Here is a 121,896-nt window from a genome sequence, read left to right as displayed (position 1 = left end):
CAAGCCTGGGTCACTGCTGGTTCTGGTCAGTGATACAGAGACCCTCAGACACAAAGACCACTAACGTGGTCACACACACACACTGACACACAGATGCAGAGGTCCAAAGGCACAGTGAGCTCACGCGTGGGCATACACATGGGGAGGCACAGATCTGTGGGCCCCATGGAGATGTCCTGGCCAGGCTCTGTCTCAGCCCCAGACCCCACTCCTTTTCCCAGACAGGAGCCATCCCGCTGGAGCTGGATCTGACCTGCCCTTGGGAGGTCAGGGAGAGCCCTGGGCATCAGAGCGAGCACACTCAGCTCCTCCTCTTTGATGTGTCTGTGGAGGAGGGCTGGCCAGGTTTCTGTAGGCACTCTTGAGGCCCAAACTCCAGGCATGAAATCCCATCACCCCACCCATTTAATTTTTTCACCCCCTTGCTGTCAGCATGCAGACCCCTTTATTTTTTGATTGGGGAAGTAGAGGTCAGAGGTGGAGCCAGGAAAGGGTTTGCCATCCACAGCCCACAAACACACAGGCACACCCGCAGAGACACAGGCAGGCCAACATAAGGACTCCTGCAACACATTCACAGGCCACAGCCCCTGCCCAGGCAACCTGTCAAATCCAAGTCTTCTGCCAGCAAATCCAGGACGTTTCATTCTACGCCATGTCCACATTAGCACCATCCCCCCAACCACCACTGCCATCCCCTCTGTGACCAATATCCCCATGACCACCAGCAGCACCCTCACTGCAGCCACCGCCACCGCAGCACCACACTGTCATGGGGGAACTGACGGAGGAGCCCTCTGGGATTCTGATACAGCATGGAGGAGACCCCCAGTGGGAAGGGCAAAAGGAGGGCAATGAGCTTCCTAGGAGCTCAGAAGACAAGGTCCGGGAGCTCTGGCCCCTGCAGCAGCCCTGGACTCTCCAAACTGCAGCCCTGCTGGAGACAGTGTCTTCCCAGCCTGTGTCTGAGCCTGCCCTCTCCCACCTCTCCCTCCCTCCCTCCCACACCCACAGAAAGCTGGTCGCTAGCAGGTGCTAGTGCTGGAGGTGGAGGCGGCTGCAGAGAGAGAGAAGCCCAGGAGGGAGGGGCACAATCCTGGCTGAACGCACAGGATTGGTCAATCTGCACCCTTCCGGCCAGCACCTGACTAAAGATTCCTCAAAGCGACAGTGACCTCAGCCTCTGCTCTGAGCTCTGCTGGTCCCAGCCAGGAGCGCCTGAGTCATGAGGTGGGCACCCAGTGGGCAGGGTGGGCAGCAGGGGCCCTCTCGGAGGCAGCGGTGAGTTGGGAAGAGGAGGCCAGGCCCCGCAGGGGGCACGATGGACAAGTTCCGGATGATCTTCCAGTTCCTGCAGTCCAACCAGGAGTCCTTCATGAACGGCATCTGCGGCATCATGGCCCTGGCCAGTGCCCAGATGTACTCGGCCTTTGACTTTAACTGCCCCTGCCTGCCAGGCTACAATGCGGCCTACAGCGCGGGCATCCTGCTGGCGCCACCCCTGGTGCTCTTCCTGCTTGGCCTGGTCATGAACAACAATGTGTCCATGCTGGCCGAAGAGTGGAAGCGGCCGCCGGGCCGCCGGGCCAAGGACCCCGCTGTGTTGCGCTACATGTTCTGCTCCATGGCGCAGCGCGCCCTCATCGCGCCCGTTGTCTGGGTGGCCGTCACACTGCTCGACGGCAAATGCTTCCTCTGTGCCTTCTGCACTGCCGTGCCTGTGACCACACTGGGCAACGGCAGCCTGGCACCCGGTCTACCTGCCCCTGAGCTCGCCCGCCTGCTGGCCCGGGTGCCCTGCCCTGAGATCTACGATGGTGACTGGCTGCTGGCCCGAGAGGTGGCCGTGCGCTACCTCCGCTGCATCTCCCAGGTGAGGGGGCCGCGTGGCCTCAGGCTGGGTCTCACTGGCAGATCAAGGTCCCTCTGGGAGGGCCCTATCCCCCTACCTCTCAAAATGGGGCCTCTGCTCAGGTGGAGCTCCGAGGTGTGGGGGGCATCTTCCCAACTGAGGCTGAAGGCACAGTCATGTGTGTGCCCTCAGCCCAGGGCCATCCGGAGAACGTGCTTTGGCTCTCTCTGTCCAGAGGCTTCTGTGAGTGGGCCTGATCCCTATCCTGAGGTCCCCAGAGTGGACCTGCATCCCCATCCTGATCTCTGAGCTTGGAAGCTGGAGGAATTTGCATCCTTTCCCTCTTCCGGGCCTCGGCGGTGGTGAGGCCAGTGGGTGGCTAAGCCATTTGGGTACATTTCCCTGGCAAATGCCCCCATCTGGTGCGTCCCTGCTGGGGAGTGGGAGCTGAGGACCAGGGTGTCCTGGAAGGGGATGCGTGGATGAGAGAGAGGCCCTGTTGGGATGTGACGGAAAGACAGGTTGGAGAGCCCATTGACGGATCAACCAGAGCGAGGGTCCTCCCCAGCCCTGCTCCCACATCCTCTGCCCCTCCATGCTCACCCATCCAAGCCTCTATGGCCTCCTCCAACCCAGTCAGTGCTGTGTGGGGAGGACCACCCAGGCAGCCCACCCCCACAGCTGGCAGACCAGGTGCTGTCAGGGCGAGGGGCTGGGACCAGCCTGCCCTGCAAGGGCTGGAGAAACGTGCACACTCTACCCTGGCAAGTCCAGACACTCCTGGCTTCCCGCTATAGCAGGGGCCTCTCTCCTGGGAGGCCTCCATCACCACCCAGATGGCCCTGGTGAATGTCACGCTCTGAGCATCCAGACTGAACTCTACTTCCCTCTCCTCCCGAACCTGTGCCTCCTCTCCTGTGGGCACTCATCCCATCGTCCCCAGCCTCAGGGCCTTGGCAGCTGTCCCTCCACCTGACCTTTAAGCCACCACATCATAAGCTGAGTGGGCCCTAGAGGGTGCAGGCTGCCTGGCCTAGACACGTTTCATTTGGCCTTCAGAGACTGAATTCTAGATCCAACTTTAGAATTTGTTGGCGTGTTCTGAAAACCAGAATGGGCCAGGTACGATGTGGCTCATGTCTGTAATCCCAGCACTTTGGGAGGCCAAGGCAAGAAGATTGCTAGAGCCCAGGAGTTCAAGACCAGCCTGGGGAATATAGTGAGATCCTGTCTCCAAAAAAAAAGAAAAACATTAGCCAGGCTTGGTGGCACATGCCTGTAGTCCCAGCTACTCAGGAAGCTGAAGTGGGAGGATTGCTTGAGCCTGGGAGGTCAAGGCTGCAGTGAACTGTAATTGTGCCACTGCACTCTGGCCTGGGTAACAGAGCAAGACCTGTCTCAAAACAAAACAAAACAAAACAAAACAAAAAAACAAAGTATATAAAATTAAAATAAAAATCAGAATTTTTCACATAAAAATCAGATTTTCAAGTTGGAAATCCAGAAGATCCAGCCCCACCGGGCCCACATGTACTCCTGGAACAGCCTGGGGTGCCCCCAGCCTGTGGCTCAGTGGCTCCCCACCCTGTCTGCTCTGTCATGACTTGCCCAGCCCCATGATAGGCATCTGGGCTTGCCCTCAGCCCCAGTCCTGATCTGCCCAAATGCTTCTCTGTGCGGCTGGGGCCTGACCCTGAAGCGTGGGCCGGGGAGCGTCCTGCCCGTGCCCTGCAATGAGCTGACAGAGCAGAGTGGAACCAAGCGCAGGGTGCTCTTCAGCACAGAGTTTGAGTTCTTGCCTGATTCGCCTCCATGACCCCTGAAGGCCCAGCTTGGAACCGACACAGAGGAGGTGCTCGCTTGTCACTGGTGACAATACCAGGAGCCAAAGGAGAGGTTCAGGACTCAGAGGAAAATGGGCCACTATGGCCTGGTGAGATCAAGGAAGGCTTCCTGAAAGAAGAGGCACAGTAAGTGAGGGCCTACTGGCACAACAGTAATGGTTAATAGTCACTGAGCACTGGGTACCAGGCACTGAGCTAAGCTTATCACATTCAGTCCTCACAACACTCTGAGATAGGTGCTACCACCAGCTGCATTTTATAGGTGTGGAAACTGAGGCACGGAGAAGTTGAGTGCTTTGCTCCTGGTCAACTAGTAAGTAGTGGAGACAGCATTCAAACCAAGCAGCCTAACTCCAGGGTCTGCCCACTTAACTCCTGGACCCTGTGGGTGCCCCACCAGCATGGCAGGTGCTTTACCCACATGATCTTCTTTCCATGAGGTGCACCTATCTCCATTATTCCAATTTCCATGCCCATTTTACAGATGAGGAAATGGAGGCCAAGAGGCAAGCTCACTTGCCCAATTTGTGCTCTTTGAGCTGGAAGTGCTGGTATAGAGAGTGCATTGGGAGTCTGAGCAGGCTCGGAGGCCCAAGGACAGTGCCCCGTGACTCTCTCTCGTCTCCCTACAGGCGCTGGGCTGGTCTTTCGTGCTGCTGACCACACTGCTGGCATTCGTGGTGCGCTCTGTGCGGCCCTGCTTCACGCAGGTCGCCTTCCTCAAGAGCAAGTACTGGTCCCACTATATCGACATCGAGCGCAAGCTCTTCGACGAGACGTGCACGGAGCACGCCAAGGCCTTCGCCAAGGTCTGCATCCAGCAGTTCTTCGAGGCCATGAACCATGACCTGGAGCTGGGTCACACCCACGGGACACTGGCCACGGCCCCTGCTTCCGCGGCTGCCCCCACGCCCCCCGATGGTGCGGAGGAGGAAAGGGAGAAACTGCGTGGCATCACGGATCAAGGCACCATGAACAGGCTACTCACAAGCTGGCACAAATGCAAACCACCTCTGCAGCTGGGCAGGGAGGAGCCACCGCTGATGGGCAACGGCTGGGCTGGGGGCGGGCCCCGGCCTCCACGCAAGGAGGTGGCCACCTACTTTAGCAAAGTATGAGGCGTGGCCAGCTGAAGAGGCAGGAATGGGGATCCGAGCCCACAGCCCCTCCCACCCCCAAACCAGGTGGAAAAATGAAGGGTTTCAGTACTGGGCAGTAGTCCCCTAGGCAGATCCACACTCTCTAGCACTCGCCTGCCCATCGGAGGCAGGACATTTGGAACTGCAAGAGGATTTGACACTTTCAACTGTGACACTGCCCTGGATGGCCCTAGGGCAGTGGGCCCATGAGCAGTATTAGTCTAAAGGGGTCGGAACTGTCACGGCGGGTACAGGGACTGATGGCTCCCCTCTGCCCAGCCCTTCCCAGACTGATGTTCACTGTCTCCTCCCAGGTTTGACAGACATCCCTGCCCCTGGGTTCATTCTCTTCTGTGGCTTTTCGGGGCCTCTCTTCCTTTATGCTCAGGGCTCGGGGAGTGGGAATCATCCCAGCGTCTCATGAAGTGGGAGCCCTCTGATTTGGGCAAGTATGTCCTAGGTGAGACTGTGTGGGCCGGGGTGAGTCCATAAGGACATGACACATAGCCCACCTGGGGTGATACACCTGGGGTGACAGGCGATGAGACAAGATGTCAGAAGCTAGGTTCACATGGAAGAGGCCAGAGTGTGTGGTCACCATGGGGGTCACGTGACAATTGTCCCGGTGGACTGAGTGTTTATTTAGCACCAAGCACAAAAGTCCTCGTGTAGAAGGGTCTTTGAAAACCACCCTAATACCCCCCTCACATCCAGGTCTCAGGGGGAAATCAGACCATCCCCAAGGCTTGAGAAGTTAGACACAGAAGCTGAAGTCTCTCCATTTTTCTTAAAGACCCACCTCTTGGGGATGAAGTTCTAAGAGGCTAAGAGGAGTTCCGAGGCTGTAGCCCAGGTGGGATGAGCGGGGAGGACAGCAGCATTAAACAGAAAGCAGCTCAGATTCCAGAGTGAGACAGAATTGGGTCAAATGCTGTCTCTACCACTCACAAACACTGTCCCTGGGCCAGCTGCATCAATGCCTGGGCCTTAGTTTCTTCATCTATACAACGAGGATGAGCCCCACCCTCCCCATCCTGGGGTTGCTATGTGTAAAAGCACATGGCACATGGTAGGCACCCAGCACAGGGTGGCTAATGTATTTGTTGATTTCTGAACCCAGGGACTTCCGTCCTCCTCCCCTGGGCAGGGATGAGAGACAGTAACACAAACACTCAAGCTTCCATCTTGTTGAGGAGGAAGAAACAGAGGTACAGATAGGTTTCTCAGCACCACCCTCAGCTCTGAGACATAAGTCCCAAGCATCTAAGAATTGATTTTGATCTTGGCATGATTCCATCCTTTTTTATCCATCCTTCCCTCTATTCCCACTTCTGGGGTTCAGTTTCCCTCCTCTTAACTCTTTGGGAGGAACTGCTCAGATCTTCGTGGGCCAAGGTGGGCTGGGAGGGCCCTTCCAGGAGGTAGGAGTTGGTCTGGGCCCTAAAGTCAGGGAGGATTAGGATGAGCAAAAACAAGGTGCATCTTGGTGGACGAGGGCACTTCCAGTGTGAAGAGAAGGCCCGGAGGTATCAGGAGGTACAAATGTGAAGGACGGCAAAGCTTTGGGTCAGGCACACGTGGGTTCAAATACCAGCACTGCAGGACTTGTGGCAAGTCACCCAGCCACTCTAAGCCTCAGTGTGTCTGTCTATAAAATGGATATTAGAAGACCTGCTTGGCCGGGCGTGGTGGCTCATGCCTGTAATCCCAGCACTTGGGAGGCCAAGGAGGGAGGATCACTTGAGACTGGGAGTTGGAGACCAGCCTGGGCAACATAGCAAGACTCTGACTCTAAATAATAATAATAATAATAATAATGAAGAAGAAGAAAAAGAAGAAGGAGGAGGAGGAGGAGGAGGAGGAGAAGGAGAAGGAGAAGGAGAAGGAGAAGGAGAAGGAGAAGGAGAAGGAGAAGGAGAAGGAGAAGAAGGAGAAGGAGAAGAAGTAGTAGTAGTCTTCTTTTTCAGACCCGGGCTCAGCGCAGGTCTGATGACACCCTCCCCTGACCCTTGCGGGGTCTCCTTCTGTAGCTTTTGCCCCGCGAGGGTCAAGTATGTGGGGTGCTCTTGAAACCGTCATGGGGGGGAGGTCTAGGTCAGATTTATAACTTTTTTAAAATAAAAAAAATTTTTTTAAAGACCTGCTTTTCAGGATTGTGGTGAGGATAAAGGAAGATAACTTTTAGGGAAGGATCTGGGACTGTGTTTAGCACATGCTGGGATCTGAAACAAGCAAATAAACAAGCAAGCAAACCCCGGTACCTTTTCTTTCCTTCCTACATATGGCGAAGCCCACCTTAGGGAGGCCAGCGGGTCACTCAGCAGCTCCACCATGATGGAACCACGTGCACTGCAGAGCTGACAGGTGTCGGGGATCTTCTCCCTCCATGCTAAGGGTCATCTAGCTTGTCCATAGACTCTCCTCTGCAGCATTCCTGACCCATGACGCTTCAGCCCGCATCTTGACCACTTTTAGATACAGGCTGGGCAGCTCTGATTAGTACAAAGGGCTTCCTTCAGAAACCTGCCTCCTTGTAACTTCCACCCACCAGTTGAAGCTCTGCCTGCAGGCCCTGGAGAATCCCTAGGTTCCTGAATTCAACCCTCAGCCCTCCAGGGATCCGAAGCAGGTCCCGGGGAGTTAGCTGACTATGGGTCAAAGAGACAGCACTGGGATGGCTTGTCCAGTCAACGATCCGACCGCTCTGAGGGAGAAGGGCCAGAAGAGGGTGGGGCCCTGGTCCTGAGCATCCTGCAGGGTTCAGCGCGGGTCTGACGGCACCCTCCGCTGACCCTTGCGGGGTCTCCTTAGGTAGCTTCTGCCCCGCGGGGGTCAAGTACATGCGGTGCTCTTGAAACTGTCATGGGGGGAGGTCTAGGTCAGATCTCCCCAGTGCCTCCACACCCCCACGTGGCCCTCCCGACTGGTCCCACTGATGTGGAGCCTGGCGGGGTCCGGGTCTGGGCCGAGGGCGGAGGGCCAGCACCGCCCAGGGAGCGAGAGCAGCGGGTCGGTGGGACGCGCTGCAGCTGCAGAACAGGCACCTCAACTTCCTCTGGGCTCCTCTCCTCTCGCGCCGCCCGCCCTCGGGGCCCGCCCTCCTCTGCCTGGTGGCGCCGGGAGGCTGTTTTTCCACTCACTGGCGCGCAGACTCCATCCCACTGTTTTCTTCTCTCTTTTCTGGAGTTAGATTAGTCTGAAGCCGCCACCAGCCCCAGGCCCCCGTGCAGAAGAAAAGCAGGAGGGAGTGGCGGAGGCTGCCGCTGCCCTGCGCCTTCCTCCCGGAGGCCACTTGGAGAGTCCAGCCCCGCGGAGGCCATGACCACAAGTGCCCACAGCTTGCCCCAGGTAAGGAAGAGGCCCTCCCTGGGGTGTGCCAGCTGTCAGGGGAGCATGGTGGAGCTGGTCCCGCGCTGCCCAGAGGGAGAGAGGCCCCTAGCTGAGGTTCCCTCCACCCGGTTGAACAGGGAGCAGTCCTCCCCTCCCCGAGCCGACAGCGCCAGTCTCCTGTCGTCACTGATGTTGGAGGAGGTCCCACTAGGGGTCTGGATGTGACCCATCCTTGGTCTGGGGGCAGTGGTCTCACAGGACGACCTGACACATCCTCTGCTCACCACCCACCCTGTGCAGGTGTCTTGTACCCCACTTTGAGCCAGTTTATGAACCCAGAGCCTCCACAGGGAGCTAATTAGAAGCCTAGAAACCGAGAAGGGAAAAGGATGGGGCAGAGGGGACTGACTTTAACCCATTCATCCCCAGCAGTGACGCAAACTGCCTTTCCCAGGAAGTTAGACTGGAAGCTCCAAGCTGTGAAGTGGGGGAAGAATCAGACTCCTCCTCCTCCTCCTCTTCCTCCTGTTGTTGCTCCTGGTCCTCCTCCTCCAGCTTCTCCTTTTCTTGGAGCCCACATGGCCACATGGCTCTGCCTGATCCCATCTGGCAGCCTTCCTTGGCAGGGACGGAAGGGCTGATCTGGAAGGGGTGATCCCTCCATGAAGCATGGAAGGGAACAGGGCCAGGTCCCTCCCTGTCTGCCGTTCACCCCATCCCTCTACTCCCTGGCTTCCTCTGACCTGGGGAGTTTTGTTTTTCACCCTCCAGATGGGGAGGATATGGGGCCACACCCTGGCCTGTCTCTCAGGCTTGTGTGGGTGGAGGCTAGGAAGGGAGCTGGGCTAAACTTCGCTGTTGCCCGAGGCCATGGCCACTTCCCGGCAGGTTGCCAGCGTCGCTGCAGCCCAGACCAAGGCAGAATAATCTCCAGATGAGCTGGTGGCACCGCTGAGCCTTTGCTCTTACCAGGGCTTCCTGTTGCTGGCAGGCAGGGTGGAGCGGGGCTGCTGGGAGGCTGCTGGGTAGGAGAGGGGGTCACGGCTGTGGAAGAGGAGGTTCTTCGGGACACTCACGGATGGACACGGCAAGGTCAGTAGGAGACAGAAAAAAAGAGGGTTCACTTAGCACAGAATCACCCTTGTCCACTTCCCAAGTCTCCTTAGGTTGTGGTTAGAGGTCCTGCTGGGGCACTTCTGTATTTGTTTGGCCTCAGCAAGGCACTTTATCCTCTTCAGGTCTCAGTTCCCTGAGCTTTGCGGGCAGGAGAATCGTCCCCCACTCCAAAGACAAGATAGGGTGGGAGAGATGGAGAGTTTCACACAGAGCACAATCAGGCATCTTTTATTCTTTCCTTTCCCTCCAACATCCCTAGGAAAGAGCAAGGGTCAGGACGATTTATTCTCTTTTCACTGATGAGGAAACTGAGGCCCAGAGAAAAGTCATGAAGCGTGATCAGACCCTGAGGTCTCCAAAAAGATAAGGTCCTTGCGAACTCCAGGGATTCTGGCGTCTTGCCATGCCCACCCCAGCCCACATGGCAGGATCCTGTCCAAGTCCCTTATCCACCCAGACACTCACTCTAGCTTTTACACCCTCAAGGCTGAGGCCCTGAGGACACGCCGTGGATCCAAGGAGTCCGTGGCCCCTCCGCTAATGTGTGCCACCTGGATTCCCACAGGGAAAGCCGGTCAGCGCCCCACATGCACTAGCACCGTGGGCCACCCCCAAGCCCTACCCCAAGAGAAGCTCATGGTGGCAAAAAGAACCTAAGCATCTGAGGCAGGTCAGCCAAGCTTGAATCTCAGTCTGCCTCTCATCTGTGACCCTGGCGAGTCACTCGTCCTCAGGAAGCCTTCACTTTCCTGAGGGCACGGCGGGCACACAGCTCGACGTGGGACTGTGAGGATGGGAAATGAGGGGTGCCAAGTGCCCTGGAGAAACTCAATGAACAGTGGCAACTGTCACTTCCCAGGGCCCTGTACTCCTTCCTTTCTCCCCAGCCTGGCCACACTAGCGTCTTCTTCAACTCCCGGTTTTCAGAGGGAAACACTTATCAGTCATCTGCTCCACAGGAAACACCAGGTCAACCACAGTTGGGGATAAAATAGCACAACCACACCCTGCCGTCCGGCGTCTCCCAGCCTGCGCCCCTTCCTAGTACCACCAGCAACTGTCAATCCCGTCTCCTCCTGCGTCCTCTCCTGCAATCCACCCCGCCACGACCGTCACCATGGCAGCCCTGATCGCAGAGAACTTCCGCTTCCTATCACTCTTCTTCAAGAGCAAGGATGTGATGATTTTTAACGGGCTGGTGGCACTGGGCACGGTGGGCAGCCAGGAGCTGTTCTCTGTGGTGGCCTTCCACTGCCCCTGCTCGCCGGCCCGGAACTACCTGTACGGGCTGGCGGCCATTGGCGTGCCCGCCCTGGTGCTCTTTATCATTGGTGTCATCCTCAACAACCACACCTGGAACCTTGTGGCCGAATGCCAGCACCGGAGGACCAAGAACTGCTCTGCTGCCCCCACCTTCCTCCTCCTAAGCTCCATCCTGGGCCGTGCGGCTGTGGCTCCTGTCACCTGGTCTGTCATCTCCCTGCTGCGTGGTGAGGCTTATGTCTGTGCTCTCAGCGAGTTCGTGGACCCTTCCTCACTCACGGCCAGGGAAGAGCACTTCCCATCAGCCCACGCCACCGAAATCCTGGCCAGGTTCCCCTGCAAGGAGAACCCTGACAACCTGTCAGACTTCCGGGAGGAGGTCAGCCGCAGGCTCAGGTATGAGTCCCAGGTAAGGAGCTGTGCAAAGGGAAGGTCCTCTTCCCTAGTGGTGGCTGGTGGGAGGTCCGGGGATGGCCTAGTGCTGAAACTGGAGTTGGTCCGCAGGGGCTGAGGTCTGTGGGAAAGCACTAGGTATCAGGGCTGGTTAACAGGTGCATGGTGGGGCAAGGGCTATTTCCAGACACGAATAAGAGTTTAATCAATTTTTTTTTTTTTTTTTTTACTGTAAATCTCACTTGTATATGACCAAATTAGTTTTAAACATTAAAGAAACATTCTTCTGGCTCAGTCTAGGCCTTAATTCCAATCACAGATAAGCCCCTTACCCCAGCCAGATTGAGCGTGGACCCCCGCAAGCCACCCCAGAAACATCTGTGATGGGCCCTTGGCAGTGGAGTGTGGCTGGCTCTGGAGATGAACACATTCCTATCCCAGGAAGGGCCCAGTCCAAGCACTGAGTCAGCCTCAAGTGTTGCTGACTTAAGGGGAGTCCCTTGGGTCAGGATGGAGTGTTGAGTCAGGAGATGCAGTTGCTGTCCTGAGCCTTAGCTGGGCTCTGAAGGAGAGGAGGTTGGTCAAGGGACAGAAGGCAAGGGAAGAGAACTGGGGAGTAGCAGAAAATCTCAGCTGCAAGTGTTAACTTAGAGAAGCAAGGGATGAGGGAGAGATAGGAAGGAGAACAGGTTTCTTTTCTTTTCTTTTCTTTTCTTTTCTTTTTTTTGAGATGGAGTCTCATTGTTGTCGCCAGGCTAGAGAGCAGTGGCGCGATCTCAGCTCACCGCAACCTCCATCTTCCGGGTTCAAGCAGTTCTGTCTCAGCCTCTCGAGTAGCTGGGATTACAGGCATGCAGCCACCATGCCCAGTTAATTTTTGTATTTTTAGTAGAGACGGGGTTTTGCCATGTTGACCAGGCTGGTCTCAAACTCCTGACCTCAAGGGAGCACAGGTTTTCTAAAAGGTTTCTTCTCTGGGTAAATAAGAGGTAAACAGAGGCCAGGTGCAGTGGCTTACACCTGTAATCCTAGCACTTTGGGAGGCCAAGGCGAGTGAATCACTGGAGGTCAGGAGTTCGAGACCAGCCTGGCCAATATGGTAAAACCCTGTCTCTACTAAAAATGGAAAAATTAGCCAGGCGTGGTGGCAGGCACCTGTAATCTCAGTTACTTGGGAGGCTGAGGCAGGAAAATTGCTCGAACCCGGGAGGTGGCAGCTGCAGTGAGCTGAGATCACGCCACTGTACTGCAGCCTGGGCAACAAAGCAAGACTCCATCTCAAAAAAAAAAAAAAAGAAACAGAGAGAGAGAAACGGCTGGAGACAGCACCAGAGCTGGAAGACGGTAGACAAAGAAATGATACTTATTTGATGCTGATCAAATGCCCCCAGGTCTCTGTACAGGAGCAAATGGTGAAATAACGATGACCTTGCCTGTCCTTGCCCTCCAAGTGTTTCAGACAAGCACATGTGTGACGTCCAAACAAGGCAGATGGTGATGAGAGGAACCAGGCCACGGGGGATTCAGGGAAGGCACACGTGCTCCCAGAGGGACCTTTGAAGGCTTCCCAGAGGAGGCATCTGAGCTGAGCCTGGCAGGTTGAGCTGGGTTTTGATGGCATGAGATGATGGCAGGGGAAGGAGGTGCTCTTAAGGTAGCAGGGGTGGCAGCAGAAAACAGGCTAAGTCTAAGAGCAACTAGAGCGTGAGTTAAAGAGGGTAAGCAAGCGATGGAATCACAGCCACAAGGACCTGCTTCCCTTATACAAGCGGAACTTGCTCCTTCTCCATTTGCTCTGGGAGGTAGGGCTCAGGCAGTTCCTTGCCCCTCCTGAACTGTGCCCATTCTCTGGCCAGCTCTTTGGGTGGCTGCTCATTGGCGTGGTAGCCATCCTGGTGTTCCTGACCAAGTGCCTCAAACATTACTGCTCACCACTCAGCTACCGCCAGGAGGCCTACTGGGCGCAGTACCGCGCCAATGAGGACCAGCTGTTCCAGCGCACAGCCGAGGTGCACTCTCGGGTGCTGGCTGCCAACAATGTGCGCCGCTTCTTTGGCTTCGTGGCGCTCAACAAGGATGATGAGGAGCTGGTTGCCAACTTCCCAGTGGAAGGCACACAGCCACGGCCACAGTGGAATGCCATCACCGGTGTCTACTTGTACCGTGAGAACCAGGGCCTCCCACTCTACAGCCGCCTGCACAAGTGGGCCCAGGGTCTGGCAGGCAACGGCGCGGCCCCTGACAACGTGGAGATGGCCCTGCTCGCCTCCTAAGGAGCTGCTTCTCATGCTCTTTGTAAATGGCACTACTTGGTCCCAAACTGAACCCCACTGCTTGCTCACATCCGTTATCAGAAGAGGATTTTTTAAAAACCATTTTGGCCAGGGGAAAAGACCACAAGGCAATCTGTGGTGTGGAGAGACCCAGTAGACAATGGAAGCCCCAGCCAGCAGGGCCAGGTGACAGTGAAGCTCACCAGTGGGCTCCTTTATGGTACTTTGCGCAGTTAACGTGTCTAGTTGCAAAGATGTGCCTAACGCGGCAGTGCACCACTGGGAAGCGGCCTCCAGTGCAGCCTCTGGCCTTATTTTATATATTTAAATTTTTGATAAAGCTTTTCTTACTAAAAGAAGTAGTCTGGTGTCTGCGTGATTGAATGGGCATGCCACAGCAGGCTGGTGGTCATGGGGCCAGGCCCAATCCTATGCTGTGTTAGGGAAGGGGACATGACTAAAATGGCCCACAGGGTGGCAGCGGTGCAGGGAGTGCCAGGGGTTCAACACAGGGGAAGGCCCTGGGGCTGATGATCTCTTTGCAGTTGGGTTCCATTATCTGATTTGGAGTGGGGAACAGATGAAGCCTGGCCTATCTCAGAAGGAAACACAGTCTGAAATTTCACGAGTCAGAAGATTCCGTGCTCAGTGGGCAGGCCCAGAACTAGCTCTTGTAACCTAGTGCTCATGCCCAAGAAGCAGGCCGGCCCCAGCTTCTCCTTCCTCCCATCCCTGCCCGCCACCCCCACCACCTCCAGAACCTTTGGATGCTCTCCCTTGGCCCTGTCCGGCTTCCTGGCATATGACTCAGTCATTTCCCACAGAAAAGCTCTCAAGACACTTAAAGCTCTGCCAGAGAAAACTTTTAATTCCCTCAGGACCAAGCCAAAAGAGAACTGGCTTCAACAACTAGCTGGGTCTGTGCTGGCCTCCAAGACCTTGAATAGCCCAGATATGGAGAGGTTAGGTAATGTGGCCATGGTGGGCGTGGCATGAGACATCATCAGTTCACGCCAACACCCGCGGCTTTCCTCAGCAGCCCAGGTTTCTCCATTTTCTCCTCTGGGCTCTGAATTTGTCCTCCTGTCCCAGACTCACAGCCTCCACTAAAGGGCAGAAGGTACCAGTGGGGCTGAGGCTGAAGGAACACCCAGAGACTCCAAGATAGGAGGGGAGGGCCACTCCCTGGAGCCTACTGACCCCCTCTGGCTGGACTGACAGCCTGCCAGGGACAAAGCGGGATCCTGACCACAAGACCCTCGGGAGTAGCCCCTCCACTCTTGCTCCCCAGAGGACTCCCCTGGAAGAGGGACCCTCAGCTTTTCTGGGAATCCAGGGGCCTGCTGCCCGCAATCCCCAAGCAGCCTCAGATAAGGAAAAAGATAACAAGTTGGTACTGAAAATAAAGCAAGCAAAGAGGAATTAAAAACTATCTCAAATTCCTTTTCATCCTGACAGGATTCCCCCAAGGGTGCTGCAGAAAAAGCAGCATTTAAATAGAGTCCTGAAGCAACAGTCTTCCAAGTGCCCAGGCACTCGAAATGGAGCCGGGCTGGCCCACTGCTGACAGCGTCCAGCGGAGCCAGCCTGCCACTAGTCCTCCAGCACTGAGCTCTTGGCCTCCACATACTCCAGGGCCTTGGCCTTGACAGCCTGCACATCCTTCTCTGTGCCATGCTGCTTCTCGTAGTCCAGGTAGCGCTTGAAGAAGAACTTCATTCTCTTGGGGGCCAAGCTCAGATGAATAACCCGCTCAAAGATGTCCCTGTTGAGGAAAAGCAGAGCAGCATTTGACTCTCAGTACCAGGCCACATGCTTCCTGGCGAGCACTCACCCACTTGCTCTCAGCCCTGGAACTAGGACCCTCTCCCATCCAGGACTCCCACTTCTACCATTATCCTTATTAATCCTTGATGAATTCCCATGATGCCCTAGGGAGAGGCACTATCACCCTCATCTTCCAGATGAGCAGACGGACACCCAGAGATGGTAAGGGACTTCCCTGCCTAAAGCCACACAGTGATCAGGACAAAGCTACTGGGATGGGGGACATAACAGTGAGACACATACATAGTGAGCTTTTCTAGGAGAAAAGCTCAGCTCACTGAAGGGCTTGGGTGCGGCACCTGTTTTTTGGACCTCAATCTACTCATCTCTAAACCCTCTGTGTCTTGTGGAGATGCTGGGGTCAAAAGCAAGAGAATGCCTGTGAAAGTGGTCTACAATGAGAGCTAGGAACAGTTAATTATGAGAGAAACTCGAGTCTCTTGACCAGGCTACCTCCTACCAATGCCGGCCTTTGAGGTAGAAAGAAAAGTTGAAGAAGTGAATGTCACTGGGCCTGGGGCATCACGTCAAGCTGGTTTTCTAGATCAAGTAAGAGGACTGGGATGTTGAGAGCTGCTGTGGGACCAGTGCCTACCACGCCCTCCCCTGAGGAACTCGGCCTTGGCTGGCTGCCCCACTCACCGGACGGCCTTCTGGCTGCCGTGCTTGATGGTCATGTCAATGTAGACTGACCAGACATCTGTGCGCTTTGGGTAGGTGCTCAGCATGTTCTCAAAAATGGCTTTGGCTCGCTCTGCATCCCCCAGCTGAAACTCAAGCTGGGCAAACTTGGCAATGACATCCACATCTGCAGGGAGAGGACGACGGCTCAGAGACCCAACAAGCAGACAGCCCGTCTCACCACAACACCGTGTTCCGCAGGGTCAGCATGAGCCTGCCTCCCTGCTCTTGGGTCCCAAGACCCAGGCTGTGACAAGAGGGACAAAGCCCCAAAAGGAAGGTGGGGTGGGTTTGGGGCTGAATACACAGACAGGCACTGCAGACACACCACTCTCTGGGCACAGAAGAGGTGGGGGATCCCAAGGGCAACAGAACTAGTGCTAACTGCATTTTGTTCCTCCATCTTTTGGAGCCTGGCATTTGAAATGTAACATGCACTGTTATGCTCAGGGGCACAGAATCGACAGGCAAGAAGAAAGCCCTCATAAGGCTCTCCTGACTTAGAATAAGCAATGCCGGGGCCAATCCCTACTCCCCGATCTTGGAGTGCTCGTGGGCTTAGGAGCTGGGAATGAGCACTCACGCTCCTTGCTGGGCAGGCACTCCAGGGCTCGCTGCAGCACGCGGTGACTGGCCCCAGCCTGGCTCCTCCGCAGAAGGAAGGCGCCATATTTGATCCACACAGCTTTCTCCTGCCGGAAACGCTTCAGCATCCGGTTGTAGAGTTCACCAGCTTCCTGTGGGAAAAGACAAGGCATGCTAAGGAGAGTGTGATACTACAGAGGGGACAAGACAGACGAGCAACAACACTCACAAGAAGCTAAACTTGGGGCTCCCAGACACACTCTCAAGGCCTAATGCTACAGACCTGAGAGGAGCGGGAGGGAGGCTCAGAGAAGGGCACAGTGGACAGGGGAGTCCCTGCTGATCCGCACCCACAGGAGGGCGGTCCTAGCCTAGGAGAACATGAGAATGACAAGCGGGAGGGAGAGACGCCAGAGCGGATGCTGGGCCGGGACGTCCCCTTCTGTCTGTGATGCCCTGCCAGCAGCCCAAGGCAGACACACCAGGGGTCCACTGCCCCTTCGCTTCCAAAGCCACTCTCCCTCACCTTGACCCCGCAGGCCTGAAGAAGAGGTGAGGGAAATGACTTCTCTTACTTGGAAGATGGGGAAATTGGGGCCCCGATGTTCGGTGGCAAGCCCAGAGCAGGACTGGACCCAGAACCCCAGGGGCTCTTCCCTGAGACTGTGGCCCCTGGGACTCCCAGGAGTTCGTGTGTGGCCCAGCCTCCTACCTGGAATTTCTCTGACTTGGCATAGATGTCAGCCAGGTGGAGAAAGACTTTGAGAGGCTCATTGTACTGCACGGCTCGCTCGAAGACCTTGGTCAGGGACTCCTGAGAGCCGTACATGTTCTCCAGGTTCAGCAGAGCCACCCACACGTTCAGCTTCTCCTGCTCCTCTCTGGAGGGAGAGCAGTCAGCACATGAGCTCCACATAAGACCAGTGAGCCTCCCGCCCCATCCAGGGAAACCCAGGAACCATCTCCCCCTCCCAGGCTCTGTGTCCTCAGATCCCACCCCAAATGCAGACTCTAAGAGGCTGTGTCCCCACCACAGCTCCCACAGTATTAGGAACCCCTGCTCCCACCCCAATGGCTAGGTCTGAGGCTCTCCTGGATTCTGCCTCCATTCCTGGAAAGGATGCCCACCAGATCCCAAACGGGCCTGAGGTTTGGGCTGGACGCAGTGTCCTGGGTCTGATTCTCTCTTCAAACTAAGAGGATGAAGCAAAGGACTGCCTTCCCTCTTCATTAGACCTCAAAAACTCCCTCTCTATTTGGAAAACCACCTACAGGGATCTCCCCCAGGTATGTAGTGAGCTCTTTTCTTACTGTGCTTCTGCTCAAACTGGTTTCCTCATATAAATGTACAGACTCTTGTGAAGGTTAACCTTAGCAGTTTCAGAGAAGAGGACTATAAAATATAAATGAGTGGATCTGTTTCACAGATGGCCACACCTATGGCAGAAAGCCTGGGGACCCATGGGCCCCTGGTGGCAGCCACCCAAAACGCTGCTGGCCTGCCTAGGAGGAGCTACCCCACAGGCTGAGACACCGCCCAGCCCAGAACGTGCAGAGACACAGTGTTCCCTGGGGCAAAGCTGAGACCTGAAGGAGATGGTCTTAAGGGCCCTCTCAGCCACGGCACGGGCCTTCTCGATCTCCGTGGCCTGCAGGTGGAAAGCCATGTACTGCAGCCACAGAATGGAGCTGTTGGGGGAGCTGAGAACTAGTCGGTCAAAATCATCCGCAGACTCTGGCTGCCGTCCAGGATCCATCAGCGCCTCCTCAATGCGGGACAGCTCCTTCTCTGCCTTCTGCTTCTCCAACTCCCTTTCTTTCTTGCTTTTCTTTTTCTGCTATGGAAGGCAGAAACACAGTGAATCATCTGCTCCTCAAGGCCTAGGGGAGGGCTGTGGTGGAAGCCACGAGCTGGCTGGGCAGCCCAGGGCTCTATATTCTCCCCCTGGCCTGGGAATGGCCGCTGCCCCCTCCCCCACCCACCCAGGAAGACACCCAGCCTAGGAACAGAGCACAAGAGACTGACACCAAGGGGTCCCTGCAAAAAGGACATGCCCTGCAAAATACAGCACCGTGGTTTGGTGTGGCTTCTCATCCTCCTCGCTGTCTGAGCTCTCTGCTAGAGGTGGCAAGGCCGGGGTCAGAGAGTCTAGTCCCACATTCCAAGCGAAGCCTGAGGACAGCTGCAGCCGGGGCACTTCTGCGGGCTTGGTTTGCTTCTCCTGGAGGAACACAGAGGTGCTGAGGAAAGCACCTGGCTTAGGCTGCTCCCTGTTTCCCTGCCCCAGCCCACCTGGAGGAACACAGACTCCTCACCAAGCCCAGAGACCCTTCCTCTCCTCTCCTCTCCTCCCAGGCCATGCCAGGCCCCAGCCCACTGGGGCAACGTTATAGCGGTGACATAAAAGTTTAAGTAAATACATTTGTTTAGGTAACAAAATTTTCACACACACACATGCATATGCATACCCGTATATAAAATAACAATAGAAGCCAGGAGTGGTGGCTCATGCCTGTAACCCTAGCACTTTTAAGAAGCTGAGGTGGCTGATCATTTGAAGTCAGGAGTTCAAGACCAGCCTGGCCAACATGGCGAAATCCCCTCTCTACTAAAAATACAAAAATTAGCCAGGCATGGTGGAGCATACCTGCAGTCTCAGCTACTCGGGAGGCTGAGGCATGAGAATTACTTGAACCCAGGAGGCAGAGGTTGCAGTGAGCCGAGTGCACACCACTGCACTCCAGCCTGGATGACAGAGCGAGACTCTGTCTCAAAATAATAAAAACAAAAATAACAGTAGAGCTGGGACAGAGATATGACAAGAATTCTGAGGGTGGCAGGGAGGCCCTGCCCAAACAGGTATGAGCCATCCCATACCCAGTCCTCTCAGCCCAGGTATTACTATTCTCATCTTTTGGAGGATGCAGGCTCAGAACGACTCAGCCTCCTCTTTATCTGCCCAGCCTCCTAATTTAATTCAGTTCCACCCAATAAACATTCCTTAGAATTTATTTTATGCAACCTGCTCTGGGTAAAAAGGGTCCCTTGTCCTCAAGTTGCTGATGGTCAACGGAGACAACTGACAGCCCCCACTTTCATATTATAGGAAGTGAAGTAAAAGAGGACGAGGCGGAGGACAGCCCAGCTCTTCCCTTGCCTGGAACAGCCTTTCCCCTCCCCGCGACATCGCCCTCACCTTGGGCAGCACATTCGTCTCTTCTGCCTCCTCTTTTCCCTCCCGATAGTACACGTCCATAAGGCTGTCGTCCTCCTCTGACGGGCCGGCTTTCTTTGGCTTCTTGCTCACTCTTTCCTGAGAGGCCAGGTGGAAGAATGCCTGGGAGCATCCTCCTGCAGCCCCAGGCGACACCCTCCCTCTGCCCCAGCGGGTGCCCTGTCCCCATGCCCTCGCGGCTGTCCCTCCAGGAGGAGGACAGGCAGCCACAGCCCTCTGCAGGACCTCACCTGCTCACTCCCAGACTCCCGGCGCTCCCGCCCGCCCCGCTTCTGCGCCTGTGGCTTCTGGGGTTGTTGCTTCTCCTTGCTGGGCAGCTCCACCTCCTCCTGCCCCTTCTGGTTCTTCTTCTCGTTCCTTTTCTGATTTTTCTTTTCCCCTTTCTGGTATCTCTCCTCAGCCTCTGTTTTCCTCTCCTCTTGCTTTGGAAGTGGCCCTTCCAGGGAAGCAGAAAGCAAGTCTGGCTTCCCAGTGTCTCCGGGGAGGAAAGACAGCTCTACCAGGTTCTTCTGGTGGTTAAGGCTATGACAGAGCGAGACAGGGGGAGGTGAAGACGTCATAAAAAGCAGAGGGCACCGCAGGCGGCCCAGGCCTTCTTCCTCCTGATCAGCCCACGATTCTGGGCCCTGCCCCATCTGCCTTGGGAGTCCATTCAATACTCTCAAGAATGATTTGCACAATTTTTCATGCTTAGTAGAAAAATACAGGGGGTAGATATGATGCCCCCTCCTCCATCCCCAATAGGGGCTATGCAGAGATGAGTTACCACCTGTTTTCACAGGCACTGGGGGAGAAGGCTCCAAACAAAGGCCTTTTATCACCACTACGCAAGCCATTGTGTTTACAGTTCACCCTGAAATCTCCTCCCAGGGCTCCTGGAGAAAGGGGTTTGATTCCCATTACAGAGAGAGCGAGAACGGGAAGGCACCTACCGTAAGACCCTGGCTGTGAGCAGCTTCCCTTCGGGGAGGTGTTTGTTATAAAGCGCTTTCTTGGACAGGCTGTGCTGGGAGACATGTGAGTACCGAGCCAAACCCACAACGGAGGGGCCAAGGCTGAAAGGCAAGAGGCAAGAGTCCTGTGGTCATAAATGCAACAACGGAATTCCAACCAGGCCTCGGGACTTCACTCTCACAGGGACTTAAGTTGTGACAAGGATTTGTGACAGACATAAGTCGCTGGCATTCAGCAGGATAAAGTGGGCTTTGTAAACTAGAAAAAAATCATCAAACATAATGAAGATATGATTGAGGGCATTTTTTACCCCACATCATGGCATCACAATATATAAATCACAAACTGCTAGGAGGAGAAAGTGCAGAAACAGCATGGCAGGGAAGGCTGCAGTATCCGGTGCTTGTAAACATGAGGTGATTTCACAGAATGAATACTTACAAATCATGATCAAACAGTACAACAGAATGTCCACATTTATGTATTTATTTTTAAATTTAATTTTTTTAGACACAGGGTATCACTGCTTCCAGGCTGGAGTGCAGTGGCACAATCATAGCTTACTGTAACCTCGAACTTCTGGGCTCCAGCAATCCTCCTGCCTCAGCCTTCCAAGGAGCTGGGACTACAGGCTCATGTTACCACACCTGGTTAATTTTTCAATTTTTTTGTGAGACATGGGGGTCTTGCTTTGTTGCCCAGGCTGGTCTTGAACTCCTGGCCTTCAAAGCAATTCTCTCATCTTGGCCTCTCAAAGCGCTAGATTACAGGCGTGAGCCACTGTGCCTGGCCCCAGATTTATTTAGAACAGAAATTAGAAATGCCATATTCTTTGTCCAAAACACCAAATAACTAATAACACTTGTTTTAAAAGTATTAGAAAACTTGGAATTTTAAAAACTAGGGGGGACTCATTAACTCTCCTCCCTTTATATTCCCATCAAAGAAGTTGACTGAGGAACACATGGACCCCAGAGCAAGACAGGCTCAGGGAAGGCACTTGGGTCCGGGTGTAGACCCCCCCCTCACTCACCGAAAGAACACACCATGCGGCTGGATGGACCCCACGTAGCCCCTCAGAAGCTGCCCTTCCTTAATATCCTGGATGGAGTTAATCTCTGGATCTTCTACTTTGCTTTTCGTCTCTGGGTTTGTTCTAAAGGAATAAAAGGTTTACATGCACATCTTTAACCCCCACTGTCCCATGCCACCCCAATATACCTGCAACCATCATACTTAGTAAATAAGAATATGACTCTGGACCTGTCAGTAGGATATAACCTTTAGCACCCCACTCTACTGTCTCCTAACATCTTGCCAGGCCAGAGGCAGGTGCCTGGGAGCCAGCTATATAGAAATGGGGAGAGGCAGACCAAGCCAGAGAGGTCAAACCTAAAGCCTTGGCCTCATTAGCATCGATGTCTAACCACAGAGCAAGCTGACCTCAAGCCAACTCCATACATGGCACACTCACCCCTACAATGGAACCCTGGAGGCTAAGGCATCCCCCCTCAACCATCTGCAACCTTGGACACCCCCATTTGGGTATCTGACTCTTTCCCTGGAAAACAAGAGCCTGAGCAGACAGGATTCTTACGGCAATCTGTATAGCCTCAGCTTTTCTGGGTAAAAAGGTTCAGGATAAAAAGTGATGAACAGACAAGGTGGGAAGCCCAAAATTCTGTGTCAGATACATGTAGCCTCCCCTCGATCCTGAGTGGGTCTTCCTCCCTTCTTGTTCCAACAACACAGAAACCCACCTGGATGATCGCAGTGACAAAGTCAATACACTGTCTGCAGTGGACAGGATGTAACATCTGAATGAAGGCAAAAGAGAAAGAAACACTCAATTTTCAGCATCTGTGAACAGCAAAGGGCCTCAGCTTCCTCTCCTCCAGGCTGACCAATAGGCACAAGTGAGGGGACAGGAGACTTTGGTCATGTTTTTTCATGCTGTTGAAAACCTGCTGAGGGACTCTGGACAAGTCACGTCACCTCTGTGGGCTTCAGTTTACTAGTCTATTACATAGAAATAACACGACCCACTCTTCTTGGGGCCAGGTGTAGTGGCTCACACCTGTAATCTCAACACTTTGGGAGGCCAAGGGAGAAGGACTGCTTGAAGCCAGGAGCTGAAGACCAGTCTGGGCAGCAGAGCGAGACCCTGTCTCTACAAAAATTTTTTTTTAAAAAGCCAGGTGTGGTGGCACACACCTGTAGTCCCAGCTACTTGGGAGGCTGAGGACAGGGGATTGTTTGAGCCCAAGAATTTGAGGTTGCAGTGAGCTACGATCACACCACTGCCCTCTAGCCTGGGCAACTGAGTAAGACTCTGAGAAAGAAAGAAAGGGAAGGAGGGTGGGAAGGAGGGAAGAAAAGAAAGTCTCACAGAGGCATACGGTATGTCCTTAAAAGAAGAACCAGCTCTGTGTTAGATCCTGAGAACGTTTGATCTCAGCAGAGACACACACTAACCCCAGGAGATCATGCCCAAGGGATCAGCTAGGTACTACCGCAGACACACAAGAGCAGTTCGGAGGAAGCTAGGGTTAGCAAGGCTTCCAGGAGGGACAGCAGGGTTGCATCTCTAAACATTTCATCTAAAATGGCAATTAGTAGTCCCAAACCATAATATACAGAATCTTAGAGGTAGAAAGGATCTCAGCAACAATCCCCAGTCCAAAATTTTCCCACGACAGATGTCTGCCTTTGATAACTTGGCATCACAGCCGTCAGAGCGGGACAGGGCCTCAAGGGGCAGTCTACCTTTAGGCAAGGAATTTATCATAGGCTTGGCCACAATAAAACACATTTAAAACCACAACCTCATTATCTAAACCTCAAGAGAAACCAGACTCTAGGACTCATTCTTTGTCTTCTCCCAGGCCCTGGGCATGTCTGTGCTGTGCAGTGGTTGTCAGTGGTTGAGAATTTAGGCAGGTAGGTGCTGGTGGCTGGGACAGCTGAGACAGGAGAGGGCAGTTATTTTCCAGTCTCTGCCTCCAAGGGCATCTACTCTACTCTCAGTTGACTACTGGATCCAGCTGAAATCTGTCTCCTCAAGTTTAGTTTATTCAGGCTATTAAAACAGTCTTTAAAACTCGAATTGGCTGGGTGTGGTGGCTCACGTCTGTAATCCTAGCACTTTGAGAGACCAAGGCAGGTGGATCACTTGAGCCGAGGAGTTTGAGACCAGCCTGGCCAACATGGTGAAACCCTGTCTCTACTAAAAACAGAAATATAAGCCAGGTGTAGTGGCACAACGCCTGTAATCCCAGGTACTTGGGTGGCTGAGAATCACTTGAACTCAAGAGGCAGAGGTTGCAGTGAGCCCAGATTGTGCCACTGCACTCCAGCCTGGGTGACAGAGCAAGACTCTGTCTCAAAAAAAAAAAAACAAAAACCCAGAGCTAAGATTGTGACATTGCACTCCAGCCTGGGCAACACAGCGAGACTCTGTCAAAAAAAAAAAGAAGAAGCCGGGCGTGGTGGCTCACACCTGTAATCCCAGCACTTTGGGAGGCTGAGACGGGCGGATCACGAGATCAGGAGATCGAGACCATCCTGGCTAACACGGTGAAACCCCATCTCTACTAAAAATACAAAAAATTAGCTGGGCGTGGTGGTGGGCGCCTATAGTCCCAGCTACACAGGAGGCTGAGGCAGGAGAATGGCGTGAACCCAGGTGGTGGAGTTTGCAGTGAGCCGAGATCGCGCCACTGCACTCGAGCCTGGGGGACAGAGCAAGACTCTGTCTCAAAGAAAAAGAAAAAAACAAGAGACCAATTTTTGCTGAACCAATGGCTAAGATACAAATTTAAAATATCCAGTGCCAACAGTGGTATAAGAAATGGACAGTCATATTTAGTGGGGACATAAATTAGCACAGTCATTTTGGAGGGCATGTAACCCATCAATTTCACTTCTAGGAATTTATTTACCAAACATACCTGTATTAGTATCCAAATATATGCGAAAGAGCCAGGCACTGTAGCTCACACCTGTAATCCCACCACTTTGGGAGGCCGGGGTGGGCAGATCACCTGAGGTCAGGAGTTCAAGACCAACCTGGCTGACATGGCAAAACCTAGTCTCTACTAAAAGTACAAAAATTAGCCAGGCGTCGTGGCACATGCCTGTAATCCCAGCTATTTGGGAGGCTGAGGCATGAGAATTGCTTGAACTTGGGAGGCGGAGACTGCAGTGACCTGAGATCGCGCCACTGCACTCTAGCCTATGCACTGCAATCTGTCACAGATAAAAAAAAAAAAAGACTGTGTCTCGCACCACTGCACTCCAGACTCTATCTTATGCCACTGCACTCTAGCCAGACTCTGTCTCAATTTAAAAAAAAAAAAAGGCCGGGCGCGGTGGCTCAAGCCTGTAATCCCAGCACTTTGGGAGGCCGAGACGGGCGGATCACGAGGTCAGGAGTTCGAGACCATCCTGGCTAACATGGTGAAACCCCGTCTCTACTAAAAAATACAAAAAAAAGCTAGCCAGGCGAGGTGGCTGGTGCCTGTAGTCCCAGCTGCTCGGGAGGCTGAGGCAGGAGAATGGCGTAAACCCGGGAGGCGGAGCTTGCAGTGAGCTGAGATCCGGCCACTGCACTCCAGCTCGGGCGACAGAGCGAGACTCCGTCTCAAAAAAAAAAAAACAAAAAACAAAACAAAACAAAACAAAAAAACCAAATATATGTACAAAGATCCTTCAACATTATTGTCTATCAAAAAAAAGTATTGTCTATCAACAGAGAATTGGTCACATAAAATTCAATTAAAAAAACCCCAGAATACTAAACAAACGTTTTAAAATAAGGTAAAAGGACAAAACAGATTTTGATATATTAGCATGGAAAAGAAAAAAAATCCATGATAAACTGCTATGAGAAAAAAACAATATATAAAATGATATTCTATTATTTATATAAAGAAAAACTATATATATGCATTAAAGTCTAGAAAGATAGAAGTCAAAGTACATAATGGCAAAAAGTGGTAGAGAAACAGAGAGGTGACAGAAATTTTCATTTTCTATTTCATAAACCTGTTTTTTCTGATAAAAAGTCATGTATTACAACGACATTTTAAAAAAAATACACCAATTCCACAGACAGGTGAAAAGAGAAAGAACACCTGGCTTACCTGACAACCTTTTGGGGGACGAAGTCTTCCAGGGGCATCTCGGAGTAGGAGTCACTCACGTGAAATATACTGACCGTTCCTATCTTCCCAAAGGGGAAGGAGACGGTCAGTCCCTCATTGGGAGTCACCTTCACCACTCGGCCCATGGCCACTTCCCCTTCCTCAAGCTTGTGAGGACCTGGTGGAAGAACCAACCTGATTCAGGGAAGAGGAAATGAGCTAAGGGAGGAGCGGGAATGCTGGCCACACACAGGCTGGGGATGGTGGAGGCTGCCCAGACTTGGGGTATCCAGGCTGAATGATCCAGAACCATCTAGACTGAGATCACCCTGTCATGCAGCCAAGAACCCCAGGGCCAAGTGGTGGACAACTCTTTCCCACGGACTTGAGAAAAACACCTGTGTAGGTAAAGGTAACTCAGAGAGTAGCGAAGTAACTGGGCCAGAGCAAAGCCCAAGAGAAGAACTGTCCCACACCAGGCTTTCTAAGGATGCCAATACTGAAGGGGTCCTCCAACTTGAGCAAAAGTTGAAAACCCATCCCACCCCTTCCCGCCACTTCCTTTCCCCGACCAGGCACTGTTTCATTCCCACACCTATGAGGGACAGGCATAAGAAGGCCTTGGAGGAATCTGGGCCAACAACGGTGGCCCTCAGGGCCTGGCCAACCCGGAACTTCTTATCTGGATGCTTCAGAACCTGGAAGGATAAGAAAACTCCTGTGATGCTTGAAGAAAGGCTGTCATTTATCCAAAACCATAGCATTTAAGTCTCCATAGCAAGTATCTCCCAAACCAATCCTTAAATAAGAACAAGGTTCCTTAAACCCACTGTGAACCCACATACCAGACACTGAGCCAAGCTTAGGGAGCTTGGGTCCCCTCTCCAGGGATCTCAAGCACACTGACCTTGAAGCTCAGAGAAGTGAGCAATAAGGGAATTCTCCCCCGGATGTCTGGGGCAATCTCCACCTCAAGCCATTTCTTCACCACATTGTACTGAGGGAAAAAAAAGGAACCAGAGTAGGGCAAATACAAATACAAGGTTTCCTGCCATTGAAACTTTCCTAAAACTATAAGGTGGAAAGGGCTCCAGTACAATACTTTTCCAAGGAACAGGAATCCACCCTTCCATCCCACTGCCCTTGCCCAACCTCCACTTCTCACCGGCTTCCCTCAGACTCCAGCTCAGAGCCTTTGCCAGCCTAGCAGAATGTGCATCTCTCCCAGGGTCTCAGCTGACCAGGAAGCAAAAGAGACTCCAGAGATGTCCTCAAGCTGGAGAACCAATCCCACAGACCTCTGTAGCCTCCTCCAAGCTCAGCTGTGCCCAGTGATTGTTAACCATCTCCAGAGGCCAATTTTTTATTTCTAAACCAATTTGGATCCTTCACTGTTTATGCAGTGTCTCGCCCTAAATACGCACTCCAATTTTCTCTTTTTCTTGAGATGGAGTCTTGCTCTGTCTCCTAGGCTGGAGTGCAGTGGTGGCAATCTCGGCTCACTGCAATCTCCACCTCCTGGGTTTCAGTGATTCTTCTGCCTCAGCCTCCAGGGTAGCTGGAATTAGAGGCGCGCACCCCAGGCCCGGCTAATTTTTTGTATTTTTAGTAGAGATGGGGTTTCACCATGGTGGCCAGGCTGGTCTCAAACTCCTGACGTGAAGTGATCCGCCCACCTCGGCCTCCCAAAGTGCTGGGATTACAGGCGTGAGCCACCGTGCCCGGCCATAAATACGTACTCAAATTTTCAAGTCAATTTAACAAATCATTTATCAAGCAGCTTCTGTGTACATGGCATCATAGTGATAAATAAAAGCCAGGACCTGCCTTCAAGGAGATTACAGCCTACAAGCAGTAAGTTGAATCAGTATGCAAATAACTACAACAGCAAGCAACATGTAGGAAGTACAACATGCTACAGCAACTAGTAAAGAGGGAAGGTTATTTGTGCTGAAGCTTGAAGGGCAGTAGACAACTGGAATAGAAGGTACTCCAGATGTAGAAACCAGCACAAATAAAGACAGGAAGGGAAAAAGACAGAGAAGCTTTTCAGAATGACTGCCACATAAGGTGCACGGAGGGTCAGATTATGAAGAGCCTTATCTGCTACGCTAAGGCATCTGGGGCATATGAATATCTATAGACAATAGGTAACTGAAGGGATCAAGCATCAGTGACGATCATGCTCAGAGATGCCCATCAAAGAGGAATCTGGCAACAACGGAGAGCTGTTATTCTTCAAGGTCAAACCCAATCCAGCCGCCTCTCCTATGTTTCAACCAGTATAGGTTGCTTTCTTTCCTTTTTGAACTCCTGTTCCAGTTGGGGTTGGAACACATAACCTGGCACCCAATTTCATGTTGTTTTACAGTGCACCTGAACTTCATGAAAAGCATGAATCTAAAATCCAAATTATATACATTTATATTCTAAATCTTGCCCTATATTTTGCTTTCCATTTCTACAATTAATCTACCAACATATTGAATTATGAGCTGCTTGCTAATCGTGTATAAGCCATATTTTAGCTCCCTAATTGGGCCAGAAGTTCTTTTTTTTTTTTTTTTTTTTTTTTGAGACGGAGTCTCGCTCTGCCACCCAGGCTGGAGTGCAGTGGCCGGATCTCAGCTCACTGCAAGCTCCGCCTCCCGGGTTCACGCCATTCTCCTGCCTCAGCCTCCCGAGTAGCTGGGTCTACAGGCGCCCGCCACCTCACCCGGCTAGTTTTTTCGTATTTTTTTTTAGTAGAGACAGGGTTTCACCATGTTAGCCAGGATGGTCTTGATCTCCTGACCTCGTGATCCACCCGTCTCGGCCTCCCAAAGTGCTGGGATTACAGGCTTGAGCCACCGCGCCCGGCCGGGCCAGAAGTTCTTTAGTGGCAGAGACCACATACTGTCTCCCACAAACCCAGCATGGTAGCACAGACTCAAATGCGTTTCTCTGCTAATGGCTTTTTTCTCCAATGTCACGACCGTTTCTTCTGAAAGAAGAATGACATCTCATTGCCGAGTGGCAAAACTTCTTACCTTCTTTAAGAAGCAAGTAACAGTCTGGCCGGCCTGGTACTGTTTAATCTTCTCCACAGGGCTAACAGAGTGAGTGTTAAGAGCAGTGTGGCCATCCTCCAGCTCACTGTTTGCAGAAAGGAAATGTAAAGAGTAAACCCACCACTGGATAAGACTTCGAGTTTGAAACCATCTCTCCCAAGTGGCTATGGATTGACTGTACAGGACTCCCCTACTCACACCCACCCTCCAAAGCCCTGTTTCTCTCCTCAAAGGGGAATGTCCACAAAACTGGCCCAAGGCTAATCTTTTCCATTTCATTCACCTACTTATGAACAAGTTGCTTTTAAAGAAGGTAGCCCACAATAGCCTTTATAAAATCAGGAAACAAAATTGTTTTACTTCTTTCATAATACTTTGTTGCTTTAGTTTGCAAAACTGCATTCAAAAATTCTGTCACTGAATTTGACAACTGTGTGAGTTCAGCAGAGTAGATATTAAGCCCATTTTATGCTATTGAACCAGTAGTTAAAGTCAGGGCTTCTGACTCAAAATCCAGGGCTCTCTGCCCTATGCTACCCTTCCATTAGCATTTTCTTGATTTTCTTTTTTTTAATAAAAGGAGCATTCATTTATTCAAGTAATTTTTTTTTCTTTTTTTTGAGACAGAGTCTTGCTTTGTCACCCAGGATGGAGTGTGATGGCACAATCTCGGGTCACTGCAACTTCCACTCCCCAGGTTCAAGTGATTCTCATGTCTCAGCCTCCCAAGTAACTGGGATTACAGGCACCCGCCACCACATCCGGCTAATTTCTTTGTATTTTTAGTAAAGACAAAGCCACCATGTTGGCCAGGCTGGTCTCGAACTCTTGACCTCAAGTGATCTACTGGCCTTGGCCTCCCAAAGTGCTGGGATTATGGATGTCAGCCACGGCACTCAGCCTTTTTCTTTTTTCTTCTCAGAAAAGCCACAAAGGGATGTAGCCTGAAAGTTACCGGTCCACAATCACCTCGAAGGAATCACAGAACTGCCACCCCTACTTATCAATTCAAATAATTTCTAAGCCCAAATGAACCAAACTCACCAATAAAATGCTACAAGTAATGTTAGTAAATCTGTAAAATACAATAGCAAGTGCTCCCTAATGTAGAAAATGGGAACTTTCCTATCTAGTAAAGTAAGAATTGACCCAGCACTCTGGGAGGCCACGGTAGGTGCATCACCTAAGGTCAGGAGTTTGAGACTGGCCAACATGATGAAACCCTGTCTCTACTAAAAATACAAAAAATTAGCTAGAGGCTGCGTGCTGTGGCTCACGCCTGTAATCCCAGCACTTTGGGAGGCCGAGGCGGGTGGATCACGAGGTCAGGAGTTCAAGACCAGCCTGGTCAACATAATGAAACCTCGTCTCTACTAAAAAATACAAAAATTAGCCAGGCATGGTGGCGGGCGCCTATAGGCCCAGCTACTCAGGAGGCTGAGGCAGCAGAACGGCATGAACCGGGAGGCAGAGCTTGCGGTGAGCCGAGACTGCATCACTGCACTCCAGCCTGGGCGACAGTGCGAGACTCCATCTCAGAAAAAAAAAAAAATTGGCAGGGCGTGGTGGCTCACGCCTGTAATCCCAACACTTTGGGAGGCTGAGGCGGGTGGATCATGAGGTCAGGAGATCAAGACCATCCTGGCTAACACAGTGAAACCCCGTCTCTACTAAAAATATAAAAAATTAGTTGGGCGTGGTGGCGGGCACCTGTAGTCCCAGCTACTCGGGAGGCTGAGGCAGGAGAATGGCGTGAACCCGGGAGGCAGAGCTTGCAGTGAGCCAAGATCGCGCCACTGCACTCCAGCCTGGGTGACAGAGCGAGACTCCGTCTCAAATAAAAAAAAAAAATTATCTGGGCGTGGTGATGGTTGCCTATAATCCCAGCTACTCCGGAGGCTGAAGCAGGAGAATCGCTTGAACCTAGGAGGTAGAGGTTGCAGTGAGCTGAGATTGTGCCATTCATTGCACCCTAGCCTGGGCAATAAGAGCAAAATTCCGTCTAAAAACAAAAAGAGAGAAAGGACTTGAATAGACATTTCTCCAGAGAAGATATACCAATGACCAACAAGCAAATGAAAAGATGCTCAACATCACCAATTATCACAAAAAGCAAATTAAAGGCACAATGAGATATCACCTTATACCCATTAGGATGGCCACTATTAAAAACAAAAAAAAGAAAGAAAATAACGAGTGTTGGCAAGGATGTAGAGAAACAGAAACCCTTGTGCACAGTTGATGAGAATGTAAAATGGTGCAGCGATTATGGAGAACAGTATGGAAGTTTCTCAGAAAAACAGAATTACCATACAATCCAACAATTCCACTTATAGGTGGAATATACTCAAAAGAACTGAAATCAGGATCACAAAGAGATATTTGCACACTCATGTTCAATGTGGCACTATTCACAACAGCCAAGAGGCACAAGCAACCTAAATGTCCATTGACCAATGAGTGGATAAACAAAATGTGGCATATATGTACAATGGAATATTATTCAGCCTTGAAAAGACTGGATATGCCAGACACAGTGGCTCATGCCTGTAATCCCAGCACTTTGGGAGGCCGAGGCAGGCAGATTGCCTGAGCTCAGAAGTTTGAGACCAGCCTGGGCAACAAGGCAAAACTCAATCTTTACAAAAAAAAAAAAAAAAAATTAGCCAGGCATGTTGATGCATGCCTGTAGTCCCAGCTACTCGGGGGGCAGAGGCAGGGGGATCACTTGGGCCCAGAAGGTCAAGGCTGTAGTGAGTCATGATCACGCCACTGCACTCCAGCCTGGGTGACAGAACAAGACCCTGTCTCTAAAAAAAGAAAAAAGACAAGACAGGACATTCTGACACATGCTGCAAAATGGATAAACCTTGAAGACATTACACTAAGTGAAATAAGCCAGTCACAAAAGGATGCATACTATATGTGTTCCACTTATATGAGGTACCTAGAATAGTCAGATTCACCGGGATTGAAGGGGAAATGGTGGTTGCCAAGGGCGGAAGAGAGGGAGAAGCAGAGTTGCTGTTCAATAGGTATAGTTTCAGTCACGCAAGACAAAAAGCTTCTAGAGATTTGCTGTACAACATGCATTTAGTTAACAATATTTTAATGTACATCTGAAAACTGTTAAGAGGGTAAATGTATGTGTTGTTACTGTAATTTTTTTAAATGACAGATGAGGACACAGAGACATATGAAAGGAAGACCATGTGAAGACATGGGGAGAAGATGGCCATCTGTAAGACAGGGAGAGAGGCCTTAGAAGAAACAAAACCTGTCAACATCTTGACCTCAGACTTCTAGGCTCCAAAATTGTGAGAAAACAAATTTCTGTTATTTAAACCAAACCAAACCAAACCCACCACATATACAGGTATGTGTTATCCTTTGTTCTTTTCCTGAAGTGATTTGAAACTTCCTCTGCAAAAAGAGCAACCCCTGAAAAAACCAGGCTTGGCAGTACTAAATGGGGACCTATGAGAAAACTCACTGGCTAATAGGAGTGCCAGAGACACCTTCTAACACTCCTGAATGGCCTTGCCTCTTTCCTCCCAGCCCTCCAGAGGAGTAACCAGGTAAGATGAATCTTAACCTTGAGTGCCTCCAACACCTCTGAACTCAGCTCTAGAACAGACAGCATTCTCTTTCTGCACCAGTTCTGCACGAGATCCCCATACAAAATGGGAAATAAAAATACAGCTACAATTCCTCCGTTAAGTCAAAACCATCAGTTAAATGTTTTTCATCCTGACTTCAAAATATTTATTTTAAAACATAAGCGTGAGAAATTCACTATGTTTCTCAAGAGCCTTAAGATTAAAACAAGTCACAGTACAACAAAAGTCCATGGAGGAAGTGGAAGATGTCTGGCCATCTGTCTGGGAGTGTGTCTGGCCATCTGTCTATTTGTTATTGTAACTCTACATCTCCCACCTCCTTAATAAATCCACTGAATTCCTGACGTGGCCCACTCTGCTACAGCCAAGTACCCCCACTCTGGCTCATATCATAGTCTTCCAACACCAGCAGTGTTAATGAGGGGTTCCCTCAGTACTCTTAGGATCAAAAAACATTTAGGATCTCAGTGTTCCCACGGAGTCCACTGACTCATCCCCTGTGTATTCGTTAATTTAAGATATCTATCCTTAGTTTGAATAAACTACTTTACCTCAACCCTAATTACGGGTTTAATTAAAACAAGACATCACATGTCAGAGGTGAAGATACTGCAGGCTGAAACCATTAATATGAAGAGGTTTCTTCATTTTCCAACAAAGACTGGAGGGTAAACACAATCAAAATCTACAAAACTAAGGAAACCACAGAGTTAACAAATAGGAATGTAATTCATCCCCCAAATCTTATTATTCTGAAACTTTAGTTTAGGGCTTACTTTGAAGTCCCAAAAGTGTTATTAGCATCTGAAACTCAATGTGCCAGGAATATTTCCTTTGTTTTTTTTTTTTTTTTCTTTTGAGACGGGTTTCGCTTTTGTTGCCCAGGCTGAAGCACAACGGCAAGATCTCGGCTCACTGCAACCTCGGTCTCCCAGATTCAAGTGATTCTCCTGCCTCAGCCTCCCAAGTAGCTGGGATTACAGGCGCCCGCCACCACACCCAGCTAATTTTGTATTTCTAGTAGAGGCGGGGTTTCACCATGTTGGTCAGGCTGGTCTGGAACTCCTGACCTCAAGTAGTCCACCTGCCTCAGCCTCCCAAAGTGCTGGGATTACAGGTGAGCCAGTGTCTGGCCCTGGAAATTACTCTGGAGGCTGTTCTGTAAATCTCTAGGTGCCTAAGATTTACAACCTGGATGGATCTCAGGACTGAGCCGCAGAGCCTTTCTTAATTAAGGTCATACGCATCTAGCTTTATTCACTAAGGGTCTATCAATCTGAGACGCTGGGTTCTTTTAGAGAACTCCTCGTTCTCCTCCCCACACAGTATCTTATGGAACACTCTTCTCTACAGAATCTACCCCAGCATGACCTGAAATTCTAGCTCAGCTTCCAGCCCACCAAGCAGTCGTCCAGGTTGAAATAACAGATATTCTTGGATACATTTTCCTTATTTAGGGAATTACTGGATTATAGAAAATTGGGTTGAGAGTAAAAATGTTTCTTTTTGTGACATGCTGACAAACAGAACTGAAACCAGGCTTTAAACTCGTAATTAAAACCTGTACACAGTTTTTGCATTAATTTTCATATTATCCCTCTAGCCCTAAGAGAACCAAATACCCCCACTGGAGAAACAAGAAAACTTGGACAGAGAAAGGCAAAAATAAATCCTAACACTGGTAAAATCAAGATTCTAACTCAGGATTCTTAATTCCAAAGCCCAGTGCTCCTTCCATGAGACAGTGCTGCTAACGTCCCCCTCACCTTGGCCGAACACTCAGCTCCGGGATGGTTCGAACAAATCTGGGGTGACTTATTGGGAGAAACCTGGAGAAACAAATAAGCTGAATCATTTCTCTTCATCTCTGTAACACAGTAATCTGTAGGTCAGGATTTCTCTCTATTCTCCACCAAACCAAGCCCACAAAAGCACCCTGTTCCACTGTCACACCACCACTGAAGGGAGACATGTCAGGCTGAAAGTTTCCATCCCCAACCTTTGCAGTTAATAGTAAGGAGCAGGTTCATCTGATCTTTTTTTTTTTCCCCCTGGGACAAGGTCTCACTCTGTCACCCAAGCTGGAATAGCCTCAACCTCCTGGGCTCAAGCAATCCTCCCAGCTCAGCCTCCCAAGTAGCTGGGACTACAGGTGTATGCCACCATGCCCGGCTAATTTTTATTTTTATTTTTTGTAGAGATGGGGTCTCACCATGTTGCCCAGGCAGGTCTTGAATTCCTGGGCTCAAGTTTTTCCACCTCCCTCATCATCCCAAAGTGCTGAGATTACAGGGTTCAGCCACTACACCCAGCCTCATCCGATTTTTTTTTTTTTTTTTTTTGAGACAGAGTCTCACTCTCTTGCCCAGGCTGGAGTACAATGGCACAATCTCAGCTCACTACAACCTCCGCCTCCCGGGTTCAAGTGATTCTCCTGCCTCGGCCTCCCGAGTAGCTGGGACTACGGGCACTGTGCCCGACTAGTTTTTGTTTTTTCTTTTCTTTTCTTTTTTTTTTTTTTTTGAGACGGAGTCTCGCTCTGTCGCCCGGGCTGGAGTGCAGTGACCGGATCTCAGCTCACTGCAAGCTCCGCCTCCCGGGTTTACACCATTCTCCTGCCTCAGCCTCCCGAGTGGCTGGGACTACAGGCGCCCGCCACCTCGCCCGGCTAGTTTTTTGTATTTTTTAGTAGAGATGGGGTTTCACCGAGTTAGCCAGGATGGTCTTGATCTCCTGACCTCGTGATCCGCCCGTCTCGGTCTCCCAAAGTGCTGGGATTACAGGCTTGAGCCACTGCGCCCGGCCTTGTTTTTTCAGTAGAAGGGGTTTCACCATATTGGCCAGGCTGGTCTTGAACTCCTGGCCTCAGGTGATCCACCAGCCTCACAAAGTGCTGGAATTACAGGCGTGAGCCACTGTGCCTGGCCTGATCTTTTAGGACTGTCGTATCAGATCCTGAAAACAATTTTCCTTACAGTCTATACACTCCAATTCTTTCGTTCTAAAAATAAGGAAACTGAGGTCTTTATTTAGAGGATAAATGACTTACTGAAGACCCCACAGTTGGCTACTGAAATTAATATGCAAATTATTGGCCAGACTTTGAATTCTTTTTTTGCTGTTCTTGTTATAGCAGTAATTTCTGCTACAGTAACATCTGGCACAAGATTTAAAGCAAATGAGGATAATTAAGGTGGGATGTGGAGAATGGATTATGACAACTGCAGATGTATACAGCACAGTAACCGAGGCAGGCAACTCACTAGGCAAAGAACAGACTACACATTCTCTCTTTCAGTCTTCACTATGGCCCTACAAGGTAGTCGCTACCACGATTCTCACGTTACATATTAAGAAAATAGGCCACGCGCGGTGGCTCACGCCTGTAATCCCAGCACTTTGGGCGGCCGAGGTGGGTGGATCATGTCAGGAGATCGAGATCATCCTGGCTAACACAGTGAAACCCCGTCTCTACTAAAAATACAAAAATTTAGTTGGGCGTGGTGATGGGCGCCTGTAGTCCCAGCTACTCGAGAGGCTGAGGCAGGAGAATGGCATGAACCTGGGAGATGGAGTTTGCAGTGAGCCAAGATCATGCCACTGCACTCCAGCCTGGGTGACAGTGAGACTCTGTTTCAAAAAAAAAAAAAAAAAAAAATTAAGAAAATAAAATTTGGAGTCAAGTAGCTACTGCCACATGGTCACAGTTAATCTAGAATTCAAACCCGGGTTTGACTCCGAACCCATGTTCTTAACAACCACACCATATATTCCACATTTAAAAAAAAATCATGCACTGTAATCCCAGCACTTTGGGAGGCAGAGGTGGGCGGATCACAAGGTCAGGAGATGGAGACCATCCTGGCTAACACGGTGAAACCCCATCTCTATTAAAAACACAAAAAGTTAGCTGGACATGGTGGCAGGTGCCTGTAGTCCCAGCTACTTGGGAGGCTGAGACAGGAGAATGGCATGAACCCGGGAGGCAGAGCTTGCAGTAAGCCAAGATCACGCCACTGCACCCCAGTCTGGGCAATAGAGCAAGACTCCGTCTCAAAAAAAAAAAAAAAAGAATCATGCAAAACAATTCTTTGGTGAATGCCTTTTGTTAACTAAAAGAGAATCTGACTTACATGCAACTTTTTGGAGCCCGCCTACTTTCCCAGTCCTCCCTCAACAATCTCCCCTCGAAGTCAGGCCACCCCCGCGAGCCTCCATACTTGAATGTCTTCATGTCTCGCCCACCAATCACTCGGGCAGTGACCGTCTTCCCAACCTTCAGTTTGGTAGTAGGAGAGATGCCCTCTGGAACATCATCTAGAATGTGGGAGGCATGGATACAGCCAATGATGCCATCTTCCAGAGTCACAACCACATGGGTGGGCTTAATGGACTTCACAGTCCCTGTGACCATGTCCCCGATGGAGAGGGTATGCTTCTTTATGGTTCCTACAGTCAGAGCTGGATCCACTTCTTCATCCTCATCAATTGTCTCAGAGTCCTTCCGGGTCGGCCTCATGGTCCTCTTGGCAGCCGGCCCCTCCACAGCCAAAAGAAGGCCAGTCACTCCTGGTTCTGTGGTCTTGAGGGTTAGGGAGACACCCTGTCCCACCTGCAACTTCTCTGAGTCAAAGCGGAAGGTGTCGTTGAGGTGAGAGGTAAGGGAGAAAGCTGCCAGGTGGCCAGTCTCTACCAAGGAGGCAATGGCAAACGACTTCTCCAAGTGCTGCACAATCGCCTGGTGTTCGCTGCCTTTCCTCAGCTAGAAGAGAGAAAAGCAACCATCCCTGCTTTCCTGTTTACACAGCATGGTCACTCACTCATGGCCCCACTGGGCAGGGTATAGCTAAGGAAACCCTCTGGGGTCCCAAGGCTAGGGAACCCAAGGCTGGTCTGAGCTGGAACAGACTAGCCTTCACTCCCTGGACCTAGCTTTCTCTCCTGTACACTAAACTCATGGGGCTGCCTCTGAATTACTTTGGCTTGGTTTTGTTTTGCTTTCAACTTAAATTGTAAGACCCTATCCTAGATCCACTAAATCTGAATTTTACAAGTTATTGAGATAATTCTGATGCACAGCCTTTCAACCTCTTAACAGCTCTCTCAGCTTATAGACGTTGTGGTTCCTGACTCTGTCCTGCAGCTCCCCATCCCCAATTTAATCACTCTTCCACCCAAGCAATGAATAGCGTCATTACTGAGAGCTTACTGTGTGCAAGGCACCTAACCTCTCTTTCCTCAAAATCCAAATTGTGCTCATGCTCTTGTATGCCCGTTTCCCTTAGGTGATAAAATGGTACAGGGTCCTGCTAGAAAACTGAATGAGAGGTTAGTATTGCTTTCCATTCTCTCCCTGTCTGTTCTAAACTCTTAATACTGTAAGCAACTAGAAATTAAGGATTGTATCTATACTGCACATTCTCTATGCAACTAGTTGCCTAATAAGTGCTTTAGACAATAACCAAATATATTTATCACCCAGAGAAAAATAATAATTTTGAGATTTCCCTCAAACCCATTCTTATGTCACACACAAGTGTCCAGAAGACAAGGCAGATGATGGCGTGGACGCACAGCCTGGAGGTCTGAACTGCCCACAGACATGATGTTCGGCTCATGCCAAACTTATTTTAAAAAAATAAGTTTCCAACATTTTCAGCTTTTATTTCAAACAAAAATCCAAATTCTGCCTTCTCTTAAAAATCAAGCAGCAGTAGCCCCAGATATTCCCACTCTGCAACAATTGGGCAGGACTGAACAGTCTCAGCCCCATGTGGGCTGGGCATGCACTTCCCAGCTTGTCAGAGTCCCAGGCCAGCCACTCCCTACCCACACAGCCAGCTCCACTCCTGCACTATTTATTTGTTTGGCCCTAAAGATGGAGTGCCCATGTAACTTATCACCAGAACCAGAATAGAAATCAGCACTATGAACCACACCAGGATGAGAGGTCTAAACTGGGGGTGTCCTGGATCCATCCAGACATAGGGCTACCCTCGCTACAGGCATCTGAGTTGGAATTCCCGAACTGGAAGTGTGGGGTTGAAGGGTGCATCATGTGAAACCACGAAAATGGAAGTCAGAAGCAAGCTTACCTTTTTAGCTTTTCTATTCACCAAGTCCTGGTGAAGGGAAACGTGCACTTCCAACTTCAAAAGATCAACATTTAAGATCACAACCTTCTTTTTCTGCCCAGATTCCACCTCCTGCCCTGCAGTGCAGAACCACAGTGTGATTATCCTTCTGGAACAGGGTGAAGGGAGAGCAGCACCTCTCACGTGTAGTTGCTACCCCTTAGATCCAAGAAAGCAGAGAGGACACACATCCTGGGTCCATGGGGGCCATAATTAGGGAAACCAAGGGTCTATCGCCCATAGTTCAAGTTCAGGTGGGCCTTAATTTACGTAACCTAATATATAAAAATCTAGATTTACCCAATTGTAACAATTAAAGGATTCGTACCTAAGCCTTTGCATTCACTCAAGGTAGGCATGCCAAAAATCTCTACCAAATCAACTAATCTACCCTAAGTATTTAGAAATTCTGTATCCAGGAGAGGGAGCAATGGGCAAAGGGTCCTCCCACCAAGCACAATGGGTAAGACAGAAGCACTCACCTGCGCGATGGTATCTGCTGGCTCTCAGGACCAGGTCGGGCACCGGACCCCCACTGAATACCACAGAGCCATCTTCCAACACCTCCTGCACCACCAAGTCAAGGAACATTCCTGGGGTCATCTCAGCCAGCGTCTGGATCAACACAGAGTCTGCCAGAGACCCGAAGGAAACACGGATTAGTACCATGAAACAACACTCTCTCTGTTCTTTTCCTCTGGCAGTGTGCTGTCACCATGGAGGACAGTGGAGCGCTGGAACCACTGACAAGATAAAATCACTTTTTGCAAAAATATTTGGTATCCACGAAAACTCTTGTCACAGGCAGACAGACCTAAGCCCCTTGCTAATCCTACCTGACCATAATTCATGGGAGCAGCCAACAAATACCAGGAAGACAGGCTTTCCTTCGGTTTCTGAATTGTCACTGTCCCCTCACAAGCCTCCTGCTATGAAATTCCATTAAAGTTACAACAATCCTACACAATGGTTCAAAGTCTAAGATGGTCAGAATAATAACCCCTTACAAAGCCTGGCAGGTCCCAGTTCCATTTCATCTGCTCAATAAAGGAATGAAAGGTGAAAAGGTGAGTGGATTCACAACAAATGCAAATATAAAGCCACAGAACTAAGGGAAACTTTGACTCTGGACTGGCAGTGGGGAGAAGGGGATATCTAGGATGCTCATAATGACCTTTATCTTAAAGGTGTGTAATATAAACATTGATTAAGCTGCACACGTAATAACTATGCACTATGGCCGGGCGCAGTGGCTCACACCTGTAATCCCAGCACTTTGGGAGGCCAGGGTGGGTGGATCACATGAGGTCAGGACTTCGAGACCAGCCTGGCCCACATGGCGAAACTCTGTCTTCTCTAAAAATACAAAAATTAGCCAGGCATGGTGGCAGGTGCCTGAACGCATACTCCCACCCCTGGCCTGCCTCCCCTGCCCCACAGGTGCCCCACCTCGGTTGCTCATGAGGCTGCGCACGCCCTGCAGCTCCTCCAGGCACTGACTCAGGAGGAGGAGGCTGGTGGTGGCCAAGTCCCCCAGAGCACAGTCCGACAGCCGCAGTGACAGCAGCATTCGCTGCTTCTCCTCATCCACATTGGTCACCTTTGCTGCTACTGTTTGGCCCTCAACAAAGTGGTCACTTGTGGAGGTTACAAATTTGTCACTCATAATCTGAAGAGAAGAACAAGCAGGAGATGAGAAGAGGAAAGGTCTTCATTAAGACAACTCACTTGATGTCCCCAGAAAGGGGGATGTGAGTGGGGGGAAATGGGGCCCAGGAAGCTCCCCCAAGCCCTCTTTGAACACAGCTCTACTCCCCTTCCATAAAAACAAAGCCTCCGGATTGGCTGGGAGTGGTGGCTCATGCCTGTAATCCCAGCACTCTGGGAGGCTGAGGCGAGTGAATCACGAGGTCAGGAGTTCCAGAGTAGCCTGACCAACATGCTGAAACCCCAACTCTATTAATAATACAAAAATTAGCCAGGAGTGGTGGCGCACACCTGCAATCCCAGCTACTTGGGAGGCTGGGGCAAGGGAATCACTTGAATCCGGGAGGCAGACGTTGCAGTGAGCGGAGATTGCACCACTGCACTACAGCCTGGGCGACAGAGTGAGACTCCATCTCAAAAAAAAAACCAAAAAAACAAAAAACAAACAAACAAAAAAACCAGAGCCTCCAGGAGAGGGCACTCAGGCAAGAAGGCACATTCACAGCAAGCCAGGCAGACACCAGGGCTGTCCTCACCCCAACAACCCACGGGAACCCTCTGCCCCTCACTGGGCTTGTTTCAGGGGCCCTCCCCTCTGCTACCATTTTTAAAATGTTTCTGGCAGGGGATGCAAATGAGATTTTCCCAGGCAAAACACCAGGGAAACAGGCCTACAGAGGGGAAGAAATACTGATGAATGATCTGCGGCAGCAATCAGCTGCACACCATTTGCTCGACTGTCTTCTGTGACTTTGGTGAGTCCCATCCCCGCCCAGGCCTTGGCTGACATGCCGGGTACGCCAGGAGGCTCCGCTAGGGGACTGCTGGGATTGTTCCCATCTGAAAAGTGCAGGACTCAATGACATGGGGGTGGGGGGTGGGTAATAATTTCAAGGACATTCTGGTCCTTTAGCACCTGAAAAACCTCAGAAGTCTGCAAAACCTGTACTCAGTAGCTCAGGATGATCAATTTCCCTGTCTAAATGTGCTGAGAATAAAAACAAGTGCAGTCATCTTCACACTGGAGACCAAGGCCTTCAATGTGTAGTGTGGAGTGGGAAAGGAGTCCCTTCCTCCAGATGGTCACACAGCTGGGCAAGAGGAACATGGGCCAAAAGCTCAGCTGCACTCACCCCTCCTAGGTGCCTTTATGTCACACACACCTTAAGTGGTGCCCCTGAAAATCTTTCAAAAGAGTAAAGTATCCTTGGCCGGGTGCGGTAGCTCACACCTGTAATCACAGCACTTTGGGAGGCCAAGGCAGGTGGATCACTTAAGGTCAGGAGTTCAAGACCAGCCTGGCCAACATGGTAAAACCCTGTCTCTACCATTCAAAAAAAAAAAAGCTGGGCATGTTGGTGGGTGCCTGTAATACCAGCTACTTGGAAGGCTGAAGCAGGAAAATCGCTTGAACCCAGGAGGCGGAGGTTACAGTGAGCAGAGATCACACCACTGCAATCCAGCCTGGGCGACAGAACGACACTGTCTCAACAAAATAATAAATAAATAAGAAGAATGAAATTTAAAAAATTAAAAAAAGAATATTCCTCCCCACCAGCCTTCAGGTTCTGTGACCTTGTATTTCTCCTCAAAGCCCTTGTACATGGAGTTGAACTTACAGCTTTTGGGGCCAGTCCACTAAGACCTGAGGGGAACTGGATGAACACACCATAGTCCTTGATGCTCTTCACAAAACCAATGAGCAGCATTCCAGGATGGATTTCTGAGAAGTTCTTGGGATCCTGGCCACCTTCTACTGTGGAGACCAAGGCCGGCTTCCTGCAAAGAAGCTAGTGGTACTTCATCAAGGAATGTTCCAGAAAGGGCAGACGAAATGTCCATCTCTCCCATCTCCTTTCTCCACAGAGAAAGACAGAACTGCAGGCTGACCTCTGCTCCTACAGCAATTCTCTAAGTGTGTAGACTAGCAGCATCAACATTGCCTGAAACCTGGGAGAAATGCAAGTTCTCAAGCACCACCCAGACCTACTGAATTAGAAACTTTGGTGTGGTTCAGCCATCTGCATGGCCCAACTGCACACTACAGCTGAGAATCAGTTTTATTCCATTCCCGATTCATTAATCTGCAGATTACTAGAGGAGATCAAAAAGGGATGGCTCATCCCCCTGGTCTGACAGCTGGATCAGCCATCACACAATCCTCTACTACTCCCTCTTCACAATGATGAACTCATTTTCCCTCCTCTGCCCTTTTTTACTCCAAGGAGAATGAACTTTACATTCTGTGAGCAGAAGCTCCTTCAAAGCACCTATGCAAAGACCAAAGGGAATATTCCTGAGCCTATAGCCCTGAGGGGAGAAGGCACATAGTGAAAAAAAAGGACGAAAGGGGGACAGACGCCACCTTATTAATTGTTCTAATCCAAGGCGCAAGCACTGAAAGCCCCAAGAAAACTAGATGTGCTCCCAAGCAGCCCACTGGGCCTCCTTCTCCAGCCCCCTAGAGTCCCCCTCTCTATGACCTTTCAGGCTACTCCGCCCTGACCAACAGCATCTGCTGGCAGCACTTACTCAGGCCTGCTCTTACTTTCCACAGCACAGGCTTTGTCACTGGTTTGGTTTTGTGGAGGTATTTCTGAGGTCAAATAGCTGTCTTTTCCCCATGCGGTTTCTAACTAATTTCCCCAGAATTTCCCATCCAAGCGCCCATGGCCCCCCACCTTCCTCTGTTCCACAGATACCAGTCAAGGATACAACATGTCCCTCGCTCTGGCTCAGACACAGGACTCGGTGAAGGATGTCACCTGCCTGGAGCCAATGATGTAACAATGGGCCGTTGGCAACGTGGTCCGACAGATGAGATGTGGGGAGGAAAGCACGGATGTTGTGCGGCAGGACAGCCACCTCCAGCCCATCTTTGGTCTTCTCTAAAACTTTCACATCTACCAACTACCCAGGGAAGAGAAAGACAAAAATAGCACTTGTCACGAACAGAGAACAACCTGGTCTGGATCAGGCAGGGCTTGGAGGCATCAAACTCCGGCACCAAGGATCTCTAAGAGGCAGCTTTCTTCCAAACACCACTCACCACCCCAACCACCCAGCATGCATGCACGTGCACACGCACGAGGACTCATGTGTGGACCCATCACACTCCTCTCTCAAGTCCCTCCACGGAGCCCCAGGAAAGCCAGAACTGCAGGCTGGCCCTAGGAACCCAAGAGGAAAGAGGTCAGCAGCCCACTGCTGAAAAGCCTCACTGTAACAGGACTTCTCGTGGACAGCTTCCATTTGTTCTGACACACAGGAAGGAATGCATATGACGTCCTCTCTCAAGAACCCCTCTAGCCCCAAAATCTTATCGAGCTACCTCTATCTTTCCGCTTCACGGGTTCCAATACACCATGTGTTAGTGGTGGCCTGCTCTCTGCCACTGTAACATAAAATAGCTTGTCCAGAAAAGTCCAGGTACCTGCCCAATGTTAATGGCTTTTCCTTTCTTCTGACTGTGTCTTACAGGCCACTGTAACATAAAAAAAGCTTGTCCAGAAAAGTCCAGGTACCTGCCCAATGTTAATGGCTTTTCCTTTCTTCTGATTGTGTCCTGCAGGCTCTTTCTTTGGCTCTGGATCACTCGATAGCTTGAAGGATAAGAGCATCCTCTCTTTGGATGGCTCACAGTTCAACACGGCAACCTTCACCACCTGGCGAGAAACCACACAGGCTTGGCCAACTCCTCCCAGCAGGCCTTGCAGGCCCTGCAGCATGCCCTCCACTAGTGCTGCAGAGGCCTTGAGAGATCTACCAAGCCTTTGGATCAGATCAGAAGGCAGTGAAAAGAAGAAATGCACTGAGAACTACACAATCTCCCAGGGCAGGCTTTGGGATAAACAGAAGACATAAATAACTTTTTTTGTACCATCCAAGTCTTAAAAATTATTTTTCTCTCTGAGGTGATGGAGATGCTAATTACCCTGGTTTGATCATTACATATTGTAAGCATGTATTGAAATATCATATGGTGGCCAGGCTTAGTGGCTCAGGCCTGTAATTCCAGCACTTCGAAAGGCCAAGGTGGGCTGATTGCTTGAAGCCAGGAGTTCGAGACCAGCCTGGCCAAAACGGCGAAATCCCATCTCTACTAAAACTACAAAAATTAGCTGGGTGTGCCGGCACATGCCTGTAGTCCCAGCTACTTGGGAGGCTGAAGCTCGAGAATCGCTTGAGCCTGGGAGGTGGAGGTTGCAGTGAGCTGAGATAACGCCATTGCATTCCAGCCTGGGTGACAGAGGGAAACTCTGTCTTGAAAAAAATAAAAAAGAAAAGAAAAAAAAAGAAATATCACATTGTACCCCATAAATATGTACAATTATTATCTATCCATTTAAAGTCATTTAAAGGAATAAAAAAGTGTTTTTCCTAGTGATACCAAGACTCACTAGTTTTACAGTACTGCCCCCGTGTGGTGACAGTGACCTCACAACAATTTCTGATACGAGAGGCACAGGTTTATTACAGTAAAGACTGACCTCTTCCATGTGTGCCTGAGACCTATCAGCTTGTCAGCTTCTGCTGAACCTGCTGAGGCTTTCTCCCTGTTCTGTTCCCGTCTCCTCCATTTAGCCGGCTCATACCCACTGCCCCATGTGTTCTCTTCCTCAGCCTCTTAAAGGCAGCCCTACTACTCTTAAAGTCAGCCCTACTACTTACTGCTCCTTCATATTTGTGTTTGTGGGGTCACCAAGGGTAGAGGGGACCTGTCTAGGGGAAGGGTTACCTGGCCAGTGTAAAAAACTCTCTCCGGGTCAGGGATATACTCGGTACTGAGCTCATGCTTGGGCACCAGTCCCTGCACATTGTTGTAGAACTTCACAATGCAGCCATAGTCCTTGACCCTGATGATGAAGCCATGTGTCTGCAGACCAGGCTTGGCATCGGCATAGCAGGTAATGACAGGTAGTTTGGACTCAACCAGGGTTTTTTTCAGGGTCATCATCAGCTTCTTGGCTTCAGGGTCACAAAGCAAAACCTAGGGGAGGGACATAGGCTGTCAAGTTATCTGTTACCATGAGAGCCACTGAGCTGGTCTCTGCAACCTCTTAAACCCAAAAGCCATGGGGCCATTCCCCAAGAACCTGCTATAGCTTTTCCTCTAATCAACTCAGTGGCAGATTCTTCTTGCTTCCTGCTGTATGACAATCTGCAGCATACAAATCACTATTTCAAATGTAATTGCTCCCATAAATTGCTGCACACTAACCTCTCTTGACCATGAAGCAACATTCACGGCACCTCTGTGGAGTCTTGGTTACACTAACTTCCACACCATCTTGGCTCCTTCCTAGTGGGCTTTGCATCTAGTCTAACAGAACCAATGATGAACCAATTTACCACCTTAGTACTGCTGTTTATTAGCTATCAAATAAGATGGAGATGCAACTGTCTTTCACCCCCTCAGAAGGTCATCTCCTTAAAGACAGAAAAACTCTGTTTAACTCTTGATCCCACTACTGTAAAATTTTGCACCAATGGGCAATCATTACCTCCGCTGAGTCAATAATGATGAAATAAAATGAATACAGGAAAATCTGACATGCTAAGTGCCTGCTCATGGAGCACTCCGTGTGCATCATCATACTGAAGCTTCACAACTCTATGAGGCTTTCTGTGGGATTCGAGCCTTTGTCGTAACTCACCCATGTTTTGGCAGCTTTGCTAGGGCTATTTCTGTGCCTGGAACACACCCTTTGCTCTCCCCAACCTCCCAAATCCTACCTATCCTTTCTAGTTCAAGTGCTACCTCTGCCAGAAATCTAGAAAACATTATTGTCATACAGAGCTGACATTCAAAAACTGGTTCTGCCGTTTATTAGCTGTGTGACTCTGGGCAAGACAGTTGGCTTTCCTAAGCTTTAATTTTCCCACCTGCAAAATGAAAATAATAGTACCTAATTGTTAGGGTTGTTTCAAAGATTAAATGAAATAATGCCTGTCACATGCCTAGCATAGAAACTGGCACAGAATACCTGTTAGTGGCAGTCGCTATTGATAACGTCAACAATTCTGGCTGCTCCAGCCCACCCTCGCCTCCCCTTTCTCAGGTGTGACCACAGCACACCACCTGCACCAAGTCACATGGCAAACGATCACAGGCTGGCTTGCTCTCTCTTCATGTATGAATATTTTAACTCCCAATTATACTACACAAAACAGGGACTCACTTTTCTCTTCCCAATGCCAGGTACAGTACTAGACACACTACAGACATTACACACTCACTTTGTGGAAAAAGGCAGAAACTTCAGTTGAGAACTGCTCTCTTCCCATCTAGCCAAAATCCCAAGAGACCCTTCAGGAGGCTCACCCGGCACTTGACCTCATCCCCAATGTGGTACTTCTTCTCCGGATTCTTCATCAGGATGTCAGCCAGGTGCATGGGAGGTACCAGGCCCCTCATCTGCTCGCCCACCTTCACCAGCATCCCATATGACTTTATGGTTAGCACTACGCCCTAGAGTCCAAAGATAAGCTGCCTCAATGTCTCAAGAATGGCCTTCCCCCACCTCTAACAAGGCATGTCACACCTCCCCTTCACAGCCACCTTCCTGGGCTAACTGTGCCTGTTATTCCAGATGACATATGGGTGAAGCACACACCCCAACCTGAGCTGGATTATTTCATCAGCTTTATTTGTGGGAGCCTTCATATCTTTCTGTGGGAGCCTTCACATCTTTCTGCGTGAGCATGTGCTTTCTGTGTGCCTTAAAATACATTCCCCAAAGAAAGGGATGATGTCAAGGTGTCCTAAGGAATAAACTCTACATATAAAGGGAGCTGCTCGATTAGAACCAAATGGTTGGAGAGGACAGGTATCTGGAACTGGCTTCTCACTAATATCCCAGGAAGCTCAATAATCACAGGACTAACTTTTGATCTGGTCTACTAACTACCATCAAATCCCAAATCTCAGGATTTATGGTCTACTGCCATTGTAGTTGGGTGGTGCTAGTAAGATCTTACCTTGAAATTAATTACGAGTTACCCAAAGAAAAAGAAAGAAATTCTAGTCAGCAGGCAAAGGTAAGGAACATGACATTCAATGTGTTAACATGAGGACTAACGAGCTGACAGTCACCTGTATGTGAACTAAAGAACGCCTGAAACTGAGGGAGTACCTAATTATATGCTTGAGGTCTTACCTTTACCACTGCCCCGGGTTCGATGTCATGATATCTAAGGTACTGAGCTTCAATAATAGATCTAGGACAAAGAAAAAACACAGAATTAAATAAACTAGGGCAGAGGTTGCCTAAAATTCAGGGCTACCACAGTCACGCTGGCAAGAAAGAAAACCCTCCCCAAGCATAGCCAGGAGAAAATGAATATGAACATGTACAGGTGCACATCTCTACACCCCTACCTGTTAATGACAGACTTACGTTCGTAGAGAGAGCAAGGCCAGTTCATCCATTTGGCTGTAGTCAATAATTCTACACTTGTGAGTGTTCCCTGGCTTGAAGGTCTCAGGATTGAAGACATTCTTAGAATCAGAGAGATGGCTGAGCTGCAAAGTACCAAGTGATTGAGGACAAGCCAGAGACAATAGGTCTGAGCCAATGAGACCTTACAGCCCATAGAGAGGACTCAACACTGATCATGTACCATAAAAACAGTACTTTGATTGCCTGGTTAAGTAATTCTTCACACTAAAAAACTGCTCTTTTTTTTATCATCACAGAATTTCAGGAAGGTCAGAGAAAGTCCAGAACATAGATCAGTCAACTGTGCCTAGTGCCTGTTTTTGTAAATAGAAGTTGTATTGGAATACAGCCATCCGTTCATTTACATACTGTCTATGGCTGCTATCAAGCCATAACAACAGCATTGACAATTAGGACAGAGACCACCACAGGGCTGACAGCCTAAAGTATTTATGACCTAGCCCTTTAAGAAAAACTCTGCTGGGCCCTGGTCTGGATCCTAACTCATCCTTACACTTAACCATTAACCAAGTATCAGATATGGCAAGCTGGTTCTAAGGCATCCTAACACAGTCAAGAGACATTGTTCTAATCACTATGAACAGGAATTAGAACTGCAATAACCAGAAATTCTAAACTAGCATCAAGGGATGAAAGAAGCAGAAATGGCCCCCTGTGCTCCAAAAGTCCTTCCAGTGATAAGATCCCTGACCAAACAAAGAGGCCTCCTTACCCGGGCATACGCCAGAACCCCATCCTTCAGCCTGAAGGTGGCCCCAGCCTTTTTGAAAAAGCCCTGGACAGGAACATCATCCAGCACCGCTCCAAGGTTCTGGCAAGAGAGTCGGGTGAGTGGGCGTCCAGGCTGTAGGAAGATGGGGCGCAGGCTCAGGCGCACAACTCTGGTTCGAGGATGGACGCAAAGGATGCAAGCCCTCACCTAGACAAAAGGAAAGGCAGGGTGAGCAGGAGGAGGCACACAGGAGCACTCTAGAGCAGACCTTCCAGGCATCAAGCCTCTCCACATGCTAACCAGGTATGTGAGTACTCACATCCTTAGTAGGTAAGTACTCAAACTGGCTTCCACACTCAAGCAGCATGCAACAAAGTCAAAATGTCCCATAGGAACCATGTCTGACTTAATCAAAGCTTACTCAAGCCAGGTATAGTGGCTCACACTGATAACCCCAGCACTTTGGGATACCGAGGCAGGTGGATCACTTGAGCTCAGGAGTTAGAGACCAGCCTGCGCACATAGTGAAACCCTATCTCAACAAAAAATACAAAAATTAGGCCGGGGATCATGGCTCAGGCCTGTAATCCCAGCATTTTGGAAGTCTGAGGTGGGCAGATCACTTGAGAACAGGAGTTTGAGATAGCCCAGCCAACATGGCGAAACCTCATCTCTAGATTTAAAAAACAGAAAGTTAAGCTGGAAGCGGTGGCTCATGTCTGTAATCCCAGCTCTTTGGGAGGCCGACGCAGGCGGATCACAAGGTCAGGAGATCAAGGCCATCCTAGCTAACACAGTGAAACCCCGTCTCTACTAAAAATACAAAAAAAAACCCAGCAGTGAGCTGGGTGTGGTGGCGGGCGCCTGTAATCCCAGCTACTCCAAAGGCTGAAGCAGGAGAATTGCCTGAACCCAGGAGGCGGAGGCTGCAGTGAGCTGAGATAGCACCACTGCACTCCAGCCTGGGCGACAGAGCAAGACTCTGTCTCAAAAAAAAAAAAAAAAAAAAATAGCCGGGCATGGTGGCACGTACTTATACTTCCAGCTACTCAGGAAGCTGAGGCACAAGAATCATTTGAAATGGGAGGCAGACGTTGCAGTGAGCCAAGACTGTGCCACTGCACTCTAGCCTAGGCGATGAAGTGAGACTTAGTCTCAAAAAAAAAAGAAAAAAAAAAAATTAGCCAAGCACGGTGGCGTGCACCATTTGGGAGGCTGAAGCAGGAGAATCACCTGAGTGAGCCCAGGAGGTCGAGGCTGCAGTGAGTGATGATCACGCCACTGCACTCCAGCCTGGGTGACAGAGTCTCAAAACATAATAATAAAATAAATACATAAAAATTAGCAGGAAAGTTTACTCAAGGCCAGAAAACTATGTACCAGGTGTCCCCTCAATACCAAGGAGCTAATATATCTGTAATACAACAGAAACCATGTACTGGTGTCACTACATCCAAGGCTCCTCTGAAACTAACAGAAAAAGCCTGATCCCTTCATGACATTAAAACATGTAAAATGTCTCAATTCCACACACGAATGATTATAGGGAGAAAAAAATTACTAAAAAGAGGTTTAGGAAAATATTAACAGTATTATCACTAGGTAGTATAAAACCCTAGTTTCACTTTAAAAAAAAAAAGTTCTCAGCTAGTTGCAGTAGCTCAAGCCTATAATCCCAGCACTGTAGGAGGCCTAGACAGGAGGATCGTTTGAGCCCAGGTGTTTAAGACCAGCCTGGGCAACACAGCGAGACCCCATCTCTACAAAAAACAGAAAAAAATTAGCTGGCATACACCACCATGTCCGGCTAATTTTTGTATTTTTAGTAGAAACGGGGTTTCACCATGTTGGCCAGGCTGGTCTTGAACTCCTAACCTTAAGTGATCTGCCCACCTCGCCTCCCAAAGTGTTGGGATTACAAGCATATGAGCCACCGCGTCTGGCCTCCATAACACTTTTCATTATTCCTCTTGTCTCCTCTCTGCACACCTGCATGCATGCAGTCCTAGGTCCTCCCTGTAGCTAGCTGTGATACTGGACAGCAAATGGACCACAGTTGGAATCAAGAAAATATAGGTTCAACATTTCTTACTGCCTGATTTGAGAAATATGTTCCAGCTTTCTTGGGATCCAGGTGCATAAAATCAACCACGCCCGTGAAGAATGTGAGGAAGTTTAGTGTAAGGCCAAATGGAGTCACCTAGAAATAAACAGAACAAGTTATGAAAAAAAGTTCTTTGAAAGAACCACGAATGTAAGACACTGCTCACAGTAAACACTCAATGCCACATTATCCCTAACTGTGTATCTCTCCTCCCCCAGCTAACTTTTATCAATCTTTTCTTCCTATAAAACTAACTGGCAGGCGGCCGGGCGCGGTGGCTCAAGCCTGTAATCCCAGCACTTTGGGAGGCCGAGACGGGCGGATCACGAGGTCAGGAGATCGAGACCATCCTGGTTAACATGGTGAAACCCCGTCTCTACTAAAAAATACAAAAAACTAGCCGGGCGAGGTGGCGGGCGCCTGTAGTCCCAGCTACTCGGGAGGCTGAGGCAGGAGAATGGCGTGAACCCGGGAGGCGGAGCTTGCAGTGAGCTGAGATCCGGCCACTGCACTCCAGCCTGGGTGACAGAGCGAGACTCCGTCTCAAAAAAAAAAAAAAAAAAGAAAAAAAAAAAAAAAACTAACTGGCAGGCCGGGCGCGGTGGCTCAAGCCTGTAATCCCAGCACTTTGCGCGAGGCTGAGACGGGCGGATCACGAGGTCAGGAGATCAAGACCATCCTGGCTAACACGGTGAAACCCCGTCTCTACTAAAAATACAAAAAACTAGCCGGGCGTAGTGGTGGGCGCCTGTAGTCCCAGCTACTCAGGAGGCTGAGGCAGGAGAATGGCATAAACCCAGGAGGCGGAGCTTGCAGTGAGCTGAGATCCAGCCACTGCACTCCACCCTGGGCGACAGAGCAAGACTCCGTCTCAAAAAAAAAAAAAAAAAAAAAAAACTAACTGGCAGAACAATTCCTGCACTGGCTGTTTCCTTCTTAGTAGGCTCACCTCCCTTCCAGCTAAGAGAGGACATCAGTCCTCCCACTCTCCGGGAGTCCTCCATGGAGTGGAAGGAGCTTTGTACATGTATCCTTGGGGAACTGCCAGCCTGACAACTGGAATAGATTGTTATTTATACACTTGCCCAGTATAGGAAGGTAAAACTCAAAGGCTTGCAAAAGGGAGATACTGACCACAAGCAAGGCAAGTCACCCTACAGAGTCAACAAAAAGCTAAAGTGACAATCCCCTCAAAAGATAGTGATGAGGGAGATGAATGAAATCAGAGAACTAAGTCCTCTCTCTTGCCTCCCGGCAAAATACGAAACCTATTCTCTGGGAAAACTGTTACCAGAATCAAAAAACAGGAAAAGTGCAAATTCTGAAAATGTCAATTAAATTATAAATACCACGTAAATATCCAGCCCCTTTCTCGTACTCATTCTCAGGCAGCCAGGCTTAGACCCTCTTGGGTGGAGATTGTCAGATCCTTTCTAGAGAAATCTAACATGCCAGAGAAGACCTATAACAATCACATTAGGAGGTTGTCAAAATTAAATCTGCTAGTCCTGTTCCTGACAGGAAAGTTAAATAGTCACCAAGAAGCTGGGCGCGGTGGCTCATGCCTATAATCCTAGCACTCTGGAAGGCTGAGGCAGGTGGATCACCTGAGCTCAGGAGTTTGAGACCAGCCTGGCCAACACAGTGAAACCCTCTCTCCACAAAAATACAAAAATTAGCTGGGCGTAGTGGTGGATGCCTGTAGTCCCAGCTACTCGGGAGGCTAACGCAGGAGAATCACTTGAACCTGGATGGTGGAGGTTGCAATGAGCTGAGATCATGCCACCGCACTCCAGCCCGGGTGACAGAGCAAGACTCTGTCTCAAAAAAAATAATAATTATAAAAATTATAAAAATTTAAAAAACAGTCAACAATCTCACACAGGCACATAGACTTGCTCAGTTTTTTAGCACCTCACTCATAATACAGCAATCTAAACAAAAACTTCCTAAAGAATTGGAAGTTAAAGTTGAGAGGCTCTCCCAGGATGCTTCTGGATAATGTGTCACACTAAAATGAGGAAGTAAACTGAAAAAGAAGAACACATGGGACCAAAGAAGGCTCCAATAGAGATAGAGGAGAGAGCATAAGGGAAGTCCTAGGAAACCGGCTATGCAGGAGCCCTACAGAGCAACTAGTCCATCCTAGAGCAGAAGGACATCAAAAAGGGTTCTAGGTGGGAGGAAAAAGAAACCAGTAGTTTACTTAAAGGGTTTGAAAGCACGCAGAATTGTAGCGAGATGAAAATAAGTTGAGAGTATAGGAAAAAATACTGATAGGAAAAGAATTTCGCAAATGACAAAACAAAGCTGACTGCCACCTCCAAGAGAAAAAAAGCTGTTCAAGAAGGTCATAGTAGGCCAGGTGTGGTGGCTCACGCCTGTAATCACAGCATTTGGGGAGGCCCAGACAGGTGGATCACTTGAGGTCAGGAGTTTGACACCAACCTAGCCAACATGGTAAAACCCTGTCTCTACTAAAAATACAAAAATCAGCCAGGTGTGGTAGTGCATGCCTATAGTCCCAGCTACTTGGCAGGTTGGGGCAGGCGGATCGCTTGAACCTGGGAGGCAGAGGCTGCAGTGACCTAAGATCGTGCCACTGCATGCCAGCCTGAGCAACAGGGCGAGACTCTGTCTCAAAAAAAAAAAAAAAAGGAAAGTCATGCTAGTATGCTGGGCGAGGTCACTCACGCCTGTAATCCCAGCACTTTGGGAGGCCAGGGTGGGAGGATCGCTTGAGCTCAGGAGTTCAACACCAGCCTGGGCAACATAGTAAGACTTCATCTCTACAAAATATATATATATTTTAATGAAAAAAAGAAAGACCCAAATGTTTTCTAGCTTGATAAAAAGTTAAAACTCAATGCCTAAGATTGAAAAATCAAGAGATACCAGCAGAAGCTTATTACTCAAAAATATGGAGAGAAATTTCAAAACACAAGCTAAAAGAGTTAAAGATGGGGGTTACGACAGATAAGTTCTTCATTATAAACCTTTTAATTCCATTTGACCCTTTAGATCAGCACCATCCAACAGAAATACAATGCTAGCTACACATGTAATTTTAAGTTTTCTGGCAATCACCTTTTAGAAACTACAAAGAAACAAAAGACATTTTAGTATAGTTTTTTTAACCTAATATATCCAACATATTATCATTTCAACATGTGGCACTGGCCACATCTGAAGTGCTCAATGGGCATAAGTGACTAGTGACTACCCTTATCAGACAGTAGTTTTAGACGATATGCATGTAATATTTTAAAAAGAATTATTTTTGTTTTAAAAAGTAGTAGTAGCAATGAACAGCTTACCTTCTGCACCTGAGCTTTGACCACCAGTCCTGGTAGTAAGTTATTAAGGGTCCAGCTCTGCTCTTCAGTAGCAATGGCAGTAGAAACTTCTGAGTGACCAACAGACAGACTAACAACTCCTCCGTTGCCTTTCACCTTTTCAACGATGCAGTTCAGGTACTGACCCACCTTTAGTTTAGCACCTGAAAGCCCAGATCCAGACCCCAAAAGGAAAAATGTCTCTATGAGAAGGACTTTTAACATGGGCCCAAGTAATACCTGAAGAGACCCATGGCCTACCTGCCCAATTAGCATCGATTACTCCCCACATTCCCAATCTCTAAGGCACCAACTACAAGAAGGAAATGAAGTTATCCTAATTGATCTGGAATTCAATTACCATACAAAAATATGAACATCTCAACAAGCCAGGAGATTGCTGGTTCAGAAGCCATGGGGGCCCAAATTGCAGTGGAATCTTCCAGGTGAGAAAAACTGACACTGTTCCATCAGATCTTAGTGAGACCCTGCCACTCACTGGCCCTTCATACATCTTTCCTTTCCTATTAACTAGGATTAAGTGCTGGTTTAACCAAAGCCACAGCACCTTCAGGGTCACCATTCAGTTACGTTACTCATCAAAATGGCACTTAAATATAATCCCCACATGTACCACCTCATCACCAGGTACTGGCCCCTTTTCTTGCCCTCACCTTTGTTCTTCTGTCTGATGTACTCCTGGGCTTTCAGCAGTGGCAGAAAAGCTCTGGTCCCATCAACACCAATGTCCACTAGGTAGCCATGGTCTTCCAGGCTGGATACAGTACCTGTAAGTAGCTGGGGAAGAGAAAGTAGTCCCCAAAGTTCCAATTCAAAGGTAACGGGACACACAACAAACGTCCAAACTTGAATGTTGCTGCCACTAAGCTCCCACTCTGCCACTATCCCACCCCTACGTTTAACTTTAAGCCACAATCCCACTAGACAGCAGACATCAAATTCAATACTCCCAGGCTTGAAGGATCTGATGGTTGCCAGGCAATGAGGAATGTTTAACACAGCTGAATGATGGAACAATATAGAAGAATCTCTTGCCTTGAGTGCTTTCAAAAGATAGCAGACTTTCGGCCGGGCACGGTGGCTCACGCCTGTAATCCCAGCATTTTGGAAGGCCGAGGCAGACAGATCACTTGAGGTCAGGAGTTTGAGAGCAGCCTAGCCAACATGGTGAAATCCTGTCTCTATTAAAAATACAAACATTAGCCAGGCATGGCACCTGTAATCCCTGCCTCGGGAGGCTGAGGCAGAAGAATTGCTTAAACCAGGAGACAGAGGTTGCAGTGAGAAGAGATCATGCCACTGCACTCCAGCCTGGGCAACAGAGTGACATGTCTTTCATAAAAAAAGATAGCAGACTTTTACGTTATGCAAAGAGAGATGAACTGCTAGACCCTGCAAGGGCGCTCCCAGAACCAGGACTACGGAGAGAATCCAGTACTACCCTTCCAACTGTCATAGTATGTCTCTTCCGAGCACCTCCAACACATTTAAAAAATACTGCTGGCAGGGCGTGGTGGCACATGCCAGTAATCCCAGCACTTTGGCAGGCCAAGGCGGGTGGATCACCTGAGGGGAGGAGTTCAAAACCAACCTAGACAACATGGTGAAACCCCGTCACTCCTAAAAATAAAAAAAATTAGTCAGGTGTGGTGGTACGCGCCTGTAATCCCAGCTACTGGAGAGTCTCTAAGCAGGAGAACTGCTTGAACCCAGGAGGTGGAGGTTGCAGTGAGCCAGGATCATGCCATTGCACTCTAGCCTGGGCAACAAAGCAAGACTCCATCTCAAAAAAAGAAAAAAAAATGCCAATCTCCTTTATATTACAAGGGAAGCAGTGTGGCTCTGAAACTTACTAGCTATTTGGTCTTTGGTAAGTTACTTAAACCTTTCTGAGTCCATTTTTTCAAATGTATAAGGAATAGTATCTACCTGCCTCACAGGGTTGGTGTGAGAATTTCATTAAAGTGCCCAAAATGTCACCTGTCATATAGTAGGCTCTTGACACTTGTCAATTTCCTGCAACTTAAATTACTTTTATTCCCTTTTTGTCCAACTATATCCTACCAAACTTTCTAGGCCTTTCCTAAATCCTACTGCTTCTAACCAACATTGCAAAGATCATATTGATCTCTGTCCCCTTAATTACAAGAGTACTTACATTATCCATATGAGTGTAAGTTTACCCTTTTGTACCTACCAGACTTGGAGGCTCTGAGCCAGGACTAACATCTCCTGAATCTCCACAGGACTGAACACAAAGTAGTGAGATATCCACTAATACAGCTGATAGACTAACTTCGCTGACTGCCCCGTCACCTGTTCTCAGAGAGCAGCTTTCAAGCATTCTATACAAATGCCAGAAGCCTTTGTAAAAGACCAAATGTGCAAGGAAGTTTCAGTAAGTAAGGCACTATGAGGAACTCCTCACCATCACCAAGTCCCCTGCTAAGGCTTCCAGGAGGCATTTTTCTTTGCCACCAGTGAAATTTGGACTTGCTCAGCCAGGCACGGTGGCTCACGCCTGTAATTCCAGCACTTTGGGAGACCGAGGTTGGGAGTTCGACACCAGCCTGACCAATACGGAGAAACTCAGTCTCTACTAAAAATATAAAATTACCTGGGCGTGGTGACGCATGCCTGTAATCCCAGCTACTCAGGAGGCTGAGGCAGGAGAATCACTTGAACCCGGGAGGTGGAGGTTGTGGTGAGCCAAGATCACACCATTGCTCTCCAGCCTGGGCAACAACAGCGAAACTCCGACTCAAAACAAAAGAAATTTGGACTTGATTTCTCTTTTCTCTTCTCCAGTGCAATGATTAGGTTCAAGTCTTCAATGTCCATTACGTATCCAAAGAACCCAAGAGACCCTCCTTCCAGAAAAAGACCCACTCCTATGTGTAACAGTTAAGCTGAGAATAAAAGGTGGCCTAGACCATGCTCCCTAGGAGGCAGGGAGAAGGCACACTGCCCACTCCTCTTCCCTGATCCTAGATACCTACCATGCCAGGCTTCAGGGCCTCAGCACTCAGCACTCTGTTGACATTTTTGGGGTTCAGAGACAGCTTGACACTCTTCTTACCCCTGTCTGTGATGCCCAGACTGCTCACCACGCATCTTACCAGCATTCCAGGTGAGAAAAGTTCAGGCAAGTGAAGTAGGTCCTGCATAACACAAATGAGAAAGACCTGATACACACCCTTCTCCTGAACCAAAACTCCATTACCCAGCCTTGGCTCAGTGACTTCTCATCCTCAGACACCAAAGAACCCAAAAGGTAGGTGAGGAATAACCCCGCATCCACAAAGGAAGTTGGGTCTGTGGCCTAGCCACAGTCTTGAATTTCAGCCAGCATAAGGCCTTCAAATATTTCTACATAACTGGCATGTAAAATGACATGTCAAAAGAGTTGTCTACACTTTCTGCCTCTACTTCATCTCTTACTCACTCTTCAGCTCACTGCCATCTGCTTTCCACCCCTCTCACTCCACCACTTTATCTCCCCATAGAACCACCAATGAGTTCCATATTGCTAAATCCAGTGGTCAGTTTTGCAGTCTATCTCTTACATGACCATTAAAAAGCACTTGAGGGTCGGGCGCAGTGGCTCACGCCTGTAATCCCAGCACTTTGGGAGGCCGAGGCGGGCATATCACCTGAGGTCAGGAGTTTGAGATCAGCCTGGCCAACGTGGTAAAACCCTATCTCTACTAAAAATACAAAAATTAGCTGGGTGTGGTGATGTTTGCCTGAAATCCCAGCTACTCAGGAGGCTGAGGCAGGAGAACTGCTTGAACCTGGGAGTTGGAGGCTGCAGTGAGCTGAGATCATGCCACTGCACTCCAGCCTGGGCGAAAGAGTGAAACTCCATCTCAAAAAAAAAAAAAAAAAAAAAAAAAAATTATAGGTCAGGCACGGTGGCTCACACCTATAACCCCAACACTCTGGGAGGCTGAGGCGGGTGGATCATTTGAGGTCAGGAGTTCGAGACCAGCCTGGCCAACATGGTGAAACCCTGTCTCTACTGAAATACAAAAATTAGCTGGGTGCAGTGGCAGGCACCTGCAATCCCAGCTACTGGGAAGGCTGAGGCAGAAGAATCACTTGAACCCAGGAGACGGAGGTTTCAGTGAGCTGAGATCATACCACTGCACTCCAGCCTGGGGAACAGAGTGAGACTCTGTCTCAAAAACTGAAAAATCAAGATCATCTCTGCCAATCCAGGTCCCCTTCAGGGTTTCCTATCTCAGGATGTCATGACCAGGTATCAACTCATACACCACAGAAACCTAGAACTCAGTCCTGACACCTCTATCTGCCCCACCACCCATATTGAATCTATCACCAAGCAATGACTTTGCCTCCTCAGTCCTCAGGAAATCCTGAACCCAGGTCACCATCAATCTCAGGACGTGAATGACTACAAGAGCCTCCTAACTTGTCTCTAAGGAACTTCTCATGCCTCTTCAATCTACACGCTATGCTACATGTCACTGACCCCAGTGAGAACATTTCAAGGACTTCCCATTGATTCTAGAATTTAAAAACAATACTTAAAATGGTCTGCAAGGCTGCATATGCCCTGGCCCCCATTCAGGATCTCCTGCCCATCTCACATCACACTCTCTCTTGTTCTCCTTACCTAGACATACTAGCCTTCTCTCTGTTATATATCACATTGCTTCTGCCTGAACGCCATTCCTTCTTTATCTAGGGAACCCTCATTCTTTAGATCTCAGCTTAAGCATCCCTTCCTCAACAACTTAGTCAAAAATTCCTTTATAATAAACTCTCATGGGACCTTGTACCTTCCCTTCTTAGCACCTGGCAAAGTTGTAATTTTAAATCTATTTGTGTTCCACTTATTTTCAGTAACAGGCTTCATTCAGATTTTCCTTACCTTCAGAGGTTGTTCTTGTGTCACCTGCTCATTCAGCTTTTTGGTGTAGGCATCACAGATTTCAGTGACTTGCACAAACCCCTGGAGGCCGTTGGGGAGACTAATCACCAGTTCCAGTTCATTTACCTCTTTTACACAACCCAGAATCCGCATTCCCTCACACAGGGACTAGAAGAGAAAAAGTGAAATGTATACAATAAGGACGGGAACAACAACAGGAAAGGTTGGAAGGTCTGGCTTCTAGTCTCAATTTAAAAGCTATGAGGCGGAGCACAGTGGCTTATGCCTATAATTCCAATACTCTGGGTGGCCAAGGCAGGACTGCCTGAGCTCAGGAGTTCGAGACCAGCCTCGGCAACATAGTTTCTACAAAAAAAAAAGATTAGCCAGGCATAGTGGTGCACGCCTGTAGTTGCAGGTACTCTGAGGTGAGTGGATCGCTTGAGCCAGGAGGTTGAGTCTGCAGTGAGCTGTGATCACACCGCTGTACTCCAGCCTTGGCAACAAAATGACACCCTATCTCAAAAAAAAAAGATAAAAAATAGGCTGGGCACGGTGGCTCATGCCTGTAATCCCGAAACTTTGGGAGGCCGAGGCGGGTGGATTACCTGAGGTCAGGAGTTCGAGAGCAGCTTGGCCAACATGGCAAAACTCCGTCTCTACTAAAAAATACAAAAATTAGCCAGGCATGGTGGCAGATGCTTGTAATTCCAACTACTTGGGAGGCTGAGGCAAGAGAATCAGCTGAACCTGGGAGGCAGCGGTTGCAATGAACTGAGATCACGCCACTGCACTCCAGCCTAGGCAACAAGAGTGAAACTCTGTCTCAAAAATAGAAAATAAAAATAAATAAATAAATAAAAACCTACAGAAAATTTATAAGTGAAAAGAAATACACATGTGGACATATCAGTGAACTTCTCATATCTGACTGAGCACTGTGAAAGGTCTAGATTATACAACAGTGTTAACAGCACTGGGATACTGGAGGACACCTTTGCCTTTTACCTTATTCTGAGCAACCCAAATTCAAATGCCTGGCAGACAACACAATGAAGGAAGCCAGCTAGCTAGTGGAGACAGTGGCAGTCTGGAGTGACCATACCAGGTCTAAAGGGCACAACTACTACTCAGCTCCTTGTCATTACAAACATGAGGGAATATGGGCCTTGTGCTTACATGAAAAATTTTTTTCATGTAAAAAAAATTTTAGTTTTCAGCCAGGTGCAGTGGTTCACACCTGTAATCCCAGCACTTTAGGAGGCCAAGGCAGGCAGAACACGAGGTCGGGAGATTGAGACCATCCTGGCTAACGTGGTGAAGCCCTGTCTCTACCAAAACTACAAAAACTTAGCCGTGCGTGGTGGCGGCCGCCTGTAGTCCCAGCTACTCGGGAGGCTGAGGCAGGAGAATGGCATGAACCTGGGAAGCAGAGCTTGCAGTGAGCAGAGCAGAGAAGATGCCACTGCACTCCAGCCTGGGCGACCATGTGAGACTCCATCTCAAATAAAAAAAATTTTTAGTTTTCTAATGTTGGCACCAAGTCTAACAATTTTTTTTAAGTATCATATAGGACAAAATACTGACTCTGAATCTGAATGTTCCACTTCAAAGTTCCCCTTCAAATCTGAATGTTCCCCTTCAAAGTTATTTAACTTCTTTTCTTTTTTACAGCTAACATATATTGGTGTTATCATCTAAAAATGTAAGAAGGCTGGGCGCAGTGGCTCACAGCACTTTGGGAGGCCAAGGCAGGTGGATCACGAGGTCAGGAGTTCCAGACAAGCCTGACCAACATGGTGAAACCCTGTCTCTATTAAAAATACAAAAATTAGCCGGGCGTGGTGGCGTGTACCTGTAATCCCAGCTACTCAGGAGGCTGAGGCAGGAAAATCACTTGAACCTGGTAGGCAGAGGTTGCAGGGAGCCGAGATCACACCACTGCACTCCAGCCTGGGCAACAGAGTGAGACTCTGTCTCAAAATAAATAAATTAATTAATTAAATAAAATAATTTAAAAATAAAAAAATAAAAATGTAAGGAACACAGTCAGACCACTTCAATTATTAGAGATGGGTTTCACATATATGAAATGAATGGACAGGATTAGAATAACTGCTAAAGTTACTGTCCATTCTAACCTCTGAATATATGAGAACACAAGTCCTGTGAGGACACAAGCCCACAGCAGTTCTAAAGGAAAAAAAAGGCGCAGGCATGGTGGGTAGCTCATGTCTATAATCCCAACACTTTGGGAGGCTGAGGCAGGAGGACTGCTTGAGCACAGGAGTTCAAGACCAACCTAGGCAAAATAGCAAGATCCAAGCCCCACAGAAAATTTAAAACTTAGCTGGTCAAGGTGACACACACCTGCAGTAGTCCCAATTGCTCAGGTGAAGCTGAGGCAGGAAGATTGCTTAAGCCCAGGAGTTCAAGGCTAAAGTGAGCTATGATCATGCCACTGCATTCCAGCCTGAGCAAGAGAGTCAGGCCTGTCTCTGGAAAATAATAAATAAATAAAAAGAAAAAAAAAAGATTCCTAGCATCGGTTAGCAACAGAATGAAATCATGCTCAGTCCTTAGCATAAATTCCAAGAATCTCTACACACACACACGAAGTATAATATATTAAGGGGAAAATGGAATTAAGGGAAAAAAGAAGGAAAGAAGAGAGAAAGAACATACACAAACTTAAGCAACCAAGGTCAATTGTTTAAATGAAAACCAACTTTAACAAACCTCAACACTAAGGATTTCAAACTTCTCTCTTGCGGACTTGCTGCTTTCTCTCTTTTCGATTTTCAACTTTTTTGTGTTTGCTGGCCCCTTCTGGCTCTTTTTTCTTTTGGTGGATCCCTCTTCAGTAGAAATCTAGAAGCGGGTAGGGGGAACCCACAAAGACCCAAAAGAGTAAGAAGCAATCTGACTTTTCCCTCCTATTTCAGGTAATCACTCGCCTTGCTTTGTTACTCCTTCACTCCACCCTACTCCATCCCACTCCCAAGTGTTCCTTTGATTCCTGTTTTAAAAAAAAAAAAAAAAGAGCTGCCAATGCTCCCTCTGCCCAAGGTCTGGGAAGCCTCCTTCATGTTCCCAAAGTCTCTTCTCTCTTGTGTTCTTCCTCTCTGTTCTTCCTCACTTGACTGGGATGAACACTGGGGTTCCTCAGTTTGAGAAGCAATGTAGAAGAGTGCATGAAAATGGACACTGGAGTTACACAGACCCAAGTTAAACTCTCATCTTTTCAACCATAACAAGCTATGTGGTTTCAGCTAAATTATATAAAGTCCAGGCACAGTGGCTCCTGACTGTAATCCCAGCACTCTGGGAGGCCAAGGCGGGCTGATCACTCAAGACTAGGAGTTAAAGACCAGCCTGGCCAACAGGCTGTATTTTTTTACACTAAAAATACAAAAAAATTTAGCCAGGCATGGCAGTACACACCTATAGTCCCAGGTACTCTAGAGGCTGATGCAGGAGAATCATTTGAACCCAGGAAGCGGAGGCTGCAGTGAGCTGAGATCACAACACTGCACTCCAGCCTGGGCGACAGAGCAAGACACTGTTCCTCATCATGGAATTGCAATCGCTGCTTTACAGCACAGTTGAAAAGGTTACATAATATAGACCTAAAGTCACACACTCAACTGTTAGTTCCCTTTCCCCAAGCATTTGGGGCACAGTCTAGTCTAGGTGGGACTGTGAAGTCTAATGTAAATTCTGACCATTACATGTGGAACCCATGTAAAAATGCAATGATCAGTCAGGCACAGTGGAACATGCCTGCTGTTCCAGCTACTCAGGAGGCTAAGGAGGAAGGATCGACTGAGCCCAGGAGTTTAAGTCCAGCCTGGGTAACAGAGTGAAACATCATCCCGCCCCATCTCTTTAAACAACAACAACAAAAACAAGAAAAACATCGGCTGGGCGCAGCGGCTCACACCTGTCATCCCAGCACTTTGAGAGGTCAAGGTGGGCGGATTATCTGAGGTCAGGAGTTTCAGACCAGTCAGGCTAACATTGTGAAACCCTGTCTCTAACAAAAATACAAAAATTAGCCAGGTATGGTAGCAGGCACCTGTAATCCCAGCTACTCACGCCACTGTACTTCAGCATGGGCAACAGAGTGAGACTCCGTCTCAAAAAAAAAAAAAAAAACTGCTTCCTCTCCATCCTTCATCAACATGGCACATGGCAAAGAGAGCCTAAGAACAAGAAACTGCAGCACTTTATTTTGTTTGTGTGTTTTTTGAGACAGAGTCTCGCTCTCTCACCCAGGCAGGAGAGCAGTGGCACAATATTGGGTCACTGCAACCTCCGCCTTGTCAGTTCAAGCAATTCTCATGCCTCAGCCTCCCAAGTAGCTAGGACTACAGGTATACCACCGTGCCTAGCAAGTTTTGGTATTAGTATAGACAGGGTTTCACCATGTTGGCCAGGCTAGTATTGAATTCCTAGCCTCAAGTAATCCGCCTGCCTCAGCTTCCCAAACTGCTGGGATTACAGGCATGAGCCACTACACCCAGCTAACAACTGTACTTTAAACTCTAATACTAAATGCCAAGTTTCAAAAGATACAGGATCGTGGTGGTATGGCCTCTCTAAACAAATTAAATTTATAGACACAGACTTCAACGCAAAAAAAGTCTGGAAAATAACACATTCTCAAATAAGGCTCATTTTTCACAAGACCCTAGAGTAAAAGTTTCCAGTGAGTGTCACCAAACAAGCATATTACTTACATCAAATAAGTTGTCTTGTTCAACTGACTGCTGGAAAGCTTTCTCTGGTTTGTGGATCTTTCTTGTACCTCCTCGGGGGAAGCTTTCCTCCAGGGCTGCCATGTTTGGGTCTCCTAAAAACAATGCAAAAGATAATGGTGACATGTTGTCTTCATAGCAGATTTCAGAAAGGTGTGATCAACGAGGCAAGAGACAGACTATTCCAGCAATATGCTAGACAACATTCAGGACTACAATATAGATGGTTTAGATGTCAGGCCCGGGATAATCCATACTTCATCTTTCCAAAGGTTTCTGCTTCAAAACCACAAGTCCACCCACCTTCTTCCAGAAAAGTAAGTTATAGATTCAATGTAGCAAATACTCACTAAGCAGCTACAGTTAAGTCAGAGATGCACTGTAGCTCTATAGATGAATATATAATTCTCTGTACTTTTTGAAGATAAAACAATTATGTAAGTAACTTAAAATGTAAATTGGATTATAAATGATTACAAAGATGTAGGAAGGGATAAGGCTTCAGTAAGGAGGCAAGCTTCATAAAGAAGATCCTAGGCCGGCGCGGTGGCTCAAGCCTGTAATCCCAGCACTTTGGGAGGCCGAGACGGGCGGATCACGAGGTCAGGAGATCGAGACCATCCTGGCTAACACGGTGAAACCCCGTCTCTTCTAAAACATACAAAAAACTAGCCGGGCGAGGTGGCGGGCGCCTGTAGTCCCAGCTACTCGGGAGGCTGAGGCTGAGGCAGGAGAAGGGCGTAAACCCGGGAGGCGGAGCTTGCAGTGAGCTGAGATCCAGCCACTGCACTCCAGCCTGGGCAACAGAGCAAGATGCCGTCTCAAAAAAAATAAAAAAAATAAAAAAGAAGATCCTTTTTGCTGAAGGGTAAAAGATGAACAGAAGCTTGACAGGTAGAAAGGGAATGTGAGAAAAGACATGGATGGGAAAAGCCTATTATTTCAATAAACACCAGCAATTTCCCTATCAAACAACTGCTCAAAGGCTTGCTGTTGTCTCTGAAGAATTATTCAGCTAGACCACTGGGAGATTAAAGCATAAAAACTGAAGTTAAATTTTAAAGGAGGCCGGGCACCATGGCTCACACCTGTAATGCCAGCACTTCAGGAGCCTGAGGCGGGCAGATCATCTGATGTCAGGAGTTTGAGACCAGTATAGTCAACTCGGCGAAACCCCGTCTCTACCAAAAATGCAAAAATTAGCCGGGTGTGGTGGCATGCACCTCGTCCCAGCTACTCGGGAGGCTGAAGCGGGAGAATTGCTTGAGGCTGGGAGGCGGAGGTTGCATTGAGCTCAGCTCATGCCACTGCACTCCAACCTGGGGGACAAGGCAAGACTCCGTCTCAAAACATTAAAGGAGAAGTTGGGCTTTTTTGTGGAAGACCTTGAATTAGATATGGGTAGTTTACTTTGGCAAGTCAGAGACTTAAGCAGGGAAAGCGACAGAACAATAAGCAAGAAAAATATACTGCAGACTATAGATTGGACATGAAGAGGGACAGTACTGAAGGCAAGTAAATTCGGTAGAAGGATTCAAATGCATTGTTTCCTGTTATCTCAGTGATTTAAAAAAAAAAAAAAAAGGATTCAGGTGCAGGACAGCAGAGAAACCAGGAGAACCAGAACTGGGTATAAGTGAAAACAGAAGACAGGAGAGGTTAGTTCTGACAGACACTTGGCAATAAGAATCTAGAAGGGCTTAAGACTAGGGAAGTGGGGACCGGGTGGGGCCAAGGATATGGAATCAGGGATGGGTATCAAAGAAACAGGAAAGTTCAGGGGGTTTGGTTTGCTGGGAATTTCACCCTTAATTTCCTTTCAAACAAAGGGAAACTGAGGCTCCAAAAAGTAAGGAGATCCAGGGGCACAGAAGATACTTAGGCTACTTTCCGAACACAAAGCCTGGAGTTACAGGGGCTGCTAGCACAGAGCCGGCTTCGAGGCGGGGCTAAGGTGGCCGAACCACACTCATCTAGCGGGTGTCTGGCAGGGACCCAGGCCTGGGAGAGACCTGACAGCCATGAGGTTTCCTCCTTTTTCGCCTCTCCCTTTACTCACCCGCCCCGCGGCGTCAGCACCCCACTAGCACTGAGCTCGAACCGCGGTACTCACACACGTGGAGACCAGGATACCTACGCTCCAGAGCAATTCTTCCGGAAGTGTGGGCGGGCTCAACACCCTACTTCCGTTGCCATGTTGCGGAGGTGACCTAGAGAAAGGAATCGGAAGGGCGGGACTTGGAGCCATAGCCAATCATCGCAGAAGGCCGAATCGCGGTGGCCGGCTAAACGCGTGCGGGGGAGGCGGCTTCTTCCGGCCGGGGAGAGAGGTGATTACTTTTGTTGAAGGACACCAGCTGCGGAATTTTTGGCTTTGGCAGGTGGGTGAAGAGGGGAGGCTGGGCTTGGACCGCCCGCCGTTTCTGGCCGAGGAACACCTCGAGGTCTTAGTTTTCGAGGAGAGAAACGGTGCGGAATGGGAAAGGAGCTAGAAAAAACTAGGGGCGCAAGGGGGCGGCCAGCGGGTGAGAAGCCTGGAGGTGAGGGGCATAGGTGCGCCCAAGGGCTCCCACAGTTTCCGAAGACCCTTAGATTGCATTCGCCAGTGGAGAAAAATGAGGCCCTCCGCGAAACGTCCCCCGAGGTCACCCAGTGACGTAATATTGAACGAGGACTAGGGCTTCTGACCCCCATCACCGGCCGAATTAACCTCTTTTCTTCTGTATGCACATAGCTGTTTGTTCCCACCGAGCTGTGCTTAGGAAGCTGGCCAGCCGGGCCTCATTTAGCTACACTGCAGCTCAAAGCGAGTGAATGTGGCCTGGCCCTTACAGTTCGCCAGGCCCGCTGTAAAAAGGTTATATTTCAGTCTGTAGACTATCAGTGGGAAGGCCTTTCCTAAGAGGTAGCCAGAACAGAGAGCTGTAAACTCCTTGAGTGCAAGAGGCTGCTTCTGTTACGTGAGTGGTTCTCACTCATCTTTGCCTTCCTTACCTCGTGATCTCACCATTCCAGGTAGGTGTTAAGTTAGAAAGGAAAATAGTAATATCGAGGAATAGAGAAAGTAACAAGAGCTACTGGTCACTTTGAACCTTTAATAAAGTGCCCATCTCACAGATGGAGAGAGGCACGGAAGGATTAGCGGTGGCTCATGCCTGTCATCTCAGCACTTTGGGAGGCCGAGGCGGGCAGATAACCTGAGGTCCAGAGTTCGAGACCAGCCTGAGTAATATGGTGAAACCCCGTCCCTACCAACAGTACAAAAATTAGCCGGGCGTGGTGTAGTTCCAGCTACTCGGGAGGCTGAGGCGGGAGAATCGCTTGACTCCGGGAAGCGGAGATTGCAGTGAGCCGAGATCATGCCATTGCACTCCAGCCTGGACAACAAAGCAAGACCTTGTCTCAAGAAGAGCTGTTAGCAGCTTAATTAAAACAGACCACCATTTAACAACATTAAATCACAACTAGGAGTCTTACAAAGGGCACTGTAAACACAAGGGTTCCTTTATGTTTGCCCTAAAGTAACCTGCCGCATGCTGAAGAATGCAGAACCAAATTTTTCGACCTTACTCCATCATTATCTCACCAGCAACAACCCCGTTCCCCATTTCACCCTCCATTTGAGCCTCTCAAGAGTCCTCCTCCTTTAAGACCCAGACTAACTTGAGTGATTGATTTGTTCTTGAACCATGCACTTCCCTGCAGTCAGAATTAGTCTTCTGTGGGATATCACAAAACATCAGCCTTCCTCCCATATTATGTGTAAAGGAAATTTAAAGCACCTTAGTATTGCTAGGCATATTCTCCTAAAAAGTTTCGTTACATGTAATGTAGTGGAGGTTTTCAGTTAATGGTCAAAGTTAAGCCCTTGTTTTCTGTAGCGTTTCTCCTAAAAACCTACTTCACACCCTAAGAAATGAATCCAAAAATGTATCATGAAATGAATGGTGGGGGGGGGAAGTATGCTTTAGTAAGTTTAGTAAAGTGAAACAGTTGATAGCTACATTACAAAGTTGCTTTTATCGCTTCTGTTGGCTAAGATCAAGTGTATAAAGTTACTTTTAATGGAGATTTTCCTAACTTGGGCTAGAGTGGCCAAGGTCTCTGAAGAGGCCTAAGGAAGTTTGGATTTCCTTCATTGCTCCAAGAACCTTCTTGAAACTTGAAAATTAAGGTCATTTTTCTCAAATTTTCATTGCCAATTCTTTACACAAGAATGCCTCTGAAAGCCTTTGAATGGGGGAGTTCCAGTTTCCATAGCAATGACTCCCTCACAGATATCTCCCTCTTCCATTTCATCAAGACCCAGCTGAGTCACTGTCACTGCCTACCAATCTCGACCGGACCTCGACCGGCTCGTCTGTGTTGCCAATCGACTCGGCGTGGCGTCGGTCGTGGTAGATAGGCGGTCATGCATACGAATTTTCAGCTCTTGTTCTGGTGACCTTTCAAATATATCTTGTCTATAAAAGAAATTCGTGCCTTTGTAAAATACACAGGTACTATAGATGAAGCCGCCTTTGCTATATATTCTTCCAGAGTTTTTTTAATACACTATTTGTTTTTCTATTTCATTTACTGCAGTATTTTTCAAACTTTAGCATGCTTCAGGATTATCTAGAAGCCTTATTAAAATAGATTCCTGGACCCAGAGTTTCTGATTCAATAGGTAGGGCCTAAGAATGTGCACTAACAAGTTTCCAGTGATGCTAATGCTGCTGGTCTAGGGACAAGAATCAGAGAACCATTGACGTGCTTTATAAAATCCAGAAATAAGATTTTTCTTACAACATTTAACGCTACTTGGGACATCTTCCCATGTCGGTACACAAAGATTTGTGCATATTTTGTGTCGTTTAATGGAAACCATTTTTTAATGAGTCTTCTATGAATGGACTTTTAAGATTTTCATAAACAATATTTCATTGACCATCTTTGAACCACACAATGTGTTTCCACTTTGTAATATTTCAATAAGGGTAATATTGAAATTCCTGGAGAAAAAAAGCAGCTAGATGGAAGGGTACACTCATTTTATAATTCGATAGATACTGCCAAATTGGACTTTCTGAAGGTTGTACCAGTTTATTTTTTTGTTTATTTTTTTGAGACGGAGTCTCGCTCTGTCGCCCAGGCTGGAGTGCAGTGGCGCGATCTCGGCTCACTGCAACCTTTGCCTCCCGGGTTCACACCATTCTCCTGCCTCAGCCTCCCGAGTAGCTGGGACTAGCGGTGCCTGCCACCACGCCCAGTTAATTTTTTGTATTTTTAGTAGAGACGGGGTTACACCGTGTTAGCCAGGATGGTCTCGATCTCCTGATCTCATGATCTGCCCGCCTCGGCCTCCCAAAGTGCTGGGATTACAGGCGTGAGCCACTGCGCCCGGCCAGTTGTACCAGTTTATACTCCAAGCAACAGAGAAAGAATTATTGTTTTCTCACATACTTAATACTACTACTTACCATAATTTTATCTTTGCTCATTTGATTAAATATTGGTCTCATTTGACATTTCTTTGACTAATAGGTTGGTTATCCTTTTATGTTTTGTCTTTTTGTTTTTGGCATTTTTTTCTTAATATTTTCCCTTCCCTGGCCGGGCGCGGTGGCTCAAGCCTGTAATCCCAGCACTTTGGGAGGCCGAGACGGGTGGATCACGAGGTCAGGAGAGCGAGACCATCCTGGCTAACACGGTGAAACCCCGTCTCTACTAAGAAATACAAAAAACTAGCCGGGCAAGGTGGCGGGCGCCTGTAGTCCCAGCTACTTGGGAGGCTGAGGCCGGAGAATGGCGTGATCCCAGGAGGCGGAGCTTGCAGTGAGCTGAGATCCGGCCACTGCACTCCAGCCTGGGCTACAGAGCAAGACTCCGTCTCAAAAAAAAAAAAAAAAAAAAAAAAAAATATTTTCCCTTCCCTGAGATGACTTAAATATTTCCCCATGTTTTCTTCCAGGACTTTCTGGTTTCACTATTTACATTTAAATCTTTTATCTATTTTGGTGGTGGTGCAAGGATTCCAGCTTCCTTACTACCACCAGTAGCTATTAACTCCATTTAGTAAATGATCCCTTCTCCCCTGTCCCATGGAGGTCCTAAATTACTTATAACAAGAAAAATTGTAAAAGTAGGGCTTGTAGTTGAGCTGTTGATGATCACCCGTTGAGAACGTTTGAAAAATAGCAGCTTCAATTTTCGAGTAGCCTTAAAATGGATTAATTCAACGTACTGTGGTGTGATGGAGCCAGGAATGAAAACATTAAGCTGTATTGGGTCAGAGAATGAACTTAGCAGGGGCTATTGTGTTCTCCTCTTATGCTGAGTGATTTTATGTATTCTGAGGTGTTCATGAAATAGCAATCAAGGTAAAATCCTACTTCCAAAAGCTTATCAGGAAGGCTTTTTCCACCATCTTTGCTACTGCTGTGTTGGGTGAGATATAGATAAATATTTACAGTATTTATATGCAGTGACCTTGAGTTTTTAGACTAAAACAAGACAAAATTTATTTACTTTTAAATTACATCCAAACCAATTTATTGTTGCTTTCTTTCTTTTTTTTAAAAGATTAAAATCATGGCAGGTCCAGAAAGTGATGCGCAATACCAGTTCACTGGTATTAAAAAATATTTCAACTCTTATACTCTCACAGGTAGAAGGAATGTAAGTATTAATGATAACTTTAAGCAGTTATATTTTAAAATAATGTAGATGCAACAAGTCTTGTTTACTTTTTTCTTTCTTTCTCAGTGTGTACTGGCCACATATGGAAGCATTGCTTTGATTGTCTTATATTTCAAGTTAAGGTCCAAAAAAACTCCAGCTGTGAAAGCAACATAAATGGTAAGAAGTTGACATTTAAACCTTTATAACTTAAGCCATTTTGATGTTAGGATTTTTCCCCAACATTTACTATAAAAATAAACCATTGTCATTTTGCAAAATTTATAGCATACAAGAAAAAAAAGAGGCCTAGTATAGTGGCTCATACCTGTAATCCCAGCACTTTGGCAGGTGACGGCAGGCAGATGACTTGAGCCCAGGAGTTCAAGACCAGCCTGGGCAACATGATGAAACCCCATCTCTACCAAAACAAAAATTAGCCAGGGTGGGAGAACTGCTTTAGTCCAGGAGGCAAAGGTTACAGTGAGCTGAGAACACGCCACTGCATTCCAACTTGGGCAAAAGAGCAAGACCCTGTCTCAAAACAAAAAGAGGCTAGGCGCAGTGGCTTGTGCCTATAATCCCAGCACAATGGGAGGCTGAGGCAGGCAGATCACCTGAGGTCAGGAGTTTGAGACCAGCCTGGCCAACATGGTGAAACCCCATCTCTACTAAAAATACAAAAATCAGCCGGGTGTGGTGACAGGCGCCTGTAATCCCAGCTACTCGGGAGGCTGCGGCAGGAGAATAGCTTGAGCCCAAGAGGCAGAGGTTGCAGACTTGAAAGCTCTTTATGTAATTGTTAACCAACCTTTTATATCAGTTGCAAATATTTCTTTTTCTAGTTTGTTTCCAATTTTTATATAATTCTGTCTTATCCTTAAATCCCCATTGGTTTTATTTTCTTCTTATAATCCTCCAACCCCCATTTGCCCATCCTTTAAATGAGTAAATCTCTGTTGTGTTGGCAATACATGATATGTGGAAAGCCCAAATGCCACATCGTCATCTGCTTCACAGACATTTTTATCTTTTTTTTTTTTTTCTTTTTTTTTTTTGAGATGGAGTTTCACTCTTGTTGCCCAGGCTGGAGTGCAATGGCATGATCTTGGCTCACTGCAACCTCTGCCTCCTAGTTCAAACGATTCTTCTGACTCAGGCTCCCGAGTAGCTAGGATTACAGGTGCACACCACCACTCATGGCTAATTTTTTTGTATTTTTAATAGAGACGGGGTTTCACCATGTTGGTCAGGCTGGTCTCAAACTCCTGACCTCAGGTGATGTGCCCGCCTTGGCTTCCCAAAGTGTTGGGATTACAGGCATGAACCACCGTGCCCAGCCCAGATATTTTTCTTTTTGAGACTCTAGCTCTGTTGCCCAGGCTGGAGTAAAGTGGTGTGATCTCCGATCACTACAGCCTCTGCTTCCCGGGCTCAAGTGACCCTCCCACCTCAGCCTCCTGAATAGCTGGGATTTCAGGTGCACGCCATCACGCCCAGCTAATTTTTGTATTTTCTTTTGGTAGATAGGGTTTTGTGATGTTGCCCAGGTTGCTACTGAACTCCTGGGCTCAAATGATCCACCTGCCTCAGCCTCCCAAAGTGCTGGGATTACAGGCATGAGCCACTGTGCCTGGCCTCTTCAATGCCTAAGAGCTTTTCCAATCTCAACAGTTGACCTTAGGGACAGCATATCCCAGAATGCAGTGATCACTGGCTTATTCCTAACAAACAGGTAGTATTTTGTCCAGTTTTTTATATTAATTACCTCCTAACTTCAGGAGGGTGGTAGTATCCCCATTACAAAAATGGAGAGGCCAGGCGTGGTGGTTCACGCCTGTAATCCCAGCACTTTGGGAAGGTGAGGTGGGTGGATCACCTGAGGTGAGGAGCTCGAGACCAGCCTGTCCAACATGACAAAACCCAGTCTCTACTAAAAATACAAAAATTAGCCGGGTGTGGTGGCAGGCACCTGTAATCCCAGCTACTCGAGAGGCTGAGGCATGAGAATCGCTTGAACCCAGGAAGCAGAGGTTGCCGTGTACCGAGATTGCACCGCTACCCTCCATCCTGGGGGATAGAGTGAGACTCTGTCTCCAAACAAAAAAAAAAGATGTTACTTTATATGCTAGACTTTTCTAATAGTATATCTTTAGGATCATACTAAATTGTTGGTAGCTTATTTGTTAAAGGTGGAATGTTAGGTTAAAATGTATTAATCTGAGGCTGGGCACAGTGGCTCACGCCTGTAATCCCTCACTTTGGGAGGCTGAGGCGGGTGGATCACTTGAGGTCAGGAGTTTGAGACCAGCCTGACTAACATGGTGAAACCCTGTCTCTACTAAAAAATACAAAATTAGGCTGGGCGCAGTGGCTCACGCCTGTAATCCTAGCACTTTGGGAGGCCGAGACGGGCAGATCACGAGGTCAGGAGATCGAGACCATCCTGGCTAACACGGTGAAACCCCGTCTCTACTAAAAAAAATACAAAAAATTAGCCGGGTGCGGTGGCGGGCGCCTATAGTCCCAGCTACACGGGAGGCTGACGCAGGAGAATGGCATGAACCCAGGAGGCAGAGCTTGTAGTGAGCCGAGACTGCGCCACTGCACTCCAGCCTGGGTAACAGAGCAAGACTCTGTCTCAAAAAAAAAAAAAAAAAATTAGCCGGGTGTGGTGGCACATGCCTGTAATCCCAGCTACTTAGGAGGCTGAGGCAGGAGAATCACTTGAACCCAGGAGGCAGAGGTTGCAGTGAGCCAAGATCGTGCCATTGCACTCCAGCCTGGGCAACAAGAGCGAACTCTGTCTCAAAAAAAAAAAAGTATTAATCTGAGATAGACTTTAATTTTTTTGGTGTCACATCTTTGACAATCTAATAAATTTGCATTCAGTTTCAATGGGTTCATGTTATCTTAGTAATTTTTGAATGTCTTCAAAGTAAAGCTGACCACATTTGTATCTAAACTGTTTGCTTTGTTTATAGGATTTTAAACTGTCTACAGTTCTTAACCTCATCTGTTAGGTTCCCGTGCCTGGAGAAGCTAATCCCAACTCATCACGTGATAATTCAATTTGTACAATAAATTATGAACCTGGAAAAGCTGGTTGTCTTTATTTACAAGATATCAAAAATATAAAAACTGTACAAAATGCAACAAAGGCAAAAACTGGCAGTGACTTGGTCTAAATCTTTTAGTTTCCCAAAGCAAGGCTCAGTACTGGAGGTAAGCAACTGAAATGTCTGTCTGACTTCAAGTGTACTAGGTTGTATGTAGCTGTTTTAGCTGAAGTAGAACATGGAAGCTAAATTTCTTCACCTGGTTTATCGAGTGTTTGGGTGCACTCAAAACTCAACAGGTATATAAACTCAAATGTCAGTGGATGGTTGTAATTCATCTAGATCTAACAAAGGAACCCCACCTAGTTACATACATTCCACTAATCATGGGCCAAGAAAAAAAAAAGTTAGTGGATCATTTAACAGTTTTTGAGTGCCATACAGTAACTACGTTTTTACAGCAGAAACATACATGCTCATAGGATTCTTCAGCTAAAATTCAAGATGATAGTATATTTCTGAATTTGAATCTTGAAGCAGGATGAATTATTGAAATCAACTTTTTTTCTAAACGTAATAAATTAAAATAGCATTTGAACAGAAAATGCATAGTTTCCACACAATCCAAAGCACCATAAATGTCCCCTCCATGATCATAATACCTCTTATTCAACTAACGGAAATTAGTCAAATGTGGTTGCTATAGAAACGTGGAACTGTCCCGTTCAGATTTTCCAAGCAGCATACTTCCAGATCCATATAGACAAAAACATTCGTTGTAGCTTAAATATTAATCACTGAGGTATTTGCTTTTAGTCTCCCTTTTCAAAAACAGTAGCTTCCAAAAGGTCTTTAATACCGACGGTTTATTGTGGACTATAAGCTCCTGCAGCTAGAACCAGGTTTCTTCGAGTAAAATGAAGGTGTACAACTGGTGTTGATTTGGTCATATATGTTCCCAACAACAACTCCTGTGAATTCTCAGGTAAATTTATATGCCCAGTGGCTGTAGTAAAGTCATCAGTCTCTAAATCCTCAAAGGCTTTGATAGCATCCCATAATCGAACTGTATTATCCATTGAACCTAAGGGGAAGTCAAAGGAAACCATTAGTTGCATCCATCATGTTTACATTTGGACATTTTGTCCAGTACACTTTATGTAATCTACTGTACATTTTGGGTGAAAAATCTAAACTTGACCAACAACTCTATTCCTTCCTAAGGAGCATTTCAAGCGGTACTTTAACCTGAAAGTAATTCATGTATAGGGTGACACTCTGGAATCATAGCTAAAGGGATGCAAAACCTAAAACACAAGGACTTAGTTTTGCAATCGTCAACACTGTTTCCTCTTAACATAGCATTTACCATAAAGCCATTAATAGTCATTTACCTGATGCCAAAATTTCACCATCTCTACTAAACCTAAGTGAACAGACTGTATCAGTGTGGCCTTTTAATTCTCCAACCATCAAACCATGTCCAATATCCCAAAGAAGTACTCTGCCATCTGTTGCTCCTGTAGCCAGGAATCTCCCATTGGGAGAAAATGTCAAGGAATGAATTGGTCCCTACAAAAGAAGTTCATAGAAAGGATCAGAGTAAAGTATGTCTAGGAAAATAAGACAAAATTTTAAAGTTTTGTAGTAAGAATGGTGTCTGCAAAATTTATGTGTCACTTGTTTAAAAAATATTTTTATCTTGAAAGCAACCTTGGATGCTGGAATAATAAGAGTGTAAAATACCTTGTGTCCAGTGAAGATCCTTACACAGTTACCATTTAGGACGTCCCAGAGTCGCACAGTTCTGTCTGCAGAGCCCGTAGCAACATAATTAGAATTTGGATGGAATCTGGTACAATTCACATCAGCAAGATGGCCAGCAAATATTCTTAAAGGCTGATAGTGGTCTGTAGCCCAGAGCCTTTTATAAAGTTATTGAAAGCAAAAGAGGACAATTAGTACATAGCTGTGAAATGCCAAAAATCCATACAAAATAAATACAGAAATATCCATATGAAAAGTTAGTTCTGAGTGGGGCCCCCCCTTACTAGTTAACTGAAGGGAAGAAGAATGAGATTCTCAGTCCTGAGGGTTCATCTGGTACAATTTTTTTTTTTTTTTTTAAGCTGAAGTCTTGGCCGGGCACGGTGGCTCACGCTTGTAATCCTAGCACTTTGGGAGGCTGAGGTAGGTGGATCATGAGGTCAGGAGTTCGAGACCAGCCTGACCAACATGGTGAAACCCCATCTTTACTAAAAATACAAACAATTAGCTGGGAATGGTGGCACACGCCTATAAACCCAGCTACTCAGGAGGCTGAGGCAGGAGAACTGCTTGAACCCAGAAGGTAGAGGTTGCAGTGAGCTGAGATGGCGACACTGCACTCCAGCCTGGGCAACAGAGCGAGACTCTGTCTCAAAAAAAAAAATTCTAAGGTCTTGCTCTGTTGCCTAAGCTGGATTCAAACTCCAGGTTCCAGCAATCCTCCCACCTCAGCCTCCCCAGTAGCTGGGACTACAGGCGTGTACCACTGTAGCCAGCCAAAACTTAAGTTCTAGAACTCCAATTCTCTGTATATTCTTCCTACCCTGTTCCTAGTCTAAACCACAGAAAAGTATTTTCCCCTCGTTCTGGCCACCAACTAGTTGTTTTGTTTTGTTTTGAGACGGTCTCACTCTGTCACCCAGGCTGAAATGCAGTGGTGCAATCTCGGCTCACTGCAACCTCCACCTCCTGGGTTCAAGCAATTCTGCCTCAGCCTCCTGAGTAGCTGAAACTACAGACATGTGCCACCACACCCGGCTAATTTTTGTATTTTTTCTTTTTTTTTCAGTAGAGACGGGGTTTCGTCATGTTGGCCAGGCTGGTCTGGAACTCCTGGCCTCCCAAAGTGCTGGGATTACAGGCGTGAGCCATTGCACCTGGCCAAATAGTTTCTAACCTGAACTACCTTATCCTCAACTTCTAAGAAGATGACAGAGAAACATAAAGGTGCTCACAGTGGTATGGAAGACAAGGTTAAGCATCTGATGGGGGTGGAAGGGAGGACTGTTAATTAACTATTTTTTTAAAAACCAGGATTCATATAGATGTAATTACAGATATAATAATACTCCTGCCCCAATTTCCTTTTTTTTTTTTTTTTTTTTTGAGACAAAGTCTCGCTCTTGCCCCCAGGCCAGAGTGCAATGGTGCGATCTCAGCTCACTGCAACCTCTGCCTCTTGGGTTCAAACGATTCTCCTGTCTCAGCCTCCTGAATATCTGGGATTACAGGCGACTACCACCACGCCCAGCTAATTTTTGTATTTTTAGTAGAGAAGGGGTTTCACCACGTTGACCAGGCTGGTCTCGAACTCTTGACCTCAGGTGATCCGCCCACCTCGGCCTCCCAAAGTGCTGGGATTACAGGCGTGAGCCATTGCACCCGGCCCCAATTTCAAATAAGTTATAAATGCAAAAGCTTCTCAGAAAGTTGATCCTCAACAATGGAAGTGTAAATGAATTTGGCTGGCTGCTGTAATTCCCAACAAGAAACCATTCTATTCATTGAATACACTCAGTCATAAGATCACAGTGTTCTTACCGAGCTACTCGGTCATGGCCCCCTGACACAAAATAATATCCATATGGAGAAAATTGTGTGTCCCATACTGGATAGTTGTGTCCTTTATATCCCACCAAACAAGTAAATGTTTGAAGGCTCCACAATCTAACAGTTCCATCCTCTGAAGAGGAAAGCAGATAGTTCCTGAGAGAAGAGAAGGTGATATATTTGACTCCCAGAGTAACCTTTGGTCACCTGTCCAGTTTTATATACATTTGAATACATTAAATATTTTATATACACTTGAATATTTTACATACATTTGAATATATTAAATATAGCTAACATGCTACATCTCACTTTTAATTCATTCATGCAATTCACAGTAGATATCAACTGAAAGAACTAACCAAACTAATGTTAGCTCTGACACTCTACATATACCAAGCACCTACTGAATGAGGTAAGATGATACAGAAACTTACGGAAAATCAGTTCTTTACAAGAAAAAAGTACCGGGGTAATTAACAAAGTATAGTCAAGTAAGGTCAATTGAGAAGGTTTAGGAAATGTGATATGTCACTTAAAACTCAACAATTTTTGACCCTAAAATAAAGATGCTATTTTCCTATGCTGTGTATGCTATTTAAGAATTAAAAAGGAAATGTCATTTGAAGAAAAAAAAAAAACACTATAGACATGCTAATAATTCTCTACCTTTTTCAAGGACAAACACAACAGATTGGTAGTCAGAAGGTATTACAATTTTCACTGAAATCAGACGTTTCCCTCAAGTAAAAATGTATCATGTGGCAAAACCTTATCAAACAACAAAAAACCTAATTCTCAAAGTTTCATGATGATGAAATCTTGATGAATGGAAGGCTATTATCTTTTTTTCTTTTCTTCTTTTTTTGAGATGGAGTTTAGCTCTTCTTGCCCAGGCTGGAGTGCAGTGGTGCGATCTCGGCTCGTTGCAACCTCCGCCTCCCAGGTTCAAATGATTTTCCTGCCTCAGCCTCCCAAGTAGCCAGGATTACAGGCAGGCACCATCATGCCCTGCTAATTTTTGTACTTTTAGTGGAGACGGGATTTCCCACGTTGGCCAGGCTGGTCTCGAACTCCTGATCTCAGGTGATGCGCCAGTCTTGGCCTCCCAAAGTACTGGGATTACAGGCGTGAGCCACTGTCCCTGGCCTGAAAGCTTTTATCTATCCAAGTAATATACTAAGGGTATTATGAATACAAAACACCCTCCCCCCATTTTTACAGTGTTAGAGATCATGAAAAATAGGCAAATACCTATACACATAGGATGACACTGTAATCATACACCTAAAGGGAAACAAAACCAATTTCGAACTTCCTTTTTCATTTACTCTTAGTACTTTTGATTATAGAAAGATAAATCCTCAATTACTAGCTAATATGCCATTAATGTCAGGAATTTGTCTTAAATTTGATGAAGCAGCCAGAAGACACAACGCAGGGACCCAATGAAGCATTTCAACCCCTAATGGAGTTCTATAAAACTAAAGCTTTGGCTGGTTATTTACCACTGGGTAACAAATAAAAATAATTAAAAATAATAAAAAAAAAGAAAATACTAAAGCTAATTTTTAAAACCAGTAAGCCCTGAAACTGTGCATTTTGATTCTATAAATTTGAGTATACAGGCCGGGTGCAGTGGCTCACGCCTGTAGTCCCAGCACTTTTGGGAGGCCGAGGTGGGCAGATCACCTGAGGTTGAGAGTTCAAGACTATCCTGACCAACATGGAGAAACCCCGTCTCTACTAAAAATACAAAATTAGCCAGGTGTGGTGGTGCAGGTCTGTAATCCCAGCTACTTGGGAGGCTGAGCCAGGAGAACCACTTGAACCCAGGAGGCAGAGGTTGCGGTGAGCCGAGATCACTCCATTGTACTCCAACCTGGGCAACAAGAGTGAAACTCCATCTTAAAAAAAAAAAAAAAAAAGAGTATACATTAAATTGCTACCGTGTACAAACATCAGGATTCAAAGATGAATTAGCAAACGGCAAGATTCTAAAAGATAATGAATGACAACCATGAGATTTTTATCAGAATTTTCCCAGTATTTGCATAATGTTTCCAGTAGTTGACTTTTATATAATTTCAATATAACATAGCAGTATTTAATTTTATTGTTTGTATTTTACCTATCCGGACTGAAGCTGGCTCCATAGACAGGCCCACTGTGACCATACAAAATCTTCAACTCACTTGCTGTTTTCTCATCCATGATTCTTTCTAAGACATCATCTGATTCTTTGTCTATAAGACTAAGATCTAAAATGGTCCAGAAATATTGATGTTTTAAAAGTACATTCATCAAAACTTTTAAAGTAATCATACCACAGTTCAGGAGAGGAATTAACATTTGAAAATTTCCTCCTATATACCAACCACACTGTGCTAATCCCTCTAAATTAGGTGGTATCATCTCAGCATGTAAGAGAAGAAATTGACATTCAGAACAGATAATTTGCTAGAGTGCACACAGCTACTCAGTGTGGGAACCAGGACTGAAACTCGGTTTTGCTCACTATGCCACAGTGTTTCACAAAAATGAAAACTATGAGCCAGGCATGGTGGCTCACACCTGTAATCTCAGAACTCTGGGAAGCTAAGGTAGGCAGATTGCTTGAGCTCAGGAGTTCAAGACCAGCCTGGACAACATGGAGAAACCCTGTCTCTATAAAAAATAAAAAATTAGTCAGTGTGGTTGCACACACCTGTAGTCCCAGCTACTCAGGAGGCTGAAGTGGGAGGATCACTTCAGCCCAGGGATTGGAGGCTGCAGTGAGCCGTGATCACACCACTGCATTCTAGCCTGGGCAATAGAGTGAGACCCCATCTAAAAAAAAAATAAAAATAAAAATAAAAATAACCTATAGACTTATTAAAATAATTTAAAATACATTGTTTTATTTAAATAATAAACTTTATCTCAGGCCGGGTGTGGAGGCAGGAAAATCGCTTGAACCCGGGAGGCAGAGGTTGCAGTGAGCCACGTATAATTCTGGCACTTTGGGAGGCCACACAGGCGGATCATTTGAGGTCAGGAGTTCGAGACCAGCCTGGCCAACATGGTGAAACCCCATCTCTACTAAAAATACAAAAATTACCTGGGCATGGTGGTGGGCACCTGTAATCCCAATTACTGGGGAGCTGGGGAGGCTAAGGCAGGAAAATCTCTTGAAACTGGGAGGTGGAGGCTGTAGTGAGCCGAGACTGCACCACTGCACTCTAGCCTGGGTGACAGGGCGAGACTCTGTCTCAAAAAAACAAACACAAAAAAACTTTCAAATAAAATCCTGACCTTATTTGTTCTTTATTAGCCATTTTTATGACTAAAACAGGAAGTACCATCCCTTAAAGATTTTTCAAGATTTACAAGCAATCATAAAATGTTAGATTTTTAAGTTTTTTAGCCTAATACTCATTCTACAGATGAGAAAACTGAAGCCTAAAGAAATTAAACCAGTCTAGCATCCCAGTCACTGCAAAGCTTTTTTCACTGTTGGGAATGTTAGAATCTTGAGTTAAAGTAAAATCAAGTGAATTTCTGTAAAGAACACAATCTTCTGTGTGTTTTCCATGGAATCAAGATTGGTGTAGACTAATGGCAAGTTCACATTCCAAAAGGTCATCTCAGTTACCTGATGCTTGTTTGACACTACGAAGCTTTTTGGGTGTTACAGACCACACTCTGACAGTTGAATCTGCAAAACCTCCAGCAATCAGACTAGAATCATCAGTGACATCCACTGCAGTGAGACCCTGCCAATAAAAGGTTTAGACTAAACAATACTATTTTAGGGTATTCAGAGTACAGAATAGGAAGCAAATGTTAATCATTTTCACACTATACTAAATATATCCTCAACACTGTATTTTAAGGAATATATAAAGACTTTTTAGGCCGGGCGCGGTGGCTCAAGCCTGTAATCCCAGCACTTTGGGAGGCCGAGACGGGCGGATCACGAAGTCAGGAGATCGAGACCATCCTGGCTAACCTGGTGAAACTCCGTCTTTACTAAAAAAATACAAAAAACTAGCCGGGCGAGGTGGTGGGCGCCTGTAGTCCCAGCTACTCGGGAGGCTGAGGCAGGAGAATGGCGTAAACCCGGAAGGCGGAGCTTGCAGTGAGCTGAGATCCGGCCACTGCACTCCAGCCCGGGAGACAAAGCGAGACTCCGGCTCAAAAAAAAAAAAAAAAAAAAAAAAAGACTTTTTAAATCCTTGATTTAAAATATTGGCCAAGCACAGTGACTCACGCCTGTAGTCCCAACAATTTGGGAGGCCGAGGCAGGTGGATCACCTGAGATTGGGAGTTCGAGACCAGCCTGGCCAACATGGTGAAACCCTGTCTCTACTAAAAATACGAAAATTAGCTGGGCAGGGTGGTGGGCGCCTGTAATTCCATCTACTTGTGAGGCTGACGCAAGAAAATCACTTGAACCCAGGAGGCAGAGGTTGCAGTGAGCCGAGATCGTGCCATTGCACTCCAGCCTGTCTCAAAAAATAAATAAATAAATAAAATAAAATATTAAGTTTGGCCAGGCGTGGTGGCTCATGCCTGTAATCACAGCACTTTGAGACGCTGAGGCGGGTGGATCGCCTGAGCTCAGGAATTTGAGGCCAGCCTGGCCAACCTGGTGAAACCCCGTCTCTACTGAAAATACAAAAATTAGCCAGGCATGGTGGCTCATGCCTGTAATCCCAGCTACTTGGAAGGCTGAGGCAGGAGAATCACTTGAACTGGGAGGCGGAGGTTGCAGTGAGCCGAGATGGCACCACCACACTCCAGCCTGGGTGTCAGAGCGAGACTCTATTTCAAAAAAATAAAATTAAATTAAAATAATAAAATAAAAGTTTATATGACTGGGCACGGTGGCTCACACCTGTAATCCTAGCACTTTGGGAGGCCGACACGGCCAGATCACTTGAAGTCAGGAGTTCAAAACCAGCCTGGGCAACATGGCAAAACCCTGTCTCTACTAAAAATACAAAAATTAGCCGGGCATGGTGGCAGGTGCCTGTAATCCCAGCTATTCAGGAGGCTGCAGCTAAGGCACAAGAATTGTTTGAACCTGGGAGGCAGAGGATGCAGTGAGCCGAGATCTCACCTCTGCACTCCACCCGGGTGACAGCACAAGACTCTTGTCTTTAAAAAAAAAAAAAAATTGATAAATAAGTTTACGTAAGTACTTAAAACAAGTTCAACAGAGATGAACCACAATTTGCTACTCCTCAAAGGCTAGCAGAATTCTGATCAGTGAAACAAATGCCATTAAACATTGCCTTCTATTCTGTGCAGTATCCAATTCTCTTTTCCTGACTGCTGTCTTTAAATTATATTAAGAGTTTAAAGGCCAGGCGTGGTGGCTCACGCCTGTAATCCCAGCACTTTGGGAGGCCAAGGCGGGCAGATCACAAGGTCAGGAGAGCGAGACCATCCTAGCTAACACAGTGAAACCCCGTCTCTACTAAAAATACAAAAAATTAGCTGGGTGTAGCGGCATGTGCCTGTAGTCCCAGCTGCTGGGGAGGTTGAGGCAGAAGAATAGCATGAACCCAGGAGGCAGAACTTGCAGTGAGCCGAGATTGCACCACTGCACTCCAGCCTGGGCGACAGAGCGAGACTCCATCTCAAAAAAAAAAAAAAAAAAAAAAACAGAGTTTAAATAACAAAACTCCATTTTAGCTAACACATTTGTTTCTCTCTTAATGGTAAATCATCATTCTACATGACTCTCCAGGCAGAAACCACCCAATTAGTTTACCAACCTGGTAAGCATTGAGAAATGTATAGAAACAAATGGAGGGTAAGCAGTCTGGCCCAAGGCGCACTCGTTTGGTGGTTTCTTTCATATTCATTATCTTATCCAACTTATCTGAATCTTTCAACTCAGGAAGAGGGATTCTGTGAAAGAAAAAGAGAGTCAAAATTACCTTTTGACTATTAACAAACTTGAACTCTCTATAACATATTGTCTCATACCTCCACACACAAGTTCCTGAAGCTTTTTCCTCACCTGTTCTGAGGTGGAGCATTGGGATCTTGTTTTTTGCTTTTGGATCCAATACTATCTTTTTTAGGCTTCTTCTTTTTAGGTTTTCCTTCTTCATTTTCTCCCTCTTCATCCTCATCATCCAAAGGTACCTCAATTTCTGGTTCTTTTAATAAACCAAAAAATACCTACAAGTCAAAAGAGTCAACATTTTTTAAATTATTTGTTCATTAATATACCCATTTTACATCTTGATAGGATAAATTACAATTACAAAATAGTAATTTACACTCTGAAGCAGGGTTCTGTACTTGTCTACCCAATAGCCATTCTCCCCTTTTTCCTTACTAACAGAACCCTGATTTTATTGGAGTAGCAATGTGCTCAGTTAAATCATTTCTGTTTCCAGGCTCCCTTGCAGCTAGGAATGTCCATATAAGTATATTGGGTATGGTTGTATAAAAAAAAATTGTTTTCCTGATTAAAAAGGGAAAGCTTCAGCACAGATATGCCTTTTGTCCTCCCCCTTCTTCCTTCTTGGAATGGAGCTGCAATGCTGAAACTGCAATAGCCATTTGTGAGCACAAAGAAGAAAGCCACATTCTAAAGATGGTGGACCAGAAACTAGAAGGAGCCAGGGACCTTTATGGCACTGTGGAGCCTTCATGCCAGCCCTGGAAGGCCTTCCTCTGAAATTCATTTTATGGGAGAAAAATTATTTGTTTCAGCCACTGCATTCAGGGTTCTATAAAATGCAACCATACCCAAATTGTCACATATAAACATCACCCTTAGAACACAAAATTTTATATACAGTATAAAATTGTTGCGAAGCAGCCAGGCACAGTAGCTCACGCCTGTTATCCCAGCACTTTGGGAGGTGGAGGCGGGTGGATCATCTGAGGTCAGGAGTTCGAGACCAGCCTGGCCAACATGGTGAAACCCTCTCTACTAAAGTAAATACAAAAATTAGCCGGGTGTGGTGGCGTGTGCCTCTAATCCCAGCTGCTCGGGAAGCTGAGGCAGGAGAATCACTTGAACCTGGGAGGTGGAGGTTGCAGTGAGCTGAGATCACGCCATTGTACTCCAGCCTGGGTGACAAGAGCAAAACTGTCTCAAAACAAAAACAAAAACAAACAAACAAAAACATCGTTCCCAAGCTAGCTATAAGAAAAATGTGTAACTTATGTAGATGGAAATGCTACAATTTTTCATAATCTGCATTACAGAGTTCTTAGGTTCATTCCCATACCTTTGATTTGTTTGCCTCTCGTTTAGCCTCTCCTGCCAAACTTCCCACCATCGCATCTATCTGTTGCTTACTACGCGGCATCCCATCAAAGATGTCAATGTAGAGGTGCTCCTGAACTATGTTCCATATCTGATTGTTCTGTTTCTCCTGAAGATGCCTCTTCAAGAGTTGGTACGAGTCACGGGAAATACGCAGAACAAATTTACTTGTTCGAAAATCCAACATGGTCTCATTCCCTTTCATGTGTTCCTTTTTGGTAAGACTAGATAATACACGTAGGTCATCCTGGTAATAACATTCCTGATCTCCATGGAACCTGTTTCAGTGATTTTAAAAAGTCATTTTTCAATGTAATCATTAAGGGATCTGCCTCTCCCCCATATACTTATAAACCATCCCAGAATATTTTCAGTGTAGTAGTCTAAAAAATCCTGAACTAAACTGTAGGATAAGAAGTAACTCATTTCAAAATGATTATAATTCAGTTTCTGAATTTATTCTAAAAATGAACAAATGTAAATCTCTAATGAAATGTATCACAAACATTTTAAGAAAAGAATTTAAATATCCTAAGTGAAAAAGAATATACCCACCATTGGTAGACAGTTTCTTTAGAATGGAGACATTTAAAAGAAACTGGTAGACATTTGAAAATATAAGAACCCTTGCTTTACTAAATATTATGGTTTCTCAAAACCCACTTTTAAAAGTTTTATTATGAAAATTTCAAAGGTATACAATAGAAAAGAATATAATGAACTCAGTGTACACATTACTCAGCCTCTCAACAATAATCAATACATAACATTCTCATAAAACCCATCATTTTTAATGATTTCCTATATTCATTGGAAATACGTACCAGACATATTTTTAAAATATCAATACTTTAATATGATCATTAAACAACAAACTAAGTGGAAGTACTCACTGCTGATACCAATCAATGAGTATTTCCACTTACTCACTATTACCAAAGACAATAAAAGCCTTTAGCCTTGATAACAACTAGTAAATTTAAATGTACTTGTGTTTTTACAACTCTTAATTTTCCTAAGAAAGTAAAATTAAAGACAATATATTTGGCATTCACTAAAAACAGCAACCAATGCAAAAACATTTTTAAAACAATAACTAAACATATTAGGGCTCCAGCTCTGAAAAACAGATAGCCAACAGATTTCTAAACTGTTAAGTATGTTACCCCACTACAACTCATCAATATATGATCGAAGATTTGAATAAAATTAGAAATCTCAGCCTCTTATATCAGTAACTGCCCATTATCCTCCTGTAGTGATGGGGGTCCTGGCAAGGGATAAGACTGTCCATAAAGGAAAGACAGAGAATCTCCTATGATATTCCAGCTTCCTATGTGGGGAGAAAGCTACACCATAAGACTGGAAGAGCAAAAAGGTTTTTCCTTCTTTTTTAGAGACAAGTTCTTGCTCTGAAGCCCAACCTGGAGTGTAGTGGTTCAATGCAGCCTCAAACTCCTGGGCTCAGGGATTCCTCCTGCCTCCGTCTCCCCAGTAGCTAGGACTGCTGTGCCACCATACTTGGCTAATTTTTGTTTACGTGATCTCGGCTCACTGCAACCTCCGCCTCCGGGGTTCAAGTAATTCTCATGCTTCAGCCTCCTGAGCAGCTGGGACTATAGGCACGCGCCACTATGGCCAGCTAATTTTTTGTATTTTAGTAGAGATGGGGTTTCACCATGTTGGCCAGGATGGTCTCGAACTCCTGAGCTCAGGCAATCTGCCCACCTTGGCTTCCCAAAGCGAGGGATTACAGGCATCAGCCACCGTACCCGGCTTAATTTTTGTTTACGTTTTGTAGAAGCAGGATCTCGCTCTTTTGCCCAGGCTATGTTTTTTTTCCCTTAATTTTTTAATTTTTTATTTTTTTGGTGAGACGGAGATTTACTCTTGTTGCCCAGGCTGGAGTGCAATGGCGCGATCTTGGCTCACTGCATCCTCCGCCTCCCAGGTTCAAGTGATTCTCCTGCCTCAGCCTCCCAAGTAGCTGGGATTACAGGCATGTGTCACCACGCCCGGCTAATTTTGTCTTTTCAATAGAGACAGGGTTTCACCGTATTGCCCAGGCTGATCTTGAACTCCTGACCTCAGGTGATCCGCCGCCTCAGCCTCCCAAAGTGCTGGGATTACAGGCGTGAGCCACTGTGCCCGGCCTGTTTTTGTTTTTTTAAGTGACAGTGTCTATGTTGCCAAGAATGGAGTGTTTCGATGACAGTACTTTAAAGAGAAATTAGCTTCTAGAGTAGAAGTTCTGTCATCAGCCTTTCTTTTTTTTTTTTTTTTCCCAAAAACACTTGGCTACGGAACGTTTTGCTTTATATACTTTCTATTGGCATCCTAGTATAATGAATTACTATAATGGCATAGAAGCCAAGGGTTCCAAGTTCTACTGTTCCTCTATTACTACTACCCTGTGTTAAATGATAAATCTTGACTTCAGGCTCTATTGCTTGTATTAAACATTTCTCATTCAGGCTGGGCCCGGTGACTCACACCTATAATCCCAGCACTTTGGAAGGCCAAGGTGGGCAGATCACCTGAGGTCGGGAGTTCAAAACCAGTCTGACCAACATGAAGAAACCCCGTCTCTACTAAAAATACAAAATTAGCTAGGCATGGTGATGTATTCCTATAATCTCAGCTACTTGGGAGGCTGAGGCAGGAGAATCGCTTGAACCTGGGAGGCGGAGGTTGCAGTGAGCCGAGATGGTGCCACTGCATGCCAGCCTGGGCGACAAGAGCGAAACTCCGTCTCAAAAAAAAAAAAATTTTTATTCACACTGCTAAGCAAGGCCTCCTTTTTTTTTTTGAGATGGACTTTCGCTCATCGCCAAGGCTGGAGTGCAGTGGCGCAATCTCAGCTCATTGCAACCTCTGCCTCCCAGATTCAAGTGATTCTCCTGCCTCAGCCTCCCGAGCAGCTGGGATTACAGGTGTCTGCCACCACACCCAGCTCATTTTTGTATTTTTTAGTAGAGATGGGGTTTTGTTATGTTGTCCAGGCTGGTCTCAAACTCCTGACCTCAGGTGATCTGCCCACCTCAGCCTTCCAAAGTGCTGGGATTACAGGTGTGAGCCACCATGCCCGGCCTGCCTCCTTCTTAAATACTACTTTCCCTTGGCTTCTATAACTCAACTCTCCCCTGGTTTTCTTCCTGTATATCTCCTCTACGTGGCCATTAAATTTGGAGCTCCTTGGGCCTAGCCCACTTACTGACTTATTTCATACTCTCCCCTAGTCAACCTCATCCATATCCACCAATAATGCACACAACTCCGATTAACAGTTATAGTCCCTACCTCTCCTCTGAGCTCTCATATATCATCTACCTATCAACTTAACATTTCTTAAATGAGTCAAAGACATATTCAAATCAGAACTCAAAATTATTCCAAGGTCTGACAAATCAAGTCCTCTTCTAGGGTTTTCTGTATCAGGAATTGGCTCCCCTATCCAGCTGGAGGGGCCAGAAAACTGGAGATTTCAATGATACCTCCATCTCCCTCACCTCCCTAGCCAATCTATCAAGTGTCTCATTCATGACTCTGTCTACTTCTCTTCACCTCTACCACAACCTAGTCCAGTGTTTCCGAACAAGGGTGCTACTAGCATTTTGGGCAGGATAATTCTTTGTAAAGTGGGACTACCTAGGTGCACATATTAGAACATTTAGCATTCCTGCTCCTCTGCCCAGTCATTATGACAATCAAAAATGCCTCCACACATTTTCTTTCTTTTTTTTTTTTTTGAGACAGGGTCTCACTCTTGTCATCTAGGCTAGAGTGCAGAGGCGCGATCTCAGCTCACTGCAACCTCTATCTCCCAGGTTCAAGCGATTCTCCAGCCTCAGTCTCCCAAATAGCTGGGATTACAGGAGTGAGCTACCACATCCGGCAAATTTTTGCATTTTTTTGTAGAGACTGGGTTTCACCAGGCTGGTCTAGAACTCCTGAGCTCAAAGTGATCCACCCGCCTCAGCCTCCCAAAGTGCTGGGATTAAAGGCGTGAGCCGCTGCACCAGGCCACCTCTACACATTTTCGAATGGTCTAGTGGAAGGAGCAATTCCGCCCCCAGTTGAGAACCACTGCAATAACTTCCAAAACTTGTCCCTATAGTCATTCTATCCCCCATGTGTTTCCCCACTGCACAGAAGTCCTTTCAAAGTATATAATAATGACATGGTCCTTTAATGACTCTGCAGCAGAAATGACTCTGTAGCAAAAAGGCTTCACTCTCCCCAAATACCCATTTTTCCTGTCTTCCTCCATAAAAGAAAACCTGAATATCAGCTGGGCACATAGACACTTAGGTAAAGACCACATTTCTTATTTCCCCTGCAGCTAGGTGTGGCCACTGACTGTTAAGATATAAAAGGAAGAAGTGTGTGCAGTTTCCGTGTGCCCTAACTGCTGACTGGCACACTGATGTGACTGCTTAGAGCAGGAAAACCATCTTATGCCACAAAGTGGAACATGCATGAAAAGCATGGGAGAGCAACAAGACTGAGGGAGCTTGAGGCCCTGGTAATGAAGAACCCACCACACCAATCCCGAATGTCCCACCTTTATGAGAAAAATAAACTTTTATTGTATTTAAATCTCTGTTGTTTGGGTTCTCAGTTACTCTTATTCTAATCTAATCCTAACACTGCTTCCTAGTGTTCTTAAGATAAAGGCAAAAATAAACTTTTATTTATGCCATTGCTGATGAGTTTTCAGTGACTCTCAATGAAACCTAATCCTACCCAATACAACTCCCTACTGCTCTTAGGATAAACAAAGATCTTCGACATGGCCCAAGAACCAGCCTATTCTTTTCAATGCCTTCACTTTAACAATAGAACCTGCCTACTGTTCCAGTCCCTAATTCCCAGCTTCATGCTATACCACACCCCCATCCCATTCTCTGCTCCAGCTACCCTGGCCATCTTTCAGCCTCTGTACCTACCAGAATCCTTCCCACCAGAGAGCTTTAATACATACTTTTCCCACTTTTCTTCATCTGGCTAACTCCTACCTAATCTTCAGATACCAGATCTCACCTCAAGTATCATCTCCTCTGGAAGCCTTCTCTGACTTCTCCAGCTAGATTAAACCCCACATTTTAAGTTTTCATAGCCTTAGGTACCTCTCCTTCACAACGTACATTTTAAGTTGCAGTCTTACATTTGTGTGGTTACAGATGTGAACATATATGCACGCGCACACACGCTACGTGTGTGTATATATATATATGTAAAAATTTACATACTTCTCAAAGAATGACTTTGCTTCATTCTCATGTTGATTGTAGACTAGCTCCAAGTACATGTGCACAAACAGAGGATAAAAGAGTTGGGATAACTCTGCCCGATGGCAGTCCAGGGAACATTCAATGAAGTGTTTCAGTCCACTATAGTATTCTTCATACATTGTGGGATCTCCTTGTTGGCTGTAGGCCGACAACACAGCACTGACATCTGGCTGGTCTTCCACAGCAACACTTCCAACTGTTTAAAAAACAAAAAACAACTTTTAAGAAAATGACCTATTATGACCATGTGACTATGGCTGTTTTGTTAAGGCCCAGAGGTGAGTTGTTGCTCAGATTGTCGTCTCTTTCTTCCCAACGTCTCTTCCTCAACACAATCACATAATCTTTTTTTTTTTTTTGAGAGGGAGTCTCGCTCTGTCGCCAGGATGGAGTGTAGTATGGAGATCTCAGCTCACTGCAACCTCCGCCTTGCAGGTGAGTCTCTTGCCTCAGTCTCCCAAGTAGCTGGAACTACAGGCATGCGCCACCATGCCCAGCTAATTTTTGCATTTTTAGTAGAGACAGGGTTTCACCATGTTTGCCAGGATGGTCTCGATCTCTTGACCTTGTGATCCTCCCACCTTGGCCTCCCAAAGTGCTGGAATTACAGGCATGAGGCACAGCACCCGGCCCACACAGTCTTTTTTTTTCTTTCTTTCTTTTTGAGACAGAGTTTCAGCTCTTGTCGTCCAGGCTGTAGTGCAATGGCACGATCTTGGCTCACTGCAACCTCCGCATCTCGGGTTCAAGCAATTCTCCTGCCTCAGTCTCCTGAGTAATCCTACCTAATACAACTCCCTACTGCTCTTAGGGTAAACAAAGATCTTCAACATGGCCCAAGAACCAGCCTATTCTTTTTTTTCAATGCCTTCACTTTAACAATAGAAGCTGCCTACTGTTCCAGTTCCTAACTAATTCCCAGGGCATGGTGGTGCATGCCTGGGATTACGGGCATGCACCACTATGCCCCCTAATTTTTGTATTTTTAGTAGAGGGGGGTTTCACCATGTTGGCCAGGCTGGTCTTGAACTCCTGACCAGAGGTGATCCACTCGCCTCCCAAAGTGCTGGGATTACAAGTATGAGCCACCGGGCACAGTGGCTCATGCCTGTAATCCCAGCATTTTGGGAGGCCGAGGCAGGCAGATCACGAGGTCAGGAGATCGAGGCCATCCTGGCTAACACAGTGAAACCTCGTCTCTACTAAAAATACAAAAAATTAGCCGGGCATGGTAGTGGGTGCCTGTAGTCCCAGCTACTCGGGAGGCTGAGGCAGGCGAGTGGCGTGAACCCGGGAGGCGGAGGTTGCAGTGAGCCAAGATCGCGCCACTGCACTCCAGCCTGGGCAACAGAGCGAGACTCCGAGACTCCATCTCAAAAAAAAAAAAAAAAAAACCAAGTATGAGCCACCGCGCCCAGCCATAATCTTTTAATGGAATTTTTTTCACTTGTTTCAGTCACCCAAACCGAAACCTGTCAGCACATCCATATCTTAAGATAACAATAACAGGCCATCACGGTGGCCCAGCATTTTGGGAGACTGAGGCAGGCGGATCACAAGCTCAGAAGTTCAAGACCAGCCTGGCCAACATGCTGAAACCCTATCTCTACTAAAAATACAAAAATTAGCTGGGTGTGATGGCACGTGCCTGTAATCCCAGCTACTCGGGAGGCTAAGGCACGAGAATCACTTGAACTCAGGAGGCAGAGGTTCCAGTGAGCCAAGATCGCGCCACTGCACTCCAGCCTGGTGACAGAGCAAGACTCCGTCTCAAAAACAAAAAAAACAATAACAAGAAGAGTCAATATTCCTCCTGGAACTACCTTATGTTAAAGACAAATTGTATAAAAGATGGTAAGTGCAAATCAAACAACTACATTAACTTTCTCTCAATGCTCTGTTCAAATGGCACCCATTACCACCAAGCCATGCACTGCAGTAACATTCCCAGTTCTCTGAGCCACCCAAGCACTGTGTAACATTCCTGTAATATATCCTATCTTGTGTTCCCTTCACATTATATACATCTCTTACCCCTTATAAAATGTAACCACTTAAGGGTGGGAAGGACCATGCCCTATTTATATCTTCAAAAGATAGTTATATGCTTAAAACAATTTCCATAACCAGCATTTCAAAACAGAAAACATAAGTATTTATTTGTAACACAGCACCACCTAACAATATATCTGTCAATTAAATCAGAATTTGGTTGTCGGAAGTTTTTGTAAGTTGCCATTATAGTGCACTTCGCTCTTTACTGCACAAATGTGATAATTTCTTCAGTTACTCTGATGGCCTCTTTTCCTCCTTACTGATTTCTCAGTTATGATCTATAATTAGGTCAAGTTTCTGAAGAGATAGGAGATTACAGCAAAATAACCAACAATATAATTCATCTTATAGTTCATTCACAAAATTCAACATTAAAAAAAGATTCCTCTCAAACACTTTTTTTTTTTTTTTTTGTAAAGACGGAATTTTGTTCTGTTGCCCATGCCGGAGCGCAATGGCGCTATCTTGGCTCACTGCAACTTCTGCCTCCTGGGTTAAAGTGGGTCGCCTGCCTCAGCCTCCCGAGCAGGTGGGACAACAGGCACATGCCACCACGCCCAGCTAATTTTTTTGTATTTTTAGTAGAGACGGGGTTTCACCATGTTGGTCAGGCTGGTCTTGAACTCCTGACCTCAAGTGATCCACCTGCCTCGTCCTCCCAAAGTGCTGGGACTACAGGCGTGAGCTACCACGCCCAGCCTTCAATCCACATCTGCACACATTTCTATTTATGGATTACAATGAGATATGAATACAATGCTATGTATTCATACTTCATTTCTGGCAATGCTGCAAAGATTAGGCCTCATACAGATTAATTTGGCTAAAAACTCTGCACTGGGTAATTCAATAAACATTTATTGTCAGCTCAGGATCACCTCTGAGACCTTACATTGTATATGAGTTTTACTGCATGGATTTGTGACAACAGTTGCTGTGAGAAAGCAGTGGCTCAGGCGTCAGGGACACATACAGAGGCATAAACTTATCCATACCAAACATTTTACATATATAAGTGCCTCACGTGGCCGGGCGCGCTGGCTCACGCCTGTAATCCCAACACTTTGGGAGGCCAAGGCAGGTGGATCACGAGGTCAGGAGATCAAGACCATCCAGGCTAACATAGTGAAACCCCGTCTCTACCAAAAAGACAAAAAAAAATTAGCCAGGTGTGGTGACATGCGCCTGTGGTCCCAGCTACTTGGGAGGCTGAGGCAGGAGAATCGCTTGAACCTGGGAGGCAGAGGTTGCAGTGAGCCAAGATTGCACCACTGCACTCCAGCCTGGCCGACAGAGCAAGACTCTGTCTAAAAAAAAAACTCTCGGCCGGGCTCGGTGGCTCAAGCCTATAATCCCAGCACTTTGGGAGGCCGAGACGGGCGGATCACGAGGTCAGGAGATCGAGACCATCCTGGCTAACACGGTGAAACCCTGTCTCTACTAAAAAATACAAAAAACTAGCTGGGCGAGGTGGCGGGCGCCTGTAGTCCCAGCTACTCGGGAGGCTGAGGCAGGAGAATGGCGTAAATCCGGGAGGCGGAGCTTGCAGTGAGCTGAGATCCGGCCACTGCACTCCAGCCTGGACAACAGAGCGAGACTCCGTCTCAAAAAAAAAAAAAAAAAAAAAACCCTCATAACCACTCATGTAATAAAGAGAGAAAATTCAACATGAGAATGACTTGTCTCCTGACAATATTAATGTAAAAAAAAAATTTTTTTTTTTTGAGACAGTCTTGCTCTATCACCCAGGCCGAAGTGCAGTGGCACAATCTTGGCTCACTGCAACCTCGGCCTCCCGGGTTCAAGCAATTCTCCTGCCTCAGCCTCCCAAGTAGCTGGGATTACAGGCATGCGCCATCACATCTGGCTAATTTTTGTATTTTTAGTAGAAAGGGGGTTTCACCATGTTGGCCAGGCTGGTCTCAAACTCCTGACCTCAGGTGATCCACCCGCTTCATCCTCCCAAAGTGCTGAGATTACAGGCATGAGCCACCACGCCCGGCCAATAGGAAGGTAAAAAAAATTAAAAGGTAAGAAAAGAATGACAATCAGCATCACACATGTAAATGCAGCAAAGACGAAAAGGTCTGTCCAATGCCCATGCCTAAACACATGGTTCTCAAGCTGCCCTATGTCAACACTCCTTAGAAGCTGTTATTCAAAAGTGAAGATTCCCAGATTCCACCTCTAGAGGATCTGATTCACTAAGTCTGAAGTGATGCCCAGGAACCTGCATCCTCCAAAGACAACACTGGTGGTACTCAGCCCATATATATCTTTAAAATTTCAGTCGGGTGCGGTGGCTCATGCCTGTAATCCCAGCACTTTAGGAGGCCGAGGCGGGTGGATCATGAGATCAGAAATTCAAGACCAGTCGGACCAATATGGCGAAACCCCGTCTCTACAAAAAATATTTTTTAAAAAATTAAGCGGGGCGTGGTGTCGTGCGCCAGTAGTCCCAGCTACTCGGGAGGCTGAGGCAGGAGAATCGCTTAAATCCAGGAGGCAGAGGTTGCAGTGAGCCGAGATTACACCACTGTAGTCCAGCCTGAGCGACAGAGCAAGACTCTGTCACAGAAAAAAAAAAAAAAAGAAAAAAAAATTAAACTTTTAGCTGAGATTCAGGGCGTACATGACGTGCAGAACTGTTCAAGGGTATATTGTATGGTGGCTGGGCACGGTGGCTCACGCCTGTAATCCCAGCACTTTGGGAGGCCGAGGCTGGTGGATCATATGAGGTCGAGAGTTTGAGACCAGCCAGACCAACATGGTGAAAGCCTGGCTGTACTAAAAATACAAAAATTAGCTGGCCGTGGTAGTAGAAGCCTGTAGTCCCAGCTACTCACGAGGCTGAGGCAGGAGGATCGCCTGAACCCGGGAGGCGGAGGTTGCAGTGAGCCGAGGTCGCACCACTGCACTCCAGCCTGGGCAAAAGAGCAAGGCTCCGTCTCAAAAAAAAAAAAAAAAAAAAAAAAAGTCTATAAAGTATTTGTTAACACATCTTTTAAAAGGAAGTAAAGAAATAAAGAGAAAATAAAGTACTTATAAAACTTAAAGTATGCTAGTACGAAACTGTACAAACACTGTTAGTCTCAGGGGACCTGCCCAAGGCTCAAAAGCCCAAATGAGAGGAAAGGGACCAAAAGCGTGAAGGTCTCCGACTCTCCGCGCTCACCTTCCCATACATCCCTCTGCTCAACAGCTCTCCTCAGCCTCTCGCTGAAACTGACAGCTCGGAAGGGGGTTTGACTGCGCAGCCGGCGCACTAGAGAAAGGGGCGGGCATGTGGCCCTAGAGGCGGGCCCAGGAAATTCAAAACAAGCCCGCAGAGGTGCAGGCCTGCCAGCCCCTGCCTTACCGGCTTGCTCCCCTTCGCGGCGGCCGTGCCTCCCCGGAACCCCACGGCTTACCTTTACCCGCAGCCGCAGGACCTGAGGCTGAACCTGAGACGGCCGTGACCCCCGAAGCGCCAGTGCCCGGAGGGTCGGGGGCCGCAGGGCCAGGGGCCGAGGCGGTCACCCGGCTGAGAAGCGCGCTGGCCACCTCAGCGCCGACGCTGTCCACCTCTCCTGGGGCTCCGGAGCCCGCCACTGCCTCCTCCAGCAGCCGGGCCTCACGGCGCAGCGCCTCTTCGGCCTCGCGGAGGTTGCTCTGCCGTAGGAACTGCAGCACGGCCAGTAGAGTCTGTCGGTCGTGCGGAGCGCCGGCCTCCGGAGCAGCCGCAGGCACCGGGGCCGCCCCCGCCGGGGCAGCGGTGGAGACAGCCACCGTGAGCTTGGGGGTCCCGCCATCCCCGCCAGTGGACGACGACGCCGCAACGTTCCCGCCGCCGCCGTTGGGGCCGTTGTTGGTAGTGCCGCCGCTACCCTCGCCTGCGCCGTCCCCCGCCTGCGGAGGTAGCAGCGTTGGCGGTCCCTCAGGCTCTAGCTTGACCGCCACCTCCGTCTGCTCCTCCGCCAGCGCCGCCATCTTGCGGCTGAGCCACCTTGCGCCGTCAAGCGTGATTGCATTTTCGCCACATGGAGGGCGGGGAGGAGCATTTCACGACAACTCTAGTAGGCCATTTACGGCAGTAGGAGGGGCGAAAAGGAAGGAGAAACGGAATAGGAAAGAGAGCAACTTTCAAAAACGGGCGAAAGAAAGGCAGGAAGTGGGCATAGGGAACACCTATTACATTTCTCTGATAATAATTGCCATTTATTGCAGACCAGCTATATTTAGGCATTATGATAGATATTTTACATTATGTGATCTCCTTCAATTCAATAATCTTTTTCTTTTTTTTTTTTTTGAGACGGAATTTCATTCTTGTCGCCCAGGCTGTTCAAGCGATTCTCCTGCCTCAGCCTCCCCAGTAGCTAGGATTACAGGCATGCGCCACCACGCCCGGCTACAATTAAAGAGTCTTATGAGGTAATATTATCCCTACCCCACAGATGGCTCTGCCGAAACCAAGAAAGGTTAAATAACTTACCAGAGTCACGCAAGAAGAAAGTCCAAATGTCAACATTCGAATCCACGTATTTAACTCAAAAGTATATGCTATTTGCCAGAGGAAGGCTTCCAAGATACTGGTAATGTTTTACGTTTTGACCTGGATAGTGCCTTTTTTTTTTTTTTTTGCAATTTTTACTTTTGTAAAAGTTAATCAAGGTGCATGCTTTATGAACTTTTAACCATATACATTACATTACATTTTATTTTTTTATTTACTTATTTATTTTTTGAGACGGAGTCTCGCTCTGTCGCCCAGGCTGGAGTACAGTGGCCCGATCTCAGCTCATGGCCCGATCTCAGCTCACTGCAACCTCTGCCTCCCGGGTTCAAGCCATTCTCCTACCTGAGCCTCCCGAGTAGCTGGGATTACAAGCATGTGCCACCACGCCCGGCTAATTGTTGTATTTTCGGTAGAGACTGGGTTTCGCCAAGTTGGCCAGGCTGGTCTCAAACTCCTGATCTCAGGTGATCCGCCCCTCGGCGTCCCAGAGTGCTGGGATTACAGGCGTGAGCCACTGCACCTGGCCCATATACATTACATTGCAATAAAAAGTTTTTAAATGCAATAAAAAGTTTTACAGGCGCGGTGGCTCCCACCTGTAACCCCAGCACTTTGGGAGGCCGAGGAGGGCAGATCAGGAGGTCAAGAATTAGAGACCAGCCTCACCAACCAACATGGCGAAACCCCGCCTCTACTAAAAATACAAAAAATTAGCTGGGCGTGGTGGTGCGCCCCTGTAATCCCAGGTACTTCAGAGGCTGAGGCAGAAGAATCGCCTGAACCCCAGAGACGGAGGTTGCAGTGAGCCGAGATCTAGCCACTGCGCTCCAGCCTGGGCGACAGAAGGAGACTCCATCTCAAAAAAAAAAAAAAAAAATCACAGAATTTTGTGGTTGTGAAATATGTACGTTATGTATTCATGCTATTATCTGTTATTACAAATAAACCATTTTAATTGTATATTTAAAAATCATGGCTGGACGCAGTGGCACATACCTGTAGTCCCAGCACTTTGGGAGGCCGAGGTGGGTGGATCACCCGAGGTCAGGAGTTCGAGACCAGCCTAGCTAACATGATGAAACGCCGTCTCTACTAAAAATATAAAAACTTAGCCAAGTGTGGTGGCGCGCGCATGTAATCCCAGCTATTCGGGAGGCTGAAGTAGAAGAATCACCTGAACCCAGGAGGTGGAGGTTGCAGTGAGCCAAGATCGCACCATTGCACTTCAGCCTGGACAACAAGAACAAAACTCCGTCTCAGGAATAAAAAAACAAAATTATATATGCCATTTTGCAATGTGCTTCATAGGTTATAAAACCCTCCTGCATATTTTATCTCATTGGAACCTTGTAACTCTGTGAAATAGGTACAGATGAGAAAAGTGAGCCTGAGGCATTGGGAAAATCTAGCACAGCCGTTCAAGTTATTGGTTTTGAGGTCTTACCAGTGTCCTTTGACCCTGCTTACTTTTTAAAAATATTGTATTTTATTTATTAGAGATCTGGAGCCTTATTATATTGCCTAGGCTGGCCTTGAACTCCTGGACTCAAGTAGTCTCCCACCTCAGCCTCCCAAGTAGCTGAGACTACAGGCACAGACCACCTGGCTTGACCTTGCTTACTGGCTGAATAACCTGGAGCAAGTTGCTTAATTTACTATGCCCCAGGTGCCCCATTTCTGGTTTTTTTTTTTTTTATTTTTTATTTTTTGAAACGGAGTTTCACTCTTGTTGCCCAGGCTGGAGTGCAATGGTATGATCTCAGCTCACTGCAACCTCCGCCTCCCAGGTTCTAGCGATTCTCCTGCCTCAGCCTCCCGAGTAGCTGGAATTACACCCATGTGCCACATCAGGCCCAGCTAATGTTGTATTTTTAGTAGAGACAGGGTTTCTCCATGTTGGTCAAGCTGGTCTCCAACTCCCGACCTCAGGTGATCTGCCTGCCTCAGCCTCCCAAAGTGCTGGGATTACAGGCCATCACACCTGGCCCCAGTTGCCCAATTTCTCACCAAAAAACTAACAGTACTTACATCACAGTGTTTTGAGAATTAAATGGGATAATGCATATGCAATAGCTAGTACATAATAAATAGCCATTGGTTATTTCTACTTCACTTTAAAAGGTGTTCTGGCCAGGCGCGGTGGCTCACGCCTGTAATCCCTGCACTTTGGGAGCCCGAGGCGGGTGGATCACGAGGTCAGGAGATCGAGACCATCCTGGCTAACACGGTGAAACCCCGTCCCCACTAAAAAAATACAAAAAATTAGCCGGGTGAGGTGGCGGGCGCCTGTAGTCCCAGCTACTCGGGAGGCTGAGGCAGGAGAATGGCGTGAACCCGGGAGGCAGAGCTTGCAGTGAGCCGAGATCGGGCCACTGCACTCCAGCCTGGGCAACAGAGTGAAGACTCGGCCTCAAAAAAAATAAATTAATTAAAATAAAATAAAAGGTGTTCTGTAAATGTTTGATTAAGAAAGTGCAAGTGGCCAGGCGCGGTGGCTCAAGCCTGTAATCCCAGCACTTTGGGAGGCCGAGACGGGCGGATCACGAGGTCAGGAGATCAGGACCATCCTGGCTAAGACGGTGAAACCCCATCTCTACTAAAAAATACAAAAAACTAGCCGGGCGAGGTGGCAAGGGCAGGAGAATGGCGTAAACCTGGGAGGCGGAGCTTGCAGTGAGCTGAGATTCAGCCACTGTACTCCAGCCTGGGTGACAGAGCGAGCCTCCGTCTCAAAAAAAAAAAAAAGAAAGTGCAAGCATAATGTTCAAAAGTGATCTCAAGACTGAAATACAGAGCTACTCTAGGGATAGAGGTTGTGGCTCATGCCTGTAATCCCAGCACTTTGGGAGCTGAGATGAAGGTTGCAGTGAGCCAAGATTGTGCCACTGCACTCCAGCCTGGGCCACAGAGTGAGACTCCAACTCAAAAAAATAAAAATAAATAAAAAATAAATAAATAAAATAGTGTGACCCATTAAATTGATCTTAATTGAATTAATTTTTTTCAATCTTGGCTCACTGCAAACTCTACCTCCTGGGTTCAAGTGATTCTCGGGCTTCAGCCTCCTGAGTAGCTGGGATTACAGGTGTGCACTATCATGCTCGACTAATTTTTATATTTTTAGTAGAGATGGGATTTTGCCATGTTGGCGAGGCTGGTCTCGAACTCCTGACCTCAAGTCATTTTCCTGTCTCAGCCTCCCAAACTGCTGGGATTACAGGAATGAGCCACTGTACCTGGCCAACCCTGTGTTTAAAAAATAATAATAGTAATCTATAATCTATAACCCCTCACACTTTCTTTTTTTTTTTTTCTTTTTTTTTTTGTTTTGAGACAGAGTCTTGCTCTGTCACCCAGGCTGAAGTGCAGTGGTACAATCTCAGCTCACTGCAACCTCCACCTCCCGAGTTCAAGCAATTCTCATGCATCAGCTTCCCGAGTAGCTGGGACTACAGTCTTGCACCACCATACCTCGCTAATTTTTCTATTTTTGGTAGAGATGGGATTTCACTATGCTGGCCAGGCTGGTCTCGAACTCCTGACCTCCCGCCTTGGCCTCCCAAAGTGCTGGGATTACAGGCGTGAGCCACTGTGCCCAGCATAACCCCTCACACTATCACATACTAGTTTTTGCATCCATTTCTGATTTTTTTCTGCATCAGTTATTAATACTCTGGTTACCAATTGGTGATTTTCTAATGTCATCATTTCTCCTGCACTTTACTAGTGGGCTTTCTAATGGAAGGAAGAAATTTTCTTTTTTTTTTTTTTTTTTTTGAGACGGAGTCTCGTTCTGTTGCCCGGGCTGGAGTGCAGTGGCCGGATCTCTGCTCACTGCAAGCTCCGCCTCCCGGGTTCACGCCATTCTCCTGCCTCAGCCTCCCGAGCAGCTGGGACTATAGGCGCCCACCACCTCGCCCGGCTAGTTTTTTGTATTTTTTTAGTAGAGACGGGGTTTCACCGTGCTAGCCAGGATGGTCTCGATCTCCTGACCTCGTGATCCGCCCGTCTCGGCCTCCCAAAGTGCTGGGATTACAGGCTTGAGCCACCGCGCCCGGCCGGAAGGAAGAAATTTTCTGTCTCTTGGCCGGGCACAGTGGCTCACACCTGTAATCCCCGCACTTTGGGAGGCTGAGGTCGGGCTGGGGGGTCACTTGATGTCAGCCTGGCCAACATGGTGAAACCCCGTCTCTACTAAAAAAAAAAAAAAAAAAAAAAGAACCTGGCATGGTGGCTCACACCAGTAATCCCAGCTTGGGAGGCTGAGAGAGGAGAATCATTTGACCCAAGAGGCAAGGTTGCAGTGAGCCGCGATCACGTCACTGCACTCCAGCCTGGATGACAGAGGAGACTCTGCCTCAAAAAAAAAAAAAACCAACAAAAAAAAATCTGTCTCCCTATTTATTTATTCACGCAGTTACTATCATCATTTTTATTTTGATATTATTTGTCACGAATTTGATCATTAGGATCTCCTTCAAACTGGCTCCTGTATTTATTTGATATGGCCACATAATTGTTTGAGCACTTCCTTCTTAATTTCTAGCACGAGACATTCTAAACTCCCTTTATATTGTACCAGGCTAGAGTACAGTGGCACGTTCATGGTTCAGTGCAGCCTCGACCTCCCTGGGCTAAGGTGATCCTCCCACCTCAGCCTCCCAAGTAGCTGAGACCACAGGCATGTGTTACCATGCCTGGCTAATTTTTGTGTTTTTTGTAGAGACAGGGTTTTGACATGTTGCCCAGGCTGGTCTTGAACTCCTGGGCTCAAGTGATCCACCTGCCTCACCCTCCCAAAGTGCTGGGAATACAGGCATGAGCCACCGTGCCTGGCCAGTTCCTTTTATTGGTATTAGAAACCAAGACCAGAGTGTGAGGTATGTAATTGCTTCTGGGCCCTCTCACAGATAGTGCTGAGAAATGTATGTACATCTACATGTACACATATCTATATCCATTTATCCTTAAGTTCACCTTAAATGTCTCCAATTCTAATCTAGTAAAGCAGAATTTATTATATCCATTCCCTTTTCTGTATTTTTAACACCCTTTTCCAATAGTGAGAATTCTGTGGTTGTTCACAACATACTTACTTACTTGCTCAATCCTAGGATGTGCAGAAAGTGGCTTCAGAATTGCTAACCTATGTCTCTTTAAAAAAGAAGTGTACTAATTAGATTCACTAATTTTTAGAATGCTGGCAGTTCTAGTTTTGCACAATAGTCTGGGGCCATAAAAAATAAGTGTGCTGGCCGGGTGCGGTGGCTCACAGCTGTAATCCCAACGCTTTGGGAAGCCGAGGCAGGTGGATCACCTGAGATCAGGAATTCAAGACCAGCTGGCTAACATGGTAAAAACCATCTCTACTAAAAATACAAAAATTAGCCAGGCATGGTGGCAGGCACCTGTAATCCCACCTACTTGGGAAACTGAGGCAGGAGACTCACTTGAACCTGGGAGGCAGAGGCTGCAGTGAGACAAGATTGCTCCACTGCACTCCGGCCTGGGTGACAGGGTGAGACTCCATATCAAAAAAAAAAAAGTTTGCAAGTGGAAACCATGCAAAGTGATATTAATAATCAATGTTAATGTTAACGTTGCTCTGTGACCTTCAAAAAATGTGAAAATATTCAACAGTCTCTTACTGTTGGTTATAAATGTATAGAAAAATGAAAAATAAGCCAGGTGTGGTGGCTTACGCCTGTAATCCCAACACTTTGGGACGCAGAGTCAGGCAGATCAGAGGTCAGGAGATCAAGACCATCCTGGCCAACGTGGTGAAACCCCGTCTCTACTAAAATACAAAAAATTAGCTGAGCGTGGTGGCGTGCACCTGTAGTTCCAGCTACTGCAGGTCTGAGGCAGGGGAATCACTTGAACCCGGGAGGTGGAGGTTGCAGTGAGCCGAGATTGCACCACTGCACTCCAGTCTGATGACAGGGCAAGACTCCATCTCAAAAAAAAAAAAAAAAGCAAAGAAAAACATAGTAAAACTGATATTTATTTGGTACACTGTAATTTAAAACATTAGAAACATTAAGGATTAAAGTGCTTCATTTCTTTGTTAAAAACTCATCAAGAATAATAGGAGTGCAAAGACTTATTGGAAAAAAAAAACTCATTACGAATAGTTTGAATAGTGCTTGCCTTCTTCTTTTATAATTTACAGTATAGTGATAGCATGTTTTTCATGCCTTAGCAAATTGTCGTACTCCTTTTTAAGTTTGCGGTTTTTTCCTTTTGTGCTTTCAATGTTGTGAAATGTCTCTGAGAGTTTCTATTTAATGCAAAGGTTTTTTTTGCTGGCAACACTTCCTCTGGGATATCTTCATCATTTTAATGACAACGAACTTCATCATTTATGTCGATAAATTTGCCACTTATGAGTGATTGAAATTTAACTTCCAACACTTTTCCTTGTTTTTTTTTTGTTTTTTTTTTGTTTTTTTTTTTTTTGAGACAGAGTCTTGCTCTGTCGCCCAGGCTGGGGTGCAGTGATGCGATCTCAGCTCACTGCAACCTCTACCTCCCGGGGTCACGCCATTCTCCTGCCTCAGCCTCCCGAGTAGCTGGGACTACAGGTATGTGCCACCACCCCCAGCTAATTTTTTTTTTGTAGTTTTAGTAGAGACAGGGTTTCACCGTGTTAGCCAGGATGGTCTTGATCTCCTGACCTCGTGATCCGCCTGCCTCGGCCTCCCAAAGTGCTGGCATTACAGGCGTGAGCCATGGCGCCCAGTCACTTTTCCTGTCTTTACTACACTTTTATGTTTGTTTGTTAATTTCTTCTTCTGATTATTTGTTTGTTTGTTTGTTTGTTTTGAGACAGGGTCTCACTCTGTTGTCCGGGCTTGAGTTCTATGGTGTAATTGTGTCTCACTATAGGCTCAACCTCCTAGGCTCAAGGGATCCTCTTACCTCAGCTTCCCTAGTAGCTGGGACTACAGGCTTGAGCCACCATGCCTGGCTAATTTTTGTATTTTTTATAGAGACAGGGTTTCACCATGTTGCTCAGGCTGGTCTCGAACTCCTGGGCTCAAATGATGCACTCGCCTGCCTCAGCCTCCCACAGTGCTGGGATTACAGGCATGAGCCATTGTGCCAGCCTGATTATTCATTTTTATCAAATGTCACGTGAGTCACTGGCAGACAAGGAGACAAGACAACTACAACTGAATAAGGTAAGTACAATAACCAATCACCTGCTGACTTTGAAAGAAGTGAGATGCCCGGCGCAGTGGCTCATGTCTGTAATCGCGGCACTTTGAGAGGCTGAGGCGCGCGGATCACCTGAGGTCGGGAGTTCGAGACCAGCCTGACCAACATGGAGAAACCCCGTCTCTACTAAAAATACAAAATTAGCAGGGCGTGGAGGCACATGCCTGTAATCCCAGTTACTCGGGAGGCTGAGGCAGGAGAATCACTTGAACCCGGGAGTTGGAGGTTATGGTGAGCCGAGATTATGCTCCAGCCTGGGCAACAAGGGTGAAACTCTATCTCAAAAAAAAAAAAAAAAAGAAAGAAAAGAACAAAATGAGATGATGGTTACCGATCACCAGGTGTCTCTGTTGTTAGAGATTTGTGGATTGAAGAGCTAGTAGTAAAGTTTATACTTTATGCAATTGTAGTTAATATACTATGGTAACTACCTTTGAACCATGTTATTGTTGGACTGACGTTATTTAATTAAACTGTGGTAATTGAAATTCATACATGTCGGAACTGAACAAAGCAAGAACTTTCTGTATTTTTTGTCTTTAGCCTGTGGATATGTAGTCCAAATCCTGTGCTGAAAAGGATTTTGGGTTAGTTCTTCCCCACCCCATCCTTCACAGTGGTTATCTTAATCATTTGAAACACAGTTTGATTAATTTATTTCTCTTTGTATTCAATTTTAGAAGGTTTCCCATCTTTTTTTTTTAAATGTGAAATTCAGGACTATGCAAAAAAGTATATTCAGGGAAGTGTCAAATCCATTCCTTCTATCCTTTATTCCACCCCATTCTGACCACACCCATTTATCCTTTCTGTTTCTTTTTCAAATGTGCAGATAAAGTACAGTATATTTTCTTCTTTCTCTTTCTTTCTTTTTTTTTTTTTTTTTTTGAGACAGAGTCTCACTTTGCCACCCAGGCTGGAGTGCAATGGCACTATCTTGGCTCACTGCAACCTCCGCCTCCTGGATTCATGCGATTGTCCTGCTTCAGCCTCCTGAGTAACTGGGATTACAGGCGCCCACCACCACGCCCGGCTAATTTTTGCATTTTTAGTAGAGACAGGGTTTCACCACGTTGGCCAGGCTGGTCTCAAATTCCTGACCTCAAATGATCCACCCACCTCAGCCTCCCAAAGTGCTGGGATTACAGGCATGAGCCACCATGCCTGGCCTCTCTTTCTTAAACAAAAGGTAGCATACTATAGATCCTCTTTTTTAAGTTGCTCTTTTTCACTTAGCAACGTATCCTGGAAATCGGCCAGGCGAGGTGGCTCACTGCCTGTAATCCCAACACTTTGGGAGGCCGAGGTGGGTGTATCACCTGAGGTCAGGAGTTTGAGACCAGCCTGACCAACATGGTGAAACCTTGTCTCTATTAAATACAAAAAACTAGCTGGGTGTGGTGACACATGCCTATAATCCCAGCTACTTGGGAGGCTGAAGCAGGAGAATTGCTTGAACCTGGGGAGGCAGAGGTTGCAGTAAACCGAGATTATGCCGTTCCACTCCAGACTGGGCAACAGGAGCAAAACTCCGTCTCAAAAAAAAAAAAAAAAGTATCCTGGAAATCATAACGGTCTTTAGAGAAATTCCTCATTTTTTTTTTTTTTTTTTTTTTTTTTAGCATTTCACAGTACTCTATCTTATGGATGTTCAATTGTTCAACTACTCTCCTATTTATGGACACTTAGTTTCTAGTATTGTGTAATTACCAACAGTGCTGCATTACATAACCTTTTGTGTATGTATTTTTATATTGTTGGATTGTATCTTCAGAATAAATTCCCAGTGATTGCTAGGTGAAAAGATAAGTGGACATTTTGTTTTCCCAGGTGTTGCAGAATTCCCCTCCATAAAGTTTGTATCAATTTGCAATCCTGTCAGCAAGGTGTGAGAGTGACTATTTCCTCACAGCCTCATCAACAGAGTGAATTGTTACTTCCTAAATTGTTGCCATTCTGATAGGTGAGAAATGGTATCTCAGTATGGTTTATTGTTATTGTCATTATCGTCATTTAATTTACATGTAATAAAATTGAACTTTTTTGATGTGCTTTTATGGGTTTTAACACATCTTACAGATTTTTATTTTATTTTTGAGACAGGGTCTGGCTCTGTCAGCTACGCTGGGGTGCAATGGCACAATTATGGCTCACTGCAGACTCTACCTTGTGGGCTTAAGCAAACCTCCCACCTCAGCCTACCCTCCCATTATCCCCCAGTAGTTGAGTCTACAGGCGAGTGCTACCACGCCCAGCTAATCTTTTAGTTTTTGTATTATTTTTAGAAACAGGGTTTTGCCATATTACCAGCTTGGTCTTGAATTCTAGAGCCCAAATGACCCACCCGCCTCAGCCTAACAAAGTTATTTATTTAATTTAGGGCCAGGTTCTTACTCTGTTGCCCAGTCTGGAGTGCAGTGGCAGGATCTTGGCTCACTGCAGCCCCAACCTCTCTGGCTCAAGCAATCCTCCCATCTCAGCCTCCCAAGTAGCTGGGACTACAGGCGCAGGCCATCACACCTGGGTAATTTTTGTGTTTTTTATACAGATGTGGTTTTACCATGTTGCCCAAGCTGGGGCTTTGTCTTTGTAGTGTTTTCCTAGCTATTGTTGCATATGTTTTTTTTCTATCACATAACATAGATGTTTTGAAGTTTAAAATCAACATGTCTGTTTCCATGAAAAAGCTTGTATCTATTTGGCATTTTTTCTTTCTTTCTTTCTTTTTCTTTTTTTTTTTTTTTGAGATGAAATCTCACTCTGTCGCCCAGGCTGGAGTGCAGTGGCATGATCTTGGCTCACTGCAACCTCCGCCTCCCAGGTTCAATCAGTTCTCCTGCCTCAGCCTCCCAAGTAGCTGGGGCTACAGGCACACGCCACTATGCTCAGCTAATTTTTTGTATTTTAGTAGAGACAGGGTTTCACCGTATTGCCCAGGCTGGTCTCAAACTCCTGAGCTCAGGCAATCCGCCCACCTTGGCCTCCCAAAGTGCTAGGATCATAGGCATGAGCACCACACCCAGCTATTTGGCTTTCTTTTCATAATTTTCATTTATTTTCCAATTTTTAAACTTGTGTGTGTGATCATGGTCTCTCTCTGTCACCCAGGCTGGAGTGCTGGAGTGCTAGGTGCAGTGATGCAGTCAAAGCTCATTGCAGCCTGGAACACCTGGGCTTAAGCAGTCCTACTGCCTCAGCCTCTTGAGTCACTGGGATCACAGGTGTGAGCCATCATGCCTGTCAAAAGTTGTACATATTTTTAAGTTTCTTGTTATATGTTAACTAATTTCTTTCTTTTCATTTTTATTTTTAATTTTTTTGAGACAGGATCTCATTCTGTTGCCCAGGCTGGAGTGCGGCGGTGTGATCACAGCTCACTGCAGCCTTGACTTCCTGGGCTCAGTGATCCTCCCACCTCAGCCTCCCAGGTAGCTGGGACTACATGTGCAGTGTAGTACTACTGTGGGCAGTTTTTTTTTTTTTACTTTAAGTTCTAGGGTACATGTGCATAACGTGCAGGTTTGTTACATATGTATACTTGTGCCATGTTGGTGTGCTGCACCCATCAACTCGTCAGCACGCATCAACTCATCATTTACATCAGGTATAACTCCCAATGCAATCCCTCCCTCCTCCCCCCTCCCTGTGATAGGCCCTGGTGTGTGATGTTCCCCTTCCTGAGTCCAAGTGATCTCATTGTTCAGTTCCCACCTATGAGTGAGAACATGCAGTGTTTGGTTTTCTGTTCTTGCAATAGTTTGCTGAGAATGATGGTTTCCAGTTGCATCCATGTCCCTACAAAGGACACAAACTCATCCTTTTTTGTGGCTGCATAGTATTCCATGGTGTATATGTGCCACATTTTCTTAATCCAGTCTGTCACTGATGGACATTTGGGTCGGTTCCAAGTCTTTGCTATTGTGAATAGTGCCGCAATAAACATATGTGTGCATGTGTCTTTATAGCAGCATGATTTATAATCCTTTGGGTATATACCCAGTAATGGGATGGCTGGGTCATATGGTACTTCTAGTTCTAGATCCTTGAGGAATCGCCATACTGTTTCCCATAATGGTTGAACTAGTTTACAATCCCACCAACAGTGTAAAAGTGTTCCTATTTCTCCACATCCTCTCCAGCACCTGTTGTTTCCTGACTTTTTAATGATTGCCATTCTAACTGGTGTGAGATGGTATCTCATTGTGGTTTTGGTTTGCATTTCTCTGATGGCCAGTGATGATGAGCATTTTTTCATGTGTCTGTTGGCTGTATGAATGTCTTCTTTTGAGAAATGTCTGTTCATATCCTTTGCCCACTTTTTGATGGGGTTGTTTGTTTTTTTCTTGTAAATTTGTTTGAGTTCTTTGTAGGTTCTGAATATTAGCCCTTTGTCTGATGAGTAGATTGCAAAAATTTTCTCCCATTCTGTAGGTTGCCTGTTCACTCTGATGGTAGTTTCTTTTGCTGTGCAGAAGCTCTTTAGTTTAATGAGATCCCATTTGTCAATTTTGGCTTTTGTTGCCATTGCTTTTGGTGTTTTAGACATGAAGTCCTTGCCCATGCCTATGTCCTGAATGGTATTACCTAGGTTTTCTTCTAGGGTTTTTATGGTATTAGGTCTAACATTTAAGTCTCTAATCCATCTTGAATTAATTTTTGTATAAGGAGTAAGGAAAGGATCCAGTTTCAGCTTTCTACTTATGGCTAGCTAATTTTCCCAGCACCATTTATTAAATAGGGAATCCTTTCCCCATTTCTTGTTTTTCTCAGGTTTATCAAAGATCAGATGGCTGTAGGTGTGTGGTATTCTTTCTGAGGACTCTGTTCTGTTCCATTGGTCTATATCTCTGTTTTGGTACCAGTACCATGCTGTTTTGGTTACTGTAGCCTTGTAGTATAGTTGGAAGTCAGGTAGCGTGATGCCTCCAGCTTTGTTCTTTTGACTTAGGATTGTCTTGGAAATGCGGGCTCTTTTTTGGTTCCATGTGAATTTTAAAGCAGTTTTTTCCAATTCTGTGAAGAAACTCATTGGTAGCTTGATGGGGATGGCATTGAATCTATTTTAAATTTTTTTTTTTATTTTTGTGAAGACAGGATCTCACTATGTTTCCCGGGTGGTCTGCAACTCCTGGGCTCAAGCAATCCTCCTGCATTGACCTTCCAAAGTTCTGGGATTACAGGCATGAACCAACACACCAGTCTAATTGCTTTCTTTAAGGTTGTACAGATTACACTGTCAACAGCAATAAAAAGGCCTATTTTCACTAAAATAATAACTTGTCAATTTCAACATGTGGCCAAAATACAAATGTTTCTACCTTGTGACCCACCAATTCCACTGCTAGAAGTATGGAAGTAATTATCAGGTATGCGCTGGCTTTCACAGGGTTGTCCTCTGAAGAATATGATGGTGTGATACCAGGTATTTTAGAAAGCATAAGTGTGTTAAAATCCATGAACAGGGGGATTATTGGAAAGGACTTCAATATTTTATTTTATATACTTTCTTGTGTTGTTTTAATTTTTTTGTTGTTGTTGTGACTGAGTTTCTCTTATTGCCCAGGCTGGAATGCAATGGCACGATCTCAGCTCACTGCAACCTCTGCCTCCCAGGTTCAAGTGATTCCTGTGCCTCAGCCTCCTGAGTAACTGGGACTACAGGCATGCGCCATGCCTGGCTAATTTTTTTTTGTTTTTTTTTTGAGATAGAGTCTTGCTCTGTTGCCCAGGCTGGAGTGCAGTGGCACAATCTCGGCTCACTGCAACCTCTGCCTCCTGGGTTCATGCAATTCTCCTGCCTCAGCCTCCCAAGTAGCTGGGACTATAGGTGGTCACCACTACGCCCAGCTAATTTTTTGTATTCTTTAGTAGAGACGGGGTTTCACTGTGTTAGCCAGGATGGTCTCGATCTCCTGACCTCGTAATCCGCCCGCCTCAGCCTCCTAAAGTGCTGGGATTACAGGCGTGAGCCACCGCGCCTGGCCAATTTTTTGTATTTTTAGTAGACAGGGTTTCACCATGTTGGCCAGACTGGTCCCAAACTCTTGACCTAAGGTGAGCCACCCGCCTCAGCCTCCCAAAGTGCTAGGATTACAGGCATGAGCCACTGCGCCCAGCCTTAATTCTTTTTTTTTTGTTTTTTTTGAGACGAAGTCTCGCTCTATGGCCCAGGCTGGAGTGCAGTGGCTGGATCTCAGCTCACTGCAAGCTCCGCCTTCCCGGTTCACGCCATTCTCCTGCCTCAGCCTCCCGAGTAGCTGGGACTACAGGCGCCCGCCACCTCACCCGGCTAGCTTTTTGTATTTTTTTTTTTAGTAGAGACGGGGTTTCACCGTGTTAGCCAGGACGGTCTTGATCTCCTGACCTCGTGATCCACCCATCTCGGCCTCCCAAAGTGCTGGAATTACAGGCTTGAGCCACCGCGCCCGGCCTAATTCTTTATCATATGTATTACTTTGTATTATGGTACAATATATGTAAAACATTAGAATTTACCACTTTAGCCATATTTAATGTACAGTTCAGTGTCATTAAATACAGTCACATTGTTGTGCAGCCCCATCACCACCCTCCATCTCCAGATCCTTTTCATCTTCCCAAACTGAAACTCCGAACCCATGAAACAGAAACTCTCCATTCCTCCTCTGCCCAGTTCCTGGTAACGAGGATTTTACTTTCTGTCTGTATGACCTTAACCACCCTAGGTATTGCATATAAGTGGAATTATATTATTTGTCTTTTGTTTGTTTGTTTGTTTGTTTTGAGGTGGAGTCTCACTCTGTTGCCCAGGCTAAAGTGTAGTAGTGTGATCATGGCTGGGATCACAGGCTCATGCCAACATGCTTGGCTAATTTATATGTATATATAATTATTTTATTTTATTTTGAGATGGAGTTTCACTCTTGTTGCCCAGGCTAGAGTGCAATGGCGCGATCTCAGCTCACTGCTACCTCCTCCCACCGGGTTCAAGCGATTCTCCTGTCTCAGCCTCCCAAGTAGCTGGGATTACAGGCATGTACCACCTCGCTTGGTTAATTTTGTATTTTTAGTAGAGACAGGGTTTCATCATATTGGTCAGGCTGGTCTTGAACTCCTGACCTCAGGTGATCTGCCCGCCTTGGCCTCCCAAAGTGCTGGGATTATAGGCATGAGCCATCTCCTCCAGCCTATTTTTTAAATATTTTTGGTAGAGACAGGATTTCACCATGTTGGCCAGGCTGGTCTCAAACTCCTGATGTCAAGTGATCTGCCCGCCTCTGCTTCCCAAAGTACTAGGATTACAGATGTGAGCAGCCTCCGTGTAGTTTTGATTTGCATTTCTTTAATGATTAGTGATATTTAGCAGTTTTTCATATGCTGATTGGTCATTGCTGCTGCTGTTTTTTTTTTTTCTTTTTGAGACAGAGCCTTGCTCTGTCGCCTAGGCTGGAGGGTAGTGGCATGACTACGGCTTACTGCAAACTCTGCCTCCCAGGTTCAAGCGATTCTCCTGTCTCAACCTCCTGAGTAGCTGGGAATACATACAGGCATGTGCCACCATGCCCAGCTAATTTTTGTATTTTTAGTAGAGACAGGGTTTCACCGTATTGGCCAGGCTGGTCTCGAATTCCTGACCTCAAGTGATCCGCCTGCCCACCTCAGCCTCCCAAAGTGCTGGGATTACAGGCTTGAGCCCCTGCGCCTGACCCATTGCTTCATTTTTTATGAAATAATAAAATGTGGCTAAATAATATTCCACTTAGTGGATCAATGACATTTTATTTATCCATTATCAGTTGATGGATATTGGAGTTCATTCTAATTATTTGTTATTATGAATAATGTCGTTATGAGCATTCATGTAAGAGTTTTTGTGTGAACATATGTTTTAACTTTTCTTTATATACCTAAGAGTGGAATTGCTGGCTCACATGGTAACTTTATGTTCAACCTTTTGAGAACTGCCAGACTGTTTCTCAAAGTTGCTGCACCATTTGACATTCTCACCAACTACATGTGAGGGTTCCCATTTCTCTACATCCTCCACAAAACTTTTTATTGTTTGCTTATTATTATAGCCATCCTAATAGGGTGAAGTAGGCTGGGCACAGTGGCTCACGCCTGTAATCCCAGCACTTTGGGAGGTAGAGGCAGATGGATCACTTGAGGTCAGGAGTTCGAGACCAGCTTGACCAACATGGCAAAACCACATCTCTACAAAAAATAGCTGGGTGTGGTGGCGTACTTCTGTAGTCCTAGCTACTGAGAGGCCGAGGCATGAGAATTGCTTGCAGCCAGGAGGCAGAGGTGGCAGTGAGACGAGATCATGCCACTGCACTCCAGCCTGGGCAACAGAGTGAGACTCTGTCTCAAAAAAAAAAATCTAATAGGGTGAAATAGCATATTATTGTAATTTTGGTTTGCATTTCCATGAAGACTTATGATGTTGACCATCTTTTCATATGCTTATTGATATATTCTCTTTGGAAAAATGTTTATTCAGATTATTTGTCCATTTCGAAATTGGATTGCATGTTTTGTTTTTGTTTTTGTTTTTGAGATGAGCTGTCACTGTGTTTCCCAGGCTGGTCTTGAACTCCTGACTACGTGGAATCACTGTAGAGTTCCGCAAACATCCACTTGAGGCACTCTTTTTCAATACTATAGTCATTTTTATTTCCAACCCTCTCGTGTCTACACCTCCTCCATGTTTTAGGAGACATTTTGTTCCTTTCATTCCTTCTTGGATCTTCCAGACTTCAGTATCTCAAGCTTGACCAGACGTTGGGACTGGAGAAAGAGAGGCAGGGTCTGGTCCAGAAGCAATGGGAGTACTTAACTTGGTTCACTGTTCCCCAATGAAACACCATGACATGATTTCCTCATCAGTTCCCTAGGAAGTACTTACACTGCTCCCAACCAAATTAGTATTACTATTGTTCAGTAACAACACATTCAGCATTGTCTTTTTTTTTTTTTAAGATGGAGTTTTCCCTCTCGTCGCCCAAGCTGGAGTGCAATGGGGCGCTCTCGGCTCACTGCAACCTCCGCCTCCCCGGTTCAAGCGATTCTCGTGCCTCAGCCTCCCGAGTAACTGGGATTACAGGCATGCACCTCCATGCCTGGCTAATTTTGTATTTTTAGTAGAGACGGAGTTTCTCCGTGTTGGTCAGGCTGGTCTCGAGCTCCTGACCCCAGGTGATCCGCCTGCCTCAGTCTCCCAAAGTGCTAGGATTACAGGCGTGAGCCACTGCGCCCAGCCAGCATTTTCTTTTTCCTTTTTTTTTTTTTTTTTTTTTTGAGACCGGGTCTCGTTCTGGCGGCCAGGCTGGAGAGCAGTGGAGCCATCTTTGCTCACTGCAACCCCCGCCTCCTGGGCTCAAGAGATTCTCCTGCCTCAGCCTCAATGAACCCCCACCCCTGGCACACATTCAGCTATTTTATTTTATTTTATTTTATTTTATTTTATTTTATTTTATTTTATTTTATTTTTATTTTTTTGAGACAGAGTCTCATTCTGTTGCCCAGGCTGGAGTGCAGTGGTGTGATCTCCGCTCACTGCAACCTTCGTCTCCCGGGTTCAAGTGGTTCTTCTGCCTCAGCCTCCTGAGTAGAAGGGATTACAGGCGTGTACCACCACGCCCGGCTAATTTTCAAATTTTTAGTAGAGATGGAGTTTCACCACGTTGGTCAGGCTGGTCTCAAACTCCTGATCTAGTGATCCACCCAACTCAGCCTTCCGAAGTACTGGCATTACAGGCGTGAGTCATTGCGCCTGGCCATATTTTTAAAATTTATTATTTTTTGTTTGAGATGGAGTCTCGCTCTTGTTGCCCAGGCTGGAGTGCAGTGGTGCCATCTTGGCTCACCGCAACCTCCACCTCCTGATTCTCCTGCCTCAGCCTCCCGAGTAGCTGGGATTACAGACATGCGCCACCATGCCCCGTTAATTTTGTATTTTTGCCGGGCGCGGTGGCTCAAGCCTGTAATCCCAGCACTTTGGGAGGCCGAGACGGGCGGATCACGAGGTCAGGAGATCGAGACCATCCTGGCTAACATGGTGAAACCCCGTCTCTACTAAAAAAATACAAAAAAACCTAGCCGGGCGAGGTGGCGGGCGCCTGTAGTCCCAGCTACTCGGGAGGCTGAGGCAGGAGAATGGCGTAAACCCGGGAGGCGGAGCTTGCAGTGAGCTGAGATCCGGCCACTGCACTCCAACCCGGGCGACAGAGCGAGACTCCGTCTCAAAAAAAAAAAAAAAAAAATTTTGTATTTTTAGTAGAGATAGGGTTTCTCCATGTTGGTCAGGCTGGTCTCTAACTCCCGACCTCAGGTAATCCGTTTGCCTCGGCCTCCCAAAGTGCTGGGATTACAGGTGGGAGCCACTGCGCCTAGTCACATTCAGCTCTTAAATGTGGCATTATTTGATTAGGAGCATTTGACTTCCCGAATCTGGCTTGCAGGCATCGTGACATTAGCTGGCATTATCTTAGCAAGGATAACGGTTTTTGGGGGGGTTTTTTGTTTGTTTTGTTTTGTTTGAGCCGGAATCTCGCTCTGTAGCCCAGACTGGAGTGCAATGGCGTGATCTCAGCTCAGTGCAACCTACGCCTCCCGGGCTCAAGCGATTCTTCTGCCTTAGCCTCCCAAGTAGCTGGGATTACAGGCACGTGCCACCATGCCCAGCTAATTTTCGTATTTTTAGTAGAGACGGGGTTTCACCATGTTGGCCAGGCTGGTCTTGAACTCCTGACCTCGTGATCCGCCCGCCTCGGCCTCCCAAAGTGCTGGGATTACAAGCGTGAGCCACCGCGCCCGGACTAGCAAGGATAAAGTTAAGTCAATTCCAAACCTCTCAATAAAATTGGGCAATGGGGTGGGGTGTACCTGGGTGGGTCTGAGTTTCTGCTACAATAGGCCCTCAATAAATGTTTGTTGAGCCTGGAGCGCTGGCTTACGCCTGTAACCCCAACACTTTGGGAGGCCGAGGCGGGTGGATCACCTGAGGTCCGAAGTTTGAGACCAGCCTGGTCAACATGGTGAAACCCTGTCCCTACTAAAAATACAAAAGTTAGCTGGGCATGGTGGCGGGGGCCTGTAGTCCCAGCTGTTTGGGAGCCTGAGGCAGGAGAATCGCTTGGACCCGGGAGGCGGAGGTTGCAGTGAGCGCCACTGCACTCCAGCCTGAGCAAGAAGAGTGAAACTACGTCTCAAAAAAAAAAAAATAAAAAAAAAATAAAAAAAAAATAAAAAAAAGTTTTTTGAATTCAATATAATGGGCTTTATGGGATGGGGGTTACATGGATGATGTTTGAGTAGTGATTAGAATTTCATCTTGTATCAATACACTATATAATTCCTTGAAATAAATAAACGTACATGCTTCAGAACAGGAACTTCATACTTCCTAAAGAAGTAATCTTGGATAGAGGTGATTTGCCACAGAAAAAATGCATAATTGGTACTCAGATGGAAATGATTATTATTTGTAATGCAACATCATATGCTATAGTTCAGTAGATGATGCAAACGGAATATTGTTGCTTGGAACGGTAGCAATTTTGTTGGTTTTAAAAGGCGGCGAAGAGAGCGTCCCCTTCCAAGGGGAAAATTTGGTGAGATTCCTTTAAGGTGTGGCACGCTCGCCCCGCTGCCTTCCCGGGAGCTGCGGGGTTTGCGCCCGGCGGAGGTGAAGGTCGCTAAACCACATTTCCCGGCGGGCCCCTCAGGCTGCCGCGCCTGCGCAGTGGGGGCGTCCGAGGCCGGCTGAACTCCCGCGCTCTCCCGCCGCCTCGCCTCGCCTCGTCTCGTCTGGCCTGGTGTCTTTCCTGACTATGGAGGGGGTCGCGGTGGTGACCGCGGGTAGCGTGGGCGCTGCCAAAGCCGAGGTAGCTGCAGCCTTGCCGCCTCCGCCTCCCGCGTCCCCGCCCGACCTCACCCCCGCACCCGCAACGGGTGAGGAGGGACCAGCGCCTCTGTCTGAGACTGGGGCTCCCGGCTGCTCCGGCTCTCGGCCCCCTGAGCTGGAGCCGGAGCGCAGCCTGGGCCGCTTCAGAGGCCGCTTCGAGGACGAGGACGAGGAGTTGGAAGAAGAAGAGGAGCTGGAAGAGGAGGAAGAGGAGGAGGAGGAGGACATGAGTCACTTCTCGTTGAGGCTGGAGGGAGGCCGGCAGGACTCGGAGGACGAGGAGGAGGTATTTAGAGCCCCCGCGACCCCTCCGGGCTCAAGCGGCGTCAGGGACGTAGCTGGGAGTCGTCGGCCGAGTGTGGGCCCGATCCTAGTGCGCCACTGCCGCTCGGAGCACTGGAGCCGACCTCCCCCGACCCCGGCCCCGGCTGCCTAGGCGTGTGGCGCCGACAGGCCTCCGGCCCGGCCCGGGTCTTTACCCGCTTATTTTGTGAGGTTCCTGCAGGTCACTTAGGCTCTGCGAGTCCGACTCATTCGTTCTGTTAATAATCACAATTATTTTGAGACAGGGTCGCCCAGGCTGGAGTGCAGTGGCGCGACCATGGCTCACTGCAGCCTCCAACTCCTGGCCTCAGGCGATCCTCCCACCTCAGCCTCCGGAGTAGCTGGGATTACAGGCACGCGCCACCACGCCGCGCTAATTAAACTTTTTTTTTTTTTTTTTTTTTTTAGCGAGGAGGGCTCCCTATGTTCCCAGGCTGTTCTCGAACTCCTGGGTTCAAGCGATTCTCCCTCTGGCCTTCCAAAGGATTACAGACGTGAGCCACGTAGCGTGTCCTGTAAATAATTATTGAAGCTACTGCTTACTGGGCAGCAAAGATCCTTTTTTAAATTTTGTTTTGTTTTTTGTTTTTTATTTTTTTGAGACGGCGTCTCGCTCTGTCGCCCAGGCTGCAGTGCAGTGGCACGATCTCGGCTCACTGCAACCTCCGCCTCCCAGGTTCTTGTGATTCTCCTGCCCCAGCCTTTCGAGTAGCTAGGACTACAAGGCGCCCGCCACCACGCCCGGCTACTTTTTTTATTTTTAGTAGAAACGGGGTTTCACCGTTATAGCCAGGATGGTCTCGATCTCTTGACCTCATGATCCGGCCGTCTCAGCCTCCCAAAGTGCTGGGATTACGGGCATGAGCCACCGCGCCCGGCGTAAAGATCCTTTTGAAACAGTAACTTGGCTGGTAACTGTGCTCACGCCGATAATCCCAGCACTTTGGGAGGCCGAGGCTGGTGGATCACGAGGTCAGGAGTTCAGCCTGACCAAAACGGTGAAACGCCATCTCTACTAAAAATGACGAAAAGTAGCCAGGCGTGGTGGCACACGCCTGTAATCCCAGCTACTCAAGAGGCTGAGGTAGGAGAACCACTCGAATCCGGGAGGCGGAGGTTGCAGTGAGCCGAGATCCTGCCGCTGCACTCCAGCCTGGGCGACAGAGCCAGACTCCCTCTCAAAAAAAAAAAAAAAAAAGAAAGAAACAGTAATTTATATTGTGTTATTACTGTAACTTTCAGCGGTATTTTAATGGGTTGGAGGTAAATATTTCCATGTTGCAATGACATTTTGAGATTATGGTTTAAGGTTTTGAGGAAGGTGGACTGAGCGCTGTGGCTCACGCTTGTAATCCTAGCACTTTGGGAGGCTGTGGCGGGTGGATCACCTGAGGTCAGAGGTTCGAGACCAGCCTGGCCAACATGGTGAAATCCCATCTCTACTAAAAATACAAAAATTAGCCAGGCGTGGTTGTGCGTGCTTCTAATCCCCTCTATTTGGGAGGCTGAGGCAGGAGAATCGCTTTAATCCAGGAGGTGGAGGTTGCAATGAGCTTGGGCTAGAGTGAGACTCTGTCTCAAAAAAAAATTTTTTTTGAAAAAGGCAAGGACTTGTATTTTAAAACTGTTTCCATTGTATTTGCAGCGCCTGATTAATCTCTCTGAGCTGACCCCATACATCTTGTGTTCCATTTGCAAAGGTTACTTAATAGATGCAACTACCATTACAGAATGTCTTCATACCTGTAAGCATACTGGTCACATTTCTGAATAATTTTTCAGTTTTTCGAAATGTCTTCAAAGCATCCTGACTTCAACATTTTCTTTTTCAACAGTTTGTAAAAGCTGCATTGTAAGACATTTTTACTACAGCAACAGATGTCCAAAATGCAATATAGTAGTACATCAGACACAACCTCTTTATAACATAAGGTAAGAAGAATATATAAGTTACAATTGTATTTTAAATATACTTTTTCTGAAAGCTTGAAGTTATATAGTTGGAATAAATTCTTGACCTCTCAGGATGGGCTCAGCGACTAACGCCATAATCCCAGCACTTTGGGAGGCCGAGGTGGGTGGATCACTTGAGGTCAGGAGTTCAAGACCAACCTGGCCAACATGGTGAAACCCCATCTCCACTATTAGCCAGGAGTGGTGGCACATGCCTGTAATCCCAGCTACTTGGGAGGTTGAAGCAGGAGAATCACTTGAACCTGGGAGACAGGTTGCAGGAGCCAAGATCGTGCCACTGTACTCCAGCCTGGGCAACAGAGTGAGGAGAATGTCTCAAAAAAAAAAAATTCTTAACCTCTCTCAAAATTGAAAGGGAACTACATATTCTTTTAAGAAATATGTATAGAGCACTTACTATGTACCAGGCACTGTAATATCTGCTGAGGACTTAAAAGAGGCACAGGCCTCTTTCCTGAGAATTTTAATCCCATCAGTCATTCAGATTAATGAGGCTAGTTTAGGCTTTTCATTTCCAGTATATAGGTATTCCAAATCCTGTTTTTTTAGAAGTAATACCTGAAACAACTGGCCTCTTTAGTAAAGCCCATTTGTCATAGCTCATTGTGGCTTATTAATCAAATTTCCAGTTCATACTCGGTTTCTTAAGAGAGGAAAAGTACTAACAGTAGATTACTGTAATTTATTCAACATATACTACTGATTTTTACTACCTTCACACAGGAGTGCTTTGCAGATGATAGAAGTTCAAAATACAGTCTCTGCCCTCAACTCATATTCTTATGAAGGGAATAAAATCAAATTAACAAGGCATGGTGTCACACGCCTTTAGTCCCAGCTATTCGGAAGGCTGAGGTGGGAAAATCTACTTAAGCCTAGGAAGTAGAGGCTGTAGTGAGCCATGATTGAGCCACTACACTCCAGCCTGGGTGACAAAAGTGAGACCTTGTCTCACACACACACACAAATCAACGCACATGAAACAGTTTAGTTACCCATTCAAGAATCTGTGAATACTTATGATTATATATATTTACTTAAGGTTTTCTTGAGTGAGTTATATTTTAGGAACTGTAAATTCTACTTAAAAGTAACTCACCTCTGAGAAAGAAGATACCTAGTTTCAAGAGAAAACACAATTAACTCACTCTGTACCAAAATGCATTTTTCTGAATTCTGAGGTATTCTCCATCCTTTCCTTTTATTAGGTTGGACCGACAGTTACAAGACATAGTGTACAAATTAGTGATCAATCTAGAGGAAAGTAAGTTTCTTTTATTACATGGTTGTGAATCCCAGAATCTCTGACTCTACTAGTTACATTTTAAGTGTAATTTAGTCTGTGTTTTATCATTTTTTAGGAGAAAAAAAGCAAATGCATGATTTCTATAAAGAAAGAGGTCTAGAAGTACCTAAACCTGGTAAGTTTGGGTGTATACTACAATGTACTTATAGATTAAAGAATACTAACAATAAAATATGTGCCCTTTGAAGTTCCTTTTGGGGTTAGCTTGTTATATGATCAGAGAGATTTTGAAGGTAATGCTGTATGTAATCCAATTTATTTATAAAAATTAGAGATTGCAGACTATGGAGCTAGATTCTCTGAGTTTTTTCCTAGCCCTGCCACTTTTTGAGGTGTATAACTTAAGCCAAGCCAGTTACATACTTAAATGTCTGTTTCTTCATCTACAAAATAGTGATAATCATACCACTTCATTTAAAAAAATATATTGAGTAATATAAGCACTTAAAACAGTGCCTGGCACACAGTAACTGTTCCAGTGTTAGTTTTTATGATGATGTAATGTCACGGAATGGATGTCAAATAGATTTGGGTTTAAATCCTGGTTCTTTTTATTTTGAGATGGAGTTTTGCTCTTGTTGCCAGACTGGAGTGCAATGCTGTGATCTCAGCTCACTGCAACCTCCGTCTTCCGGGTTCAAGCAATTCTCCTGCCTCAGCCTCCCAAGTAGCTGGGATTACAGGCATGCGCCACCACACCTGGCTAATTTTGTATTTTTATTTATTATTATTATTTTTTGAGATGTCACCAGGCTGGAGTGCAGTGGCATGATCTCGGCTCACTGCAACCTCCGCCTTCTGGGCTCAAACGATTCTCCTGTCTCAGCCTCCCGAGTAGCTGGGACTACAGGCGCCAGCCACCATGCCCAGCTAATTTTTGTATTTTTAGTAGAGATGGGGTTTCACCATGTTGGCCAGGATGGTCTCAATCTCTTGACCTCGTGATCTGCCTGCCTCGGTCTCCCAAAGTGCTGGAATTACAGGCTTGAGCCACCGTGCCTGGCCAATTTTGTATTTTTAATAGAGACGGGGTTTCTCCATGTTGGTCAGGCTGGTCTTGAACCCCTGACCTCAGGTGATCCGCCCACCTTGGCCTCCCAAAGTGCTGGGATTATAGGCGTGAGCCCCCATGCCTGGCTTTTTGCTTTTTTTTTTTTTTAATGAGATGGAATCTCGGTCTGCTGCACAGGCTGGAGTGCAGTGGCGTGATCTTGGCTTACTGCAACCTCCGCCTCCCAGGTTCAAGCAATTCTCCTGCCTTAGCCTCCCGAGTAGCTGGGATTACAGGCATGTGCCCTCACACCTGGCTAATTTTTTTTGTATTTTTAGTAGAGATGGGGTTTCACCATGTTGACCAGGCTGGTTCCAAACTCCTGACTTCAGGTGATCCACCCACCTCGGCCTCCCAAAGTGCTGGGATTACAGGGGTGAACCACCTTGGTTGGCCTAAATCCTGGTTCTGTGACTTAGTTACCTGGGTGACCTTACACATATTGCTTATTCTCTCTAAGCCTCAGTTTCTTTTTTTTTTTTGAGACGGAGTTTCACTCTCGTCGCCTAAGCTGGAGTGCAATGGCATGATCTTGGCTCACTACAACCTCCACCTTCCAGTCTCAAGCGATCCTCCTGTCTCAGCCTCCCAAATAGCTGGAATTATAGGCACATGCCACCATGCCTGGCTGATTTTTGTATTTTTAGTAGGGATGGGGTTTCACGATGTTGGCCAGGCTGATCTTGAACTCCTGACCTCAGGTGATCCACCCACCTCAGCCTCTCAAAGGATTGGGATTACAGGCATGAGCCATGGTGACTGGCCGTCTCAGTTTCTTTATTAGTTAAGGAAGAAAAAAAGAGTAGCACTGGTACCTGTATCATGGGACTATAGTAAGGACGAATGAGATGATGCATGTGAAGTGCTAAGTATGAGCCCTGGCACATAGTAGTGCTTATGCAGGGTTGTCTACACATGTTGCTGTTCTGATGAGCTCTCTCTGCGGCCCTAATAAGCCAGCCACATGTTTGCCTTCCATTGTGGAGTGGTCCCCAGGCTTGCCTCTCATTGCACTGGCTTTGACAGATTAGCTGATGTCATTGAAGACAGGGAGATTGAGTGCTTCATGATCTTTTAAATACCCAACATAGTTACAATACTTGTGTAGTTATTTTTCCAAAGATCTCAATTTATGACATTTTTATTCTTAATTAACATTTTTGTTTAACTATTAAATAGCTGTTCCACAGCCAGTCGCTTCAAGCAAAGGAAGATCTAAAAAAGTCCTAGAATCAGTGTTTCGTATTCCACCAGAACTTGATATGTCTTTATTACTGGAGTTCATTGGGTGAGTACCCTAAAAATCTGCCTTTTAACTTAAAATAAAGAATGTTAAAAGTCCTAACAGAAATCGTTCTGAATTCAGGTAAAATCAAGTTTTTCTGACATCCCCTTTGAGAATTATGAAATAATTGAATATTAGAAATAATTAGAAAAAGGTGTAAAGGGTCGGGTGCAGTGGCTTACGCCTGTAATCCCAGCACTTTGGGAGGCTGAGGCAAGTGGATCACCTGAGGTCAGGAGTTTGAGACCAGCCTGGCTAACATGGCGAAACCCCATCTCTACTAAAAATACAAAAAAATTAGCTGGGCGTGGTGGCGGGCACCTGTAATCCCAACTACTCGGGAGGCTGAGGCAGGAGAATAGCTTGAACCTGGGAGGCAGAGGTTGCAGTGAGCCAAGATGATGCCATTGCACTCCAGCCCAGGCAACAAGAGCAAAACTCTGTCTCAAAAAAAAAAAAGACTGGGCATGGTGGCTTATGCCTGTAATCCCAGCACTTTGGGAGGCTGAGGCGGACAAATCACGAGTTCAGGAGTTCAAGACCAGCCTGACCAACATGGTGAAACCCTGTCTCTCCTAAAAATACAAAAATTAGCCAGGCATGGTGGCAGGTGCCTATAATCCCAGCTACTCAGGAGGCTGAGGCAGGAGAATCATTTGAAACCAGGCAGTGGAGGTTGAAGTGACTCAAGATGGTGCCACTGCACTCCAGTCTGGGTGACAAAGTGAGACTCTGTCTCAAAAACAAAAAAAAGTGTTTGTCATTCCCATGCCTTTTTTTTTTTTCATGTGGTTGCCACTTGTATATCTATTCCTGAGCAGTATGTAGTATTGTTTTTGCCAAACTTGAAATGGTATACTTTTCACTCAGTATTGTGTGATTCATCCCTGTTGAAATATATAGCTCTAGTTCATTCATTTTTACCATTATCTGGCATTCCATTAAAATGAATATATTATTTCTTAT

General features: G+C 46.9%; 6 protein-coding genes across 7 annotated transcripts in view; 4 read left to right on the top strand and 2 right to left on the bottom strand.

Annotated features, from left to right (window-relative positions):
- Positions 1-1,221: 1,221 nt before the first annotated feature.
- On the top strand, positions 1,222-7,715 carry CALHM1 (calcium homeostasis modulator 1). The gene is made up of 2 exons (XM_007964013.3): positions 1,222-1,873; positions 4,329-7,715. The coding sequence occupies exons 1-2, from the start codon at positions 1,322-1,324 to the stop codon at positions 4,812-4,814; spliced, it is 1,038 nt and encodes a 345-aa protein (XP_007962204.1). The 5' UTR covers positions 1,222-1,321; the 3' UTR covers positions 4,815-7,715.
- A 2,683-nt stretch (positions 7,716-10,398) lies between these two features.
- Positions 10,399-13,567, top strand: CALHM2 (calcium homeostasis modulator family member 2). Its single transcript, XM_073019309.1, has 2 exons — positions 10,399-10,953; positions 12,794-13,567. Exons 1-2 carry the CDS (start codon positions 10,399-10,401, stop codon positions 13,208-13,210), a joined length of 972 nt encoding a protein of 323 aa, XP_072875410.1. The 3' UTR covers positions 13,211-13,567.
- Positions 13,568-14,058: 491 nt separating this feature from the next.
- Positions 14,059-65,616, bottom strand: PDCD11 (programmed cell death 11). Of its 2 annotated transcripts, none has more exons than XM_007964011.3 (36): positions 65,500-65,616; positions 63,423-63,535; positions 61,420-61,551; positions 58,681-58,848; positions 56,783-56,944; positions 54,437-54,560; positions 53,745-53,926; positions 50,416-50,523; positions 48,324-48,530; positions 47,549-47,673; positions 47,309-47,369; positions 46,474-46,620; positions 44,887-45,138; positions 43,673-43,813; positions 42,864-43,058; positions 41,768-41,938; positions 39,891-40,110; positions 38,924-39,073; positions 38,403-38,518; positions 36,528-37,069; positions 34,074-34,136; positions 28,667-28,772; positions 26,545-26,634; positions 26,233-26,335; positions 25,638-25,815; positions 22,254-22,310; positions 21,527-21,649; positions 20,472-20,594; positions 19,770-20,061; positions 19,501-19,617; positions 18,376-18,525; positions 17,891-18,141; positions 17,016-17,184; positions 16,302-16,455; positions 15,680-15,845; positions 14,059-14,975 (listed from the first exon to the last, which is right to left on the bottom strand). In XM_007964011.3, exons 2-36 carry the CDS (start codon positions 63,522-63,524, stop codon positions 14,804-14,806), a joined length of 5,619 nt encoding a protein of 1,872 aa, XP_007962202.3. In that variant the 5' UTR covers positions 63,525-63,535; positions 65,500-65,616; the 3' UTR covers positions 14,059-14,803. The 2 variants fall into 2 exon arrangements, with proteins under 2 accessions (XP_007962202.3, XP_007962203.3); XM_007964012.3 differs by having other exon boundaries at positions 17,891-18,138.
- A 76-nt stretch (positions 65,617-65,692) lies between these two features.
- On the top strand, positions 65,693-73,201 carry ATP5MK (ATP synthase membrane subunit k). Its single transcript, XM_007964009.3, has 4 exons — positions 65,693-65,821; positions 70,005-70,100; positions 70,188-70,280; positions 73,085-73,201. The coding sequence occupies exons 2-3, from the start codon at positions 70,014-70,016 to the stop codon at positions 70,275-70,277; spliced, it is 177 nt and encodes a 58-aa protein (XP_007962200.1). The 5' UTR covers positions 65,693-65,821; positions 70,005-70,013; the 3' UTR covers positions 70,278-70,280; positions 73,085-73,201.
- TAF5 (TATA-box binding protein associated factor 5) lies at positions 73,198-95,370 on the bottom strand. The gene is made up of 11 exons (XM_007964010.3): positions 94,795-95,370; positions 89,288-89,525; positions 83,998-84,313; positions 82,770-82,933; positions 82,522-82,657; positions 80,391-80,511; positions 78,888-79,017; positions 76,748-76,912; positions 74,906-75,083; positions 74,554-74,731; positions 73,198-74,243 (listed from the first exon to the last, which is right to left on the bottom strand). The coding sequence occupies exons 1-11, from the start codon at positions 95,351-95,353 to the stop codon at positions 74,026-74,028; spliced, it is 2,403 nt and encodes an 800-aa protein (XP_007962201.3). The 5' UTR covers positions 95,354-95,370; the 3' UTR covers positions 73,198-74,025.
- A 19,453-nt stretch (positions 95,371-114,823) lies between these two features.
- PCGF6 (polycomb group ring finger 6) overlaps positions 114,824-121,896 on the top strand; it is a 46,766-nt gene continuing 39,693 nt past the window's right edge. Inside the window, exons 1-6 of the mRNA XM_007964007.3 lie at positions 114,824-115,276; positions 116,960-117,059; positions 117,150-117,246; positions 118,497-118,552; positions 118,650-118,709; positions 120,825-120,933. Of these exons, the coding sequence (XP_007962198.1) occupies positions 114,917-115,276; positions 116,960-117,059; positions 117,150-117,246; positions 118,497-118,552; positions 118,650-118,709; positions 120,825-120,933 (782 nt within the window). The 5' untranslated portion in view covers positions 114,824-114,916. The remainder of the gene's footprint in view (positions 115,277-116,959; positions 117,060-117,149; positions 117,247-118,496; positions 118,553-118,649; positions 118,710-120,824; positions 120,934-121,896) is intronic.

This window comes from Chlorocebus sabaeus, chromosome 9, assembly GCF_047675955.1.
Source record: "Chlorocebus sabaeus isolate Y175 chromosome 9, mChlSab1.0.hap1, whole genome shotgun sequence".
Classification (NCBI taxonomy): Eukaryota; Metazoa; Chordata; class Mammalia; order Primates; family Cercopithecidae; genus Chlorocebus; species Chlorocebus sabaeus.
The sequence above is the reverse complement of the archived record's forward strand: the minus strand, read 5'-3'. Positions and strand labels throughout refer to the sequence as shown.

What these genes read in the sequence shown, in the direction of transcription:
- CALHM2 (XM_073019309.1), top strand. Translation starts at nt 10,399, where the DNA reads ATGGCAGCCCTGATCGCAGAGAACTTCCGCTTCCTATCACTCTTCTTC. An exon ending in GGCTCAGGTATGAGTCCCAG is followed by an intron (nt 10,954 to 12,793) that starts GTAAGGAGCTGT and finishes TTCTCTGGCCAG; the next exon opens with CTCTTTGGGTGGCTGCTCAT.
- TAF5 (XM_007964010.3), bottom strand. Translation starts at nt 95,353, where the DNA reads ATGGCGGCGCTGGCGGAGGAGCAGACGGAGGTGGCGGTCAAGCTAGAG. An exon ending in GCAAAGTCATTCTTTGAGAA is followed by an intron (nt 84,314 to 89,287) that starts GTATGTAAATTT and finishes TCACTGAAACAG; the next exon opens with GTTCCATGGAGATCAGGAAT. An exon ending in GGATCTTCACTGGACACAAG is followed by an intron (nt 74,732 to 74,905) that starts GTATTTTACACT and finishes CTTCTTTTGTAG; the next exon opens with GGACCAATTCATTCCTTGAC.
- ATP5MK (XM_007964009.3), top strand. Translation starts at nt 70,014, where the DNA reads ATGGCAGGTCCAGAAAGTGATGCGCAATACCAGTTCACTGGTATTAAA. An exon ending in CTCTCACAGGTAGAAGGAAT is followed by an intron (nt 70,101 to 70,187) that starts GTAAGTATTAAT and finishes TTTCTTTCTCAG; the next exon opens with TGTGTACTGGCCACATATGG.
- CALHM1 (XM_007964013.3), top strand. Translation starts at nt 1,322, where the DNA reads ATGGACAAGTTCCGGATGATCTTCCAGTTCCTGCAGTCCAACCAGGAG. An exon ending in ACCTCCGCTGCATCTCCCAG is followed by an intron (nt 1,874 to 4,328) that starts GTGAGGGGGCCG and finishes GTCTCCCTACAG; the next exon opens with GCGCTGGGCTGGTCTTTCGT.
- PDCD11 (XM_007964011.3), bottom strand. Translation starts at nt 63,524, where the DNA reads ATGGCAGCCCTGGAGGAAAGCTTCCCCCGAGGAGGTACAAGAAAGATC. An exon ending in CAGCCTCATGAGCAACCGAG is followed by an intron (nt 39,074 to 39,890) that starts GTGGGGCACCTG and finishes GGTCTCTGGCAG; the next exon opens with ACTCTGTGTTGATCCAGACG. An exon ending in CTTAAGACCATCTCCTTCAG is followed by an intron (nt 17,185 to 17,890) that starts GTCTCAGCTTTG and finishes CTCTCCCTCCAG; the next exon opens with AGAGGAGCAGGAGAAGCTGA.